Consider the following 144,179-nt stretch of genomic DNA (forward strand, 5'->3'; position numbering starts at 1 on the left):
CAGAAATTAGACACTGAAGAGACCAGCAAACCGAAGAAGCTAAAATAAACAGAAGGAACCGCCTTGGAAGTGACAGGTGCAATAAATGAAAACCCTGTAGTTAGCACCAACTACATAGGAAGGGGCTTATAGATCTTGAGAAGCATAAGCGAGACCAAGGAACTATCTGAAAATGACGTGACCCCACATTGTCCACAACAGCACCAGAGAAAGTCTTAGATATCTTTTTACTATTATCATTTTTTAAGTTAAAATTAAAAAAAAAATTTAGTCCTCTATTACTCCTTTAATTTTGATTTTTATAACCTACTATTACTTTCCAAAATAAAAGACCCTATTTTTAAAAGCAAACTTCATATATATATAAATATATATATATTGAATTTTTTTCTTTAATATTGTATTTTTGAGAATCCAAAATCTATTCTAGATTTTTAATCTTTGCTCTCTGGTATTGTTGTCAATTTTGTACCTTTAAGAACACAATCTTCAGTAACTGTTTTTATTTGGGAGTGTGTTTACTGACTTGACTGCTTTCTCCCCCTTTGGACTCTGCTCTTTCTCTGCCAGGTCACCTTTATCAATTCCCTCTCTCTTCTCTTCTCTACCCAACTCAGTGAATCTCTTTGTGTGTTCTGGGCTCTCTCATTTTGATTCCCCGTTTTATCCTCCTGGTCACCTCTGTTTTGTTCCTTCCTCTTCTCTTCTCTTTGTAACACCATGAGCATCTCTGAGGGATCCAGACTGTGGAGAACACATGGGGAAGAGATTACTGACTAGCTTGCTTTCTCCTCTTTTGATTTCCCTTCTTCTCCTCCTGGCCACGTCTATCTCACTCCTTCTTCTTCTCTTCTCCATGTAACTCTTTGAACCTCTCTGGGTGTCCCTCACTGTGGAGAAACTTTTCATCATTAACCTAGATATTTTATTATCAATGCTGTATAGATGGAGAAGTCTTGAGGTTACTGTAAGAATAAGACTGAAAACAAGAGGCAGGAGGCTTAAGTCCAAATCCTGAGAAAACCAGAGAACTCCTGACTCCAGGGAACATTAATTGATAGGATCTCATCAAATGCCTCAATACCTACACTGAAACCAAGCGCCCTCCAAGGGTCAACAAGTTCCAGAGCAAGACATACCACACAAATTCTCCAGCAACACAGGAACATAGCCCTGAGCTTCAATATACAGGCTGCACAAAGTCACACCAAACCCAGTGACATTTCAAAACTCACGACTGGACACTTCATTGCACTCCAGAGAGAAGAAATCCAGCTCCACCCACCAGAACACCAACACAAGCTTTCCAAACCAGGAAACGTTGACAAGCCACCAGTCCAACCCCACCCACAGTGAGGAGCCTCCCCAATAAAGGGGAACTACAAACTGCCAGAGTATGGAAAGGCCACCCCCAAAACAGCAATATAAACAACATGAAAAGTCAGAGAAATACCTAGCAGATAAAGGAACAGGGTGAATGCCCACTAAACCAAACAAAAGAGGAAGAGATGTGGAATCTACCTGAAAAAGAATTCAGAATAATGACAGTGAAAATGATCCAAAATCCTGAAAACAACATGGAGTTACAGATAAATACCCTGGAGACAAGGATTGAAAAGGATCAAAAGGTTTAACAATGACCTAGAAGAAATAAAAACGAGTGAATATATAATGAATAATGCAATAAATGAGATCAAAACACTCTGGAGGGAAGCAACAGTAGAATAACAGAGGCAGAAGATAGAATAAGTGAGGTAGAAAATAGAATGGTAGAAATAAATGAATCAGAGAGGAAAAAAGAAAAATGAATTAAAAGAAATGAGGACAACCTCAGAGACTTCTGGGACAATGTTAAACGCCCCAACATTCGAATCACAGAAGTCCCAGAAGAAGAAGACAAAAAGCAAGACTATGAGAAATACTTGAGGAGATAATAGTTGAAAACTTCCCTAAAATGGGGAAGGAAATAATCACCCAAGTCCAAGAAACCCAGAGAGTCTCAAACAGGATAAACCCAAGGAAAAATGCCCCCAAGACACATATTAATCAAATTAACAAAGACCAAACACAAAGAACAAATATTGAAAGCAGCAAGGGGAAAACAACAAATAACACACAAGAAAATTCCCATAAGGATAACAGCTGATCTTTCAATAGAAACCAAAGAACTAAATAGACATTTCTCCAAAGAAGACATACGGATGGCTAACAAACACATGAAAAGATGCTCAACATCACTCATTATCAGAGAAATGCAAATCAAAACCACGATGAGGTACCATTTCACACCAATCAGAATGGCAGCAATCCAAAAGTCTACCAGCAATAAATGATGGAGAAGGTGTGGAGAAAAGGGAACCCTCTTACACTGTTGGGAATGCAAACCAGTACAGCCACTATGGAGAACAGTGTGAAGATCACTTAAAAAATTGCAAATAGAACTGCCTTATGACCCAGTAATCCCACTGGTGGGCATACACACTGAGGAAACCAGAACTGAAAGAGACACGTGTACCCCAATGTTCATCACAGCACTGTTTATAATAGCCAGGACATGGAAACAACCTAGATATCCATCAGCAGATGAATGGCTAAATTAGCTGTGGTACAAATACACAATGGAGTATTACTCAGCCATTAAAAATAATACATTTGAATCAGTTCAAATGCAATGGATGAAACTGGAGCCTATTATACAGAGTGAAGTAAGCCAGAAAGAAAAACACCAATACAGTATACTAACATATATATATATATATATATATATATATATATATATATATATATATATATATATATATATGGAGTTTATAAAGATGGTAATGATGACCCTGTATGCGAGACAGCAAAAGAGACACAGATGTTTAGAACGGACTTTTGGACTCTGTGGGAGAGGGAGAGGGTGGGATGATTAGGGAGAATGGCATTGAAACATGTATACTATCGTGTAAAAAACAAATCGCCAGTCTATGTTTGATACAGGATGCTTTGGGCTGGTGCATCGGGATGATCCAGAGAGATGATATGAGTTGGGAGGTGGGAGGGGGGTTCAGGATTGGGAACTCATGTACACCCGTGGCTGATTCATGCCAATGTAAGGCAAAACCAATACAGTATTGTAAAGTCAAATAAAGTAGAAATAAAAATTAAAAAAAGAGAAAACTCTCAAATGTCTTCTGCCCACCCCTGCATTGTCTGCAACAGGGCCAGCAAACTGCAACCCATGGGCCAAACCCAACCCGTCATCTGTCTTTGTAAATAAAGTTTTATTGGAACACAGCCACACACAAGAGAAAAAGAAAGAAAAAAGAAAAAAAAAAAGAAAAGAAAAGAAAAAGAAACTCTTCTGGCCAGGAGGGAATGGCAGCACATACTTAGAGTGATTAAAGAAAATAACCTACAGCCCAGATTACTGTACCCAGCAAGGATCTCATTCAAATATGAAGGAGAAATCAAAAGCTTTACAGATGAGCAAAAGCTGAGAGAATTAAGCACCACCAAAGCAGCTCTCTGGAGAAGGCAGTGGCACCCCACTCCGGTACTCTTGTCTGGAGAATCCCAAGGATGGAGGAGCCTAGAAGGCTGCAGTCCATGGGGTCGCTGAGGGTTGGACACTACTGAGTGACTTCAGTTTCAGTTTTTACTTTCATGCATTGGAGAAGGAAATGGCAACCCACTCCAGTGTTCTTGCCTGGAGAAACCCAGGGACAGGGGAGCCTGGTAGGGTGCTGTCTATGGGATCGCACAGAGTCGGACACGACTGAAGTGACTTAGCAAGAAAGCAGCTCTCAAATGCTAAAGGATCTTCTCTACACAGGAAACACAGAAAGGGTGTATAAACTCGACCCAAAACAATAAAGTAAATGGCAACGGAATCATACTGATCAATAATTACCTTAAATGTAAATGGGTTGAATGCCCCAACCAAAAGAAAAAGACTGGCTGACTGGACACAAAAATAAGACCCCTATATATGTTGTCTACAAGAGACCCACCTCAAAACAAGGGACACATACAGACTGAAAGTGAAGGGCTAGGAAAAGATATTCCACACAAATAAATACCAAAAGAAAGCAAGAGTAGCAATACTTACATCAGATAAAATAGACTTTAAAACAAAGGATGTGAAAAGAGACAAAGAAGGACACTACATAATAATCAAAGGATCAATCCAAGAAGAAGATATAACAATTATAAACATATATGCACCCAAAATAGGAGCACCACAATATGTAAGAAAATGCTAACAAGTATGAATGGGGGAATTAATAATAACACAATAATAGTAGGAGACTTTACCACCCCACTCACACCTATGGATAGATTAACTAAACAGAAAATTAAAAAGGAAATACAAACTTTAAATGATACAATAGACCAGTTAGACCTAACTGGTATCTATAGGACATTTCATCACAAAACAATGAATTTCACATTCTTTTCAAGTGCACATGGAACCTTCTCCAAGATAGATCACATCCTGGACCATAAATCTAGCCTTGTAAATACAAAATAATTGAAAACATTCCAAGAATCTATTGTGACCACAATGCAGTAATATTAGATCTCAATTACAGGAGAAAAACTATTAAAAATTCCAACATATGGAGGCTGAACAACCTGCTGCTGAATATCCAACATATCACAGAAGAAATAAAAAAATAAATCAAAATATGCATGGAAACGAATGAAAATGAAAACACACAGTGGGACACTGTAAAAGCAGTTCATAGCAATACATACTTACCTCAAGAAACAAGAAAATATCAAATAAATAACCTAACTCTACACCTAAAGCACTGCAGATGGTGACTGCAGCCATGAAATTAAAAGACACTAACTCCTTGGAAGAAAAATTATGACCAACCTCGATAGCATACTGAAAGGCAGAGACATTACTTTCCCAACACAGGTCCGTCTAGTCTAGGCTATGGTTTTTCCAGTGGTCATGTATGGATGTGAGAGTTGGACTGTGAAGAAAGCTAATCACCAAGAATTGATGCGTTTGAACTGTGGTGTTGGAGAAGACCCTTGAGAGTCCCATGGTCTGCAAGGAGATCCATCCATCCATTCTGAGGGAGATCAGCCTGGGGATTTCTTTGGAAAGAATGATGCTAAAGCTGAAACTCCAGTACTTTGGCCACTTCATGTGAAGAGTTGACTCCTTGGAAAAGTCTCTGATGCTGGGAGGGATTGGGGGCAAGAGGAAAAGGGGACGACAAAGGACGAGATGGCTGGATGGCATCACTGACTCGATGGACGTGAGTCTGAGTGAACTCTGGGAGTTGGTGATGGACAGGAAGGCCTGGCGTGCTGCGATGCATGGGGTCACAAAGAGTCAGATACGACTGAGCGAATGAACTGAACTGAACTGAAAACTAAAGCAAGTAGAAAAGGAAGAAATGAAGAACCCCAGGATTAGTAGAAGGTAAGAAATATTCAAAATTAGGGTAGAAATAAATGCAAAGGAAAGAAAGAGACCATAGCAAAATTCAACAAAGCCAAAAGCTGGTTCTTTGAGAAGATCAATAAAACTGACAAACCATTAGCCAGACTCATCAAGAAACAAAGTGAGAAGAATCAAATAAATAAAATTAGAAATGAAAATGGAGAGATCACAACAGACAACACAGAAATACAAAGGGTCATAAGAGACTATTATTAGCAAATATAAGCCAATAAAATGGAAAAGTTGGAAGAAAAGGACAAAGTCTTTGAAAAGTACAACTTTCCAAAACTGAACCAGGAAGAAGTAGAAAATCTTAACAGACACATCACAAGCACGGAAATTGAAACTTTAATCAGAAATCTTCCAGCAAACAAAAGCCCAGGACCAGATAGCTTCACAACTGAATTCTACCAAAACTTTAGGGAAGAGGTAATACCTATCCTACTCAAATTCTTCCAGAAAATTGCAGAGGAAGGTCAACTTCCAAACTCATTCTATGATGCCACCATCATCATAATACCAAAACCTGACAAAGATGCCACAAAAAAGGAAACTACAGGCCAATACCACTGATGAACATAGGTTCAAAAATCCTTAACAACATTCTAGCAAACAGAATCCACAAACATACTTAAAAGATTATATATCATGACCAAGTGGGATTTATCCAGGCGATGCAAGGATTCTTCAATATCTGCAAATCAATCAATGTAATACACCACATTAACAAATTGAAAAATAAAAAAAAACACCATATGATTATCTCAATAGATGCAGAGAAAGCCTTTGACAAAATTCAACATCCATTTATGATAAAAACCCTCCAGAAAGCAGGAATAGAAGGAACATATCTCAACACAATAAAAGCTATATATGACAAACTCACAGCAAACATTGTCCTCAGTGGAGAAAAATTGAAATCATTTCCTCTAAAGTCAGGAACAAGACAAGGGTGCCCACTCTCACCATTCCTATTCAACATAGTTTTCGAAGTTTTGGCCTCAGCAATCAGAGTAGAAAAAGAAATGAAAGGAATCCCAATTGGAAAATAAGAAATAAAACTCACCCTGTTTGCAGATGACATGATCCTCTACATAGAAAACCCTGAAGACTCCACCAGAAAATTACCAGAGTTTATTAATGAATATACTAAAGTTGCAGGATATAAAATCAACACAAAGAAATCCCTTGCTTTCCTATACACTAAGAAAGAGAAGATAGAAAGAGAAATTAAGGAAACAATTTCATTCACCACGACAACAGAAAGAATAAAACACTTAGGAATATATCTACCTAAACAAACAAAAGACCTATATATAGAAAACTATAAAACACTGGTGAAAGAAATCCAAGAGGACACTAATAGATGGAGAAATACACCATGTTCATGCATCGGAAGAATCAATATAGTGAAAATAAGTATACTACCCAAAGCAATCTATAGATTCAATGCAATCCCTATCAAGCTTCCAACGGTATTTTTCACATAACTAGAAGAACTAATTTCACAATTTTTGTGGGAATATAAAAAAACCTCGAATAGCCAAAGCAATCTTGAGAAAGAAGAATGGAACTGGAGGAATCAACCTGCCTGACTTCAGGCTCTACTACAAAGCCCAAGTCATCAAGACAGTATGGTATGGTACTGGCACAAAGACAGAAATATAGATCAACAGAACAAAATAGAAAGCCCAGAGATAAATCCACACACCTATGGATGCCTTATCTTTGACAAAGGAGGCAAGAATATACAATGGAGAACAGACAATGTCTTTAACAGGTGGTGCTGGGAAAACTGGTCAACCACTTGTGAAAAAATGAAACTAGAACACTTTCTAACACCGTACATGAAAATAAACTCAAAATGGATTAAAGATCTAAACGTAAGACCACAAACTATAAAACTCCTAGAGGAGAAACTAGGCAAAACACTCTCCGACATAAATCACAACAGAATCCTCTATGACCCACCTCCCAGAACATTAGAAATAAAAGCAAAAATAAACAAATGGGACTTAATTAAAATTAAAAGCTTCCGCACGACAAAGGAGACTATATGCAAGGTGAAATGACCGCCTTCAGAATGGGAGAAAATAATAGCAAATGAAGCAAATGACAAAGAGTTAATCTCAAAAATATACACACAACTCCTGCAGCTCAATTCCAGAAAAATAAATGACCCAATCAAAAAATGCGCCAAATAACTAAACAGACATTTCTCCAAAGAAGGCATACAGGTGGCTAAGAAACTTATGAAAAGATGCTCAACATCACTCATTATCAGAGAAATGCAAATCAAAACCACAATGAGGTACCATTTCACATTAGTCAGGATGGCTGCTATCCAAAGTCTACATGCAATAAATGCTGGAGAGGGTGTGGAGAAAAGGGAACCACACTGTTGATGGGAATGCAAACTAGTGCAACCACTATGGAGGACAGTGTGCAGATTCCTTAAAAAACTGGAAATAGAACTGCCATATGACCCAGCAATCCCATTGCTGGGCATACACACCGAGGAAACCAGAATTGAAAGAGATACGTGTACCCCAATGTTCACCACAGTACTGTTTATCGTAGCCAGCACATGGAAGCAACCTAGACGTCCATTAGCAGACGAATGAATAAGAAAGCTGTGATACATACACACAGTGGAATATTCCTCAGCCATTAAAAAGAATACCTTTGAATCACTTCTAATGAGGTGGATGAAACTGTAGCCTATTACACAGAGTGAAGTAAACCAGAAAGAAAAACACCAGTACGGTATAATCACACATACATATGAAATTTAGATAGATGGTTATGATACCCAGTATGCGAGACAGCAAAAGAGACACAGATGTATAGTGCAGTATTTTGGACTCTGTGGGAGAGGGCGGGGGTGGAATGATTTGGGAGAATGGCATTGTTTAAACTTGTATATTATCATATGTGAGACGTATCACCAGTCCAGGTTCGATGCATGATACAGGATGCTCGGGGCTGGTGCACTGGGATGACCCAGAGGGATGGGATGAAGGTGGGGGAGGTGGGAGGGGGGGTTCATGATGGGGAACACAAGTAAACCCGTGGTGGATTCATGTCAATGTATGGCAAAGCCTATACAACATTGTAACGTAATAGACTCCAATTAAAGTAAATTTATATTTTAAATTTTAAATATAAATTTTAAATAAATTTATATTTTATATTCCAACCTAGGAATAGCAGGAAATGCTTTTAACATGTTAAAAAAGTCTCTGTAACAAATAAAATAAGACAAAACCTAGAAAAGCTCCTCCTAATAGTTACCACAACATATTAATAACGTAATGATTGTTGCTCAGTTGTGCCTTACTCTTTGCAACCCCATGGGCTGTAGCCCGCCAGGCTCCTCTGTTCATGGAATTCTCCAGGCAAGAATACTGGAGTGGGTAGCCATTCCCTTCTCTATGGGACCTTCCTGACAAGGGATCAAACCTGGAGAGTTCTGAATTACAGGCAGATGGTTCACAATCTGAGCTACCAGGAAGCCCCATAACACATTACTAACCACGTAAATTTCAGGATACCCATGTATGAGATAGCCTCTATGTCAACCTAGTACTAGAGGCCAAAATCAATGAAATCACTTCAGTTCAGTCGCTCAGTTGTGTCCGACTCTTTGTGACCCCATGGACTGCAGCACGCCAGGCTTCCCTGTCCATCACCAACTCCCAGAGCTTGCTCAAACTCATGTCTATCGAGTAGGTGACGCCATCTGACACTCTCATCCTCTGTCATCCCCTTTTCCTCCCACCTTCCATCTTTCCCAGCATCAGGGTCTTTTCAAATGAGTCAGTACTTCACATCAGGTGGCAAAAGTATTGGAGTTTCAGCTTCAGCATCAGTCCTTCCAATGAATATTCAGGACTGATTTCCTTTAGGATGGACTGGTTGGATCTCCCTGCAATCCAAGGGACTCTCAAGAGTCTTCTCCAACACACAATTCAAAAGCATCTATTCTTTGGCGCTCAGCTTTTTTATAGTCCAACTCTCACATCCATACATGACTAGTGGGAAAACCGTAGCTTTGACCAGACAGATCCTTGTTGGCAAAGTAATGTCTCTGCTTTTTAATATACTGTCTAGTTTGGTCGTAGCTTTTCTTCCAAGGAGCAAGCATCTTTTAATTTCATGGCTGCAGACACCATCTGCAGTGATTTTGGAGCCCCCAAAATAAAGTCTCTCACTATTTCCATTGTTTCCCCATCTATTTTGAACAATTCGTGAAACAACACCCCTAAAAGTAGGAGGTGTATGAAAAAGGAATCATATGGTGCTGGAAAACTATGTGGAGGATAACACAAGTATTGGACTTACATATTTAATATTTATCCAAAGCATATCAAAGATAAAATTCACTAACAAATAATTATTAACCATAAAATACAAAGGAATGATAATATCAATATGAAAAAGACAAGAAATCCAGTAGAATGAGAAATATTATTAACCAAAACAAAAACACTAAAAAATTGAAACTTTAAATGTCTGAAACATTTGTAGTCATAGAAGTGAAAGGAGATTACACTAGCCACAATTTTTTTTCCAAGTGAAACAAATGTCCTTCTTTAAAAAAATTATTTATTTTAATTGGAGACTAATTACTTAACAATATTGTGGGTTTTGCCTTACATCGACATGAATCAGCCACAGGTGTACATGTGTTCCCCTGGTGCCAAACCCCCCTCCCACCTCCCTGCCTATCCCATCCCTCTGGGTTACATTGAAACATGTATATTAGCATATGTGAAATAGATGACCAGTCCAAGTTCATTGCATGAAATAGGGCACTCAAAACCAGTGCACTCAGTTTATTTTTTTTTAAATTAAAAGTCCTGTAATACTAAGGGTGGGCTTCTCTGGTGGCTCGATGGTAAAGAATCCACATGTAATGCCGGAGATCCAGGTTCAATCTCTGGGTTGGGAAGATGCCCTGGAGAAGGGAATGGCAACCCAATCCAGTATTATTACCTGGAAAAATCCCACGGACAGAGGAGCCTGGCAGGCTACAGTCCATGGGGTCACAAAGAATCAGACGTGACTGAGCATACACACAATACTAAGTGTGTTAGTTATCACCTGCTGTGTAAAAAAAAAAAAAAAAATTACCTCAAAGCTTCTTGGCTTGCAGCAACAGAATCTATTATCTCCGAGTTTCTATGGGTCAAGAATCTACATGCACCTTAGCTAGTCCTCTGGTGCTGGTTGTCTTATATGGCTACCTCATCTCAAGTCTCAGTTGGGAAGGATCTGCATCCCTAGTTGGTTCCTGGTAGCATGCAGTTCCTTGTGGTTTCTCACACTGGAAGTTCAGGTACTCAGGACATGTTCCTTGATGTGTAGACCTCTGGGATGAGCATCTCACAACATGATTTTATTAGAACGAGAAGACAAAAAGGCAAGAGACACTGACAGCAGCAAAGTTCTAGCACGAGGAAACTTAACCATGTTAATAACATTCTATGGTTTTTCTCTGGATTCCAGTGATTCAGCTCAGTAGAGGCAAGTCAATAGGTATAGCCCACACACAAGGGAAGTGGATTACCCAAGATGTTAACATCAGGAGACTGGGATTATTGAGAGTCATATTAGAAGTTGCTTCCACACGGAGTATTGAGAAGTATGTAGGAAAATAAGTAATACAGCATTCTATTGGGTAGATAGATTTGGTACCATCATTTTGGAGAGCAACCTGACAATATTTAGGAAAAAAATATTGCTTGTAGTCTGAATGTTTGTATCCCTCCAAAATTCATAACTTGACACTCTAACTCTCTACCTGTGATGGCATTTGGAGGTAGGGCTCTGCGGAGGTAATCAGAGTTGGATTATGTCATGAGGATGGGGGTCTTATGATGGGCTTAATGCCTTAGAAAAAGAGGAAGAGACAGGGGATAGTCCTCTCTCTCTTTGTGTACCCACTGAGCAAGGCCATGTGATGACATCAGGAGGAAGAAGGTCCTAATAAAAACCCCAGCTATGCTGCCATCCTACTCTTGGCCTTCCAGCCTCCAGAACTGTGTGAAGTAAATGTTTGTTGTTTAAGCCACCAGTCTATGGTGTTCTTTTGTAGCGGCTTGAACAGACTAAGGATATCCATGACATAGAAATTCTATTCCTGAGTATATATTCCAGAAAATATATGCAGAAATCCATAAAGGGACATCAATGAGAATGTTTCTTATAACGTTGCTTGTGGCAGAGGAGTGAAAGTAAACATAAGAGTCCCTCAAGAGAGGAAAGAATGAACAAGGGATACATGGGATATTCATTCTAATGGAACATGATGCAGTATTAGAAACAATGAACTAGGAAAACAGAGAACTGCATAAGTTGAACTTCAAAGTATAAGGTAAGAAACAGAACAAGAACTATGGCACAATGCACCACATTCAAACACACACATATTTAACAGGGCTATATATTTCACAGGAGTACAAACATACATGAGGGTGTAATTCAGACACAATAGAGCAGATGCCTAATGGTGGGAAGGAAATGGGTGGCATACTCCAGGATGAAAGAAAAACAGAAAAAAAAAAAAAAAAGAGAGAGAGAGAGAGAGAAAGAACCTTGTAAAACTCAATGATGATAATATGGCTAGAGTCCAAGAATAGAATAAAAGTAAAAATAAAAGCAACCTTCATGACTGGGCAGTTAATTCTAATCCCTGTCTTTAAGTTGCAGAGCTGGCAAAAATAATTTAATCAAAATTAGCAGGCTTTAATGCCAGTTGCCTTAGGTAGGGAGATGATTATTTATGAGAAATGTCTTTTTATTAGTTTGCAAGGCTCATAGCTCCAACAATATTTAAGTTCAACTATATAGCTTTTGGAGGGATTTTGTGTAAAATATCCAAAACTCTAATAATTAAGGGTGGGAGATATCAGAACAAACCACTCAGTAGGACAGAGCCTTGGAGACTAGCTCGGAGGAAAAGACTCTTTCTCTAGCATATGTACCACCACAATTTAACATGGGGATATGAGGCGGGATGGCAGTTCTGCTTAGGAAGACTGTTGGGGTGTTAAAGAAAGCTGCTTCTCTATTAACTGAGCCATCTTTGCTTCATTATCATCCCCTCCATTCCAACCCCTTGAGGTGTCAGGAATGATTTGCTGAAATGTCTAAGCTACATCTTGGTCTCCCCTGCAACCTGTCCTACACACAACGATGTCATAATTTGTGCTTTGTGATGTCCAAGCCCCTCCATAGCCACCATTGGCTAGGGGAGTGCCTTGCTGACCAATCAAAACTGAAGGGTGTGGCCCCTTCATTGTTCCGGGGAGCCATACATATAGCGTGGTCAGTAGGCCTGGGGTAGACCACTGGGAGGCTTCAATATGGCCAAGGCGTCCCGAAAACCATCAGAGCCTAATACAGAGACAGACCAACCAACCTCAAGTTCCAAACAGGGGAAGATGAAGAAGGTTCCCGGTCAACCCAAATCCGAAAATGGTGGCAAAGTAAGATGACCCTACTCAAGCTACTCTTTTTTTCACTGATTCCCTCTCCCCCAAGAATCTTACCTTTGCCCTGCCTGGCTCATACCCGACCCCCACCGCACCTCAGCCCTGACTCCTTCTCATGAAATCTCCCATTCTGTCAATATCACATTTTCTACCCCCTAAACCACTGTCTTCTTGGCCTCACTCTGTTGTCCTGTTGTCCTTCCAGGCACTGAAGAAAGCCACAAAGGTTAAAAAAAACCTTCAAAGGACTTTGAGTAAAAAGGTCTCTGAAAAACCTACCAGCTCTATAAGAAAGTCGAAAAAAACTAGACAATCAACAAGATTCGGCCATTATCACCGGTTGAATGAGACACTGCGTCAGAATGATCCAGCGCAGAACCAAGAGGAAGTGCCGAAGCCCATCAGTGGAAGAAAAGACCTGGGCAGCCAGGTTACTTCAGAGTGAGACCGGGGACCTCAGAAATATCCATGAAGTCTGAGAAATTGCCAAGTGTGTACACATTGAATTTTACAGCAACAGGGTACACTGATGGTAATTCAATAAAAATCAATTTGTGAAAAGTTGCGTGTGTTTCTCCGAGTTCTCTTGTGGTGGTGGTGGTGGGGGGTGGTGGTGGTGGTAGTGAGGAGGAGCAGGGAAGGAAGGGAAGAGATGACTGTGTGAGGAGGGAGGGACAAGGGTCCTGCAGGGTTGGGGGCCAGACTGGCAGAATCACAGTTAACCAGACAGTGGGGGGAAGAAAGGCCTCAGGACTGAGTGCTGAAGACTAATTTCTTTAACACTTCAACCCACAAGCAAGACCTAGAAGGGCTCAGTGTTTTTGTATCTAGTAGGTGGCTGGAGGAGGGGCACAACAAAGTGTAGATAACCAGAACGTATGTGGTTTGAAGTGTGTGTTTTGCACAGTCACTCAGGCGCATCCAAATGTTTGTGACCCCCTGGACTATCGCCCACCAGTCTCCCCTGTCCACGGGATTTCCCAGCAGGAATACTGGAGTGGGTTTTCATTTCCTTCTCCAGGAAATGTAGATGGCAGTATCATTCCAAGAAATAGACAAATCTCTTCTAGGCCACCCCGCTTCCTAGAAATGTGGGTGATGTTTCACCCTATGACGTCAGCAACTACAGGTCCTCCAAAAGGCCAAAAGATCTCACTCTACTAAAAATTACTGATAGGTCCCTAAGGGCAGGAGGAGAAGGGGACGACAGAGGATTAGATGGCTGGATGGCGTCACTGACTCAATGGACGTGAGTCTGAGTGAACTCTGGGAGTTGGTGATGGACAGGGAGGCCTGGCGTGCTGCGATGCATGGGGTCACAAAGAGTCGGACACAACAGAATGACTGAACTGAACTGACACCTAAAGCAAGAAGAATAGGAAGAAATGAAGAACCCCAGGATTAGTAGAAGGTAAAAAATCTTAAAAGTTGTGTCAGAAATAAATGCAAAGGAAAGAAAGAGACCATAGCAAAATTCAACAAAGCCAAAAGCTGGTTCTTTGAGATCAATAAAACTGACAAACCATTAGCCAGACTCATCAAGAAACAAAGTGAGAAGAATCAAATAAATAAAATTAGAAATGAAAATGGAGAGATCACAACAGACAACACAGAAATACAAAGGGTCATAAGAGACTATTATTAGCAAATATAAGCCAATAAAATGGAAAAGTTGGAAGAAAAGGACAAAGTCTTTGAAAAGTACAACTTTCCAAAACTGAACCAGGAAGAAGTAGAAAATCTTAACAGACACATCACAAGCACGGAAATTGAAACTTTAATCAGAAATCTTCCAGCAAACAAAAGCCCAGGACCAGATAGCTTCACAACTGAATTCTACCAAAACTTTAGGGAAGAGGTAATACCTATCCTACTCAAATTCTTCCAGAAAATTGCAGAGGAAGGTCAACTTCCAAACTCATTCTATGATGCCACCATCATCATAATACCAAAACCTGACAAAGATGCCACAAAAAAGGAAACTACAGGCCAATACCACTGATGAACATAGGTTCAAAAATCCTTAACAACATTCTAGCAAACAGAATCCACAAACATACTTAAAAGATTATATATCATGACCAAGTGGGATTTATCCAGGCGATGCAAGGATTCTTCAATATCTGCAAATCAATCAATGTAATACACCACATTAACAAATTGAAAAATAAAAAAAAAACACCATATGATTATCTCAATAGATGCAGAGAAAGCCTTTGACAAAATTCAACATCCATTTATGATAAAAACCCTCCAGAAAGCAGGAATAGAAGGAACATATCTCAACACAATAAAAGCTATATATGACAAACTCACAGCAAACATTGTCCTCAGTGGAGAAAAATTGAAATCATTTCCTCTAAAGTCAGGAACAAGACAAGGGTGCCCACTCTCACCATTCCTATTCAACATAGTTTTCGAAGTTTTGGCCTCAGCAATCAGAGTAGAAAAAGAAATGAAAGGAATCCCAATTGGAAAATAAGAAATAAAACTCACCCTGTTTGCAGATGACATGATCCTCTACATAGAAAACCCTGAAGACTCCACCAGAAAATTACCAGAGTTTATTAATGAATATACTAAAGTTGCAGGATATAAAATCAACACAAAGAAATCCCTTGCTTTCCTATACACTAAGAAAGAGAAGATAGAAAGAGAAATTAAGGAAACAATTTCATTCACCACGACAACAGAAAGAATAAAACACTTAGGAATATATCTACCTAAACAAACAAAAGACCTATATATAGAAAACTATAAAACACTGGTGAAAGAAATCCAAGAGGACACTAATAGATGGAGAAATACACCATGTTCATGCATCGGAAGAATCAGTATAGTGAAAATGAGTATACTACCCAAAGCAATCTATAGATTCAATGCAATCCCTATCAAGCTTCCAACGGTATTTTTCACATAACTAGAAGAACTAATTTCACAATTTTTGTGGGAATATAAAAAAACCTCGAATAGCCAAAGCAATCTTGAGAAAGAAGAATGGAACTGGAGGAATCAACCTGCCTGACTTCAGGCTCTACTACAAAGCCCAAGTCATCAAGACAGTATGGTATGGTACTGGCACAAAGACAGAAATATAGATCAACAGAACAAAATAGAAAGCCCAGAGATAAATCCACACACCTATGGATGCCTTATCTTTGACAAAGGAGGCAAGAATATACAATGGAGAACAGACAATGTCTTTAACAGGTGGTGCTGGGAAAACTGGTCAACCACTTGTGAAAAAATGAAACTAGAACACTTTCTAACACCGTACATGAAAATAAACTCAAAATGGATTAAAGATCTAAACGTAAGACCACAAACTATAAAACTCCTAGAGGAGAACCTAGGCAAAACACTCTCCGACATAAATCACAACAGAATCCTCTATGACCCACCTCCCAGAACATTAGAAATAAAAGCAAAAATAAACAAATGGGACTTAATTAAAATTAAAAGCTTCCGCACGACAAAGGAGACTATATGCAAGGTGAAATGACCGCCTTCAGAATGGGAGAAAATAATAGCAAATGAAGCAAATGACAAAGAGTTAATCTCAAAAATATACACACAACTCCTGCAGCTCAATTCCAGAAAAATAAATGACCCAATCAAAAAATGCGCCAAATAACTAAACAGACATTTCTCCAAAGAAGGCATACAGGTGGCTAAGAAACTTATGAAAAGATGCTCAACATCACTCATTATCAGAGAAATGCAAATCAAAACCACAATGAGGTACCATTTCACATTAGTCAGGATGGCTGCTATCCAAAGTCTACATGCAATAAATGCTGGAGAGGGTGTGGAGAAAAGGGAACCACACTGTTGATGGGAATGCAAACTAGTGCAACCACTATGGAGGACAGTGTGCAGATTCCTTAAAAAACTGGAAATAGAACTGCCATATGACCCAGCAATCCCATTGCTGGGCATACACACCGAGGAAACCAGAATTGAAAGAGATACGTGTACCCCAATGTTCACCACAGTACTGTTTATCGTAGCCAGCACATGGAAGCAACCTAGACGTCCATTAGCAGACGAATGAATAAGAAAGCTGTGATACATACACACAGTGGAATATTCCTCAGCCATTAAAAAGAATACCTTTGAATCACTTCTAATGAGGTGGATGAAACTGTAGCCTATTACACAGAGTGAAGTAAACCAGAAAGAAAAACACCAGTACGGTATAATCACACATACATATGAAATTTAGATAGATGGTTATGATACCCAGTATGCGAGACAGCAAAAGAGACACAGATGTATAGTGCAGTATTTTGGACTCTGTGGGAGAGGGCGGGGGTGGAATGATTTGGGAGAATGGCATTGTTTAAACTTGTATATTATCATATGTGAGACGTATCACCAGTCCAGGTTCGATGCATGATACAGGATGCTCGGGGCTGGTGCACTGGGATGACCCAGAGGGATGGGATGAAGGTGGGGGAGGTGGGAGGGGGGGTTCATGATGGGGAACACAAGTAAACCCGTGGTGGATTCATGTCAATGTATGGCAAAGCCTATACAACATTGTAACGTAATAGACTCCAATTAAAGTAAATTTATATTTTAAATTTTAAATATAAATTTTAAATAAATTTATATTTTATATTCCAACCTAGGAATAGCAGGAAATGCTTTTAACATGTTAAAAAAGTCTCTGTAACAAATAAAATAAGACAAAACCTAGAAAAGCTCCTCCTAATAGTTACCACAACATATTAATAACGTAATGATTGTTGCTCAGTTGTGCCTTACTCTTTGCAACCCCATGGGCTGTAGCCCGCCAGGCTCCTCTGTTCATGGAATTCTCCAGGCAAGAATACTGGAGTGGGTAGCCATTCCCTTCTCTATGGGACCTTCCTGACAAGGGATCAAACCTGGAGAGTTCTGAATTACAGGCAGATGGTTCACAATCTGAGCTACCAGGAAGCCCCATAACACATTACTAACCACGTAAATTTCAGGATACCCATGTATGAGATAGCCTCTATGTCAACCTAGTACTAGAGGCCAAAATCAATGAAATCACTTCAGTTCAGTCGCTCAGTTGTGTCCGACTCTTTGTGACCCCATGGACTGCAGCACGCCAGGCTTCCCTGTCCATCACCAACTCCCAGAGCTTGCTCAAACTCATGTCTATCGAGTAGGTGACGCCATCTGACACTCTCATCCTCTGTCATCCCCTTTTCCTCCCACCTTCCATCTTTCCCAGCATCAGGGTCTTTTCAAATGAGTCAGTACTTCACATCAGGTGGCAAAAGTATTGGAGTTTCAGCTTCAGCATCAGTCCTTCCAATGAATATTCAGGACTGATTTCCTTTAGGATGGACTGGTTGGATCTCCCTGCAATCCAAGGGACTCTCAAGAGTCTTCTCCAACACACAATTCAAAAGCATCTATTCTTTGGCGCTCAGCTTTTTTATAGTCCAACTCTCACATCCATACATGACTAGTGGGAAAACCGTAGCTTTGACCAGACAGATCCTTGTTGGCAAAGTAATGTCTCTGCTTTTTAATATACTGTCTAGTTTGGTCGTAGCTTTTCTTCCAAGGAGCAAGCATCTTTTAATTTCATGGCTGCAGACACCATCTGCAGTGATTTTGGAGCCCCCAAAATAAAGTCTCTCACTATTTCCATTGTTTCCCCATCTATTTTGAACAATTCGTGAAACAACACCCCTAAAAGTAGGAGGTGTATGAAAAAGGAATCATATGGTGCTGGAAAACTATGTGGAGGATAACACAAGTATTGGACTTACATATTTAATATTTATCCAAAGCATATCAAAGATAAAATTCACTAACAAATAATTATTAACCATAAAATACAAAGGAATGATAATATCAATATGAAAAAGACAAGAAATCCAGTAGAATGAGAAATATTATTAACCAAAACAAAAACACTAAAAAATTGAAACTTTAAATGTCTGAAACATTTGTAGTCATAGAAGTGAAAGGAGATTACACTAGCCACAATTTTTTTTCCAAGTGAAACAAATGTCCTTCTTTAAAAAAATTATTTATTTTAATTGGAGACTAATTACTTAACAATATTGTGGGTTTTGCCTTACATCGACATGAATCAGCCACAGGTGTACATGTGTTCCCCTGGTGCCAAACCCCCCTCCCACCTCCCTGCCTATCCCATCCCTCTGGGTTACATTGAAACATGTATATTAGCATATGTGAAATAGATGACCAGTCCAAGTTCATTGCATGAAATAGGGCACTCAAAACCAGTGCACTCAGTTTATTTTTTTTTAAATTAAAAGTCCTGTAATACTAAGGGTGGGCTTCTCTGGTGGCTCGATGGTAAAGAATCCACATGTAATGCCGGAGATCCAGGTTCAATCTCTGGGTTGGGAAGATGCCCTGGAGAAGGGAATGGCAACCCAATCCAGTATTATTACCTGGAAAAATCCCACGGACAGAGGAGCCTGGCAGGCTACAGTCCATGGGGTCACAAAGAATCAGACGTGACTGAGCATACACACAATACTAAGTGTGTTAGTTATCACCTGCTGTGTAAAAAAAAAAAAAAAAAAATTACCTCAAAGCTTCTTGGCTTGCAGCAACAGAATCTATTATCTCCGAGTTTCTATGGGTCAAGAATCTACATGCACCTTAGCTAGTCCTCTGGTGCTGGTTGTCTTATATGGCTACCTCATCTCAAGTCTCAGTTGGGAAGGATCTGCATCCCTAGTTGGTTCCTGGTAGCATGCAGTTCCTTGTGGTTTCTCACACTGGAAGTTCAGGTACTCAGGACATGTTCCTTGATGTGTAGACCTCTGGGATGAGCATCTCACAACATGATTTTATTAGAACGAGAAGACAAAAAGGCAAGAGACACTGACAGCAGCAAAGTTCTAGCACGAGGAAACTTAACCATGTTAATAACATTCTATGGTTTTTCTCTGGATTCCAGTGATTCAGCTCAGTAGAGGCAAGTCAATAGGTATAGCCCACACACAAGGGAAGTGGATTACCCAAGATGTTAACATCAGGAGACTGGGATTATTGAGAGTCATATTAGAAGTTGCTTCCACACGGAGTATTGAGAAGTATGTAGGAAAATAAGTAATACAGCATTCTATTGGGTAGATAGATTTGGTACCATCATTTTGGAGAGCAACCTGACAATATTTAGGAAAAAAATATTGCTTGTAGTCTGAATGTTTGTATCCCTCCAAAATTCATAACTTGACACTCTAACTCTCTACCTGTGATGGCATTTGGAGGTAGGGCTCTGCGGAGGTAATCAGAGTTGGATTATGTCATGAGGATGGGGGTCTTATGATGGGCTTAATGCCTTAGAAAAAGAGGAAGAGACAGGGGATAGTCCTCTCTCTCTTTGTGTACCCACTGAGCAAGGCCATGTGATGACATCAGGAGGAAGAAGGTCCTAATAAAAACCCCAGCTATGCTGCCATCCTACTCTTGGCCTTCCAGCCTCCAGAACTGTGTGAAGTAAATGTTTGTTGTTTAAGCCACCAGTCTATGGTGTTCTTTTGTAGCGGCTTGAACAGACTAAGGATATCCATGACATAGAAATTCTATTCCTGAGTATATATTCCAGAAAATATATGCAGAAATCCATAAAGGGACATCAATGAGAATGTTTCTTATAACGTTGCTTGTGGCAGAGGAGTGAAAGTAAACATAAGAGTCCCTCAAGAGAGGAAAGAATGAACAAGGGATACATGGGATATTCATTCTAATGGAACATGATGCAGTATTAGAAACAATGAACTAGGAAAACAGAGAACTGCATAAGTTGAACTTCAAAGTATAAGGTAAGAAACAGAACAAGAACTATGGCACAATGCACCACATTCAAACACACACATATTTAACAGGGCTATATATTTCACAGGAGTACAAACATACATGAGGGTGTAATTCAGACACAATAGAGCAGATGCCTAATGGTGGGAAGGAAATGGGTGGCATACTCCAGGATGAAAGAAAAACAGAAAAAAAAAAAAAAAAGAGAGAGAGAGAGAGAGAAAGAACCTTGTAAAACTCAATGATGATAATATGGCTAGAGTCCAAGAATAGAATAAAAGTAAAAATAAAAGCAACCTTCATGACTGGGCAGTTAATTCTAATCCCTGTCTTTAAGTTGCAGAGCTGGCAAAAATAATTTAATCAAAATTAGCAGGCTTTAATGCCAGTTGCCTTAGGTAGGGAGATGATTATTTATGAGAAATGTCTTTTTATTAGTTTGCAAGGCTCATAGCTCCAACAATATTTAAGTTCAACTATATAGCTTTTGGAGGGATTTTGTGTAAAATATCCAAAACTCTAATAATTAAGGGTGGGAGATATCAGAACAAACCACTCAGTAGGACAGAGCCTTGGAGACTAGCTCGGAGGAAAAGACTCTTTCTCTAGCATATGTACCACCACAATTTAACATGGGGATATGAGGCGGGATGGCAGTTCTGCTTAGGAAGACTGTTGGGGTGTTAAAGAAAGCTGCTTCTCTATTAACTGAGCCATCTTTGCTTCATTATCATCCCCTCCATTCCAACCCCTTGAGGTGTCAGGAATGATTTGCTGAAATGTCTAAGCTACATCTTGGTCTCCCCTGCAACCTGTCCTACACACAACGATGTCATAATTTGTGCTTTGTGATGTCCAAGCCCCTCCATAGCCACCATTGGCTAGGGGAGTGCCTTGCTGACCAATCAAAACTGAAGGGTGTGGCCCCTTCATTGTTCCGGGGAGCCATACATATAGCGTGGTCAGTAGGCCTGGGGTAGACCACTGGGAGGCTTCAATATGGCCAAGGCGTCCCGAAAACCATCAGAGCCTAATACAGAGACAGACCAACCAACCTCAAGTTCCAAACAGGGGAAGATGAAGAAGGTTCCCGGTCAACCCAAATCCGAAAATGGTGGCAAAGTAAGATGACCCTACTCAAGCTACTCTTTTTTTCACTGATTCCCTCTCCCCCAAGAATCTTACCTTTGCCCTGCCTGGCTCATACCCGACCCCCACCGCACCTCAGCCCTGACTCCTTCTCATGAAATCTCCCATTCTGTCAATATCACATTTTCTACCCCCTAAACCACTGTCTTCTTGGCCTCACTCTGTTGTCCTGTTGTCCTTCCAGGCACTGAAGAAAGCCACAAAGGTTAAAAAAAACCTTCAAAGGACTTTGAGTAAAAAGGTCTCTGAAAAACCTACCAGCTCTATAAGAAAGTCGAAAAAAACTAGACAATCAACAAGATTCGGCCATTATCACCGGTTGAATGAGACACTGCGTCAGAATGATCCAGCGCAGAACCAAGAGGAAGTGCCGAAGCCCATCAGTGGAAGAAAAGACCTGGGCAGCCAGGTTACTTCAGAGTGAGACCGGGGACCTCAGAAATATCCATGAAGTCTGAGAAATTGCCAAGTGTGTACACATTGAATTTTACAGCAACAGGGTACACTGATGGTAATTCAATAAAAATCAATTTGTGAAAAGTTGCGTGTGTTTCTCCGAGTTCTCTTGTGGTGGTGGTGGTGGGGGGGGGGTGGTGGTGGTGGTGGTAGTGAGGAGGAGCAGGGAAGGAAGGGAAGAGATGACTGTGTGAGGAGGGAGGGACAAGGGTCCTGCAGGGTTGGGGGCCAGACTGGCAGAATCACAGTTAACCAGACAGTGGGGGGGAAGAAAGGCCTCAGGACTGAGTGCTGAAGACAAATTTCTTTAACACTTCAACCCACAAGCAAGACCTAGAAGGGCACAGTGTTTTTGTATCTAGTATGTGGCTGGAGGAGGGGCACAACAAAGTGTAGATAACCAGAACGTATGTGGTTTGAAGTGTGTGTTTTGCGCAGTCACTCAGGCGCATCCAAATGTTTGTGACCCCCTGGACTATCGCCCACCAGTCTCCTCTGTCCACGGGATTTCCCAGCAGGAATACTGGAGTGGGTTTTCATTTCCTTCTCCAGGAAATGTAGATGGCAGTATCATTCCAAGAAATAGACAAATCTCTTCTAGGCCACCCCGCTTCCTAGAAATGTGGGTGATGTTTCACCCTATGACGTCAGCAACTACAGGTCCTCCAAAAGGCCAAAAGATCTCACTCTACTAAAAATTACTGATAGGTCCCTAAGGGCAGGAGGAGAAGGGGACGACAGAGGATTAGATGGCTGGATGGCGTCACTGACTCAATGGACGTGAGTCTGAGTGAACTCTGGGAGTTGGTGATGGACAGGGAGGCCTGGCATGCTGCGATTCATGGGGTCACAGAGTCAGACACGACTGAGCGAATGAACTGAAGGACAAAAGCAATGGTTATAGGAAGCCACAAATGCAACACCGATTAGCCCACTTTGTAAGGAACATGATTGGAGAAATGGCTTTCCAAGGGCAGGTCAGTGGCAGCTGTCTCTTTTCAGGGCAGGCAATGATCTACATTAAGAAAACGAAGATCATTGCATCCAGTCCGATCACCTCATGGGAAATAGATGGGCAAACAGTGGAAACAGTGGCAGACTTTATTTTCTAAGGCTCCAAAATCACTGCAGATGGTGACTGCAGCCATGAAATTAAAAGACGCTTACTCCTTGGAAGAAACGTTATGACCAACCTAGATAGTATATTCAAAAGCAGAGACATTACTCTGCCAACAAAAGTCCATCTAGTCAAAACTATGGTTTTTCCAGTGGTCATGTATGGATGTGAGAGTTGGACTTTGAAGAAGTCTGAGTGCCAAAGAATTGATGGTTTTGATCTGTGGTGTTGGAGAAGACTCTTGAGAGTCCCTTAGACTGCAATGAGATCAACCCTGGGATTTCTTTGGAAGGAATGATGCTAAAGCTGAAGCTCCAGTACTTTGGACACCTCATGCAAAGAGTTGACTCATTGGAAAAGACTCTGATGCTGGGAGGGATTGAGGGCAGGAGGAGAAGGGGACGACCAAGGAATGAGATGGCTGGATGGCATCACGGACTCGATGGACGTGAGTCTGAGTGAACTCTGGGAGATGGTGATGGACACGGAGGCCTGGCGTGCTGTGATTCATGGGGTCGCAAAGAGTTGGACACGCCTAAGCGACTGAACTGAACTGAATGGTCTCCAGAGAACACTAGAACAGTGTTATCTCTCCCTCAAAAAATATTTTGTCTTTATTCCTTCCAAAGTTGCTTTTTTTCTCTGAAGAGACGACCCTTTTAGAGGGTTTTTTCCAAAGTATAATTGACATAAAATATGTTGCAGATATTATAATAATAGTTTCTTAAAGTAACAGTTTGATGAATTTGGTCATATGTGTACATTTGTTAAACCATCACCACAATTTTAAGTGAGAAAATACTCATCACTCTCAGACATCTGCCCTTCCCCTTTGATAATTGTTCCCACTTGCCCCTTTCTGCATGCCCATACTCATATGATCAGTGATTTGCTTGCTGTCTCCATGGATTACATTTTCTAGAATTTTATACAAATGGAATCAATATGTACTCATTTTTATCCAGCTACTCTCACTCAGCCTATTAGAGTCAATGTCCTTGGGTACATCAATAGGACATTTCTTTTTAATATTATGATTGTTTTTTTGAGAATTTAGTAGCATGTAAATGATGCCACAGACTTGCTTTACTTTTATTAAAAAAAAAAAAGATCATTGTAAAGCTGTGTGCAGTCCTAAAAAATAGAGAAATACCTTATTCCCTTTACCTTAGTTTCTCCCAATGGTACTATCTTGCATATCTATAGTACAATATCACAGTCAGGAAGTTGAAAGTGTTAGGATCCATTTACCTTATTCAGCTTCACCAGTTTTACGTATACAAGCTTGTGTACATCTGTGTGTATAGTTCTATGCAATTTTATCACCTGTGTAGATTGCTGTGGTTATCACCACCACAGTCAAGATACAGAAAGTTTCCCTCCCAAGGCTCTGTCATAGTACTCATCTATATCCACCACTACCTCCTTCCCTCATGATCCCTAGAATCCAGTAATTTGTTCTTTATCTAATTTTGCTATTATAAGAATGCTACATACTTGAAATCATGTTAAATAAATGAAATCATTTAACACGTTCCTGATTATCTTCTTAAATTTGGTATAAATCCCTTGAGACCCATTCAAGTAGTTGTATGTTATCATTTTTTTTTTTTTTTGCTTTCTGTATTGGTAATATTCTATGGTAAGAATGTACCACAGTTACAAAAACAACAACAACAACAACAACACTCACTCACTGAAGAACATTTTGGTTGGTTTGCTTTTTTGACTCATAAATAAAACTAATATGATTGTTCCTGTCTAGGTTTTTCTGTGAAATTAAATTTTTTATTTCACTGAGATAAATGCCCATAAGAGCAATTGCTGGGTCATATGGTAATAGAGTGTTCAGTTTTGTAAGAAATGTCCATACTTCTTTCCAGAGTCGGTATACCAGTTTACAATGCCACCAGTGAGAGAGTCAATTCCTAGGCAGATTGATAAGAAGTTCAGGGTCCCTAAGGAGGAGAAAGGGGTCTGAATCTCTCAAAGTGGAGATTAGTGGTCTGGAATTCTCAAAGAGGAGAAAAGGACAAACTTCTTTTTTTTTTCCTCTGCATTTCTTCAGTTCAGTTCAGTTGCTCAGTTGTGTCAGACTCTTTGCAACCCCATGAATCACAGCACGCCATGCCTCCCTGTCCATCAACAACTTCCAGAGTTTACTCAAATGCATGTACATGGAGTCGGTGATGCCATCGGTTCAGTTCGGTTCAGTTCAGTCGCTCAGTCGTGTCCGACTCTTTGCGACCCCATGAATTGCAGCATGCCAGGACTCCCCGTCCATCACCAACTCCCGGAGTTCACTCAGACTCGCGTCGAACGAGTCAGTGATGCCATCCGGGCATCTCATCCTGTCGTCCTCTTCTCCTCCTGCCCCAAATCCCTCCTAGCATCAGAGTCTTTTCCAATGAGTCAACTCTTCTCATGAGGTGGCCAAAGTACTGGAGTTTCAGCTTTAGCATCAGTCCTTCCAAAGAAATCCCAGGGCTCGTCTCCTTCAAAATGGACTGGTTGGATCTCCTTGCAGTCCAAGGGACTCTCAAGAGCCTTCTCTGACACCACAGTTCAAAAGCATCAATTCTTCAGCACTCAGCCTTCTTCACAGTCCAAATCTCAAATCCATACATGACTACTGGAAAAACCATAGCCTTGACTAGACGGACCTTAGTTGGCAAAGTAATGCCTCTGCTTTTGAGTATGCTATCTAGGTTGGTCATAACGTTTCTTCCAAGGAGTAAGCATCTTTTAATTTCATGGCTGCAGTCACCATCTGCAGTGATTTTGGAGCCCCAAATAATAAAGTCTGCCACTGTTTCCACTGTTTCCCTATCTATTTCCGATGAGGTGATGGGACCGGATGCCATGATCTTTGTTTTCTGAATGTTGAGGTTTAAGCCAACTGTTTCACTCTCCACTTTCACATTCATCAAGAGGCTTTTTAGCTCCTCTTCACTTTCTGCCATAAGGGTGGTGTCATCTTCATATCTGAGTTTATTGATATTTCTCCCAGCAATCTTGATTCCAGCTTGTGTTTCTTCCAATCCAGCATTTCTCATGATGTGCTCTGCATAGAAGTTAAATAAGCAGGGTGACAATAGACAGCCTTGACGTACTCCTTTTCCTATTTGGAATCAGTCTGTTGTTCCATGTCCGGTTCTAACTGTTTCTTCCTGACCTGCATACAGATTTCTTAAGAGGCAGATTAGGTGGTCTGGTATTCCCATCTCTTTCAGAATTTTCCACAGTTTATTGTTATCCACACAGTCAAAGGCTTTGGCATAGTCGAGAAAGCAGAAATAGATGTTTTTCTGGAACTCTCTTGCTTTTCCCATGATCCAGCGGATGTTGGCAATTTGATCTCTGTTTCCTCTGCCTTTTCTAAAACCAGCTTGAACGTCAGGGAGTTCATGGTTCACGTATTGTTGAAGCCTGGCTTGGATAATTTTGAGCATTACTTTACTAACATGTGAGATGAGTGCAATTGTGGGGTAGTTTGAGCATTCTTTGGCATTGCCTTTCTTTGGGATTGGAATGAAAACTGACCTTGTCCAGTCCTGTGGCCACTGCTGAGTTTCCCACATTTGCTGGCATATTGAGTGCAGCACTTTCACATCATCATCTTTCAGGATTTGAAATAGCTCAACTGGAATTTCGTCACCTCCACTAGCTTTGTTCATAGTGATGCTTTCTAAGCCCACTTGACTTCACATTCTAGGATGTCTGGCTCTGGATTAGTGATCACATCTTCATGATTCTCTGGGTCACGAAGATCTTTTTTGTACAGTTCTTCCATGTATTTTTGCGACCTCTTCTAAATATCTTCCGCTTCTGTTAGGTCCAGACCAGTTCTGTCCTTTATCGAGCCCATCTTTGCATGAAATGTTCCCTTGGTATCTCTAATTTTCTTGAAGAGATCTCTAGTCTTTCCCATTCTGTTGTTTTCCTCTATTTCTTTGCATTGATCACTGAAGAAGGCTTTCTTATCTCTCCTTGCTATTCTTTGGAACTCTGCATTCAGATGCTTATATCTTTCCTTTTCTCCTTTGCTTTTCACCTCTCTTCTTTTCACAACTATTTGTAAGGCCTCCCCAGACAGCCATTTTGCTTTTTTGCATTTCTGTTCCATGGGGATGGTCTTGTGGCCAAGAGGATGTACCCTGCGTCCGAGGTCAGTGGCCGGCGCCTGGGAGGAGCTACCCCGCATCGGAGGTCAGGGGCGGCCAGGAGAAGCCACCTAGCAACTGAGGCCAGGAGTGGTGACCTTGAGGAGCCACCCTGAGCCTGAGGCCAGGGGCGGCAGCTGGAAGGAGCCACCCATGCCCGAGACCAGGGCTGGCGGCTGGGAGGAGCAACCCAAGGAGTGGTGGCTGCACAGGTGCAGGAGGGCCTATAGGAGCAATCCCACTTTGAAGGTCAGGAACGGCGGCGATAAGGAGATACCCCTCGTCCAATGTAAGGAACAGCGGCTGTGCCTTGCTGGAGCAGCCGTGAAGAGATACCCCACGCCAAGGTAAGAGAAATCCAAGTAAGATTATAAGTGTTGCAAGAGGGCATCAGAGGGCAGACGCACTGAAACCATACTCACAGAAAACTAGTCAATCTAATCACACTGGGACCACAGCCTTGTCTAACTTAATGAAACCAAGCCATGCCCGTGGGGCAACCCAAGACGGGTGGGTCAAGGTGGAGAGGCCTGACAGAGCACGGTCCACTGGAGAAGGGAATGGCAAGCACTTCAGTATTCTTGCCTTGAGAACCCCATGAACAGTAGGGCAAGGCAAAATGATAGGACACCAAAAGAGGAACTCCCTAGGTCATTAGGTGCCCAATATGCTACTGGAGATCAGTGGAGAAATAACTCCAGAGAGAATGAAGGGATGGAGCCAAAGCAAAAACAACACCCAGTTGTGGATGTGACTGGTGATAGAAGCAAGATCCAATGCTGCAAAGAGCAATATTTCATAGGAACCTGGAATGTCAGGTCCATGAATCAAGGCAAATTGGAAGTGGTCAAACAAGAGATGGCAAGGGTGAACGTCGACATCCTAGGAATCAGCGAACTAAAATGGACTGGAATGGGTGAATTTAACTCAGATGACCATTACATCTACTACTGCGGGCAGGAAATCCCTCAGACGAAATGAAGTAGCCATCATGGTCAACAAAAGAGTCTGAAATGCAGTACTTGGATGCAATCTCAGAAATGACAGAATGATCTCTGTTCATCTCCAAGGCAAACCATTCAATATCACAGTTATCCAAGTCTATGCCCCAACCAGTAACACTGAAGAAGCTGAAGTTGAACAGTTTTATGAAGACCTACAAGATCTTTTAGAACTAACACACAAAAAAGATGTCCTTTTCAGTAAAGGGGACTGGAATGCAAAAGTAGGAAGTCAAGAAACACCTGGAGTAACAGGCAAATTTGGCCTTGGAATGCAGAATGAAGCAGGGCAAAGACTAATAGAGTTTTGCCAAAAAAATGCACTGGTCATAGCAAACACACTCTTCCAACAATACAAGAGAAGACTCTTCACATGGACATCACCCAGATGGTCAACATCGAGATCAGATTGATTATATTCTTTGCAGCCAAAGATGGAGAAGCTCTATAAAGTCAACAAAAACAAGACTGGGAGCTGACTGTGGCTCAGATCATGAACTCCTTATTGCCAAATTCAGTTTTAAATTGAATAAATTAGGGAAAACCGCTAGACCATTGACGTATGACCTAAATCAAATCCCTTATGATTCTCACCAGTATTCGGTGTTATCATTTTAAAAAATATATTTTACGTCATTCTGGTTCACGTGTAGTGACCTCTCACTGAAGTTTTCATTTGCATTTCCCTTATGGTAAGTGTTGAACATCTTTTTATGTACTCTTTTGCCATCTGTATATCCTTCATTGAGATTCCTATTCATGTCTGAGTGAGTGAGTGAGTAAGTTAAGTTGCTCAGTCGTGTCCGACTCTTTGCAACCCCATGGACTGTAGCCTACAAGGCTCCTCTGTCCATGGGATTTTCCAGGCAATAGTACTGAAGTGGATTGCCATTTCCTTCTCCAGGGGATCTTCCCAACCCAGGGATTGAACCTGGGTCTCCCGCATTGTAGGCAGACGCTTTACCCTCTGAGCCACCAGGGAAGTCCTTATTCATGTCTACAGCCTACTTTTTTTAACACTGGTAGTATCAGACTTTCATGAATTTGAACACAAAGCATAGGTTTCCAGGTATACAGACATACATCTCCATTTTACAACTGCTTTTAAAAAAATCTCAATCTTTTGGACAGGGATTTAAGAATAAACTGTTTCTTATTTAAGCAACAAGACCTTTCTTACTGTAATCTTATGGGCTTTTTAAAGAGCTTATAATCTGAAATTCTAGAACTTCTTGTAACAGTATATACACTTTGCTTTCTACACCCACTTACCAACTAGGTGGTTGTTGCCTCCTGGATTGTGGTGAGTTTTTCCATGGTTAAATGCTGTCTTAATTTCTGTATCAACACAGAGCCTCTTTGTTGGCCTCGATAAGTAATATTTTCTTCCTCTAGTCTGGCATTATAGTCCCTTTAGACTTTTTGTTTCCTCTTCATGAAATACATGTAGATGCTCATGTACATCCCCTGCTTACAAGATGCTGGATCGGGAGTCCTATCCTTGACATGTAGGATCATCTATTAGAGGCTTATAGTGTGCATTTCCTTCTACTATAATTGCAATGGTCTCCATTATGACAGAGTTTTTAACTTTTCTTTATTCTATCACTCCATCCATCTTTGGTCCTTGCCCATGGGGAACTGCAATCGAGTCCAGTCCTTCTAGCACATTCTACAGTATTTGCTGGTGGGTAACACTGAAAGCCTGAAACTCCAGTCACAAAATCCAGTGAGTATCTTGAAACTTAAAGTCTCATAGACAAGAGAAAATTCTACAGCCATACCATATTGAGGTTTCAAGGGATATTTCTCTATGCTCAGCAGCTCATCAATAGTCTGTCTTCTCCATTTCTTGGCCAATTAGCAAAAGGAGAGCTATCATACAACAGACATGATGATAAAGGAACACCTGGCCTATAATTTCAAGTTGATATATTGGAAAAGTTCTTGCCCTCTCCCTTCACTCAGGCCCTGGACTACTAGCTGTACTTGAGCAGAGAGAATAGTCCAGTGAAAATCACTCAGTTGGCTACATCCATTTACATAAGTTCCTGAAGTCTTATGTGTCATCATACTTTTGATGTTTATAATATCTAAGTCAGCACAAGGGGAAAATGGCAGTAGGTCCACTCATGATAGCTGAACATCACACTGAAGCTGAGTTCTACAGGGGCCCAGACCAGTATATGGAGGTCTTGAGGGTGCACCTGATTGAAAATGTGAGGATAATGAACCTCTTTTTCAGCATGGCTGACCTTGTTCCAATAAACATCCTCTGAATCCAGCTCCTTGGAAAGTAAAAACAAAGGCCAAGAGAAATCACCTTTCAGATTCACTTAATACCTTTCTTTATTCACTCTTATCAGTGAGAATTGGAAGTCAGCCTATTTTCTCCTAGTCCAGTCTTGTTTAGGGCCTCCATTTCTCTTCAGTGGTTTTGTGTTCTCCTGACTGGTAGAGCCTTAGTATCCTTAGTCCAAACCAGATAGACTATCCTTAGGGCTGCATGTCTTTGGTAATGAGAACTGAAATTAAACAAACAAACAAAACCAACCAAACAAAATAGCACACTTAGGGTTTCCAGTTCTCAAATAATTTTCTCTAGTGTGTGAGTCCTTCTTGTTGTTAGCCTGTTCCTTCTTAAGCCATTTTGCCTCCTTCTCCAGTTTATATACTCTTTTTAAGAGTTTCTCTGTCTGATTTCTGTCTATAATGTTTTTAGCAATAAAATGATAACCCAAGGAATAAAGGAATCATACAGGTTCACCACATGTACTTATTGTGGGTCACAGATGTAGTCCATTTTCTAGTCGGATTTTTAAATTTTATCACTATTGAATGTCAAGAGTCCATTATATATTTTTGGCCTCCCTGGTGACTCAGACAGTAAAGAATCTGCCTGCAGTGTGGGAGACCTGGGTTTGATCCCAGGGTCAGGAAGATCCCTTGGAGAATGGAATGGCAACCGACTCTAGTATTCTTGCCTGGAGAATTCCATAGACAGAGGAACCTGGAGGGTCACCATCTATGGGGATGTAGAGTTGGACATAACTGAACAACTAACACTTTATACATTTTATATATAAGTCCTTTGTCATATAATGTTATTTATATTTTTCCCAGTCTGTAGCTTATGTTTCATCATCATTACAGTATGTTTCACAGAGTAAAAGTTATATATATGATGCTTTTGGTGTCTAAGGTCTTTCACTTGGTCTTAGGTACTGAACATCTCTAAAATTATAGAGTTTTACATTTAATCCATGATTTTTTTTAAGGTATAAGATTTGGGCTAAGGTTCTTAAAAAAAAAAAAAAACTATAGATGTCCAATTGCTCCAGGAAAATCTGTTTAAAAAGGCTACTCTTCCTCCATTTTCCTTTTTATCAAAAATAGTTAAGAATATTGTTTTGAGTCTATTTCTGGGTTCTTTATTCTGTTCCATTAATATATGTCTCCATCCCTCAGCAAACACCATGCTACCTTCAGTATTGTGACTATATGGTAAACCATAATACGAGGTAGAGAGACTCCTTCCACTTTATTCTTGTATTCTTTGTAGTTTTATTATCAGAGTAATACTGGCTTCATAAAATGAGATAAGAAATTTTCTCATCCTCTTTGATTCTGTGATAGAAATTGTAAATTGACATCTACTCTTCTTTAAGTATTTGGTAGAGTTTTCCAGTGAAATCATGTGGGCATGGGCATATTTCAGGACATAAACTACAAATTCAATCTGTTTATTGGTTATAGGACTAATTATATTGCCTGTATAACCTGGTTGGGGCAGGGGTTATGGTAATTTGGGATTATTTCAAAGGACTGATTCATTTCTTCTAATTTTTCAAGTTTACTAGTTAATAACAGCATCTACCTATTATCCATTTAATGACTGTAGGATATGTGGTGACATACCCTGTTTTATCCCTGATATCCATCATTGTCATCTCTAAGTTTCTCTTTTCAGTCTTGCCAAAGGTTTATCAATTTTATTGTTTTGGGGGGAAGAAATAGAGAAAGTCAATAAGAAAAAAAATTCTTCCTTTCAATTTCATTGATTTCTTCTCTTTATTAATTTCCCTCCACTCACTTTGGGTTTTTTCTCTTTCCCCTATATTCTTTAGGTAAGAACTTAGGTCTCTGATTCAAGGCCTTTCCTTTTTTCTAATGTAAGCATTTAATGTGATAGATTTCTCAGTGCTACTTTAGTTGCATTCCATATATTTTGATATGTCTTTCATTTTCATTCAGTTCGACGTCTTTCTTAAAAGTTTTCCTTTGAGATTTTGTCCTTAACCTATGGATTAATTAGAAACAAACTTAATTGCCAATTGTTTAAATATCTTCCTGTTGCTTTCATATTTACAGAATTCTAGTTTGATTACATTATGCTCTTAAAATATATTCTATAAGATTTCATTGTCTTCAACTTGTTGAGGCTCATTTTATGGCCCAGCATAGAGACTATCATGGTATGTGTTCTGCAGACTCTTGAAACGAGTGTGTACTTTGCTGTTATTGAGAGGAGTGTTATATATATATATATATATATATATATATATATATATATATATATATATAAATTAGATCCTGTTGCTCTTTGTATTTTTCAGTCATTCTCTTTGCTGATTTTCTGCCTAGTAGTTCTATCATTTGCTGAGTGTTAGGTGTTTGAAGTCCAAGTATAACTGTGGCTAGGTCAATGTCCTCTTTCAACTCTTGTCAGTCTTTCCTTTATATGTATTTGGAAACTCTGTTGTTTGCTTGATACACATTCAGTTATATCTGTGATGGATTGATACTTTAATAATCATGTAACGTCCCTCTTTGCTCTTAGTAATTTTTATTGCTATGATGTCTACTTTAAATACTAATATAGTTATTCCTACTTTTTATTTTTAATTGTGATAAAATACACATAACAAAATTCATCATCTTAACCATTTTAAAGCATGCATTTCAGTAATATTAAATCCATTTACATAAGAAATCTCAAAACTGTTTTCACCTAGGAAAACTGAAATTTTACCCATTAAGCAACAACTCCTTAGTCCCCTTTCCTCCATTTCTCCATACAACTTTCTGTTTCTATGAATTTAACAACTCTAGGTTGTTGTTGTTTAGTTGCAAAATTGTTTCCAACTTATTGTGACCCCATAGACTGCAGTATGCCAGGCTTCCCTGTCCTTCACTATTGTCTGGAGTTAGCACAGTCTCATGCCCATTGAGTCCATGATGCCATTCAACCATCTTATTCCATTGCTCCCTTCTCCTCCTGCCCTCAATCTTTCCCAGCATCAGGGTCTTTTCCAATGAGTTCGCTCTTCACATTAGGTGGCCAAAGTATTGGATCTTCAGCATCAGTCTTTCCAATGAATATTCATAATTGATTTCCTTTAGGATTGACTGGCTCAATCTCGGATCGTCCAACAGACTCTCAAGAGTCTTCTTCAGGAAAGAACAAGATGGCTGAGGAATAGGTGGATGTGAAGTACATCTCTTTCCACTGATACATCAAGAATACACCTTAGACACTGAAGTGCATGCAGAACACCAGCTGAGGGCAGACAGGAGTATCTGATGAGCAGAAAAGAATATACAGAACCATGCAAAACTCAGCAGGACAAAGGAACTAGGGGGAAACACAGGAGTGTTAGTAAGAATGGACCTGCACTTGGCGGGTGAGGGAACTGAAACAGGGGTCTGATCCCCTTACTAGGGCAATTGTCTGAGTCAGAGGAGAAACATTTAAGGCTGAGAGTGAAACAGCTGATCTATGGCAGCCTAAATGGAATGAGAATCAGACAGTCCTTGGTGCAGCCATACATACAGCGGACTGGGACACAGGTCCCCTGAAAAGTGCAGCTGTTGGGAGCTGGAGTTTAGGTATTGTGTAGCAATCCCAGGGCAAGGGTTGCCACTGAATGTGGACAGACAGATCGAGGGAATGTGAGTAAGGGGATTGTGGTTGGAAATGCCTGTGGAGGAAGGCCAGACAGCCAGGGAAGCAAGGTGATACTACTGAGTCATGCATAAGGGGAAGAGCCATCACCATAGCCTTTCTCTCCCCACACTAGCATCGGGAGCTGACAAATAGAGAGGCTGGCCTGTCAGGCACCTGACTCACCGAACTACAGAGTAAGAACCCACTCAGGGTGCCCCTTTAAGTGCCTGATGTGCCAATCTACAGAGTAGGACCCCAGCCAAGGGGGCTCTTCTATATGCCTGATGCACAGAACAACAGAGAAGGACCCCAGGCACGGGAGCCCTCTAGGTGCCTGAACAGGCAGAGCTACAGAGAAAGACTGGCCAAAGAGGCCTTCTGATAGCCAGCTGCAAGAGGCTCAAAACAAAACTCTGATAGGGCCAAAACTCCTGCGGCAGAGGCAGTCTGTGTCCCAGCACACTTGGCACTGCCAGGGTCCCCGTAAGCCAAGCAGCTGTGCTACCTTTATGCTCAACTCTCACTGGGCAGAGCTGCCACAGGCAAAAAATTTCTTGCACCTATGCACACAGGGTCACTTTGGTCATGTCTGATTCTTTGTGACCCTGTACACTGTAGCCTGCCAGGCTTCTCTTTCTGGGAGGGGGTTTCTCCAGGCAAGAATACTAGAGCGTATTGGCCAATACTGATTGCCATACCCTTCTAGAGCACTATATTTCCTGCTGCTCTAGCCACCAACTCCCCTGAGTACTTGGTGCTGCCAGAACTCCTGTGACCCAAACAGCTGTACCACCTCCATGCCCAGCCCTCACAAGGGCAAACTCAAATCCTCCAGGGAAGCTTCAGAAGCAGTCCCCCATGGACAACCCACATGCAGAGGTGGAAATAAAACCACAATTGAAACCCAGGGGCAGTGTGGTTAAGGAAGACCTGAAACCTTCCCACCAGCTGTATAACCTGTAGATTAAATCCCAGACTCTGTCTTTGGAATATATAAAAGGACACTGAAAGCACTCACAAAAGAAAATGCACTAGTTCTGATACCTGTGGACACTGTAGGCAAGAATATACAGGAGTAGGACCAGATCAGAATCTGAGCTGCCCCCACAGCAGGTCCAGAAATCAGCACAGTGTTGAAAGTATCCTAAGGAGGTGAGGTAGACTGTAACTCCCAGTGAGAGAAATGACTCTAACAGCAGTGACTCAAGAGAAACATTTATTATTCTTATGTTTAGACTTGTACTGTAGATGCTTTTGGACTTTTTTTTTTCCTTTTATCCCCCTCTGTTATCAGTTCAGTTGCTCAGTCATGATCAAGTTGGCTTTATTCCAGGGATGCAAGCATTCTTCAATATTCTCAAATCAATCAATGTGATACAGCATATTAACAAATCAAAAGATTAAAACCATATGATCATCTCAACAGATGCAGAAGAAGCCTTTGACAAAATTCAGCACCCATTTATTATTAAAACTCTTCCAAAAATGGGCATAGAAGGAACCTACCTCAACATAGTAAAGACCATATATTATAAGCCTACAGCAAACATTATTCCCAATAATGAAAAACTGAAAGCATTACTCCTAAGACCAGGAACAAGACAAGGGTCTCCAATTTCACCTCTATTATTCAACATAGTTATGGAAGTCCTAGCTATAGCAATCATAGAAGAAAAAAGAATTGAAAGGAATACAGATTGGAAAATAAGTGAAGCTCAGTGTTTGCAGATGACATGATACTGTACTTAGAAACCCTAAAGATAGCATCAGAAAATTACTAGAGCTAATCAATGAATTTAGCAAAGGTGCAGGGTACAAAATCAATACACAGAAATTACCTGCATTTGTATATTCAGTTCAGTTCAGTCACTCAGTCGTGTCCGACTCTTTGCGACCCCATGAATCGCAGCACGCCAGGACTTCCTGTTGCTGGCGACGGAATGAAACACCAACAATGCAGAGTGGTTTAAATCTTTATATTTTAACACTTGTTTCTTACAGCTGCTTTATTTTATATCCCTTGCACAACAACCTACAGGGCAAGCTGCCAAGCACTACGATTTAGAGACTATACAGTGCACAGGCGCAGGGCGAGATAACCTTTACCTTGACTTATTTACTGCAGTTAAGACTTTGTTTTGGGGAACTTCCTTATTAACTTAGAATCCGTTTTGTCCCAGGGTCTGTTCCTTTTGAGGAATCAGAGAAACATCCTTGTGTGCAAGCAATGTTCTTTTCCCATGGGAACAAACAGGATTCTTAGCTGAACATCTCATTTGCAAGAATGTTCAGCCCTGGTTGAGTCTCGTTTGCAAGCACTTCTCAACATTCCTTAAACTTAGTTCCCTACACTGGGCAGAACATCTCGTTTGCAAGAATGTTCAGCTCAGGTTGAGAGTCTCATTTGCAAGCACTTCTCAACCTTCCTTAAACCTAGTTCCCTACACTGGGCAGAACATCTCGTTTGCAAGAATGTTCAGCCCTGGTTGAGAGTCTCGTTTGCAAGCACTTCTCAACCTTCTTTATACCTTGTTCCCTACATCCTGTCTATCACCAACTCCCAGAGTTCACTCAGATTCATATCCATCGAGTCGGTGATATCATCCTGCCATCTCATCCTCTGTCGTCCCCTTCTCCTCCTGCCCCCCAATCCCTCCCAGCATCAGAGTCTTTTCTAATGAGTCAACTCTTCGCATGAGGTGGCCAAAACACTGGAGTTTCACCTTTAGCATCATTCCTTCCATAGAAATCCCAGGGCTGATCTCCTTCAGAATGGATTGATTGGATCTCCTTGCAGTCCAAGGGGTTCTCAAGAATCTTCTCCAACACAACAGTTCAAAAGCATCAATACTTCGGAGCTCAGCCTTCTTCACAGTCCAACTCTCACATCCATACACGACCACAGGAAAAATCATAGCCTTGACTAGACGGACCTTAGTTGGCAAAGTAATGTCTCTGCTTTTGAATATGCTATCTAGGTTGGTCATAATGTTTCTTCCAAGGAGTAAGCGTCTTTTAATTTCATGGCTGCAGTCACCATCTCTAGTGATTTTGGAATCCCCCCAAAATAAAGTCTGACACTGTTTCCACTGTTTCCCCATCTTTTTCCCATAAAGTGATGGGACCAGATGCCATGATCTTCGTTTTCTGAATGTTGAGCTTTAAGCCTACTTTTTCACTCTCCTCTTTCACTTTCATCAAGAGGCTTTTTGTTCCTATTCACTTTCTGCCATAAGGGTGGTGTCATCTGCATATCTGAGGTTATTGATATTTCTCCTGGAAATCTTGATTCCAACTTGTGTTTCTTCCAGTCCAGCATTTCTCATGATGTGCTCTGCATAGAAGTTAAATAAGCAGGGTACAATACACAGCCTTGATGTACTCCTTTTCCTATTTGGAACCAGTCTGTTGTTCCATGTCCAGTTCTTTTTTTTTTTTTTTTTTTAGTTTTTTATTTTTTAAATTTTAAAATCTTTACTTCTTTTTTTTTTGAGGCTTAAAACAAATTTTATTTTATTTTATTTTATTTTTTTAATTTTAGTTTTTTATTTTTTAAATTTTAAAATCTTTAATTCTTACATGCATTCCCAAACATGAACCCCCCTCCCACCTCCCTCCCCAGAACATCTTTCTGGGTCATCCCCATGCACCAGCCCCAAGCATGCTGCATCCTGCGTCAGACATAGACATGTCCAGTTCTAACTGTTGCTTCCTGACCTGCATACAGATTTCTCGAGAGGCAGGTCAGGTGGCCTGGTATTCCGATCTCTCTCAGAATTTTCCACAGTTTATTGTGATCCACACAGTCAAAGGCTTTGGCACAGTCAAGAAAGTAGAAATGGATGTTTTTCTGGAACTCTCTTACTTTTTCCATGATCCAGCGGATGTTGGCAATTTGATCTCTGGTTCCTCTGCTTTTTATAAAACCAGCTTGAACATCAGGAAGTTCACGGTTCACGTATTGCTGAAGCCTGGCTTGGAGAATTTTGAGCATTACTTTACTAACATGTGAGATGAGTGCAATTGTGGGGTAGTTTGTGCATTCTTTGGCATTGCCTTTCTTTGGGATTGGAATGAAAACTGACCTTGTTCAGTCCTATGGCCACTGCTGAGTTTTCCAAATTTGCTGGCATATTGAGTGCAGCACTTTCACAGCATCATCTTTGAGGATTCGAAATAGCTCTACTGGAATAACATCACCTCCACTAGCTTTGTTTGTAGTGATGCTTTCTAAGGCCCACTTGACTTCACATTCCAGGATGTCTGGCTCTAGATGAGTCATTACACCATCATGATTATCTGGGTCATGAAGCTCTTTTTTGTACACTTCTTTTGTGTGTTCTTGCATTCTCTTAATATCTTCTGCTCCTGTTAGGTCAATACCATTTTTGCCCTTTATCGAGCCCATCTTTGCATGAAATGTTCCCTTGGTATCTCTAATTTTCTTGAAGTGATCTCTAGTCTTTCCCATTCTGTTGTTTTCCTCTATTTCTTTCAATTGATCACTGAAGAAGTTTTCTTATCTCTTCTTGCTATTCTTTGGAACCCTGCATTCAGATGTTTTTATCTTTCCTTTTCTCCTTTCCTTTTCACTTCTCTTCTTTTCACAGCTATTTGTAAGGCCTCCCCAGACAGCCATTTTGCTTTGTTGCATTTCTTTTCCATGGGGATGGTCTTGATCCCTGTCACCTGTACAATGTCACGAACCTCATTCCATAGTTCATCAGGCACTCTGTCTATCAGATCTAGGCCCTTAAATCTATTCCTCACTTCCACTCTATAATCATAAGCGATTTTATTTAGGTCATACCTGAGTGGTCTAGTGGTTTTCCCTGCTGTCTTCAATTTCAGTCTGAATTTGGTATATGGAGTTCATGATCTGAGCAACAGTCAACTCCTGGTCTTGTTTTTGTTGACTGTATAGAGCTTCTCCATCTTTGACTGCAAAGAATATAATTAATCTGATCTCGGTGTTGACCATCTGGTGATGTACATGTGTAGAGTCTTCTCTTGTGCTGTTGGAAGAGTGTGTTTGCTATGACCAGTGCATTTTCTTGGCAAAACTCTATTAGTCTTTGCCCTGCTTCATTCCGCATTCCAAGGCCAAATTTGCCTGTTACTCCAGGTGTTTCTTGACTTCCTACTTTTGCATTCCAGTCCCCTATAATGAAAAGGACATCTTTTTTGTGTGTTAGTTCTAAAAGGTCTTGTAGTTCTTCATAGAACCATTCAACTTCAGCTTCTTAAGCATTACTGGTTTGGGACATAGACTTGGATTACCGTGATATTAAATCATTTGGCTTGGAAACGAACAGAGATCATTCTATCGTTTTTGAGATTGCATCCAAGCACTGCATTTCAGAATCTTTTGTTGGCCATGATGGCTACTCCATTTCTTCTGAGGAATTTCTGCCTGCAGAAGTAGATATAATGGTCATCTGAGTTAAATTCGCCCATTCCAGTCCATTTTAGTTTGCTGATTCCTAGAATGCCGATGTTCAGTCTTGCCATCACTTGTTTGACCACGTCCAATTTGCCTTGATTCATGGACCTGACATTCCAGGTTCCTATTAAATATTGTTCTTTACAGCATCGGACCGTGCTTCTATCACCAGTCACATCCACAGCTGGGTATTGTTTTTGCTTTGCCTCCATCCCTTCATTCTTTCTGGAGTTAGTTCTCCACTGATCTCCAGTAGCATATTGGGCATCTACTAACCTGAGGAGTTCCTCTTCTAGGATCCTATCATTTTGCCTTTTCATATTGTTCATGGGGTTCTCAAGGCAAGAATACTTAAGTGGTTTGCCATTCCCTTCTCCAGTGGACCGTGCTCTGTCAGGCCTCTCCACCATGACCCACCCATCTCGGCTTGCCCCACGGGCATGGCTTGGTTTCGTTGAGTTAGACAATGCTGTGGTCCTAGTATGATTAGATTGACTAGTTTTCTGTGAGTATGGTTTCAGTGTGTCTGCCTTCTGATACCCTCTTGCAACACCTACCATCCTACCCGGGTTTCTCTTACCTTGGCATGGGGTATCTCTTCACGGCTGCTCCAGCAAAGTGCAGCCCCTGCTCCTTACCTTGGATAAGGGGTGTCTCCTCACCACCGCCCTTCCTGACTTTCAACATGCGATAGCTCCTCTAGGCCCTCCTGCGCCTGTGCAGTCACGGCTCCTTGGAGGTGGGGTTGCTCCTCCTGGCCTCCACTCCTGGCCTTGGGCTTGGGGAGGCTCCTCACAGGTGTCGCCCCTGGTCTCAGATGCGGGGTGGCTCCTCTCGACCCTTCCTTTGCCGTTGCAGCCTGACACTCCACAATGAGGTGCCATTTCACACCAGTCAGAATGGCTGCTATCCAAAAGTCTACAAGCAATAAATGCTGGAGAGGGTGTGGAGAAAAGGGAACCCTCTTACATTGTTGGTGGGAGTGTGAACTAGTACAGCTACTATGGAGAACAGTGTGGCGAGTCCTTAAAAAACTAGAAACAGAACTGCCATATGACCTAAGAATCCCACACTGGGCATACACACCAAGGAAACCAGAATTGAAAGAGACACATGTACCCCAATGTTCATTGCAGCACTCTTTATAATAGCCAGGACATGGAAACAACCTAGATGTCCATCAGCAGATGAATGGATAAGAAAGCTGTGGTACATATACACAGTGGAGTATTACTTAGCCATTAAAAAGAATACATTTGAATCAGTTCTAATAAAGTGGATGAATCTGGAGCCTATTATACAGAGTGAAGTAAGCCAGAAAGAAAAACACCAATACAGTATACTAACTCATATATATGTAATTTAGAAAGATGGTAACAATAACCAAGTATGCTAGATAGCAAAAGAGACACAAATGTATAGAACAGTCTTTTGGACTCTGTGGGAGAGGGCAAGGGTGGGATGATATGGGAGAATGGCATTGAAACATGTAAATTATCACGTGTGAACAAATCACCCATCTGGGTTCAATGCATGATACAGGGTTATCAGGACTAATGCACTGGGATGACCCAGAGGGATGGGATGGGGAGGGAGGTGGGAGGTGGGTTCAGGAACACATGTACACCCATGGCTGATTCATGTCAATGTATGGTAAAACCAATACAATATTGTAAATAAATTAAAAAATATTTTTTTAAATATCGTATTTTAACACACATATATGGAATCTAGAAAAATATCACTGAGGAATCTATTTACAGGGCAGCAATGGAGGAACAAGCCTATAGAGTAGACTTATGGACATAGGGAGAAGGGAGGAGAGGGTGAGATGTAGGGAAAGAGTAACATGGAAATTTACATTGCCATATGTAAAATAGAGGGCCAGTGGGAATTTGCTGTATGGCTCAGGAAACTCAAACAGGGGCTGTGTATCAACCTACAGTGGTGGGATGGGGAGGGAGATGGGTTCAGTTCAGTTCAGTCGCTCAGTTGTGTCCAACTCTTTGCGACCCCATGAATCACAGCACGCCAGGCCTCCCTCCATCCCATCCATCCCTCCTTCCCTCCCGCCATCACCAACTCCCGGAGTTCACTCAGACTCACGTCCATCAAGTCGGTGATGCCATCCAGCCATCTCATCCTCTATCATTCCCTTCTCCTCCTGCCCCCAATCCCTCCCAGCATCAGAGTCTTTTCCAATGAGTCAACTCTTCGCATGAGGTGGCCAAATTACTGGAGCTTCAGCTTTAGCATTATTCCTTCCAAAGAAATCCCAGGGCTGATCTCCTTCAGAATGGACTGGTTGGATCTCCTCATAGTCCAAGGGACTCTCAAGAGTCTTCTCCAACACCACAGTTCAAAAGCATCAATTCTTTGGCGCTCAGCCTTCTTCACAGTCCAACTCTCACATCCATACATGACTACTGGAAAAATCATAGGGAGGGAGTTTCAAAAGGGAAGGAATATATATATACCTATGGCTGATTCATGTTGAGGTTTGACAGAAAATAACAAAATTCTGTAAATCAATTATTCTTCAATAAAACTAAATAAATAGAAAAAAATAGAATATTATTTAGCACCACAATTCAAAAGCATCACTTCTTCAGCACTGATCCTTCTTTATGGTCCAGCTCTCACAACCATACATGACTACTGGAAAAATCATAGCTTTGACTACACAGCTCTAGGTACCTCATATAAGTGGAATCATACAATATGTCTTTTTATAACTAGTTTATTCATTTGGCATAATGTTCTTAAGGTTCACCAATGTTGTAACGTGTCACAATTCCCTTCCTTTTTATGGCTATATCACATTGTATGTACAGACTATATCTTTTATCAATTCACTTATTAATAAAAACTTGAGTTACTTCTATCATTTGCCTATTGTGAATACTGCTGCTATGAGCATGGGTATTCAAATGTGTCTTCAAGATTCCTGCTTATAGATCCTTTTGTGTATATAGCCTGAAATAAAATTGCTGGAATATATGCCAAATTCCACTTTTTTTCTCTTTTTTTTTTTTTTTTTTTTGCAAAACCTCCCTATTATTTTCCATAGTGGCTGCACCAATTTATAGTCTCACCAACAGTATACAAGTGTTCAACTTTCTCCACATCAGCTTGTGCTGAGATTGAGTGCTTGGAGTTGCTGAAGTTTTTCACAATGCTGGTTTGCTATTCTTAGTTTTTGGTTGTCCCCATATGTCTGCTCCATACAGAGAGTCTCATGATTTTGCCAGTCGCCTAGTGCCAAATGCTTTTATTTCTTGTTCATTGGTAGGTTAGCAGTATGGAGAGAGAGTTCTCTATTCTCCTACTAAAACTTCAGTCTTAGGTAGGCCCTGTAAGCATGGTCTTCATAATCGGGCTCTTCAGCATTCCTACCCTTACTCTTTGTGATGGTTAGATTGTACCTTGTTATATATCTTTTGTGGGAGATTGATTCTACCTCATCACACAGCAGTAGATGCTTACTGCATATTTTTTTTTATCACCTATAAACAATTTTTTTGGGGGGCAGGAAATCATGCTGGATAACTCAGAGAAGGCAATAGCACCCCACTCCAGTACTCTTGCCTGGAAAATCCCATGGACAGAGGAACCTGGAAGGCTGCAGTCCACTGGATTGCTGAGGGTCAGACACGACTGAGCGACTTCACTTTCACTTTTCACTTTTATGCATTAGAGAAGGAAATGGCAACCCACTCCAGTATTTGTGCCTGGAGAATCCCAAGGATGGGGAACCTGGTGGGCTGCCGTCTATGGGGTCACACAGAGTCGGACATGACTTAGTGACTTAGCAGCAGCAGCATGCTAGGTAATCTTGGTGGTAGGCAAGGTTACAGTTCTGAATGAACATGTAAAAGAAAGAAAGAAAATGAAGTTGCTCAGTCATGTCCAACTCTTTGAGATCCCATGGACTGCAGCCTACCAGGTTCCTCCATCCATGGGATTTTCCAGACAAGAATACTGGAGTGAGTTGCCATTTACTTCTCCAGGAGATCTTCCTGACCCAGGGATTGAACCCAGATCTCCCACACTGTAGGCAGACGCTTTATCGTCTGAGCCACCAGGGAAGAATGAATGTGTACCTGTGTGCTATTCGTGGAAACATCTGTATGGCCTGAAAAGTCCTTCAGTGTCACATTTAGCTTGAAACTGCTACTTTGGATACTGCTAGATACATTAGTATCTGAGAGCTATTACTGCTGTCATTATTACTGTCTGGAACACTCCAGGAGGATGGCACTTGACATTAGTTGCTTGGACTGGCGTCTTCTCTGATAGAATGTGTTTGGTACATTAATTTCTATTCATTTACTGATGATTCTATCTGCACCTATGTGCACAGAAAGAATCAAAGGCAAAAAAAAAAAAAAAAAACTAGTGCATGCTGTGATCAGGCCTATTTAACCATTTGAGTAGTGCAGCTTTGTTGTTGTAAAAAGCAACAGTAACCTGGAGACACATTTTCCACACTTCCGTCATAAAGTTATCTCTACCATCAAGATAAGGTGGTAACCACTGATCTGCCTATATAAAAGTGGCCTCCCTCATTCATCATGCATGCATTCAGTCCTTATCAGGTGGCAAGTACTCTTTGGGGTGCTGGAAACAATTATACTACAGAAATGACTGTCAAGTATCTTTGCAACTAAAAGGAAACCAGGTTCTTCAAGGCCCCCTGAATTTCACCTAAACCTTTCAGTTCAGTTGCTCAGTGGAGTCTGATTCTTTGTGACCCCATGGACTGCAGCATGCCAGATTTCCCTGTCCATCAACAACTCTCAGAGCTTGCTCAAACATATGTCCATCCAGTCAGTGATGCCATCCAACCATCTCAATTTCTGCCATCCCCTTCTCCTCCTGCCTTCAATCTTTCCCAGCATCAGGGTATTTTGCAATGAGTCAGTTCTTTGCATCAGGTGGCAAAAGTATTGGAGTTTCAGCTTCAGCATCAGTCCTTCCAATGAATACTCAGGACTGATTTCCTTTAGGATGGACTGGTTGGATCTCCTTGCAGTCCAAGGGACTCTCAAGAGTCTTCTCCAACACCACAGTTCAAAAGTATCAATTCTTCAGAGCTCAGCTTTCTTTATGGTCCAACTGTCACATCCATTCAAGACTACTGGAAAAACCATAGGTTTGACTAGATGGACCTTTGTCAACAAAGTCACATCTCTGCTTTTTATATGCTGTCTAGGTTGGTCATAGCTTTTCTTCCAAGGACAAAGAGTCTCTTAATTTCATGGCTTCAGTCACCATCTGCAGTGATTTTGGAACCCAAAATAATAAAGACTGTCACTGTTTCCACTGTTTCCCCATCTATTTGCCATAAAGTGATGCCATGATCTTAGCTTCCTGAATGTTGAGTTTTAAGTCACCTTTTAAACTCTCCTCTTTCACTTTCATCAAGAGTCTCTTTTGTTCTTCTTCACTTTCTACCATAAGGGAGGTATCATCTGCATATCTGAGGTTATTGATGTTTCTCCCAGCAATCTCGATTCTAGCTTGTGCTTCATCCAGCCTTGCATTTCACATGATGTACTCTGCATATAAGTTAAATAAGCAGTGTGACAATATACAGCCTTGACATACTCCTTTCCCAATTTGGAATCAGTCTGTTCTTCCATTTCTAGTTCTAACTATTGCTTCTTGACCTGCATACAGATGTATCAGAAGGCAGGTCAGGTGGTCTGGTACTCCCATCTCTTGAAGAATTTTCCACTGTTCATTGTGATCTGCATAGTCAGTAAAGCAGAAGTAGATGTTTTTCTGGAACTCTCTTGCTTTTTCTATGATCCAACTAAAACTCTCTTGCTTTTTCTATGATCCAACTAAAACTCTCTTGCTTTTTCTATGATCCATCTAAACCTTCAGAATTCCTTAAAGCTGCCATCATATCCACTTTTGAGCAGTGTGATACTCAATCTCTGGCCCAAAGCTGTTTCTTTGTTTCACTTAATCTAGTTGGTCCAGGCTGGCATTTTTAAAAGTAGTAATTTTTTTTTTCAGAATTAATGGAAGAAATACATCAGAATAAGTTAGGAAGCAAAAAGTTGTCAAACTTGCCAATTCAACGTTTCTATTCCAAATATTGTCACATTCTAAGGACTACAACAACATCCTCAGGACCTGACCATCTTCCTACTTCCTCACCTCTTGTCATCTTCTTCACTGACTGAAGTGTCAGCTAGCTGTTCACACAACCTTCTTCTCAGAGAAATACAAGGAACCATATTTTAGCTACATGACTCAGTCTTTTTATGTGGTTTTGGTCTCCAAAAACCTACATTTTTCAGAGGCAAATGATGGGATAGCGATTTTTCATCATCAATTATATCCATCATTATGAATAATTGTGTTACTTTCCAAATTTCTGACAGCATATCTTATCTCTTCTCTAATTAATAATTAGATTTAACCAAATTGTCCATTTTGATTCTTTTCAATATGACAATGTTTGGAACACTTTTAATCTATATTTTCAATCCAATAATTTATGTTTAACAATTCATCTCTCATGGTTCCTTTTGTCCTTTTAGTATTTTTAACTTTTGGAATTTTATCTTCAGTTCACTTATTTTCTTCAACTTTAATGATGCAATTCTTTTGGACTATGTATTTTCTCATATGTACAGCTTGCCCTTATTTAATAGTAATACTATTAAAGGGCTTACTATATTTCACCTTTATAAATATTCTAATATATTTATTTAATCCTCCAAGAATCTTATTGAATAGGAAACTGCATAGAGGTTTTACATTTTCTCATATTTACACAAGATCACACTAGCAGTGGATGGCAGAGCCAAACTGGAATTCAGGCAATCTGTATGCAGGTATTGTTCTCCAAATTATCATTATTTAAAAAGTACTCTAGAGTAGTTCCTGTGTTTCCCTTTGCCCCACAGAAAATTCTGGCTATGATGTGGTGGCTAATTACATTATCCTGGTGCAAATCAAGACAAATAGCAATATAAAATCCCTTTGAGTCTTCATAAACTGTTAACAACTACATTTTGGAAACCTATTTGTCAACAGGAAGAATATTTCTTGTAAAGTGTGATCATGAGTAAATATTTCAAGGAAATCTTAACACTAAATAGCAATCATCAAATTAGCTATCAAACGATCATTTCTCCTCACTTCAGACTGTGCGACCCTAAAACCCCTCCACCTGAAATATCCTCAATACATTCAATATATTATTAGGTGGCTTCAACCAGGTTTTAAGAAAAATTTCTGTTCTGCAGTAACCTATAGCAAATATTGTAAATAAATATATTACTGAATTTTGAAAAACACTTTCAATGATTAGAAGCAAGGAGATATTTCTAGTCTTAAAAAAATTTAGATATTTTTTCCACTTAAAATTAACTTCCTATCAATTCTCCTTCTTGGAGAATTATGAAAGCAATGATTCAGATTTATGTAGGTAATATATCCTTCACAAAGAAGCTAAATGAAGATTTTTGTGATGAATAGCATCTAAAACAGTTTTTTTTTTTCCTGTCAGTAGAAAAGAACCTACAATTGAGTGTACAGATCTATAAATAAGCTCACATTGGATTCAGTTGAATACAAATAACAATTCAACAAACATTAGCATTTATCATCATATGTGTATGCCAAGATATGGTAAGGTTCAACACTGTTTCATTCGCATGAAATTAAAAGACGCTTCCTCCTTGGAAGGAAAGTTATGAACAATGTAGACAGCAGATTAAAAAGCAGAGACATGTTCTGCTTTTTAAGCCAACAAAGTTCTGTCTAGTCAAGGTTATGGTTTCTCCAGTGGTCATGTATGGATGTGAGAGTTGGACTGTGAAGAAAGCTGAGTGCCGAAGAATTGATGCTTTTGAATTGTGGTGTTGGAGAAGACTCTTGAGTGTCCCTTGGACTGCAAGGAGGTCCAACCAATCCATCCTAAAGGAGACCAGTCTTGGGTGTTCATTGGAAGGACTGATGCTGAGGCTGAAACTCCAATCCTTTGGTCACCTGATGCAAAGAGTTGATTCATTGGAAAAGACTCTGATGCTGGGAGGGATTAGGGGCAGGAGGAGATGGCTGGATGGCATCACTAACTCGATGCACATGAGTTTGGGTGAACTCCAGGAGTTGATAATGGACAGGGAGGCCTGGCGTGCTGCAATTCATGTGGTCGCAAAGAGTCGGACACGACTGAGCAACTGAACTGAACTGAATCTTTGTTCTCTTAGAGGGCTTGTATTTGTACCTTGTGAGTATGATTTTTTAAATTTATTGATTTTTTAATTGAGGGATAATTGCTTTATAGAATTCTGTTGTTTTCTCCCCAAAATAAACATGAATCAGCCTCAGCTGTACATATGTCCCCATATGATGCCTTTTTAGGATACTATAACTGAAGCCAACTTATTCTATCATTATCATTACCCCAAAACTAAACCTTCCTGACATATTATAAAAGTAAATTTTCTTAAAATGGCACATAGCATTGCCTAAAAAGCAGTATTTACAAGACTATTTGCAATGTTTTATGTAAATATCTAAATAAGGAGACCAAGAGACTGACCCTTCAACCACATAAAACATGCTTTGAGATGTCTCTCTTACTACTTCCTTTCTGCTGTATTGGGCAATTCCCCTGGTACCATCTAGAAAAACATTTGCTTCCCTTCTTGTCTGTACCATTATCATTTCACTATTTGCTCTATTCCAAACAAATATTGAACAAAAATTGAAAATCAGTATATTCCAAATTGGCCTTTCAATTCTTCCTCTTTTTCAAATCAGAGAGTGGACAGAATGAAAACATCTATCAATGCTAAGTCAATAATGCTTGGAAAAAAATGTTGTTTCTTGTTTCCTTAATCACTCTTCTTCTAATTACTTCCCGAACAAAAGTCTGACTTTGAGGACTATGATATGACATTCATTTTTACTTTATCCTGAGTCAAATCAGAAGTTTCATACACTTGGTATGTCAGCTCCCACTACCTGAAAAAGTAATTTTGATAGTGGCAGCCTGAGTGATTGCTTTTAACTAAGGGTAGGGAAAGTTAAAGGGAAGTCGCTCAGTCATGCCTGACTCTTTGCGACCCCATAGACTGTAGCCTACCAGGCTCCTCTGTACATGGGTTTTCCAGGCAATAGTACTAGAGTGGATTGCCATTTCCTTCTCCAGGGGATCTTCCGGACCCAGGGATCGAACCCAGGTCTCCCACATTGTAGACAGACACTTTACCGTCTGAGCCACCATTTCTTAATTCAGTCCAATGCGCTGTTTTTTCACAGTCACATAAGTGAAATATTTGGCTGAGGACCACCACTGCAAATCAGTTACCCAAACCTACATGTTGTGGTCTGTTTTCTTTCTGGCCTGTAGACAGTCATGTCTTATATTGAACCATTTTGATTTGATGGAAGTTTCCTATTCATATTACAGTATTGCATTTGAATCTCTATACTGCATTTTATGAAAGAATATTATTTAGAACTTATTTTGAGCACTTCTGTAGTACCCTACTCCATAAAGATTCTATCAACCACACAACATTCCCTTTTTTCAATATCACATCCATTATTCACACTCAAAAAGGCACTGAAGATAAGGCTCAGCATTCTGTGCGAGTCCTGGCTTCTACTGAGTATTGACCTTAAACATTTCTCCTGCACTTTTTGTACACAGGCCTGGACTTCATTATCCTACAAGATATTAAATTATGCATATAGAACTTTAAAATTACTCTTTTTAACCATAATAATAATTCATTCAGAACAAGATATTTTTGTAGGTTTTCCTCCAAAAGTTATATGTTAATATGGCAAAAGAATGTCTTCATTTTGGAAGAACTTAAATACCAACTTAACTAAGTGATTAAGATGATTATCACTAACAAAAGAAAAACTGACATCTACTATACCTACTGACAGGGTGCAATAAGAAGAACACAGAATTTTTTCAGTGTTAATCCTGCCTAAAATGTTTAACCTAAATCTATCATGAGGTGATATCAGATAAATTTATATTAAGAGATTCTACAAGTGGCTTTTATTCTTTAAAAAAATTCAGCATCATTAAAGACTAAAGAAACAACTAAATGCTATGAGAGATCGAAGATGTGTCCTAAATGAGGAAATTTAACTATGAAGATTATTATTTGGATATGTGCAATTTTGACAATGGAGTTTGAGTTAGAAGAAAGATCAGAAAACTTTTTCTGCAAATGATCAATTATTAAATAGTTATAGCCTTATGGGTCATATAGTACCTGCTATAATCACTTAATTGTGTTGTTGTAGCTCAGAAACAGTCATATACAAAATGTCTCTAATATTGAATAAATAAAAAATCCCAACAATACCCTGCTTTTAAAAGATATACTTAGAGCAAAAAATAAAAATTGTTATAAATAAAGGTATGAGGAAACAAATGAGGCACATACAAACCACAAGACTTAACAGCACACAGAAACAAGTTCTTTGAACACAGTATGACTAAGGTAGTATTTAAACATGACCACAGATTATTAGACTCTTTCATTCAAGAGTAGAGTGCTATTTCCCCTCTCCTTGAATCTGCACTAACCTGGGATGCCTTCAACCAATAGAGGACCATGGATGCCACTCTATGTGCCTTCTGACTGACTCATAGAAAAAGGCAAGTCTAATTAAATCTTGAATCTCCAGGTCTTTTAGAATACTTGATGTCCAGATGCTTCCTCTGGGAACCCATCTGTCAGGATGTGAGAAGCCAAATACAGAGTCCACATAGTCACTACAGTTTACTATCCCAACTAAGCCCAGCCCATGGCTCAAATTTGAGAGAAAGTTCTAGAAGATCTTATAGATGCCTTCCTCCAGATACTCTAAGCTCTGGGCTCATGTTGTTCAATCAGTGGTATTTGCACATGGACAAGTTTGCCTCGTTTTCCACAGAATGATCCACCTAAAACCTGATTTGAAACAACATTTAGCATTTCTGGAGAATTCATTTGAGAAGAATCTATCTGAAGAGGGTTGCTATATTGATTAAAAATTAAGCTGAAGATAAGTGCCCTCTCATATGTCCTTCTTAGAATTCAATGTCAAGAAAACAGCCATTTGGGTAGCTGAAATTGTTACTTCTTTTCATCAGAAAATCACACAATATTATCTAGTGGATCCAGCTTTTTGTTTGGGCTGCTAAATTTATTTTTCTCAGATTCTATACCTCATTCATCCCAGATTCCAACCTGATTCTCTCTCCCTTCTTTATTTTTTTTTTAATTTTTATTTTTACTTTATTTTACTTTACAATACTGTATTGGTTTTGCCTACATTAACATGAATCCACCACGGGTGTACATGCGTTTCCAAACATGAACCCCCCTCCCACCTCTCTCCCCATAACATCTCTCTGGGTCATCCCCGTGCACCAGCCCCAAGCATCCTGTATCCTCCATCGGACATAGACTGGCTATTTGTTTCTCACATGATAATATACACGGAGGACACCAGAATTGAAAGAGACACATGTACCCCAATGTTCATTGCAGCACTCTTTATAATAGCCAGGACATGGAAACAACCTGGATGTCCATCAGCAGATGAATGGATAAGAAAGCTGTGGTACATATACACAATGGAGTATTACTCAGCCATTAAAAATAATACATTTGAATCAGTTCTAATGAGATGGATGAAACTGGAGCTGATTATACAGAGTGGAGTAAGCCAGAAAGAAAAACACCAATACAGTATACTAACACATATATTTGGAATTTAGAAAGATGAAAATGATGACCCCGTATGCAAGACAGCAAAAGAGACACAGATGTGTAGAGCAGACTTTTGGACTCAGAGAGAGAGGGAGAGGGTGGAATGATTTGGGAGAATGGCATTGAAATATGTATACTATCATGTAAGAAACGAATCTCCCTTCTTTAAAATAGGTTCTTGCATGTACATTAATTTATATTTGTGTGTACTAATGTTTTTCTTTTTGCATTTTAACTGTACTTCTCAAGAAATATTTTCATATTGTATCATAATCCTTTTAGAAATAGGCATGGTATAATTTATAAGTAATTCAAATCTCTTAAATACCACCTGGAAAATGAGTTATTGCCAGGCTTAACCTTCAGATAAATTTGCACAACCTTTAATCAAATCCACCAAGTCATAAGCCATGGATTTGGTTTACTCTATAGGCTGAACTGACACTTGTTTCCAAAAGAAATAAGTGATTTAAAAAATCTACTAAGCTCTTTATAGCTAATCTCAGGGTACAACAAAAATAACACAGATTCATGAGCTTATTCATCAATATTGAGCTTTGAAATATCTTGGACAAATTAGACAGCTGTGTACAACATAACTCTGAGGATTAAAATGGTGCAAATAAAATGATGTATAAAGCAATTTATTCCAAATGAACTTGCAGTGACTGCCTGAGTCTTTAGTCTTTTGAGCCTTTGATCTTGATACCTGAAATGACTCAGCCTGCACATTAATAAGGTTTGATCAAAAACAATAACCTAGAAGTCCAGACAGGGGTAAATACAACTACTACTAAGAGCAGGCTTCAGTCACCCTTGAGACATTTCTGGAGATAAGAGGCATTATGAATTTTAATCAATTATTTAATTTTTTTTCAAAAAATATGTAGAGCCCTAATATCAAAAAGAGGAAAAAGCAAAATCACCTGAAACACAGATAAGAGGCCCTAAAAAATGGTTCAAACAGATCCCATCTGACTATCTCTGTTCTGATGACTCACTGTTCTTGGTGTATTTGGTTCTACTGAGGAAAATACTGATCAGAGAGATCCAACCAGCACCCAGGAATTCATATGTAAGAAATTACATATAGAGATTAATATGAAATATTAATATGAAAGAAAGAAACCTGAAAAATATGTAAACAAGCTTTTGAAGATCTCTAAATGTAAACAAAAGTGACTTCCTTATAGGATTAAATGAAGTATTCTGTATATTGAAGCACAAAAGAGGTTCAACAACTTCTAGGAGAAAATCAAAATAGAATATTCTGTAAAATTAGTTCTTAAATTATAAACAGGTTACAGTTGACATAATTCACCATTATTTTTCACTTTAAAGTTAAAAATCACTAAATGAGTTGAAAGTACTTTCTGATTTTATTGAGATATGTAAGTATAGAAATACAGGTAAGTATATAAATACATTTATTATAATCTGTATAAGTATACAAATATATAATAACATATAAACATATGATCTGTATAGTATAATATATAAATATTTAAAATTGCATATATTTAAGGTTTACAATGTGATTATTTGATATCCTATACACTGTAAGAATATTTGATATCCTGCTGCTGCTACTGCTAAGTCACTTCAGTCATGTCCGATTCTGTGTGACCCCATAGATGGCAGCCCACCATGCTCCCCCATCCCTGGGATTCTCCAGGCAAGAACACTGGAGTGGGTTGTCATTTCCTTCTCCAATGCATGAAAGTGAAAAGTGAAAGTGAAGTTGCTCAGTTGTGTCCGACCCTCAGTGACCCCATGGACTGCAGCCTACCAGGCTCCTCTGTCCATGGGATTTTCCAGGCAGGAGTACTGGAGTGGGGTGCCATTGCCTTCTCCAACTTGATATCCTATAGATCCTCAAAAATGACAGAATGATCTCTGTTCATTTCAAAGACAAACCATTCAATATCACACTAATCAAGGCCTATGCCTAACCACTATTGCCAAAGAATCTGAAGTTGAATGATTCTAGGAAGACCTACAAGACCTTCTAGAACTAACACTAATTAAAGATGTCCTTTTCATCATAGGGAACTGGAATGCAAAAGTAGTAAGTCAAGAGATAACCTGGAGTAACAGGCAAGTTTGGCCTTGGAGTACAAAATGAAGTGTGGCAAAGGTTAACAATTTTGTCAAGAGAACACACTGGTCATAGCAAACACTCTCTTCCAACAACCAAGAGATGACTCTATACATGGACATCACCAGATGGTCAATACCAAAATCAGATTGATTATTATATTCTTTGCAGCTGAAGATGGAGAAGCTGTATATAGTCAGCAAAAACAAGACTGGGAGCTCACTGTAGCTCAGATCATGAACTCATTGCAAAATCCAGACTTAAAATGAAGAAAGTAGAGAAAACCACTAGGGCATTCAGGTATGACATAAATCAAATCCCTTATGATTATACAGTGGAAGTGAGAGAGGTGGGAGGGGGGTTCATGTTTGGGAACGCATGTACACCCGTGGTGGATTCATGTCAATGTATGGCAAAACCAATACAGTATTGTAAAGTAAAATAAAGTAAAAATAATTAAAAAAAAGACAATAGATTCAAGTGACGAGATCTGATAGACAGAGTGCCTGAAGAACTATAGATGGAGGTTCATGACATTGTACAAAAGTGGTGATCAAAACCATTCCCAAGAAAAGAAATGCAAAAAAGGTAAAATTGCTGTCTGAGGAGGCCTTACAAATAGCTGAGAAAATAAGAGAAATGAAAGGAAAATGAGAAAAGGAAAGATATATCCATCTGAATGCAGAGTTCCAAAGAACAGTAGAGATATGAAAGCCTTCCTAAGTGATCAATTCAAAGAAATAGAGGAAAACAATAGAATGGGAAAGACTAGAGAGATTTCCTCAAGAAAATTAGAGGTACCAAGAGAACATTTCATGCAATGATGGGCACAATAAAGAACAGAAATGTTATGCACCTAAAAGAAGCAGAAGATATTAAGAAGACGTGGGATTTCCCTGGTGGCTCAGACAGTAAAGTGTCTGCCTACAATGCAGGAGACCTGTGTTCAATCCCTGGGTTAGGAAGATCTCCTGGAGAAGTAAATGGCAACCCACATCAGTATTCTTGCCTGGAAAGTCCCATGGACGGAGGAGCCTGGTAGGCTGCAGTCTGTGGGGTCATAAAGAGTCAGACACGACTGAGCAACTTCACTTTCACTTAAAAGAAGCAGAAGATACTAAAGGAGAGGTGGTAAGAAAACACAGAAGAATTATACCAAAAAGTCTAATGATCAAGATAACCATGATGGTGTGATCACTCACCTAGAGCCAGACATCCTGGAATGTGAAGTCAAGTGGGCCTTAGGAAGCACCATTATGAACAAAGATAGTGGAGGTGGTAGAATTCCAGCTGAGCTTTTTCAAATCCTAAAGATGATGCTGTTTAAAGTGCTGCACTCAACATGCCCAGAAAAGTTGGAAAAATCAGCAGTGGCCACAGGACTGGAAATGGTCAGTTTTCATTCTAGTCCCAAAGAATGTTCAAACTACCGCACAATTGCAGTCATTTAACAGGCTAGCAAAGTAATGCTCAAAATTCTCCAAACTAGGCTTCAACAGTATGTGAACTGAGAAGTCTTAGGTGTTCCAGTTGGATTTAGAAAAGGCAGAGGAACCAGAGATCCAATTGCCAACATCTGTTGGATCATTAAAAAGGCAAGAGAATTTCAGAAAACAAACATCTACTTCTGCTTCACTGACTACGCTAAAGCCTTTGGCTGTGTGGATCACAACAAACTGTGGAAAATTCTTAAAGAGATAGGAATAGCAGACCATTTTACCTGTACCCTGAAAAACCTGTATGAAGGTCAAGAAGCAACAGTTAGAACAAGACATGGATTAACAGACTCATTCAAGTTGAGAAAGGAGTATGTCAAAGCTGTATATTGTCACCCTACTTATTTATTACTTATGTAGAGTACATCATGCAAACTGCCAGGCTGGATAAAGCACAAACTGCAATCAAGATTGCTGGGAGAAATATCAGTAACCTCAGATATGCAGATGATACCACCATTATAGCAGAAAATGAAGGGAACTAAAGAACTTCATGAAGGTGAAAGAGGCGAGTGAGAAAGCTGGCTTAAAACTCAACACAGAAAAACTAAGATCATGGCATCTGTTCCCATCACTCCATGGCAAAAAAAAAAAATAGGGAAACAATGGAAACAGTGGCAGACTTTATTTTCTTGGGCTCCCAAATCACTGCAGATGGTGACTGCAGCTATGAAATTAAAAGTCGCTTGGTCCTTGGAAAGAAAAACTATGACCAATCTAGACAGCATATTAAAAAGCAGTGATATGTCTTTGCTGACAAAGGTCTATCTAGTCAAAGCTATGGTTTTTCCAGTCGTCATGTATGGATGTGAGAGTTGGACCATAAAGAAGACTGAGCGCTGAATAATTGTTGCCTTTGAACTGTGGTATTGGAGAAGACTTTTCAGGGTCCCTTGGACTGCAAGGAGATCCAATCAGTCTATCCTAAAGGAAATCAGTCCTGAATATTCATTGGAAGGACTGATCCTGAAGCTCCAATACTTTGGCCACCTGATTCGAAGTGTTGACTCACTGGAGAAGACCCTGATGCTGGGAAAGATTGAAGGCAGGAGAAGAAGCAGACGGCAGGGGACGAGACGTTTCGATATCATCATCAACTCAATGGACACAAGTTTGAGCAAGCTCCAGGAGCTGGTGAACAACAGGGAAGCCTGGAGTTCTGCAGTCCATGGGGTCACAAAGAGTCAGACAGAAATGAGCGATTGAACAGCAACAATACACTGTGACAAGATTACTACCAGCAGGTTGATTGATTGATGAGAAAACAGTTATTTTGAGTTGCTCCTTAGGCATTTGACCGTATGACAACCCTACTCACAATCAAATTCTCCAAGTTTCTGCTTTGATTTTCCTTGACCATTTTTTAAAATAACAACTTAGAGATGAGTCCACAAAAAGTTAGTTATGTCCACTCCTACCATCTAGTAAGTACTAGGTGCTTGCTACCCTGTTCTCAATCTCCTGCTTGCTCATTGCTGGGGACTGTCCTGCCATTACCATTTATACTCTATAATATATAGAGAGGGGGTCAGGGGGAGTCACTCAGTGCATTTTGTAATAATCCTCAAGAATAGGTTTGTGGTTGGCCTAGTCTTCACCTTCTCCAACTTTTCCAGGATTATAGGCAATATGATCAATACAGTCCTTCTTACCACAGAAGTATTTAAGTAAAATATGAATTAATCATTGGAAACACGTGACAATTGTACCTGGAGAATTTTCACATGGTCTGCCACACACACTTGGATTCAAGACCATAACCACTGGGTGTCCACCCTCACCTGTGCAGGTAAGTGGCCATTGCATCCATTTTCCCCCAGGGCTTCAGTTTCTGTACATCACTTCTAACCCTACTGCAATATACAGAGGAATTAAATCATCTATAGCATAACTGATATATTCTTGACCAGTTATGCTACAGACACTACTCATCCTCCTCCCCTTTTGGGCATCCTCTAGTCTGAGGTGTGGGTAACCACTGAATCACAAAGTTTGAAGAACAGTGAATGACTATGAATTATAATCCCATCAACAAAGATGAGGACCCAAGCAGAATTCAATATAGTACAAAGGAAACATATAGCAGCAGAAGGTGCTCCGATAATTATATTTCAGCTTGTTGGAAAAATGGGCATTCTCTCTCTAGTGGTCCTTCTATTTGGCACTAATAAAACAGTCAAGTGCAGGAAGCATTTCCCACAGCCAGCGCTGCAGTGTGCTTTATGTCAATCCTCGCTGCCTTTTGTGTTCATTAAACTTCAGGAAACAAACACAAACACATAAAATGCTTTCGGACAGCTTCCCAGTTTACCATTTGGAACCTAGATGTTTCAATCACCTCACTCTCTGTCTGCATCAGCTGCCATGTAGTACAATGAATGAGACCAGCTGCAATAACAAATTGAGAAAAAAAAAAAAAAAAACTCCTAGCATTTGCTTTGGGCTGCCTGTTCTATGGGCAAGAGCAGATGACAGCCTCTGCACCTAGATTTTTTTTTAACTCCTGAAAAACTCTGACAAAAGCTTTGGTGGACAAGGAAAATATCAGGAATTGATCAAGGCTTACATCCATTTGGCATTGTTTTATGTAAAATGCACACTGGAAAACATGCTAAGATCCTTTTTGCTTCTATCCTAATATGCAGTTCAGTGATTGAAATTTCTCTCCTTCCGGTTGGGATCATAAAAACCAAAAACCTAGAGAGCAAATGTTTTGTTTGACAACTGCATTACTAAAAGATCTATGAAAAATATTAAGAACAAGTACTTTTTTATACTCATAAAAAGGCAGTGAAAAAAACTGCAAAATAACTTTTTATTTCTTGCCAAGGGCAAGAAAACGTAAGTATAAAGAGCAAACCAACCACAAACAGCATGGCTATCACTACACATTCTTCAAGTTTATGCATTATGTAATGAAAAAGGCTTTCCAGAAAAACAAACTGTAAATACATCTCAGAGAAAAATGGAAATGAGGAGGAAAAAAAGCTAAGATATTCTTTTATGTAGGAATCTCTTTTCCTTCTTGGCTTCCTATCAAAGGAGAAAACCCATACAAAGGAAAGTAAATCTTTTTGAAGGGTTCTATTTAATCTAAAGAGATGATATTTCTTAATGACAATGTTGAATCAAAGATAACAAGCCAGAGAGCATGATGTACTGAAGCTCAGGGCTAGGTTCAACATTCCCGAGGCAAAAGGAATTCAGTGATAGGAGGGAGATCATGAGCTGACTGTAGCTAAGCTAATTAATTCCTTATTACCAAATTCAGACTTAAATTGAAGAAAGTGGGGAAAACCATTAGACCATTCAGGAATGACCTAAATCAAATCCCTTATGATTATAGAGTGGACGTGAGAAATAGATTTAAGGGCCTAGATCTGATAGATAGAGTGCCTGATGAACTATGGAACGAGGTTCGTGACATTGTACAGGTGACAGTGATCAAGACCATCCCCATGGAAAAGAAATGCAACAAAGCAAAATGGCTGTCTGGGAGACCTTACAAATAGCTGTGAAAAGAAGAGAAGTGAAAAGGAAAGGAGAAAAGGAAAAATATAAGCATCTGAATGCAGAGTTCCAAAGAATAGCAAAAGAGATAAGAAAGCCTTCCTCAGTGATCAATGCAAAGAAATAGAGGAAAACAACAGAATGCGAAAGACTAGAGATCTCTTCAAGAAAATTAGAGATACCAAGGGAATATTTCATGCCTAGATGGGCTTGATAAAGGACAGAAATGGTATGGACCTAACAGAAGCAGAAGATATTAAGAAAAGGTGGCAAGAATTCACAGAAGAACTGTACAAAAAAGAGCTTCACGACCCAGATAATCACGATGGTGTGATCACTCATCTAGAGCCAGACATCCTGGAATGTGAAGCCAAGTGGGCCTTAGAAAGCATCACTATGAACAAAACTAGTGGAGGTGATGGAATTCCAGTTGAGCTATTTCAAATCCTGAAAGATGATGCTGTGAAAGTGCTGCACTTGATATGCCAGCAAATTTGGAAAACTCAGCAGTGGCCACAGGACTGGAAAAGGTCAGTTTTCATTCCAATCCCAAAGAAAAGCAATGCCAAAGAATGCTCAAACTCCCACACAATTGCACTCATCTCACATGCTAGTAAAGTAATGCTCAAAATTCTCCAAGCCATGCTTCAGTGATACATGAACTGTGAACTTCCTGATGTTCAAGCTGGTTTTAGAAAAGGCAGAGGAACCAGAGATCAAATTGCCAACATTCACTGGGTCATTGAAAAAGCAAGAGAGTTACAGAAAACATCTATTTCTGTTTTATTGACTATGCCAAAGACTTTGACTGTGTGGATCACAACAAACTGTGGAAAATTCTGAAAGAGATGGGAATGCCAGACCACCTGACCTGCCTCTTGAGAAACTTATATGCAAGTCAGGAAGAGACATATAGAACTGGACATGGAACAACAGACTGGTTCCAAATAGGAAAAGGAGTACATCAAGACTGTATATTGTTACCCTGCTTAATTAACTTATATGCAGATTATATCATGAGAAATGCTGGGCTGGAGGAAGCACAAGCTGGAATCAAGATTGCTGGAAGAAACATCAAGAACCTCAGATACGCAGATGACATCACCCTTATGGCAGAAACTGAAGAAGAACTAAAAAGCCTCTTTAAAGAGGAGAGTGAAAAAGTTGGCTTAAAGCTCAACATTCAGAAAACTATGATCATGGCATCCGGTCCCATCATTTCATGGCAAATAGATGGGGAAACAGTGGAAACAGTGGCTGAATTTATTTTTACAGGCTCCAAAATCACTGCAGATGGTGATTGCAGCCATGAAATTAAAAGATGCTTACTCCTTGCAAGGGAAGTTATGACCAACCTAGACAGCATATTAAAAAGAGAGACATTACTTTGCCAACAAACGTCCATCTATCAAGGCTATGGTTTTTCCAGTAGTCATGTATGGATGTGAGAGTTGGACTATAAAGAAAGCTGAGTGCCAAAGAATTGATGCTTTTCAACTGTAGTCCTGGAGAAGACTCTTGAGAGTCCCTTGGACTGCAAGGAGATCCAACCAGTCCATCATAAAGGAGATCAGTCCAGGGTGTTCATTGGAAGGATTGATGTTGAAGCTGAAACTCTAATATTTTGGCCACCTGATGCGAAGAGCGGGCTCATTTGAAAAGACCCTGATGTTGGGAAAGATTGAAGGCCGGAGGAGAAGGGGAAGACAGAGGATGAGATGGTTAGGTGGCATCACCGACTCAATGGACATGAGTTTGGGTAAACTCCGGGAGTTGCTGATGGACAGGGAGGCCTGGAGTGCTGAGGTTCATGGGGTCGCAAAGAGTTGGACATGACTGAGCGATTGAACTGAACTGAATTTGTAAACCATGAAAGTGAGCATTCTGTCTCCTTTGATGTGTAAGTACTATCAACTTTTATAAATTTAAAGTTTGCCTTAATGAGCTAAGAAGCCTATTAAACAAAGAATAACATGACCCTTCTCCTAGATTCTGATACATTTGTGGAAGAGGGGGAAACATGCATTTAAAAGATCTGAATATTTTTTTAGCCAAAGAAGCTGCCACTGAGTAGGAAAGTCCAAAATTGTGCTTGCTGTTGACATGCCACTCTTCACATTATCGTGGCTATTTACACAAATTTTTATATTGATTTTGATAAAACAAATGTGCTTTATTTCTGTATTTATAAAATGTAGCTTTATTTCAAAATAGTCTCTTATCATGTTTTCCCTAACTCTTAAATGATAAATAAATATAAAAAAGTATTTCAAAGATGGTTAGCTTTGCTATTTTCCCATTGCTTAACTCTTATCACCCTCCAGAGTGGAAGGGTAGAAAGTGGGAAAACAAGTGAAAATGAACGGACTCTCTAGAGACCAATATTGGACACTGGTGATACTGCTTTCTGTACGTCCCTTTCTTCTACTGTAGCAATAGTTCTATTTTCCTGTTCCACTTTAAAATGTCAGTTATTTATTACTATTATTATTATTATTGGTGACTGAGACTATCAAAATCCAAATGTATTCACTGTAAAAAAATACATACAGCTTTATATAGCTAAATCTTATTAACCACTTATCATGCGGTAGTCACTGACCTAAACTATGCACTCAGTCACTTCTAATTTAACCCTTACAACAAATTTAAGAGGTATGGGCCCTTTTCAAATTTTTTTAGATTTTATTTTTAATCAGAGAATAATTACTTTACAGTAAATATAGTGATGGTTTCTACCATACATCAACATGAATCAGCTACAGGCATACACATGTCCCCTTCCTCCTGAACCTCCTTACCGAACCCAAAGCTGGTGCCCTTTTCCATTTTATAGATGATAAAATTGAGGCAAAGGAAGATTAGGAAATTTGTACTATACGGAAATAAAATTGGAAGAAAAAAGACCTTGGGCTCTGTGCTGTGAAGTATTGAAAAATGTTATAATCTATCAGATAAACCATGACAGGCTAAGTTGCTTCAGTCGTGTCCAACTCTTTGCAACCCCATGGACTATGCAGTCCATGGAATTCTCCAGATAAGAATACTGGAGTGGGTTTCCAGTTCCTTCTCCAGGGGACCTTCCTGACCCAGGGATTGAACCTGGGTCTCCTCATTGCAAGCAGATTCTTTACTGTCTGAGCCACTAGGGAAGCCCAATCATGACAACTATATATAAATTATGACACAAAGACCTATGTATAAAAGAATGAAATATAGCCATAGATATAAACTGAAAAGTTCCAGTCCAAATTAAGCAACTGCTTAGTCAATCAGGTGCCTGCACAAACATATAGAGCAACACACTCAGATCCTTTATATAAGGGGCTGGGGAAACAAATAATTGTGAATGAGGAGGAAAGGGGAATGGGAGAATATTACAGCAAGGAGGCAGATTGGCACACATATTGTCAAATGATAAAAATAGTGCTAATGAGTAATAGATGTGATGTCCTTTATTTAAGGGAAAACAATCCCAGGATTGGGGGAGCACAGTACCTCACAAGCAGTAGAATACCATTTCAAGGGGATTTGGGGCAAGAGCCAATTTTTTCCCCTAAATTTCTGGCCACACTGTGTGGCATGTGAAATCATGGTTCTCCGACCAGGGTTCGAACTTATGTCCCTTGCAGTGAAATCACAGAATCTTAACCACTGGACTGCCAGGGAATCATTTTTAATTTTTTTTAAAATACTTTGTTTTAAAGAACATTAGAAGATGCAATGCGCTTCCCAGGTGGTGCTAGTTGTAATCAATCCACCCACCAATGCAAGAGACATAAGAGATGCAGGTTCAATTCTTAGATAAGGAAGATCCCCTGGAGAAGGAAATGGTAACCCACTCCAGTATTCTTGCTTGGAGAATCACATGGACAGAGGAGCCTGAGGGGCTACAGTCCATGAGGTCATAAAGAATCGGACACGATCGAAGCAGCCAGGCAAAGAAGTCACAATATGGAAACAGTGTGATTGGCTAGGAGGTTGGGATTTCCTTATAAGGTTAGCAAGTTGTATTTTCTAGGGTTAAAGTGAACTAGCTAATACTGAGTTGGAAGATTGGGATTGGTATATGTTAGGTTTCCCTAGACAGGTGTTTCTAGTAAGTGCAGGCTGACTCTGCTTTAGATTTGTGATGTGGACAGGACCACTTGTGTGGTCTCCATTTTGAGGTACTGATATATAAATTAACCTTATCACTATTTATAGATTCTATGTCCCATTGCAATTGCTAGAGCTGGGCTAAGATTTATCGCTAACAATACAGAAACCAAAACAGGGTGCAAGCTAAACAACAGCACTACTGACATTTTTGACATGACATTTTTGATATGACAAATCTGTGTTTTCAAGTCTATTCTGTACACTTGCAGGACATGTAGGCACTGTCCTCTAAATCATAGATTGGTTAACTGCAGCAGACCTCAGCCTTTGTGACAACCACAATGTGTCAACCCATTTCAAAATTCTCCCAGTTGAGGATCTCCAAATTACACAATTTATGTCACTCACCATCTTCTATTTAGAAAACAGTAATCAACTACTACAGAGTATATCTGATTCTCAATGCTTTTTTCATTGTAATGTTACTTAAATGTACATAAACAAAACTAAGTACAAATTTATTTTGTTAATTCTTACAGTACTGTAAAACAAAGTAAACTTTATAATTAAATGATAAAATCATAATACTTATGAAAGCACTGTGTGAAACACATATAATGATATTGACTGCCATGGCCTATATCTTAGGGGCTTCTAAATACATATAATACCAAGAATTGTGTTACATCAAAATTTTTCCCATAATTTTTCTCTTGTCAACCCATTTTCAACATTTTTCTATTGTCAAGTCATTTTCAACTTTTCATTAGTACAGTATGCCATTGCATAATTTGGTCTACATTGGTGAAAATGCATAATTTAGATATGAAAACCACACCTAATGTCTCCTCAATAGTTCAAGGCTAAGTAGTAGTACTTGGTGCCAAAACAATTACAAAACTGAACACAAGTACTGACATTATATGGCAATATTCAATTAAAAGGTGGTTCATCAGGAAATTTGGAGGTCTCCAAAGGAAAAAAAAACTTTCACAGATTCACTTGCTTCATTAATGGAATTTTTCTAAGCGATTGTTAACTCTTTCTGGTATTTGTCCCTCATATGTGCAACCTAAGATAAATTACATAGTTCTTTGTGGAGATATATACCAACTTTCCAATTTAAAGACTAAGGGATACTGCTGCTGCTGCTGCTGCTAAGTCACTTCAGTCATGTCCAACTCTGTGCGACCCCATAGATGGCAGATGGGAGTGGGTTGCCATCTCCTTCTCCAATGCATGAAAGTGAAAAGTGAAAGTGAAGTCACTCAATTGTGTCTGACTCTTTGCGACCCCATGGACTGCAGCCTACCAGGCTCCTCCGTCCATGGGATTTTCCAGGCAAAAGTACTGGAGTGGGATGCCACTGCCTTCTCCAATAAGGGATACTAATAAATACTAAAAACTTAACTGAGCTATCATCAGTGTCACCAATCACATCATGTGGTAAGCATCCTTTGTATCTTTACATATACACTGCAAACAGCCCTAAACATAAAAATTGGGTTTATGTTGTCATCTCCTCCTTGCATACAGCCTGACCTTATTCCTGCATTATTTTTATTTAAAGGATTCCAGTTGGCAAGAACATTCTTGACTCTAGAAGAGTTTAGACTCCAGCATATTTTATACATAATCCTCTGAGACTTTAGTTAAGTTTACACAAAGCTTACTTTGTGTTTTATTTCTATAGACTAGTGAGCACTTCCCAAAGTGTATTCCTCAGAATCCTAGCTTTGCTGCAAACCAGTTGGTATTTGCAATATTATGATCTATAAGAAAGTATATACTTTGATCATATATTTCTCATACATAGTAGTCTTTGTCTACATTTCCTTTCTCACAACTCCCTAAACCCTTGGAATTTCCTGAGTGATAAGAATAATGGGACCATCTTTTGTTATAATATCTTGTCTCTTGTTCCCCATTCCTGAAAATGCTTCAGGGGCATGAAAGTGAAATGCCTATCTTGTTATTTACAAGAAGCTCCTTCCCACCACTACTGGCTTTATATTTAATGAGGTGACTTCTGGAAAGCACCTGAAGATGGGGGCTGCTTGCCAAGGGAAACTAACCAATGAATAGAGGGTGGAATGTTAAGTCCCACTCCCTGATTTCCAAGGAGGAGAGAGGGGCTGGAGGTTGAATCAGTCACTGATGGTCAATGATTTCATCAATTGTGAATAGATAAGGTGGTTGCTATTTAGCTGCTAAGTCCTGTCCAACTTTTTGCAACCCCATAGACTGTAGCCCACAGGCTCCTCTGTCCATGGGATTTCCCTGTCAAGAATACTGGAGTGGGTTGCCATTTCCTTCTAAAAACCCACAAGGAGCTTATAGGTTGGTGTACATATAGAGGTATGGGAGGGGGTGTACCTAGAGAAGGCCAGCAAGCCCCACACCCCTTCCCCATGCTTGTCCCACACATCTCTGCTACGTGGCTGTTCCTGAGTTACATCTTTTTATAATCAACTGGTGATCTAATAAGTAAAATCTTTCTGAGTTCTGTGAGCCACTGTAGGAAATTAGTTTAAACCAAATAATGAACCTCTGATTTATAGCTAGTTGTTCAGAAACACAGATGATAACCTATGCTTCCCACTGGCATCTGAAAAGGAGGTCAGTTTTGTAGGACTGAGCCCTTGAGGAATGTGAGGGAAAGTGATGTTGTCTTTGGGTAGTGTCAGAATTAAGTTAAATTGTAAGACACCCCACCAGGGTCATAGAATAGGTTGTTGGATGTGTGGGTGATCCTCCTGTGGACTTGGTGACCAGAACCCCTTTTTAGTGTTCTCCTGAAAAAAATATCAATTGAAGCTGTGTAAGAAAGCAATATCAACAACCTCAGATATGCAGATGACAGCACTGTAAAGGCAGAAAGTGAAGAACTAAAAGAGCCTCTTGGTCAGGGTGAAAGAAGAAAGTGAAAAAGTTGGCTAGAAACTCAGCATTAAAAAAAACTAAGATCATGAATTCACTCCTGGCACTTCATGGCAAATAGAAAGAGAAAAGTGGTAGCAGTGATATATTTTATTTTCCTGGGCTCCAAAATCACTGTGGATGGTGACTGCAGACATGAAATTAAAAGACACTTGCTCCTTGAAAGGAAAGCTATGACAAACCAAGACAGCATATTAAAAAGCAGACATCACCTTGCCAACAAAGGTCTGAATAGTCAAAGCCATGATTTATCCAATAATCATGTGTGAATGTGAGAGTTGTATCATAAAGAAGACTGAGTATCAAAAAACTGATTCTTTTGAACTGCAGTTCTGGATAAGACTCTTGAGAGTCCCTTGGACTGCAAGGAGATCAAACCAATTGATCTTAAAGGAAATCAACCCTGAATATTCATTGGAAGGACAAATGTTGAAGCTCTAATACTTTGGCTATTTGATGCAAAGAACTAACTCATTGGAAAAGACCCTGATACTAGGAAAGATTGAGGGCAAAAGGAGAAGGGGACAGCAGAGTTAAGATGGTTAGATAGCATCACCAACTCAATGGACATGAATTTGAGAATTCATCAATTTGCTATCTCCAGGAGATAGCGATGGACAGAGGAGCCTGGCATGTTGCAGTCCATGAGTTCAAAAATAGTCAGACAAACTTGGCAAATGAACAAGAAAGTAATTAAGTCCTTTATTACAGGACATTTTAGAGTTTTGAACATGCTATAGTATATTGTACATCTCAAAAGGAACATGTATTCTCCACTTTATTTGACCATAAAACTTTAGTATTTCTATCATTTTATCATAATACATTTCAAATATCATGATTCTAAAACAATGTTGCTGTAGCTAGCTAAAGCTCAAATAGTGTGATAAAGCAAGAAATAATTCGGGAGCAATGTTTGGCTCGACCACTTACTGGCTTACTATCCAGAAAAAAAGCTTAACTTCTTCAAGCCTCATTTTCCACTTCTGAAAACATGGATCATAATAAAAGTTATCTAGTAGGGTTGTTAAGCAGATTAAACATAGTATGTACAAGAAGCTAGCAATCAGCATTAGCTACTACTATTTCTCATAGGCAATTTGATTGCCTCCTTCTCTCTTTACTACAGTACTAATTCACCCACTCATCTGTGTAATTGCTGAAAATTAACCAAAAACAGTTATGAAAGATGCTAATGAAAATATTCATTTATTCACCTATTCATTCAACAGATAATTACTGAAAACCTATTATGCATTGTGAAGTGAAAGTCGCTAAGTTATTTCTGACTCTTTGAGACCCCCATGGATGGTAGCCACCAGGCTCCTCTGTCCATTGGATTTTCAGGCTAGAATACTGGAGTGGGTAGCCATTTCCTTCTTCAGGGGATCTTACAGATCCAGGGACCAAACCTGCATCTCCTGAACTGACAGGCAGATTCTTTACTGTCTGAGCTACCACTGTGCATTACTGACTGTGCTAAATTGTGAAGGTGGAGAGATGAGTGTGACATCTACTTACCATCCTTGAGATGCTCGTGACTTCATATGAGACAGGGCCATGGAAACAGATCAGAACACAGTGGTGGTTCACAGAATTCCACTCTCTGCAATGTGCAGATCTTATACAGAAGAAGGTGTAATTGACTACATAGGGGGAAAGAGAAGCAGATATGGCTTCCTGGAGAGGTGCTAGATGAACCTGAATTTGAAAGAAAACTCATGGCGTTGAAGGTAAGACAAATGGGGCAAGGGAGGCACTCTAGGCTCAGGAAATACCACAGAGGCTTGAAATAATATTTGTGTCCTAGACATTTTATTTCACTATTCTATAGCAAAAAGCATGAGGGAAATGGTAAACAGGACTGCAGAAACCACCATTTCTGTACAATAAACACATACAGGCTCTCTCAAATGTTGCCTTGCTTTGCATTTCATTTTACAATTTCCTTCTTGGTGATTCATATAATCAAATCTCAATTATAATAAGGAAAACTGAGTTACTGGATACTTACTATGTGCCAGGCAGCATCCTAAGCTCTTTATATTCGGAAACATTGAATTCTCATGAGTCTGTGGGTCTTCCCCAATGGCTCAGCAGTAAAGAATCTGCCTTCCAAACAGGAGATATGGGTTCGATCCCTGAGTCAGGAAGATCCCCTACAGAAGGAAATGGCAACCCACTTCAGTATTCTTGCCTGGAAAATCCCATGGACAGAGGAACCCAGAACGCTACAGTCCATGGGGTCACAAAGAGTCAGACAGAACTGAGCATGCATGCAAGAGTCTCTGAGGTATACACCGGTAACACTACTTTACAAATAAGAGAATCATCCAGGAAGCTGTTAAAAGGCTTGTTCAAGTTCATGAAGCCAGTCAATGAGGTCAGCCAGAATTAACATAGGCTCCAGAGCCTATGCTTGGAAAGACTGAAGGCAAAAGAAGAAGACAGCAACCGAGGATGAGATAATTGTATGGCATCACCAAATAAATGGACATGAACTAAGCAAACTCTGGGATATACTGAAGGACAGGGAAGCCTGGATTACTGCAGTCCATGCAGCTGCAAAGAGTTGGACACGACTTAACGAATGAACAACAACCACCAGAATCTATGTTCTTATTCCAAGCCATTCTCTGTCTTCCTGGCATTTTATGCACTCTGCCCATCTTCCCTAGCAAATGTGACATGCTAACTTTTCAATGTTGTTTCTCAATGCTTTGCCTGTTTCCTTCATGGCATCTATTCCAACTTGTAATTACTTTTATTCTCTCGTGATTTCTAAAAAATATCTCACTCTCTATATAGCCTGATCCCTGGGTCAGGAAGATCCCCTGGAGAAGAAAACGGCAATCCACTCCAGTACTATTGCCTGGAAAATCCCATGGACAGAGGAGCCTGGTAGGCTACAGTCCATGGGGTCGGAAAGAGTTGGACATGACTGAGTGAATTTCCTTTCCTTTCCTTTTTCTATATATACACTGGCTTCCCAGGTGGCCCTGGTGGTAAATAATCCACCTGCCAATGGAGGAGACATAAGAAATGTGAGTTTGATCCGTGGGTTGGGAAGATCCTCTGGAGAAGGGCATGGAAACCCACTCTAGTATTCTTGCCTGGAAAACCGCATGGACAGAGGAGCCTGGTGGGCTATAGTCCATGGGGTTGCAAAGAGTTGGACACGACTGAAGCTACTTAGCATGCAGTCTATACACAGGGTCTTTAACTCTAGTTCACCACTGAACTCCAAGTCTTGGTAAAATATTTAATATATAGTAAGCATTCAGTGACTGTGCTAAGTGACTTTCCATTCTAAAAAGACAATGGGGAGGGGTGGCAGAAAAGCTGTGTTTCTAGCACAGCATTTTCTAATCCAAGACTGCTAATGGCATAATTTGAATGCCTTTAAACAAAGCATCTGTTCTACCATAAGATGTATATGCACCATGGATTTGCCCACTTTAACCACTACTATTCAACATAGTTCTGGAAGTTTTGGCCACAGCAATCAGAGCAGAAAAAGAAATAAAAGGAATCCAAATTGGAAAAGAAGTAAAACTCTCACTGTTTGCAGATGACATGATCCTCTACATAGAAAACCCTAAAGACTCCACCAGAAAATTACTAGAGCTAATCAGTGAATATAGTAAAGTTGCAGGATATAACATCAACACACAGAAATCCCTTGCATTCCTATACACTAATAATGAGAAAGTAGAAAAAGAAATTAAGGAAACAATTCCATTCACCATTGCAATGAAAAGAATAAAATACTTAGGAATGTATCTTCCTAAAGAAACTAAAGACCTATATATAGAAAACTGTAAAACACTGGTGAAAGAAATCAAAGAGGACACTACTAGATGGAGAAATATACCATGTTCATGGATTGGAAGAATCAATACAGTGAAAATGAGTATACTACCCAAAGCAATCTATAGAGTCAATGCAATCCTTATCAAGCTACCAGCGGTATTTTTCACAGAGCTAGAAAAAAAAAAAATTCACAATTTGTATGGAACTACAAAAAACCTTGAATAGCCAAAGCAATCTGATAAATAAGAATGGAACTGGAGGAACCAATCTGCCTGACATCAGGCTCTACTACAAAGCCACAGTCATCAGGAGAGTATGGTACTGGCACAAAGACAGAAATACAGATTAATGGAACAAAATAGAAAGCCCAGAGATAAATCCACACACCTATGGACACCTTATCTTTGACAAAGGAGGCAAGAATATACAATGGATTAAAGACAGTCTCTTTAACAAATGGTGCTGTGAAAACTGGACAACCACTTGTAAAAGAATGAAACTAGAACACTTTCTAACACCATACACACACACACACACACACACACACACACACAAACTCAAAATGGATTAAAGATCTAAACGTAAGACCAGAAACTATAAATCTTCTAGAGGAGAACATAGGCAAAACACTCTGTGACATAATCACAGCAGGATCCTCTATGACCCACCTCCAGAATATTGGAAATAAAAGCAAAAATAAACAAATGGGACCTAATTAAACTTAAAAGCTTCTGCACAACAAAGGAATCTATAAGCAAGGTGAAAAGACAGAATTCGGAATGGAAGAGTTCCGTTCAGTTCAGTTGATCAGTTGTGTCCGACTTTTCGTGAGCCCATGAAGCGCACCATGCCAGGCCTCCCTGTCCATCACCAACTACCAGAGTTCACTCAGACTCACGTCCATCGAGTAACTGTTGCCATTCAGCCATCTCATCCTCTGTCAGCCCCATCTCCTCCTGTCCCCAATCCCTCCCAGCATCAGAGTCTTTTCCAATGAGTCAACTCTTCGCATGAGGTGGCCAAAGTACTGGAGTTTCAGCTTTAGTATCATTCCTTCCAAAGAAATCCCAGGGTTGATCTCCTTCAGAATGGACTGGTTGGATCTCCTTGCAGGCCAAGAGACTATCAAGAGTCTTCTCCAACACCACAGTTCAAAAGCATCAATTCTTCAGCACTCAGCCTTCTTCACAGTCCAACTCTCACATCCATACATGACCACAGGAAAAACCATAGCCTTGACTAGATGCACCTTAGTCGGTAAAGTAATGTCTCTGATTTTGAATATGCTATCTAGGTTGGTCATAACTTTTCTTCCAAGAAGAAAGCGTCTTTTAATTTCATGGCTGCAGTCACCACCTGCAGTGATTTTGAAGCCCCCCAAAATAAAGTCTGACACTGTTTGCACTGTTTCCCCATCTATTTCCCATGACGTGATGGGACCAGATGCCATGATTTTCATTTTCTGAATGTTGAGCTTTAGGCCAACTTTTTCACTCTCCACTTTCACTTTCATCAAGAGGCTTTTTAACTCCTCTTCACTTTCTACCATAAGATTGGTGTCATCTGCATATCTGAGATTATTGATATTTCTCCCAGCAATCTTGATTCCAGCTTGCGTTTCTTCCAGACCAGCGTTTCTCATGATGTACTCTGCATATAAGCCTAATAAGCATGGTGACAATATACAGCCTTGACACACTCCTTTTCCAATTTGGAACCAGTCTGTTGTTCCATGTCCAGTTCTAACTGTTGCTTCCTGAACTGCACACAGATTTCTCAAGAGGCAGGACAGGTGGTCTGGTACTCCCATCTCTCTCAGAATTTTCCACAGTTGATGGTGATCCACACAGTCAAAGGCTTTGGCATAGTCAGTAAAGCAGAAATAGATGTTTTTCTGGAACTCTCTTGCTTTTTCCATGATCCAGCGGATGTTGGCAATTTGATCTCTGGTTCCTCTCCTTTTCTTAAACCAGCTTGAACATCAGGAAGTTCATGGTTTACATATTGCTGAAGCCTGGCTTGGAGAATTTTGAGCATTACTTTACTAGCATGTGAGATGAGTGCAATTGTGTGGTAGTTTGAGCATTCTTTGGCAGTGCCTTTCTTTGGGATTGGAATGAAAACTGACCTTGTCCAATCCTGTGGCCACTGCTGAGTTTTCCAAATTTGCTGGCATATTGAGTGCAGCACTTCCATAGCATCATCTTTCAGGATTTGAAACAGCTCAACTGGAATTACATCACCTCCACTAGCTTTGTTCGTAGTGATGCTTACAAGGCCCACCTGACTTTACATTCCAGGATGTGTGGCTCTAGATTAGTGATCACACCATCATGACTACCTGGGTCATGAAGATCTTTTTTGTACAGTTCTATGTGTTCTTGTCACCTCTCCTTAATATCTTCTATTTCTGTTAGGTCCAGACCATGTCTGTCCTCTATTGAGCCCATCTTTGCATGAAATGTTCCCTTGTTATCTCTAATTTTCTTGAAGAGATCTCTAGTCTTTCCCATTCTGTTGTTTTCCTCTATTTCTTTGCATTGATTGCTGAAGAAGGCTTTCTTATCTCTCCTTGCTATTCTTTGGAACTCTGCATTCAGATGCTTAGATTTTTCCTTTTCTCCTTTGCTTTTCACTTCTCTTTTCACAGCTATTTGTAAGGCCTCCCCAGACAGCCATTTTGCTTTTTTGCATTTCTTTTCCATGGGGATGGTCTTGATCCCTGTCTCCTGTACAATGTCATGAACCTCATTACCTGTTCATCAGGCACTCTATCTATCAGATCTAGGCCCTTAAATCTATTTCTCACTTCCACTCTATAATCATAAGGGATTTGATTTAGGTCATACCTGAGTGGTCTAGTGGTTTTCCCTGCTGTCTTCAATTTCAGTCTGAATTTGGTATATGGAGTTCATGGTCTGAGCCACAGTCAGCTCCTGGTCTTGTTTTTGTTGACTGTATAGAGCTTCTCCATCTTTGGCTGCATAGAATATAATCAATCTGATCTCAGTGTTGACCATCTGGTGATGTCCATGTGTAGAGCCTTCTCTTGTGTTGTTGGAAGAGGGTGTTTGCTATGACCTGTGCATTTTCTTGGCAAAACTCTATTAGTCTTTGCCCTGCTTCATTCCACATTCCAAGGCCAAATTTGCCTGTTACTCCAGGTGTTTCTTGACTTCTTGCTTTTGCTTTCCAGTCCCCTATAATGAAAAGGACATCTTTTTTGGGTGTTAGTTCTAAAAGGTCTTGTAGGTCTTCATAGAACCGTTCAACTTCAGCTTCTTCAGCATTACTGGTCGGGGCATAGACTTGGATTACTGTGATATTGAATGGTTTGCCTTAGAGATGAACAGAGATCATTCTGTCATTTTTGAGATTGCATCCAAGTACTGCATTTCGGACTCTTTTGTTGACGGTGATGGCTACTCCATTTCTTCTGAGGGATTCCTGCCCACAGTAGTAGATATAATGGTCATCTGAGTTAAATTCAACCATTCCAGTCCATTTTAGTTCGCTGATTCCTAGAATGTCAACATTCACTCTTGCCATCTCGTTTGATCACTTCCAATTTGCCTTGATTCATGGACCTAACATTCCAGGTTCCTATGCAATATTGCTCTTTACAGCATTGGACCTTGCTTCTATCACCAACCACATCCACAGCTGGGTATTGTTTTTGCTTTAGCTCCATCCCATCATTCTTTCTGGAGTTATTTCTCCACTGATCTCCAGTAGCATATTGGGCACCTACTGACCTGGGGAGTTCCTCTTTTGGTGTCCTATCATTTTGCCTTTTCATACTGTTCATGGGGTTCTCAAGGCAAGAATACTGAAGTGTTTGCCATTCCCTTCTCCAGTGGACCACATTCTGTCAGACCTCTCCACCATGACCCTCCCATCTTGGGTTGCCCCACGGGCATGGCTTGGTTTCACTGAGTTAGACAATGCTGTGGTCCTAGTGTGATTAGACTGACTAGTTTTCTGTGAGTATGGTTTCAATGTGTCTGTCCTCTGATGCCCTCTTGCAACACCTACCATCCTACTTGGGTTTCTCTTACCTTGGGCATGGGGTATCTCTTCACGGCTGCTCCAGCAAAGCACAGCTGCCACTCCTTACCTTGGATGAGGGGTATCTCCTTACTGCCGCCCTTCCTGACCTTCAACTTGGGATAGCTCCTCTAGGCCCACCTATTCACACACAGCCACCACTTCTTGGGTGCTACTCCTGGCCTCCACCCCTGGGGCAAATGAAGCAACTGATAAACAACTAATCTCAAAAATATACAAGCAGCTCATGCAGGTCAATTTCAGAAAAATAAACGACCCAATCAAAAAAATGGGCCAAAGTACTAAATAGACATTTCTCTAAAGAAGACATACAGATGGCTAACAAACACATGAAAAGATGCTCAACATCACTCATTATCAGAGAAATTCAAATCAAGACCACAATGAGGTACCATTTCACACCAGTCAGAATGGCTGCGATCCAAAAGTCTACAAGCAATAAATGGAAGAATAATTTTTAAAATAAAATACTTGTTGTTCATAAGATCAACACTCTCCAATCTCTAATCCTGCCCGAAATAAAACCCAGCATCACAGGTAACTGTGTGAGTCATTCTTGCTGTCCCTTGTTGTGAAATAGGAAAAGTCTCCATTCACTTGGCTAGGCGGTTTTCTGGTCTATGATAGATATTCCTTTTAAACCAGGGAAGTCAACTCTAGCTGCTAGAGATGTTTTATTTGGCCAACATAGTAGCCTTTTAAAGGACTGAACTTCAAGATCTTTATATTGAGCAAGCATTCCCCAATCTGACAGAGGTTCGGAAATTCCCTGCTGTCTTATACCTGACTCTGTGAAATAGTTAACTGAAATACTGGCAGCAGAGCAAGATGATGCAAGCCATATACCTGTTTGAGAAATCAATCTGGCATTGTCTTTTAAATACCAAGACACCTACTCTTTGACCCAGCATACTTCCATAATTTGGGGTCCTTTTATAAAAAACAAACAAACAAACAAACAAAAAACATGGCTTCCAGCCAATTGACTAATTGGCCTCCTTCTAGCATTCAGTAAATGTTAAGCATTATTTGAGTTTTTAATTGTTGGCCATAGGAAATGCTGTGGTACACTACCTAGATAACTCTTTAGGACCAAGGCACTATGTCCCCAGCTTCCAGGAGCATTGGCTGTGGATGGCTCACAGCTGCACTCCCCTCTGAACATTGGTCTTGGTCTAAAAGAGTTGCCTCCCTGAAGGTTATGTCTTTCCCCCAAGGGCAGTCAACATCCAATAACAGATTAGTACAGGACTACAAAGGCCCAGGCCCCCAGCCTCACTTGTGGACCACTGTGAAAGGCCAGCCCAGCAACAAAGCTGCTTGTCGGGTCAGATGAGAATCTGGTATAACTCCATCATGACTTGCCTTCTCCCTCTGCTCAATCGTGCCTCCCTACCCCTCCCTCCCTCGCAGGTGTTGTTTCACACTATGTATCCTTTCCAGTCAATCTCCCAAAATGCAAATTTCCTTCCTGGAGTCTGTTTCTCAGGAACCCAATCTAACACACTAGTGATGCAGAGTAACATTTTAAAATAAAAACCTATCTTTTTAGGTGTTTGCCAACTGCAAAAGAAATATATACTTGCATCTCCTGAAACAACAAAGATGTCTCTTGTTCCATAGAACTAAAGGTTCTATCGCCTAAAAACACAAAGCCATTTATTACAACTATTCTCATGGGATCACAAACCTGGGAACGACCCTCCACTCTCTAAGTGAGAGAAATAAATAAATGACTCTGATGCACTAATACCATGGACTACTACTCATAATTTTGAAAACTTGACTTGGTGGGATTTTGTGAAGTTTTGCTAAGCAAGATAAAACAAAGATGGAAAGAAACATGTTACTTTATGATCCCATGTTTAAAGCAGAGAATGATAAACTAGATGCCTATGAGTGCTGTGGGTGTACAAGTACACGTATGTATATCCATGTGAACGTGGAGAAAAGTAGAGGAGCTACCATGGGTTTGTGGGTGGGACCATACAGATGGAGTATTTTGTTTGAAATGTTATAAGAAGCACAATCATTTGTAATTTGAAAAACATCTGACCTAGATAAATTATAATTGAAGTTTAAATTTCCATATCTCTAAATGCAAAGTTAAGCACAACGAGTTTACAGTCATTAAGTCCTGGGAGCAGGTCCATTTGCTGGAGAGCAATTTACCGAAATTCAGCCTGCCAGATGAAAAATTTGCCAAATTGTTGTTTAAGTTCTAGATGGATGTTGTTTAGTTTCTTTTTATTTTGTACCTGATTCCATGTGGCTCTTTTTTACAATTTTGGTTGTACAGGAGTCTGACAATTTCCAGTTGGTTTTCAGTGAAAAGTATTCTACATACAGATGTATTTTTGATGTCTTTGTGGGAAGAGGTGGGTTACATGGCCTGCTATTCTACCATCTTGATGTTCTCCTCAAAACGTAATTTATATATTTAAAAAATGTACAGGTCTTACATGAAGCTTTATACCTTTTGTCAATTATATGTGCCTACATAACCAACACCCAAGACAGGATACAGAACACTCAATTACTCCCTCAAATCCTTGGCGCTCCTTTCAGTTTGATTCTCATCTCTACAGTCAGGCAACTACTTTCTGATTTCTTGTACTTTGCACAGATAGAAACTTACAATATTATCTTAGTGTTTAGATTTTCTCACTCAAAGTTAAATTTCTGAGGTTTATCATCATTATTCCAGGTATTAATTGTTAACTTTTTTTTTTTGAAATAGCATTCCTTTGTGTGAATTTCCCAAAATGTATCGATTCTCCTGTTGAGGATCATTTTTTTCTTTGTATTATGAATAATGCTATGAATATTGTGTACAAGTTTTTATGTGAATATATAAATTTCCTTTTGATAAATACTTAGGAGAAGAATTTTGGGGTCATAGGTAGATGTAGGTTAGCTTTATAAGAACTTTCCAATCTATTCTCTAAAACAGTTGCACAATTTTTTACTACGATTGTTAAACTGAGCAAGCTCCTTTCTGGTGTTTTCAGTCTATCCAACTTTAGACATTCAAGTAGATGTGAAATTGCATCTCACGCTGGTTATAAGTTCTGTTTCACTGGTGATATTCAGCATCCTTTCATGTATTTATTTGCCATATATATATATATATATATATATATATATATATATATATATTCTTTTGTCAAGGATTTGTTAATGTTTTTGTCCTAATACTAACTTCTAATAATTATTTTTGTATCTTTTACACAACTTGTAAACTATTAAAAGAAAAAAGGATTATACAGAAATTAATCCCAAGTTAATAAGGCTTTACACAAAGCCTATACTTATAATTATTATTATTTTTTTTTAAAGCATGAAGGGTTTTTATTTCTAGCTCGAGCTAGGGCTCCTGTCACATCCAATGCAGTGGAGTGAAGCAAGGAGCCCCGAGCCCAGATTTACAGCAGTATTTGTAGGTTTTATTTTTTATTTTTATTTTTTTATTTATTTATTTTTTAGTTTTTTTATTTTTTAAATTTTAAAATCTTTAATTCTTATATGCGTTCCCAAACATGAACCCCCCTCCCACCTCCCTCCCCATAACATCTCTCTGGGTCATCCCCATGCACCAGCCCCAAGCATGCTGCATCCTGCGTCAGACATAGACTGGCGATTCAATTCTTACATGATAGCTATACTTATAATTAAAATAATAGTTACCTGGCATACTACCTCACCACTCACAGGGCTTTATCAACTCTTAGCTCTTTCTTGCAGTATTTTCTTCATATATCTAAATGATATGCATATACTGCTATTGTTTCTCACCAAGTGTAAACATTTTCTATTTTCTGTCCTATTAGGGAAAAAATGAGGATTTTTGTTTCTTCTACCATGATCACACACTGAAATTTTCCTGTCATAAACATAAATCTGTCACAATTTCATTAAATCAATATTCAGCATTTATATTACAACTATGTAAGTTGTTTATGACACACCATATTCAGTACACTGATTACTTTTTGTTATAGTTTTCTTTTTTTAATATAAATTTATTTCTTTTAATTGGAGGTTAATTACTTTACAATATTGTATTGGTTTTGCCATACATCAACATGAATCCACCACAGGTATACATTTTAGAGTTTGCAACTGCCTTATTTTTTTACTTTGCAATTTTCTATGAAATTATCCCTATCAACCCCCCTCCCTAGTTTTTAACTATACTATATAAATTCTTCAATGAGAATAAATATATCAGGTAATCACTTTTTTTTTTTTTTGGACAGTATAGCATGTGAGATCTTAGTTCCCCAACCAGGGATCAAACCATAGCCCTTGCATTCTAAGTGTGGGGTCTTAACCACTGGACCACCAGAGATGTTCCTATCAGATGATCAATTAACTCAACTTTGTGGGGGAGGGGAGCTGTCCCTCCCCTAGAGAATGATATTCACTTGCTCCACTCTGAGCTGCTTTTTGGGAGGCCTAATACACAGTTCTCAACATACAATTCTCATTCAACAGCACCCATTTTCTCTCAGGTTGTCTCTGATATGTTATTCTTTTAAGCGATTTTTTGATATATTCTTCATTCTTGGTTTAATCTCTACTTTCAGAGGAATACTTTTCAGAAATTCCTGACAAAGACGCTGTGAGAGGAAATTATTTGAGATGTGTACATTTGAAAATATATTAATTCTATCTTTATATTTGTATGAGAATTTGGCTAATATACAATTCTAAGTTAGAAGTATTTAACCTTGGGAAGTATTAGGACATTTTCAGTTGTCTTGTATATCACAGTGCTGTCACAGAAAATTCTGATGGCATTATGATTACAAGGTACAAGTACTTTAGAAAGCTATTTTTCATTATTGACTAAGGATAACCACTAAATCCAGGCAAATACACACACTCTGACCTAGCAGTATACACCATAAAACATGTTAATGAAAATATATTTTGACATGGATATTCATAACAGTATTTTAAGCAGCCAAAGATTGCAACTTACTCAAATGCATTTTAATAGTTCAACATATAAATTGTGCTATAATTATACAGTGGAACACTATACAGCAATAAGAATGAACAAACTATAACACAATGACACAGACAAGTCTCAAAATGTTAAGCAAAAGATTTCAGACACAAAAAGATATATGCTATCTGATGCCATTGTAAAAACTGCAAAAGCTGGTGACTTTGATATTTTCAGTTAAAAATAAGGATAGTGTTGGCGTTAGCCATGGGCAGTGATCGGGAGGGCATCATGGTGGTGGTGGTGGTGGGGCTTTTGTGAAACTGCTAATGTTCCACTTCTTGATCTGGGTGGTAGTTACATGCAAGTGTTAAATTTTGAAAATCAAGCTTTACATTTATAATTTGTGCACTTTCTTATATAGAAGTTATACTTCATTCAAATTTCTCCCCAAGGTTGACAACTTTGACCAAGGTTTTTAAGTTTTATATTTTAGGTTTACAGATGAGGTTTTGAGATAGCACAGAGATCCTCTTCACCGTGGTTCCTAGAAAATTTACTTCTTATATAAACATATTTTTCAAAACTAAAAGATTAATAAGGGCAAAGCACTATTAGCTAAATTATAGATATTATACTTCAGTTTTTCTTCTAATATCCATTTTTTAGGATGTGATTGAGGATACCACATTGCATTTGACTAAGCAATTTTTAATACATTTGATAAAAGTTTCCTATATAAAATTTTAAACACAGTTTGTAAAAAAACAAAGAAATCACTTCAATACCCAACATGAACAGAATTGTTAAATTTTATGATGAAAGAGAATCCAGCAATTATAAATGAAGAATGTCTCAGTTCACTTCTGTTACACAGTCGTGTCCGACTCTTTGTGACCCCATGAATCGCAGCACACCAAGCCTCCCTGTCCATCACCAAATCCCAGAGCTTACCCAAACTCATGTCCATTGAGTCAGTGATGCCATCCAACCATCTCATCCTCTGTTGTCCCCTTCTCCTCTTGCTCCCAATCCCTCCCATCATCAGGGTTTTTTTCAATGAGTCACTCTTCACATCAAGTGGCCAAAGGATTGGAGTTTCAGCCTCAGCATCAGTCCTTCCAATGAATACCCAGGACTGGTCTCCTTTAGGATGGACTGGTTGGATCTCCTTGCAGTTCAAGGGACTTGCAAGAGTCTTCTCCAGAACGACAGTTCAAAAGCGTCAATTCTTCAGTGCTCAATTTCTTCACAGTCCAACACTCATATCCATACATGACCGTTGAAAAAACCATAGCCCTGACTAGACGGACCTTTGTTGGCAAAGTAATGTCTCTGCTTTTGAATATGTTCTCTATGTTGGTCATAACTTTCCTTCCATCCTTTAATTTCATGGCTGCAAAAACCATCTGCAGTGATTTTGGAGCCCCCCAAAATAAAGTCTGCCACTGTTTCCACTGTTTCGCTATCTATTTCCCATGAAGTGATGGGACCAGATGCTATGATCTTAGTTTTCTGAATGTTGAGCTTTAAGCCAACTTTTTTACTCTACTCTTTCACTTTCATCAACAGGCTTTTTAGTTCCTCTTCACTTTCTGCCATAAGGGTGGCATCATCAACATATCTGAGGTTATTGATATTTCTCCTGGATATCTTGATTTCAGCTTGTGTTTCCTCCAGCCCAGCATTTCTCATGATGTACTCTGCGTATAAGGTAAATAAGCAGGGTGACAATATTCAGCTTTGACGTGCTCCTTTTCCTATTTGGAACCAGTCTGTTGTTCCATGTCCAGTTCTAACTGTTGCTTCCTGACCTGCATATAGGTTTCTCAAGAGGCAGGTCAGGTGGTCTGGTATTCCCATCTCTTTCAGAATTTTCCACAGTTTATTGTGATCCACATAGTCAAAGGTTTTGGCATAGCCAGTAAAGGAGAAATAGATGTTTTTCTGGAACTCTGTTTCCCTTTTGATGATCCAGAAGATGTTGGAAATTTGATCTCTGGTTCCTCTGCCTTTTCTAAAACCAGCTTAAACATCTGGAAGTTCAAAGTTCATGTATTGTTGAAGCCTAGCTTTGAGAATTTTGAGCATTACTTTACTAGCGTGTGAGATGAGTGCAATTGTGCAGTAGTTTAAGCATTCTTTGGCATTGCCTTTCTTTGGGATTGGAAGGAAAACTGACCTTTTCCAGTCCTGTGGCTACTGCTGAGTTTTCCAAATTTGCTGGCACATTGAGTTCAGCACTAAGCGAACTAAAATGGACTGGAATGGGTGAATTTAACTCAGATGACCATTATATCTACTTCTGTGGGCAGGAATCCCTTAGAAAAATGGAATAGCCATCATGGTAAACAAAAGAGTCCAAAATGCAGTACTTGGATGCAATCTCAAAAATGACAGAATGATCTCTGTTCGTTTCCAAGGCAAACCATTCAATATCACATTTATCCAAGCCTATGCCCCAACCAGTAATGCTGAAGAAGGTAAAGTTGAATGGTTCTATGAAGACCTACAAGACCTTTTAGAACTAACATCCAAAGAAGATGTCCTTTTCATTATAGGGGACTGGAATGCAAAAGTAGGAAGTCAAGAAACACCTAGAGTAACAGGCAAATTTGGCCTTGGGATATAGAATGAGGCAGGGCAAAGGCGAATAGAATTTTACCAAGAGAACGCACTGGTCATAGCAAACATCCTCTTCCAACCACACAAGAGAAGACTCTACACATGGACATCACCAGACGGTCAACACTGAAATCAGATTAATTATATTTTTTGCAGCAAAGATGGAGAAGCTTTATACAGTCTGCAAAAACAAGACTGGGAGCTGATTGTGGCTCAGATCATGAACTTCGTATCGCCAAATTCAGACTTAAATTGAGATAGTAGGGAAAACCTTTATATCATTCAGGTATGACCCAAATTAAATCCTTTATGATTACACAGTAGAAGTGAGAAATAGATTTTAGGGACTAGATCTGATAGACAGTGTACCTGATGAACTATGGACAGAGGTTCGTGACATTGTACAGGAGACAGGGATCAAGACCATCCGCATGGAAAAGAAATCCAAAAAAAGCAAAATGTCTGTCTGACGAGGCCTTACAAATTGCTGTGAAAAGAAGAGAAGCCAGAAGCAAAGGAGAAAAGGAAAGATATTCTCATTTGAATGCAGAGTTCCAAAGAATAGCAAGGAGAGATAAGAAAGCCTTCCTCAGCGATCAATACAAAGAAATAGAGGAAAACAACAGAATGGGAAAGACTAGAGATCTCTTCAAAAAAATTAGAGATATCAAGGGAACAGTTCATGCAAAGATGGGCTTGATAAAGGACAGAAATGGTATGGACTAAAGATATTAAGATATTAATATCTTAGATATTAAGATAGAGGTGGCAAGATTACACAGAAGAACTGTACAAATAAAGAGCTTCATGACCCAGATAATCACGATGGTGTGAACACTCACCTAGTGCCAGACATCTTGGAATGTGAAGTCAAGTGGGCCTTAGAAAGCATCACTATGAACAAAACTAGTGGAGGTGATGGAATTCCAGTTGTGCTATTTCAAATCCTGAAGAATGTCTAATTACATAGTTATATGTGCTATGATGCCAATGTTACATGGTAAATATTATTAATTTGATAAAATTGGATGAATACTTTTATCTCAATGGTATTAATGTTACATTAGTATTATATATGTAAGCATATCAAAACTCTTTTGTGCAAGTGTATTGAAAGGACAGTGGTAGCTATATTTGAGTTGCATGAATATGTGAGATTTATATATTCCCTTTATGATTTCCTGAGTGGTGACTCCTCTCAACAAGATCACTAAAGAGTATTCATAGTTAATGTTCCAATGTGGGAGTTAGTCACTGTTTTCTGTAAAGGGCCAGATAGTAATTATTGTAATAGATTTTACAGACTGTATGGTCTCTGTCACAATGACTGCTCAACTCTGCCATTGTGTGAAAGCAGCCACAAACAATGGCATAAAGACTCATAAAATTAGTGGGCATGACTTTGAATGTTGTTGCTGACCCACAAAAAGATGCCAGGATTCTTGGCCTCTGGAAGAGAAGAATTTAATCTGGGGCCAGAGACGAGGCTTGATCACTCAGAGCTTTTGTGCAACAGAATTTTATTAAAGTATAAAAGGGATAGAGAAAGCTTCTGACGTAGACATCAGAAGGGGCAGAAAGAGTACCCCCTTGCTAGTGTTAGCAATGGATTTATATACTTTTTAATGTTATTATAATGAATCAAAAGAATGCCTCATTTGTGAAAATTTTACCAGACCTACTCCAGCAATTTACATTTTAGTATAACAAGATTATAGTGAAGTCACTCAGTTTTGTCTGACTCTTTGCGACCCCATGGACTGTGGCCTACCAGGCTCTGAGGAGCCTCTCTGTCCATGGAATTTTCCAGGCAAGAGTACTGGAGTGGGTTGCCATTTCCTTCTCCAGGGGCTCTTCCCAACCCAGGGATCGAACCCGGGTCTCCCGCACTGCAGGCAGACGCTTTACCATCTGAGCCACCATTTAACAATAGAAATATCCTCCAGACCCACTCCCATAATATCAGTTCAGTTCAGTCGCTCAGTCGTGTCCAACTCTTTGTGACACCATGAATTGCAGCACACCAGGCCTCCCTGTCCATCACCAACTCCCGGAGTTTACCCAAACTCATGTATATACATTCTCAGATATCAGGATTAGTCAGAAGGTTTTCAGGAAGGAGAAACTGTCCTCCAGCTGGATACACTGTTGTTGTACAATCCCTAGTACAGAGTTTAAACTGAGTTGTGTAATTGACTGAAACTAAGGAATGCAGAGAAAAACACACACACACACACAAACATTTATCCTTTTCTCCTTGAGAATTCCAGACCCCAATCTCCACTTTGAGAGCCCCAGACCCCTTCCTCCTCTGAACTTATCAATCTGTCTAGGAATTGACTCTCTCAACTTCTTCTAACAAAACTTTATTTACAAATATTTGGCCTGCAGGCTGCAATTGCTCAGCCTTTTTCTAAAACATTTCTCTTATTCACCCAGAATGATAGTTACTATATACTGCCCTTTGAAAACTGAGAAGTTATTCCAATAACTTTTATTGGGCTTAATTCTTTCATGGAACTCTGAGAAAGTTTGCTTCATATTCTAAATTCTTAGAAACCAGCAGTTATTTCCTATATAATCAGTGTTTTAAGTAACATGCATTTTTAAATAAAATTGATTATCATATACAGGAGGGACAAGAAGAGTTCAAGATGAGAATGGATGCAAAAATTGAACCGAAAGTAATATCCAGAAGTAAGGAGGAATACCGGGTATTGAAAAGCACAAATAGATCTTAGATATCAAGAAAGCTTGACGAAGGGATGACTCATTGATAGTGAAGGGAGTGGAATTACTTCACTAATTCTCACTTGTGTATTTGGTAGATGGTGAAAGCATCTACTCTAAATGAGAAATATGGACATAGAGGAATAGAGTATAAGTACAAATTGAAGGATTTCTCTAAGTGCCTGTTTTAGAGACTCCATTGATGGTATTATCTAAGTGTTCTCTGGTAACAGCCCATTACTTGAGTCTTGATAAATTGATAGATGGCTATGAGCCAGGACTCCTTATGTTATATATTCTATTAGATGAACACTTTAAAGACTTTTGAACAAGTATGAGATCAGGCTAATTAACTATAACATACATATTTTTGGGCAGTGGAAAGCAGAGTCATTTTGGTATCTACCAAGATAAGAACAAAAGCATCCCACCTATCTTTATTTCCTTGTAATATCACCTTTATAAAAATCCTCTATCATTCCTTCTATCAAGTGAAAAGTTGGACAAGAGATGAATTACTTTTAACTGGAAAGTCTTATGTCTGTATTAATGACATTTCACATTTATTAATATATATCTTAAATATTTTATGATTAAACTAGGAAATGTATACAATAAACATGTATAAATTCATTATATAATCTCTCAATGTATGAGAATTTCCATGAAAACAGAAAGATACATTGATAAGAGAACCCAAACAAGCAATATATATATATAACCATGACAAAAATCACAGAAATAAATCAACTTTGTCATCAACATTCTCTTTCAAATGCATTCTGGATCCAATCAGTTGTCACAGATAGTTCTCCATCCCTTTGACATCTGCCCCTCATCCCCATTCCCAGAGCCCCTGTAGCAGCACAGGCTCACATTTCTTTTATGACACACACTCTCCATACCTGTTAATCCACCTGCTCTATTGCTGGCAGAATTCATGTTGAAGCGTTCAGTGATGACGTCACTCCCTCACTACAAAAGCTCATCTCCCCACCTGCTGCAGCCAAATTAGATCACTTGCACTTCCCAGAACACTCCCTTATTCATCAATATCTGGCAATGCTCCATTTCTTAATGCTATGCATTCTTTCCCATTAATCTCCTTCTCCCTTTGTCATTACCTGTACCTGTCAAAATCCTTCACAACCCTCAAGATGTCTCAAAACTCTCTAAATTTGTTCTTTATTGGAGCCTTTGTAACTAGGTTGTCTCATTGTAACTTGTATTACTGGTGAAACTGGAGAGTGAGCCTGGACAGCATAGAAGTGGACTTCCTCAACCTGGGGAAAGCTTTGAAAGTAGAAATGTTAGTTGCTCAGTTGTGAACACCTCTTAGTGACTCCATGGACTGTAGCCCACCAGGCTCCTCTGTCCATGGAATGCTCCAGGCAAGAATACTGGAGTGGGTTGCCATTCCCTTCTCCAGGGGATCTTCCCAACTCAGAGATCGAACCTGGGTCTCCCACATTGCAGTAGATTCTTACTGTCTGAGTCACCAGGGAAGCTTTAGATGGCACATAAGAGACATAAGTCAAATAAGCACAGAAGAAAAATGATATGACCTACATGAAAGCTACTTTCCCTGCATCCTTTCCCTCGACTATAGTTGTCTGAGTCTTGCTATATCGTAAGCCTCAAGAGAACCTAGACTGTGCTTTAAACCTCTTGGTGTACCTGGACCATGTTTGGACAGTTAGCCACACATACTTCACATGGTTCTGACACTTGCATAACTGCTTCTTCTGGGTTACTGGACATCATACACATTGTTTTCTAAGTGTCCTTTCCTATTTCTAACCAGCATCCTTGGGTTGTATTACAATGGGCCACAGAAGGACTGAGGTCAATATCAGTTCAGTTCAGTTGCTCAGTCATGTCAGACTCTTTGAGACCCCAGAGGTCAATATAACACATGGCAAAAAGGCTAATTAGTGAGAAATTTTTCACATATATTTCTTTATGATTAACTGGCAGAATGAGACACCTGTATGCAAAATGAACATAGGCAGGAGCACCAACTACTGATCAGAACAATACAGTAGTGGAAAAAGACATGGCAGAAATGTGTTGATTAATATATATATATATATATATATATTTTACTTCAGCTAATGAAGCTGCATCCCACAGAGGCTGAAAAGAGAAGCTAGTTTATTTATTAACTTATTATGCTTTCTTTGTGAATAAAAACAAAATAAACAGAAATAACAAATAGGAAAGAAATTCTTTAATTAAGTAGAAATATAATGTAGAAAAGCAGACTCTCATTACAGCCCAATGACTAAATGGGCTGTATATATGGGCTATATGCCTTTGGCCAAAAATAGCATATGCTAACACTGCTCAGGTCATGTTTAATATTACATGGTTGAACCTTCCATTCCCAAATGATTTTTAAGTTTCTATAGTGTTTACTTAGCCATCTGAAAACACATGAATTATCTATTTGGGCTTGATACTAGTCAGAACAGATAGAAAGCAATCATGGCTAAATGTAGTTATTGATAATGCCCATCCATAGTGTGGAAAGAGTTCTCTCTCTAAATGTCTTATTTCCTCTGTTTCAAGCCAATGTGAAAAATTTTTAGTTTTAGTGAGGACTGAGCCCTACATCATTACAGAAAATTGTCTACTTTGTTGTACTAATCTTCACAAAAATCAAAATGAAAAGGATTTTAGGAATTCTGAGAAAACTTGACTCAAAATTTTAGAGTTAGGAGGAATCCCAGGTATAAATATATCAATTCCTTTCTCATACGTCACCTGAATCATGAGAATGTCTGAGCCAGGATAAGAGACCAAGTTTGTGGCACTGAGGACAGTGCTGTTTCCAATTAAATTTTCTGCAGAGAGCAAACTTTGTCTCTTGGTTTCAGGACCATTATTTAAATAACTCAAGTAAAAATAAAGGGCTTCAAATTTAAAAGGACTTCCAAGGTACTCAATTTTTCTGTACAAATATATCAATTTTTTAAAAAACATGGCCCCTGATACTCCTGTTATGAATCTTGGCTTTTATGTCTTTCTTGCACGTGATCACCTTTCAGTCACAGGAATAGATAGCAAACCTATAACACAGTTATCTGGATGCATTTTCCAAATGTTCTAATCCCTTTTCAGCTCAAAATGAAAGCTACCACAACTAGAAAGATTTTTCTGAGAAACTTATGCATAGTTCTTAATTATGCCACTAAAACCTATTGACTTGGGGGGGAAAGGCCTTATCACTCAGATTTTTGACAGTGCTGTATTAGTCACTCAGTCGTGTCTGAGTCTTTGCAACCTCAGACTATAGCCCACCAGGCTCCTCTGTCCATGGGATTCTCCAGGCAAGAATACTGGAGTGGGTTGTCAGTTTCTCCTCCAGGGAATATTCTTGAATGAGGGACTGAACCTGGGTTTCCTGCATTGCAGGCAGATTCTCTACCATCTGTGCTACCAGGGTAAGTCTGAAAAAAAAAATTAATTATAGTCACAAGCCATTTCCCCACAAAACTACAGATTATAGGCCTCCTCTACGTCACACCACAAATGCCTTCCCTGGCATCTAAATCACTCAAAGAAACTCCTGGATGTCAAAGCAGTCCTATTGGTTTCCTAGATAATAGCTGAAAACTCCATTGAAAATGTAGGGGTATTCTTTCTTAGAAACATTCAAGGCCAGCTGACAGGGCCTAAGAATGCCAATGTTTTGCCAGAGTCTAATGTGTTTGAGGAGTTCCATAGTACATGAAGATTATGGAAGGAGGAGAGCACTTAAAGTCACTTTTTTTTTGTTTTTGGCTGCACTGTGAGCCATGTGAGATCTTAGTTCCACAACCAAGGATTAAACCCATGCTCCCTGCAGTGGAAACACAGTCTCAACCACTGGGAAGTCCCTAAAGTACATTTCTATAACAGGGATAACATGACCTTCAATTCTCTTAACAAAAAAAAATTAGTCACCTGTGCTTTTTAAGGTTGTCAAAATACTTTCCCTTATCAGTTTTATATGACTCATGCACTAAGTTAAGATAAGCCTGTTTTATTATCTCCAGGTCTAGATAAGGAACTTAGGTTCAGAGAGATGAAATGACTTGCTAAAGGACATGGCAGAAATGGGACTAAATAATTTTATAATACTGCTGTCTCTTAAAAATATTGAAAGGAAATAGTGAGAAGACAAATGTATTTGATAATTGACAGGATAAGAGAATACTTCAAATATATGTTATTGATGAAGTCTGTTAATTCCACATCTGTTGAAGTCCTTTAATGGATCGGAACCTGGTGGTCCAGAGTTGACCAATAGGAAAGTAAAGGAGATAGAAAGAGGCTGATATTCCTTGGTTTATGCAGAAAGCCAATAAAGCCCCTGCACAGCACTTGCTCTGTTCACGAAGGCCTCAGGCACCCTCTCGAGGGGGTGAAGGCGCAGAGCGCCTTCTCTAGAGGGTCTTAGAAGCCAGGGCAGGAAACTGAACCCAGAGGGCCTCTGAGTTCCAGGGGATCAGCCTGAAAAAGAGAGAGATAGAGAGAGAGAGAGGAGGGGAGAGAGAGACAGAGAGAGACAGAGAGAGACAGAGAGAGACAGAGAGAGAGAGAGAGAGAGAGAGAGAGAGAGAGAGAGAGAGAGAGAGAGAGAAAGCAAGACACGGGGACCAAAGCTCTGATGGAGCAGAGGTGTTTTAGTCACCATGGTGTGGGCATATATACTGTAGTTATTCTCAGCAAAGATAAAGATTAAAATTCCAGACTTACAAAACATAAGCGACTCATATTAAAGAGAGAGAGAGAGAGAGAGAGAGAGAGAGAGAGAGAGTTGTAAATAATCACTTTTACCATATCGTTCATGAAAAGGAAGAGGGTACTTGTCACCGTATAGGAAAGCTAAGGAAGGAAATGCCTGGATTCCTCAGCCCCCAGGAGAGGCTTGCATCTCCTCTTAATTCTTGAATATTCAGAAATTAATAAGGAACAGAGAATTCCTAACAGATCCAAAATGGTACACAGGAAGTGTCCTGTTAAATGCTTCCTGACACACATCCATTAGACATTTCCCAATGGTATCATCATCAGTAGCATTACTGTTAATATTATTACCCACATAGCCAAACATTTTCATAAGTCTCCAGCCTGTAAGTCCTTATCGCACTGAATGACTGACTACTCAGCTTGCCCATCAATCAGTAAACACTCAGCTTCTCTTTCTCCTACACCCATGACATTTGATCATTCACAAACCCCTGCCAATTCTGTCTCTTCAATAGCTCTCTCTATGTTCTGGTCTTCATCCTGACACTCAGAGACCTAGTTCAATCCCCATTACCTTTCACCAGAAATCGTATCACACTTGAACTGCTCCCCTCAGCCCCTACTTTTACCCTCTCTCAGTGCCCTTTAAACTTCTGCCAGAATGTTCTTTCTGAATTCAGACCTTCTCTTCTCACCCCAAAACAAACACAATAACACTTAATCACAATCACCTTTGATTACTTCCAGGACAAAGTACCAACTCTTGAGTGTGAACAAAACCAACAAGTTCTTCATATTTCAATCCAAGCTAACTTCCTATTCTTATGTATGAAAATTTATTTTTTTTCTATATATTGCAGGAATAGATGATCTCTAAGATTCCCTTCCAGGCCTGACATGCCATGATTTGATAAAGGAAATGGCTCTTGAGACATCACAAAAAAACCCTGTTTCTGAGCTTTCAGAAATATCTATGTTAGGGCAGAGTAGCAAGTTTTAAACACAAATCAAGAAAGTGTTACCAGACAAGAGAGGAGGCCAGCTATTGACCCAAGTGGAGTAAATCAATCCAAAGATAACTTCATTTATCCTGCAAGCTGCAGCCCCAAATTGGCATTAATATGATTTCCTACCCAGGAGCCCTGTGTATTCAAGGGCCATTGAGTTGGGTTCTCTAAGGGGCTGAATTTAGAGGTGAAGCTATTACTTGCATTAAAAATTAATTAGTTGTGGTAGGAAAAAGAAGAATGTGAAACAGTACATCTGCAGAAAGTAGCTTGAGAAGGCTATTCACTGATAGGGACAGCCACGGAAAAAGACAGAAAACTCCCTCACTCTCCCTTCCCATCCATTCTTCACCCGGCAGCTTGAAGAACCTTTTTTTCCAAATGCCATTTCCCTCATGATAACCTGCAGTTGCTCTGAATTAGATGCATTTAATAGTGACTTAATGAGATCTATTTCATGGCTAATGTGATTGGCCAGGCAAAAACTGATTATTATTTTAGATTAATCAGCTTTTCAGTAAGTTCTGTGACCACATGTAGACACAGTAGGCTAGTGTAACTGATCAAACTGGAACCTCATTTAAACTATAGACTGATTGATTCTCTTCCTTCTTGGCTTCTCTAGGTCTTTCCTTTCAAAGGCAGCCTTGAGCCCTTAGCCCCTCAGGCACACTGCCAGACTGAAGTAGACATTGTTACAAAGCTCTGAGAACTCTGGGAATCTCTGCATTTTATGCTCAGAGAAATCCAGCAACATTTTCCCAAGCTGATGTATCATTCAGAGAGAAAACAAAGAGGAACAGACTACAGCTCAAGTTTGTGGGAAAAAAGGTCATTCAAAATAGCCAAACCTTACTTGGATGGGAAATCATAGACTCTGTTTGCATGAGGCAAGAGAATGAAATGGAGATATTTTGGAATAAGTTACTGAGGAAATTGTTAAATGTTAGGAAAAAAGTAATCAACTTATTGGATTCAGAGACTTGCATTTACTACTCTGCTCAAGAGAAAGGCAGAGCTGTAAGTTCCAGATTTGGGGTTTTCCCTCATTACTAAAAACAGATAATTTAGGCACATTTGACTATTGGTAAACATCAGTTTCTTATTAGTTTTATTTAAATTGGCTTTTTCAAAGATCGCTTACAACTAAAAATTTTAAACACAGCTTAATATTAAAGTGCAACACTGATATCAGAACATGTTTTACTTGAACAGGACAAAACAATTAGTGAAAAATTCTAGAAAATAGGCTTAGAAGCTCATTCGTCTCTGAATTTTAGTGCTTAAATCTCACCAAAAGTTAAAAGCTTTATTTTATCTTAGGAAAAGCCTGATCAAGACTCATATATTGAATTGTAAGCATGAGCAGTGAGCAATGGTTACTCATGTAAAATCCCTTGACGATTTAGGGGTAGTGCTAGAAACCATGCTTATCATGAAAAGTCTCTTCTTTTTATGGCACATTTTCTGACATGGGATAGCTGACAGAAAAAGAGGGTTTTAGATGTTATGACTGAATTTCAGGGATTTGATCCATTTCTTTTGAGCCATGAAAATGAGTTTTCTTAGTTTCAAAAAGTTGGAGACATCTTCATATGTTAGCCTTTCTTTTCCTCTGGATTTTCAACTACTTACAACTAGTGTTCCAAATTTTGATATGATTACTCACCTCCATTGTAATTTTCCAAGTTAAAGTAAATAGTAATTAAAAAAAAATCTTACTAGATTCTGTTCACAAAAGTATGAGGACTGGATGTAGAATAAATGAGAAAACTTAAACTTAATATGTAAAACATGGAAAAATAATTTCATTAGATGAGATAACTCTAATCTCTAATCAGTATATCTGATTAGATATACAGAGATAACTCTAATCAGTATATCAGATAAATGTCACTAGTTGACAATGATAACAAATAGAATAAATTCAGATATTACCCTTTTAAAACATATTTATTCAGATATAATTCCCCCCTTTAAAGTGCAATTCACTGCTTTTTGCTGTATTGACCAAGTTGTGCAACTGTTACCAAAACCTGTTTAGAACATTTTCATTAACCCAACAGGAAATGCTGTACACATTAGTAGTCACTTGAGAATTACCTGTCAAAACATCAGGCTGCTGCTAAGTCACTTCAGTCGTGTCTGACTCTGTGCGACCCTGTAGACGGCAGCCCACCAGGCTCCACCATCCCTGGGATTCTCCAGGCAAGAACACTGGAGTAGGTTGCCATTTCCTTCTCCAATGCATGAAAGTGAATTCGCTTAGTCGTGTCCGACTCTTAGTGACCCCATGGACTGCAGCCCGCCAGGCTCCTCCATCCATGGGATTTTTCAGGCAAGAGTACTGGGGTGGGGTGCCATTGCCTTCTCCATCAAAACATCTTACAAAGACCCAAAGTGCAGAATTATTTTCTTAATGCATGCCATTCAAATAAATAGCTGATCCTATTGGTTTGGTAATTTTTAAAGTAATCTGGCTGGTTTAGGGAAAAGATCGTAGCTAGCCAAGATTACCTGTAAATTTTTTGTCAAAATTTCTTTTTAATGAATAAACTAAAGAAGAAAAAAACCTTATATTTAGAGATGCTTGAAAAAGTCTTAAGACTCATCTTACATTTAGCAACAGGAAGAACCACCAACCAATTGTAAAATATTGAATAAAGCGAAAAAGTTCCTTCATCTCTACTTGAGTGTTATGGAGGTCTCTGTGTTCATCTGACCAAAAAATATGTGTGTGAGGGAGAAATCAATATGATTTTCTGTATAGTCATGGTATTGAATACATAATAAAACAGAAGCAGCCAATGTTAAGGACTAAATTGTGTCCCCAAGAATTCATGTGCTGAAGCCCCAATTCCCAGTGTGGTTGTTATTGGGAGATATGGTCTTTAGAGAGATAACTAAGGTTAAGTGAGTTCATAAGAGTGGGGTTGTAATCCAATGTAACTGGTATCTATTGAAGAAGAGAAAGAGATATCAGGGTGTGGCTGTCCACAATCCAAGGAGAGAGGCCTCAAGAGAAATCAAACCTGCCAACACCTTGGTCTTGGGATTTCCAGCCTCTAGAACTGAGAAATTTCTGTTGCCTAGACCACCGATTTGTGGTATTTTTATATGGCCACCTTAATCAACTAATACAACTATAAAAAACAAAACATTTTATAGTTTTTGAATATGGTATCTGTGACATGGATATAATACTGTTCTTAGTTTTACAAAGATTCTAAAACTAAAGTAGTGGCAATTCTAAGGTCATGCGAGCTATGTCAAATAATATTTAACTTTTTTACTAGGTAATGTAACAGTAGATATCAAGGATAAACGGGAATACAATTTAATAAATGAAATGAAACCACTAGTTATGGAAACTCTTAAACGGAGAGTTATTTTCTTCAAATCACAATTTCACTCACTTAATAGAGTTTCATTGAGAGCCTACTACGTGTTTAGATACTATGCTAGTGGATGGAGATACATAAATGATTACACAGCCAATTCAGTAACTAATGTGTGCTCAGTTGCTAAGTCATGTCTGACTCTTTGTGACCCCATGGACTGTAGCCCATCCAAGGCTCAGACTCTGTCCATGGGATTTCCTAGGCAAGAATACTGGATTGGGTAGCCATTTCCTTCTCCAAATACATATTACAGTGAGAGAAACAAAAAGTAAACAAGCACATAAATTACAGTTAAAATATTTGCTGAGGTCATAAAGTAAAGTGAAAGTGAAGTCGCTCAGTCATGTCCGACTCTTTGCAACACCATGGGCTGTAGCCTTCTAATATGAGTATGACGTCAAGGGCTATTTCAAAATGTAGGGTTCAAGAAATATTAATTTTAATGAACTTCAGGTGAAAAATAGAAACAGTTTGTCCCCTACATATGAATGATTACTGTTCTGAGAGCATGTTTGCATGTCTAATTTCTTTGTTCAGTCCAACAAAGTTAGCATAGCTGCCCAACTAACACACTTGGCTATATAGTACTCTACTACAATAGGCTTATAATACATTTCACACAAATAATACATAAACAAATACAAATATAAAGGAAACATTTTACAGCACAGTACCTTGAAAAGTACAGTAGTTCAGTAGAACAGCTGGCATACAGGGGCTGGCATCAAGTGAAAAGGCAAGAAGAGTTACTGACTGGAGGAGGTGGGAGATGGTAGAGCTGAGTGTTCATCAGCATAAGAGATGGAGGGCAAGCTGCAATTTCATGCACGACTGAAATTGATGGCACAGGTTCTGGTTCCTTGCTGGAATCAGATGCACGTTTGTGTTTTTGCAAGTTCACAACTTGTAAGATTATATGTAGGCAACTTACTGTGTAATATTAGTCTTGCTAAGAATGGAGGAGTAAAGTGTTATAGCTGTAATGAAGAAGCAAAAATGGGACAGGTTCCTTTTTTTCCTTCTCTGATTGATAAGGCTAAAACTTCCAAAATTATGTTGAATAGTAGTGGTGGGAGTGGGCACTCTTATCTTGTTCCTCACTTTAGGGGAAATGCTTTTAAATTTTCACCACTGAGGATAATATTTGCTGTGGGTTTGTCATATATAGCTTTTATTATGTTGAGGTATGTTCCTTCTATTCCTGTTTTCTGGAGGGTTTTTATCATAAATGGATGTTAAATTTTGTCAAAGGCTTTCTCTGCATCTATTAAGATAATCCTATGGTTTTTAATCTTTCAATTTGTTAATGTAGTGTATTACATTGATTGATTTGTGAATATTGAAGATCCTTGCATCCCTGGGATAAAATCCACTTGGTCATGATGTATGATATTTTTACCATGTTGTTGGATTCTGTTTGCTAGAGTTCTGTTAAGGATTTTTGCATCTACATTCATCGTAGTTTTCTTTTTTTGTGGCATCTTTATCTGGTTTTGGTATTAGGGTGATGGTGACCTCATGGAAGAATTGATGCTTCTGAACTGTGGTGTTGGAGAAGACTCTTGAGAGTCCCTTGGACTGCAAGGAGATCCAACCAGTCCATTCTGAAGGAGACGAGCCCTGGGATTTCTTAGGAAGGAATTATGCTAAAGCTGAAACTCCAGTACTTTGGCCACCTCATGAGAAGAGTTGACTCATTGGAAAAGACTCTGATGCTGGGAGGGATTGGGGGCAGGAGGAGAAGGGCATGACAGAGGATGAGATGGCTGGATGGTATCACTGACTCGATGGATGCGAGTCTGAGTGAACTCCGGGCGTTGGTGATGAACAGGGAGGCCTGGCATGCTATGATTCATGGGGTCGCAAAGAGTCTGACACGACTGAGCAATGGAACTGAACTGACCTCATAGAATGATGTTTGGAAGTTTACCTTCCTCTGCAATTTTCTGGAAGAGTTTGAGTAGGATAGGTGTTAGCTTTTCTTTAAATTTCTGGTAGAATTCAGCTGTGAAGCCGTCTGGTCCTGGGCTTTTTTTACTGGAAGATTTCTGATTACAGTTTCAATGTCCATGCTTGTGATGGGTCTGCTAAGATTTTCTATTTCTTCCTGGTTCAGTTTTGGAAAGTTGTACTTTTCAAAGAATTTGTCCATTCCTTCCAAGTTGCCCATTTTACTGGAATATAGTTGCTGATAGTAGTCTCTCATGATCCTTTGTATTTCTGTATTGTCTGTTGTGATTTCTGCATTTTCATTTCTAATTTTCTTGATTTGATTCTTTTCCCTTAGTTTCTTGATGATTGTGGCTAGTTGTTTGTCTATTTTATTTATCTTCTCAAAGAACCAGCTTTTAGCTTTGTTGATTTTAAAAGAAGTAAAAGGCATCCAGATTGGAATAGAAGAAGGAAAACTCTCACTGTTTGCAGATGACATGATCCTCTGCATAGAAAATCCTAAAGACTCCACATGAAAATTATTAGAGCTAATCAATGAATAGAGTAAAGCTTTAGGATATAAAATTAACACACAGAAATCACTTGCATTCCTATACACTAACAATGAGAAAACAGAAAAAAAAAAAGGAAACAATTCCATTCACCATCACAAGGAAAAGAATAAAATACTTAGGAATAAATCTACCTAAAGAAACAAAAGACTTAGATATAGAAAACTATAAAACAGTGATGAAAGAAATCAAAGAGGACACAAATAGATGGAGAAATATGCTGTGTTCATGGATTGGAAGAATCAATATAGTGAAAATGAGTATACTACCCAAAGCAATCTATAGAGTCAATGCAATCCCTATCAAGCTATCAACAGTATTTTTCAGAGAACTAGAACAAATAATTTCACAATTTGTATGGAAATACAAAAACCTCGAATAGCCAAAGCAATCTTGAGAAAGAAGAATGGAACTGGAGGAATCAACCCGCCTGACTTCTGGCTCTATTACAAAGCCACAGTCATCAAGACAGTATGGTACTGGCACAAAGACAGAAATATAGATCAATGGAAAAAAATAGAAAGCCCAGAGATAAAGGAGGCAAGAATATACAATGGAGAAAAGACAATCTGAAACTAGAACACTTTCTAACACCATACACAAAGATAAACTCAAAATGGATTAAAGATCTAAATGTAAGACCAGAATTATAAAGATCCTAGAGGAAAACATAGGCAAAACCCTCTCCGAAATAAGTCACAGCAGGATCCTCTATGACCCACCTCCTAGAATATTGGAAATAAAAGCAAAAATAAACAAATGGGACTTAATTAAAATTAAAAGCTTCTGTACAACAAAGGAATCTCTAAGAAAGGTAAAAAGACAGCCTTCAGAATGGGAGAAAACAATAGCAAATGAAGCAATAGACAAAGAATCAATATCAAAAATATACAAGCAACTCCTGCAGCTCAATTCCAGAAAGATAAACAACCCAGTCAAAAAGTGGGCCAAAGAACTAAACAGACATTTCTCCAAAGAAGACATACAGATGGCTAACAAACACATGAAAAGATGCTCAACATCACTCATTATTAGAGAAAGGATATAAAATTAACACAAAACCACAATGAAGCACCATTTCACACCTGTCAGAATGGGTGCTATCCAAAAGTCTGGAGAGGGTGTGGAGAAAAGGGAACCCTCTTACATTGTTGGTGGGAAAGCAAATTATTACAGCCACTACGGAGAACAGCGTGGAGATTCCTTAAAAAACTGTAACCAGAACTACCATATGACCCAGCAATCCCATTGCTGGGCATACACACTGAGGAAACCGGAATTGAAAGAGACACGTGTATCCCAATGTTCATCACAGTACTGTTTATAATAGCCAGGACATGGAAACAACCTTGATGTCTATCAGCAGATGAATGGATAAGAAAGCTGTTGTACATATACACAATGGAATATTCCTCAGCCATTAAAAAGAATACATTTGAATCAGTTCTAATGAGGTGGATTACACTGGAGCCTATTATACAGAGTGAAGTAAGTCAGAAAGAAAAACACCAATACAATATATTAATGATATATATGGAATTTAGAAAGATGGTAACGATGACCCTATATGTGAGACAGCAAAAGAGACACAGATGTAAAGAACACACTGTTGGACTCTGTGGGAGAAGGCGAGGGTGGGATGATTTGAGAGAATAGCATTGAAACATGTATATTATCATATGTGAAACAGATCACCAGTCCAGGTTCGATGCATGAGACAGGGTGCTCAGGGCTAGTGCATTGGGATGACCCTGAGGGATGGGATGGGGAGGGAGGTTGGAGGGGATTCACAATGGGGAACAGATGTACACCATGACTGATTCATGTCAATGTATGGCAAAAACCACTACAATATTGTAAAGTAATTAGCCTCCAATTAAAATAAATAAATTTAAAACAATGGGATGGGGTTTGAATGCCTTCTAGATGTTCATTAGAACATGGTTACATCCCCCAAAGAAGAATTAAATGAACAGCATATATACTCTCATATCATAGGAAACCTGTTGGGAGGGGAATCTCTCAGGTAGTACTGACTGTTATGAGTTGACATAACCTGGGAGCTATGGCAAATTAGATATAGAATCCAGGAGGTCATCTCTTGGGTAGTTTCAGACAGCTGCCATTAGAAGTATGTGTGCATGTGTGTATGCTGTCATTAAGTCGAGTCCAACTCTGCAACCCTATGGATTATAGCTCATCAGACTCCTCTGTCCACAGAATTTTCCAGGCAAGAATACTGGAGTGGGTTGCCATTTCCTTCTCTATTGGAATTATAAGCATTTCAAAACTGTATGTTAAAAACCAGCTTAAAATGAGACTGGCTATATTTAGAATCTATAGTGATAGTGATAATAAATAGTGATCATTCCTGACTCTACATTGATTTTAAAAAACATATAAGTGAATACAGAAATGGGGACAAAAATATTCTTCCTAACTGTACAATTTCAACAACTAGCATATTTATAAGGAACAAAGGGATTAGAAAATGAGCTCTGACAATTATAGTAATAATTCAAGCATAAAAACAATAAATGTTCATATTGAGTTAAAAAAACTCGGATTGTATATGGTCTGAACACTGAAGAATTGATGCTTTTGAACTGTGGTGTTGGAGAAGACTTGAAAGCCACTTAGACTGCAAGGAGATCAAACCAGTCAATCCTAAGGGAAATCAACCCTGAATATTCATTGGAAGGACTGATGTTGAACCTGAAAATTCAATACTGTGGCCACCTGATGTGAAGAACTGATTTTTTGGAAAAGACCCTAATGCTGGGAAAGATTGAAGCCAGGAGGAGAAGTGTATGATAGAGGATGAGATGGTTGGATGGCATCATTGACTTGATGGACATGAGTTTGAGCAAGCTCCAAGAGTTGGTAGTGGACAGGGAAGCCTGGTGTGCTGCCGTCCATGGGGTCAGAAAGAGTCAGACACAACTAAGCGACTGAACTTAACTGAAAATATCTACCCATAAAATACTTAAAGCTAATTCTGCAGTGGGGAAACTTGTATCCTCCATCTAAATGATGTGACTAATCAAGTGATAAAGAGTTTCCCAGGTGGTTCAGTGATAAACACTCACCTGCCAATGCAGGAGACACAGGAGGCATGGGTTCAATCCCTGGGTCAGAAAAACCCCGTGGAGGAGGAAATGGCAACCCACTCCAGTATTCTTGCCTGAAAAATCTTATGGACAAAGGAGCCTGGTGGGATACACCCCATGGGCTGCAAAATATCAGATATAACTAAGCATCACCAATCAAAATGATAAAAGTTAACACCATCAGTAATAAGAGAAACAGATATTATTTCCCACCTAATTTGCAATAAGAAGAAATAGACTCTATGACAAAGACCCTGGCCAAACATGCATAACCTAAATCTAAGAATAAAAAACAGTGTTGGGAGACTTCCCAGGTGGTCCAGTGGCTAAGACTCTGCAACTTTCCCTGCAAGAAGCACAGGTTCGACCCCGGGTCAGAGAATTAAGATCCTGTATGCCATGTAGCATGGCCAAAAAATAGAAAAACAATGGGTAAATCCAATCTGAGAGACATATTACAAAATGCACTCTTCAAAGTGATATCAAAATGATCAAGTAAAGATTGAGAAATAAACTGTTCTAGATGTAAAGAAACTAAAAGCCATAACAACTTGGTGAATCTCATGATTTTAAAATCCTTTTCCTATAAATGATACCACTGTAACAAATGGTAAAAGTTGAATAAGGTCTCTGGGTAGCTACAAGAGTTCTTTGTACTAACCTTAAAACTATTCTACAAACTTGCCATTTTTCAAGAAAAAATGGTAAAGGAAACAATGACACCAACAGTGTCTTTTTTTTTGTAATTTGCAGACTTTTATTTATTTTTTAATATGAATTTATTACAGTGTCTTTCTGGCTGTCTACAGGAGATAGTTCTGAAGCAAAAATTGGAACTGTGCTAAAGTTTTTTTTTTTTTTTCTTTTTTTAAGCCAACGTGGATAAACTATGAGTACAGGGGATGGTTGGCAATTCACAAGTAGCTCAGGGCTTCCTAAATCAAGATAAAGTATATGAAATTTTAAGATCACTTACAAACCACTGAAAGTTCGTAATCTAGGGTATGATAAAGACTATTGGGCAATATACAAAGAATATAACTGGAGGAAGTGGAGAGAATGAAATCAAGGAGATCAGATAGGTTTGCAATTGTCAGTGTGAGAGGCAATTATAGTCTTCAGGAAACAGAGGCAGTGTAGATGGAAATTTTAAAGGTACGAGAATATTATACTTAGTGAAATAAGTCCGATGGAGCGGGACAAATACTGTAGGTTATCACTTACCTGTACCTAAAAACTGGAACAAATGAATATAACAAAACTGATACAGACTCACAGGTAGAAACTAGTGATTGCTAGTTGGGAGAGGGGAATATTGGAGTGGGGAATTAAGAGGTACAAACTATTATGCTTAAAACAAGATACAAGGATGTATTTTATAGCACAGGGAATACAATCAATATAATTGCTTTAAATGTAATCTAATCTGTGAAAATATTGTGTCACTATGCTGTAACCCAAAACTAATATTCTAAATCAACTATAATTCAGTTAAAAAACTGCTAAATTTAAATTATAGAAGTGGAAAGTTCAGTATCTTAAATATCAAAAAGACCACTGAGTTTGACTCATTGAAAAGACCCTGATGTTGGAAAAGATTGAAGGCGAGAGGAGAAGGGAACAGAGGATGAGAGGGCTGGATTGCATCACCAACTCAATGGACATGAATTGAGTAAATTCCGGGAGTTGGTGATGGGCAGGGTGGCCGGGCATGATGTAGTCCATGAGTTTGCAAAGAGTCCGACATGACTGAGTGATTGAACTGAACTAAACTGAAAACCAAGATTAAAGTATCAACTTATAAATTCTTCTTATGAGTAAATGAAAATAAATTCAACCATGGTTTGCAGTGTGTAAGTGAAGTAATAGTGAATCTTAAACATTCAACTTGAGTAAAACCAATTTAATGGTTCTTTTACCATATTTTCACTTTGTTCCTCATATATATTTTGGCATATACAATACTAATATAAAAGAAAAAGAGGTTGGGATTACTTTTCAATTATTAGAATTTCTCCTTTTAAATAGTAATTGAAAATAATCAATATAAAGCATACCCTAATGTTAATTTTATTTTTTAAATGATTAAATCACATTAGCTTTTTATTAAGAAAAAAATTTTCTATTAACTTAAAAAATTATTTATTTATATTTTACTTTACAATATTGTATTGGTTTTGCCATGCATCAACATGAATCTGCCATGGGTGCACATGTGTTCCCCCTCTTGAAACCCCCTCCCACCTCCCTCCCCGCACACTCCCTCTGGGTCATCCCAGTGCACCAGCCCCAAGCATCCTGTGTCCTGAATTGAAGCTGGACTGGCAATTAGTTTCTTATATGATATTAAAAAGACCACTGAGTTTTAAAAGTGCATTAGTAAAGACAGAGTCAGTAGCTTGAGTACAAAACTGCAGAATGTCAAATTTAAAGAAAGGCAACAGCAAAGAAAGACACTCTGACTTGTACACAAAGTATTAAGCAGTGTAACACCTCACTGCAAACTCAGAAGAAAAAAAAGAGGGGTAGAAAAATAATGGTTGAGAATTCCCATTATGGTAAAATTCAACTATTTGCAGATTCAAGATGCTCACTGAAATTTAAGCAAGATAAATACAAAGACAACCACATCTGAGCACACTGTAGTCAAACTGATAAAACCAAAGTTAAAGACAAAATTTTGAAGGCAATCAGAGGAGACAAAAACATACAAGAAACAAAAATAAAAACCATGAGAAATTTTTAATAAGAGATATTAGAAGAAAAGGAAAGGACATATTTAAATGATAAATGTAAAAAGGTATTTACATTTTCAAATTAGTAATTTCTTTCTTTCTGGATGAATACACAGAAGTTGAATCGTTGGATCATCAGTTCAGTTCAGCTGCTTAGTCATGTCTGACTCTTTGCGACCCCCATGGACTGCAGCAAACCAGGCCTCCCTGTCCATCACCAACTCAAGGAGTTTACCCAAGCTCATATTCATTGAGTCAGTGATACCATCCAATGATCGCATCCTCTGTTGCCCCTTTCTCCTCCAGCCTTCAATATGTCCCAGCATCAGGACTTTTCAAGTGAGTCAGCTATTCACATTTGGTGGCCAAAGTATTGGAGTTTCAGCTTCAGTATCAGTCCTTCCAATCGATACTCAGGATTGATTTCCTTTAGGATGGACTGGTTGGATCTCCTTGCAGTTCAAGGGACTCCCAAGAGTCTCCTCAAACACCACAGTTCAAAAGCATCAATTCTGCGGTGCTCACCTTTCTTTATAGTCCACCTCTCACATCAGTACATGACTATTGGAAAAATCATAGCTTTGACTAGACGGACCTTTGTTGGCAAAGTAATGTATCTGTTTTTATTATGCCATCTAGGTTGGCATAACGTTTCTTCGAAGGAGTAAGCATCTTTTAATTTCATGGCTGCAGTCACCATCTGCACTGATTTTGGAGCCCCCCAAAAGTAAACTGAGTTATTGTTTCCACTGTTCCTCATCTATTTGCCATCAAGTGATGGGACCAGATGCCATGATCCTAGTTTTCTAAATATTGAGTTTTAAGCCAACATTTGCACTCTCTTTAGAGAGGCTCTTTAGTTCTTTGCTTTCTGACATAAGGGGGGTGTCATATGCATATCTGAGGTTATTGATATTTCTCCTGGCAATCTTGATTCCAGCTTGTGCTTCATCCATTCCAGCATTTCTCATGATGTACTCTGCATATAAGTTAATTAAGCAGGGTGACAATATACAGCCTTGATGTACTCCTTTTCCTATTTGGAACCAGTCTGTTGTTCCATGTCCACTTCTAACCATCTCCCAGAGTTCACTCAGACTCAGGTCCATCGAGTCCGTGATGCCATCCAGGGATCTCATCCTTGGTCGTCCCCTTCTCCTCCTGCCCCCAATCCCTCCCAGCATCAGAGTCTTTTCCAATGAGTCAACTCTCTCATGAGGTGGCCAAAGTACTGGAGTTTCAGCTTTAGCATCATTCCTTCCAAAGAAATCACAGGGTTGATCTCCTTCAGAATGGACTGGTTGGATCTCTTTGCAGTCCAAGGGACTCTCAAGAGTCTTCTCCAACACCACAGTTCAAAAGCATCAATTCTTCAGTGCTCAGCCTGCTTCACAGTCCAACTATAATATCCATACATGACTACTGGAAAAACCATAGCCTTGACTAGACGGACCTTAGTCGGCAAAGTAATGTCTCTCTTTTTGAATATACTATCTATGTTGGTCATAAATTTTCTTCCAAGGAATAAGTGTCTTTTACTTGCATGGCTGCAATCACCACCTGCAGTGATTTTGGAGCCTCAAAAAACAACGTCTGACACTGTTTCCACTGTTTCACCATCTATTTCCCGGGAAGTGATGGGACCGGATGCCATGATCTTCATGTTCTGAATGTTGAGCTTTAAGCCAACTTTTTCACTCTCCTCTTTCACTTTCATCAAGGGGCTTTTTAGCTCCTCTTCACTTTCTGCAATAATGTTGGTGTCATCTGCATATCTGAGGTTATTGATATTTTTCCCGGCAATCTTGATTCCAGCTTGTGTTTCTTCCAGTCCAGTGTTTCTCATGACGTACTCTGCATATAAGTTAAATAAGCAGGGTGATAATAGATAGCCTTGATGTACTTCTTTTCCTATTTGGAACCAGCCTGTTGTTCCATGTCCAATTCTAACTGTTGCTCCCTGACCTGCATACAGATTTCTCAAGAGGCAGGTTAGGTGGTCTGGTATTCCCATCTCTTTCAGAATTTTCCACAGTTTATTGTGATCCACACAGTCAAAGGCTTTGACATAGTCAATAAAGCAGAAATAGATGTTTTTCTGGAACTCTCTTTTTCCATGATCCAGTGGATGTTGGCAATTTGATCTCTGGTTCCTCTGCCTTTTCTAAATCCAGCTTGAACATCAGGGAGTTCATGGTTTACATATTGCTGAAGCCTGGCTTGGAGAATTTTGAGCATTACTTTACTAGCTTGTGAGATGAGTGCAATTGTCCTGTAGTTTGAGCATTCTTTGGCATTGCCTTTCTTTGGAATTGGAATGAAAACTGATCTTTTCCAGTCCTGTGACCACTGCTAGGTTTTCCAAATTTGCTGGCACATTGAGTGCAGCACTTTCACAGCATCATCTTTCCGGATTTGAAACAGCTCAATTGGAATTCCATCACCTCCACTAGCTTTGTTCGTAGTGATGCTTACTAAGGCCCACTTGACTTCACTTTCAAAGATGTCTGGCTCTAGATTAGTGATCACATCATCATGATTATCTGGGTCATGAAGATCTTTTTTGTACAGTTCTTCCATGTATTCTTGCCACCTCTTCTTAATATCTTCTGCTTCTGTTAGGTCCATACCATTTCTGTCCTTTATCGAGCCCAACTTTGCATGAAATGTTCCCTTGGTATCTCTAATTTTCTTGAAGAGATCTCTAGTCTTTACTATTCTGTTGTTTTCCTCTATTTCTTTGCATTGATTGCTGAAGAAGGCTTTCTTATCTCTTCTTGCTATTCTTTGGAACTCTGCATTTAGATGCTTATATTTTTCCTTTTCTCCTTTGCTTTTCACTTCTCATCTTTTCACAGTTATTTGTAAGGCCTCCCCAGACAGCCATTTTGCTTTTTTGCATTTCTTTTCCATGGGCATGGTCTTGATCCCTGTCTCCTGTACAATGTCATGAGCCTCATTCCATAGTTCATCAGGCACTCTATCTATCAGATCTAGGCCCTTAAACCTATTTCTCTCTTCCACTGTATAATCATAGGGGATTTGATTTAGGTCATACCTGAATGGTCTAGCAGTTTTCCATACTTTCTTCAATTTGAGTCTGAATTTGGTAATAAGGAGTTCATGATCTGAGCCACAGTCAGCTCCCGGTCTTATTTTTGTTGACTGTATAGAGCTTCTCCATCTTTGGCTGCAAAGAATATAACCAATCTGATCTCGATGTTGACCATCTGGGTGATGTCCATGTGTAGAGTCTTCTCTTGTGTTGTTGGAAGAGGGTGTTTGCTATGACCAGTGCATTTCCTTGGCAAAACTCTATTAGTCTTTGCCCTGGTTCATTCTGCATTCCAAGGCCAAATTTGCCTGTTTCTCTAGGTGTTTCTTGACTTTCTACTTCTGCTTTCCAGTCCCCTACAATGAAAAGGACATCTTTTTTGGATGTTAGTTCTAAAAGGTCTTGTAGGTCTTCATAAAACCGTTCAACTTCAGTTTCTTCAGTGTTACTGGTTGGGGCATAGACTTGGATAACGGTGATATTGAATGGTTTGGCTTGGAGATGAACAGAGATCATTCTGTCCTTTTTGAGATTGCATCCAAGTACCGCATTTCAGACTCTTTTGTTGACCATGATGGCTACTCCATTTCTTCTGAGGGAGTCCTACCCACAGTAGTAGATGTGATGGTTATCTTAGTTAAATTCACCCATTCCAGTCCATTTTAGTTCACTGGTACCTAGAATGTCGATGTTCACCCTTGCCATCTCTTGTTTGACCACTTCCAAATTTGCCTTGATTCATGGACCTGGCATTCCAGGTTCCTATGCAATATTGCTCTTTACAGCACCGGATTTTGCTTCTATCACCAGTCACATCCACAGCTGGGTATTGTTTTTGCTTTGGCTCCATCCCTTCATTCTTTCTGGAGTTATTTCTCCACTGATCTCCAGTAGCATAATGGGCACCTAATGACCTGGGCAGTTCCTCTTTCAGTATCCTATTATTTTGCCTTTTCATACTGTTCATGAGGTTCTCAAGGCAAGAATACTAAAGTGCCTTGCCATTCCCATCTCCAGTGGACCACGCTCTGTCAGACCTCTCCACCATTACCCACCCATCTTGGGTTGCCCCGTGGTTATGGCTTGGTTTCATTGAGTTAGACAAGGCTGTGGTCCTAGTGTGATTAGATTGACTAGATTTCTGTGAGTATGGTTTCAGTGTGTCTGCCCTCTGATGCCCTCTTGCAACACCTACCATCTTAACTTGGTTTTCTCTTACCTTGGGGGTGGGGTATCTCTTCACGGCTGCTCCAGCAAAGCACAGCCGCTGCTCCCCAGCCCGGACAGGGGTATCTCCCCACAGCCCCCGCTCCTGACCTTCAATGTGGGATAGCTCCGCCAGGCCCTCCTGTGCCTGTGCAGCCGCTGCTCCTCCGGATGCTGCTCCTGGCCGCCGGCCCTGGCCTCGGGCGTGGGTGGCTGTTCGAGCTGCCGCCCCTGGTCTCGGGCTCCAGGTGGCTCCTCTGGGTTATCCCCCCGGGCCTCGGGCACGAGGTGTCTCCTCCCAGCTGCCGCCCATGGCCGCGTGTGCGAAGTGGCTTCTCCCTGCCGCCCCTGACCTCGGATGTGGGGTGTCTCCTCCTGGCCGCCGCACCTGACCTCACACGTGGGTTGTCTCCTCCTGGCTGCTCCTGACCTCGGACCTGGGGCAGCCGCCGGCGCTCAGTGCACTGTATACTAATGCATACATATGTAAATTAGAAAGATGGTAACGATAACCTTATATGCAAGACAGCAAAATAGACACAGATATATACAACAGTCTTTGGGACTCTCTGGGAGAGGGATAGGGTGCGATGATTTTGGAGAATGGCATTGTAACATGTTTAATAACATATATGAAAGGAATTGCCAGTCCTGGTTCAATGCAAGATACAGGATGCTTGGGGCTGGTGCACTGAGATGACCCAGAGGGATGGTATGGGAAGGGAGGTGGGAGGGGGGTTCAGGATGGGGAAGACGTGTACACCTGTGGCGGATTCATGTTGATGTATGGCAAAACCAATACAATATTGTAAAGTAATTAGCCTCCAATTAAAACAAATAACTTTATGTTTAAAAAAAGAAAGAAACATGTACCCCAATGTTCACTGCAGCATTATTTATAATAGCTAGGACATGGAAGCAACCTAGAGGTCCACTGGTAGATTAATGGATATGAAGTTGTGGTACATATACACAACAGAATACTGCTACTGCTAAGTCGCTTCAGTCGTGTCCGACTCTGTGCGACCCCACAGATGGCAGCCCACCAGGCTCCCCCGTCCCTGGGATTATCCAGGCAAGAGCACTGGAGTGGGTTGCCATTTCCTTCTCCAATGCATGAAAGTGAAAAGTTAAATTGAAGTCACTCAGTCGTGTGCGACTCTTCGCGACTCCATGGACTGAAGCCTACTAGGCTTCTCCACCCACGGGATTTTCCAGGCAAGAGTACTGCAGTGGGTTGCCATTGCCTTATCCAAAAACAGAATACTACTCAGCTATAAAAAAGAATGCATTTGAATCAGTTCTAATGAGGTGGACGAAACTAGAGCCTATTATACAGAGTGAAGTAATTCAGAAAGAGAAACACAATTACTGTATATTAACACATATATATGCAACTTAGAAAGATAATAATGATGATCCTACATGCAGGGTAGCAAAAGACACACAGATGTAAAGAACAGACTTTTGAACTCAGTGGGATTATTTGAGAGAATAGCATTGAAACATGTGCTTTTTGTTAAAATAGACAGCCAGTGCCAAATCTGATGCATGAAGCAGGGCACACAAGGCCAGTGCTTCAGGACAACCCAGAGGGATAGGTTGGGAGGGAGGTGGGAGAGGGGTTCAGGGAACACATGTATACCTGTGGCCAATTCATGTTGATGTCTGGCAAAAAAACAAAACAAAACAAAACATCACAATATTTTAAAGTAATTATCCTCCCATTAAAATATTTTGTTTTTAAAATTTATGCCAATTAAAATTTTGTTTTATTTTTGACTAAGTTGTATGTATTCTTTGCATATTGTGAACATTAAACCCTTATCAGTCACATCACTTTCAAATATTCTCTCCCACTCCCTAGGTTGTCTTTTTCATTTTGTTGATGGTTTCCTTTGCTGTGGAAAAGCATTTATTATGTCCTGTTTATTTTTGTTTTTATTTATTTTGCCTTAGGATACTGATAAAGGCACACACTACAATTTATGTCAAAGAGTGTTGAGTTTAAGTTCTCTTCTAGGAATATTGCAGTTTCAGGTCTTACATTTATGTTTTTAATCCACTTTGACTTATGTTTTCTTTTAATATGGTGTAAGAGAATGTTCTAATCTCACTGTTTTACATATTGCTGTCCAGTTAGTTCTCCCAGCACAACTTCAAGAGATTGTCTTTTCTCCTTTGTGCATTCTTGCCTTTGTTGTAGATTAATTGAAATTAAGTGCATAGATTTATTTCTGAGCTTTATATTCTGTTCCATTGATTCATATGTCTGGTTTTGTGCCAGTATCATACTATTTTGATTACTGTAGCTTTTCAGTACAGACTGAAGTCTGAGAAAGCTATACTTCCATCTATAGTCTCGTTTCTCAGGATTACTTTGGCAATTCAGATCTTTGTGGTTCTACAGAAGTTTTAGGATTATTTGCTCTAGTTCTGTTAAAAAAAAAAAAAGACCCTGGATATTTTGATAGAGATTGCACTGAATCTGTAGATTGATTTGAGTGGTATGGCCATTTGTAACAATACTGATTCTTCCATTCCAAGAACATGGACTATCTTTACATTTATTTGCATCTTCTTAAATTTCCTTCAGTGTTTTATAGTTGTGAGTATTGGGCTTTTCCCTCCTTGTTTAAGTTTATTCCTAGGCATTTTTGTGATATGATTTTAAATAGAATTTTCTACTTTCTCTATGATATTTCTTAGTATATAGAAATGTGACAAGCCTCTGTATGTAAATCTTGTATCTGTGATCTTGGAAAATTCATTTATTAGTTGAAATACTTTTGTGGAGGAGATTTTTGGGTTCTCTATATGAAGTATACTGTCATTTGCAGAGAATAATAATTTTACATGCACACCAATGTTCATAGTAGCACTATTTGCAATAGCCAAGACATGGAAACAATATATGTACTCATCAAAAGAAGACTGGATTAAGAAGATATGATATATATACAATGGAATATTCATTTCAGTTGCTCAGTCATATCTGACTCTTCGGGACCCCATGGACCACAGCATGCCAGGCCTCCCTGTCCATCACGAACTCCTGGAGTTCATCCAAACTCACGTCCACTGAGTTGGTGATGCCATCCAACCATCTCATCCTCTGTCACCCCCTTCTCCTTCCACCTTCACTCTTTCCCAGCATCAGGGTCTTTTCAAATAAGTCAGCTCTTTCCACCAGGTGGCCAAAGGATTAGAGTTTCAGCTTCAGTATCTGTCCTTCCAGTGAACACCCAGGACTGATCTCCTTCAGGATGGACTGGTTTGATCTCCTTGCAGTCCAAGGGACTCTCAAGAGTCTTCTCCAATGCCACAGTTCAAAAGCATCAATTCTTTGGTGCTCAGCTTTCTTTATAGTCCAACTCTCACATCCATACATGACTACTGGAAAAACCAAAGCTTTGAATAGATGGGACTTTGTTGGCAAAGTAATGTCTCTACTTCTTAACATGCTGCCTAGGTTGGTCATAACATTCCTTCCAAGGAGTAAGCATATTTTAATTTCATGGTTGTAGTCACCATCTGCAGTGATTTTGGAGCCCCAAAAATATAAAGTCTGTCACTGTTTCCACTGTCCCCATCTATTTGCCATGAAGTGATGGGACCAGATGCCATGATCTTAGTTTTCTGAGAGATGAGTTTTAAGCCAACTTTTTCACTCTCCTATTTCACTTTCAAGAGGCTCTTTAGTTTTTCTTCACTTTCTGCCATAAGAGGGGTGTCATCTGCATATTTGAGGTCATTGATATTTCTCCTGGCAATCCTGATCCCAGCTTGTGCTTCATCCAGCCTAGCATTTCTCATGATGTACTCTGCATATAAATTAAATAAGCATGGTGACAATATATAGCCTTGACATACTCCTTTCCCTATTTGGACCAGTCTGTTGTTCTATGTCCAGTTCTAACTGTTGCTTCTTGACCTGCATACAGATTTCTCAGGAGGCAGGACAGGTGGTCTGGTATTTCCATCTCTTGAAGAAGTCTCCAGATTTTGTTGTGATCCACACAGTCAAAGGCTTTGGCATAGGCAAAAAAGCAGAAGTAGATGTTTTTCTGGAACTCTCTTGCTTTTCTGATGATCCAGCAGATGTTGGCAATTTGATCTCTGGTTCTTCTGCCTTTTCTAAAACCAGCTTGAACATCTGAAAGCTCATGATTCACATATTGTTGAAACCCTGCCTGGAGAATTTTGAGCATTATTTTGCTAGTGTGTGAGATGAGTGCAACTGTGAAGTAGTTTGAGCATTCTTTGGCAGTGCCTTTCTTTGGGATTAGAATGAGAACTAACCTTTTCCAGTCCTGTGGCCGCTGCTGAGTTTTTCAAATTTGCTGGCTTATTGAGTGCAGCACTTTCACAGCATCATCTTTTAGGATCTGAAATAGCTGAACTGGAATTCCATCACCTGCACTAGCTTTGTTCGTAATGATGCTTCCTAAGGCCCACTTGACCTCTCATTCCAGAATGTCTGGCTTTAGGTAAGTAATCACACCATTGTGATTATCTGGATCATGAATATCTCTTTTGTACAGTTCTTCTGTGTATTCTCACCAGCTCTTAAGATCTTCTGCTTCTGTTATGTCCATATCATTTCTGTCCTTTATTATGTCCATCTCTGAATGAAATGTTCGCTTGGTATCTCTAATTTTCTTGAAGAGAACTCTAGTCTTTCCCATTCTGTTGTTTTCCTCTATTTCTATGCCTTGATCACTGAGGAAGGCTTTCTTATCTCTCCTTGCTATTCTTTGGAACTCTGCATTCAGGAGTTCACTATTTAGAGCTGCGGTTTCCACCTTCTTGGCACCAGGGACTGATTTTATGGAAGACATTTTTTCCATGTACAGGAATGGGAGGTGAGAAAGTTGGTTTAGCAATAATTGAAACATTTTTCTGTGACACAGGGTTTGGGGAGCCCTGCTGTACATAATACCCCATCCATTGGAAATATAAAACAATCTACATTTATAATTAAAACTTTTCTGGTAACTACCAAAGCGGGGGGGGGGGTGGGCGAGCAGGATGCATTGTGCTGCAGTGGTGGCTACACAGTGCTGGAGCAACTGTGAGGATATATCCCATATCCAAGGGCAGAGACCCCAGAAAGTTGATAGAGCTGCAGCTGTGTGCCGCTGCAGTGTCTTTGAGGAGATACCCCACATCCAAGGGCAAAGGAGAAGCCCCAGCAAGCTGGTAGGATGGGCAAAATAACATTTAAAATCAAACCACATACCCGTCAGAGACACTCAGAGGGCTCAAACATAACTTATGCACACCAGGACCCAGAGTCTCCACAGAGACTGAGACAGAACTGTGTTGAGTGTCTCCTGAGGAGATGGACTGCTGCAGGGGCAGGCATGCTGGCGGGGCAACCCAAGATGGGCGGGTCATGGTGGAGAGGTCTGACAGAATGTGGTCCACTGGAGAAGGGGATGGCAAACCACTTCAGTATTCTTGCCTTGAGAACCCCATGAAATGTATGAAAAGTCAAAATTATAGGATACTGAAAGAGGAACTCCCCAGGTCATTAAGTGCCCAGTATGCTACTGGAGATCAGTGGAGAAATAACTCCAGAAAGAATGAAGGGATGGAGCCAAAGCAAAAATAATACCCAGATGTGGATATGACTGGTGATAGAAGCAAAGTCCGATGCTGTAAGGAACAACATTGCATAGGAACCTGGAATGTCAAGTCCAAGAATCAAGGCAAATTTGGAAGCGGTCAAACAAGAGATGGTAAGAGGGAATGTCGACATTCTAGGTATCAGTGAACTAAAATGGACTGGAATGGGTGAATTTAACTCAGATGACCATTATATCTACTACTGTGGGTAGGAATCCCTCAGAAGAAATGGAGTAGCCATCATGGTCAACAAAAGAGTCCGAAATGCAGTACTTGGATGCAATCTCAAAAAGGACAGAATGATCTCTATTCGTCTCCAAGGCAAACCATTCAATATCACAGTTATCCAAGTCTATGCCCCAACCAGTAACACTGAAGAAGCTGAAGCTGAACAGTTTTATGAAGACCTATAAGACCTTTTATAACTAACACCCGAAAAAGATGTCCTTTTCACTATAGGGGACTGGAATGCAAAAGTAGGAAGTCAAGAAACACCTGGAGCAACAGGCAAATTTGGCCTTGGAATGCAGAATGAAGCAGGGCAAAGACTAATAGAGTTTTGCCAAGAAAATTCACTGGTCATAGCAAACACCCTCTTCCAACAACACAAGAGAAGACTCTACACATGGACATCACCAGATGATCAACACCAAAATCAGATTGATTATATTCTTTTCTTTACTGCCAAAGATTGAGAAGCTCTATACAGTCAACAAAAACAAGACCGGGAGCTGACTGTGGCTCTGACCATGAACTCCTTATTGCCAAATTCAGACTCAAATTGACGAAAGTAGGGAAAACCACTAGACCATTCAGGCATGACTTAAATCAAATCCCATATGATTATACAGTGGAAGTGAGAAAAAGATTCAAGGGCCTAGGTCTGATAGAGAGAGTGCCTGATGAACTAGGTAATGAGGATCGTGACATTGTACAGGAGACAGCGATCAAGACCATGCCCATGGAAAAGAAACGCAAAAAGCAAAATGGCTGTCTGGGGAGGCCTTACAAATAGCTGTGAAAAGAAAGAAGTGAAAGGCAAAGGAGAAAAGGAAAGATATAAGCTTCTGAATGTTGAGTTCCAAAGAACAGCAAGAAGAGATAAGAAAGCCTTCTTCAGCGATCAATGCAAAGAAATAGAGGAAAACAACAGAATCGGAAAGACTAGAGATCTCTTCAAGAAAATTAGAGATACCAAGGGAACATTTCATGCAAAGATGGGCTCAATAAAGGACATAAGTTGTTTTGACCTATAGAAGCAGAAGATATTAAGAAGAGGTGGCAAGAATACACAGAAGAGCCATACAAAAAAAATCTTCAAGAGCCCGATAATCACGATGGTGTTATCACTAATCTGGAGCCAGACATCCTGGAATGTGAAGCCAAGTGGGCCTTAGAAAGCATCACTACGAACAAAACTATTGGAGGTGATGGGATTCCAGTTGAGCTGTTTCAAATCCTGAAAGATGATGCTGTGAAAGTGCTGCGCTCAATATGCCAGCAAATTTGGAAAACTCAGCAGTGGCCACAGGACTGGAAAAGGTCAGTTTTCATTCTAATCCGAAAGAAAGGCAATGCCAAAGAATGCTCAGATTACCACACAATTGCCCTCATCTCACATGCTAGTAAATTAATGCTCAAAATTCTCCAAGCCAGGCTTCAGCAATACGTGAACCATGAACTTCCTGATGTTCAAGCTGGTTTAAGAAAAGGCAGAGGAACCAGAGATCAATTTGCCAACATCCGCTGGATCATGAAAAAAGCAAGAGAGTTCCAGAAAAACATCTATTTCTGCTTTATTGACTATGACAAAGCCTTTGACTGTGTGGATCACAATAAACTGTGGAAAATTCTGAAAGAGATGGGAATACCAGACCACCTGACCTGCTTCTTGAGAAATCTGTATGTAGGTCAGGGAGCAACAGAAGTGGACATGGAACAACAGACTGGTTCCAAATAGGAAAAGGAGTACATCAAGGCTGTATATTGTCAACCTGCTTATTTAACTTCTATGCAGAGTACATCATGAGAAATGCTGGGCTGGAAGAAACACAAACTGGAATCAATATTGCCGGGAGAAATATCAATAACCCCAGATATGCAGATGACACCATCCTTATGGCAGAAAGTGAAGGGGAACTGAAAAGCCTCTTGATGAAAGTGAAAGTGGAGAGTGAAAAAGTTGGCTTAAAGCTCAACATTCAGAACATGAAGATCATGGCATCTGGTCCCATCACTTCATGGGAAATAGATGGGGAAACTGGAAATAGTGTCAGACTTTATTTTTTTTTTTGGCTGCAAAATCACTGCAAATGGTGATTGCAGCCATGAAATTAAAAGACGCTTACTCCATGGAAGAAAAGTTATGACCAACCTAGATAGCATATTCAAAAGGAGAGACATTACTTTGCCGACTAAGGTCTGTCTAGTCAAGGCTATGGTTTTTCCAATAGTCATGTATGGATATGAGAGTTGGACTGTGAAGAAGGCTGAGTGCTGAAGAATTGATGCTTTTGAACTGTGGTGTTGGAGCAGACTCTTAAGAGTCCCTTGGCCTGAAAGGAGATCCAACCAGTCCATTCTGAAGGAGATCAGCCCTGGGACTTTTTTGGAAGGAATGATGCTAAAGCTGAAACTCCAGTACTTTGGCCACCTCATGCGAAGAGTTGACTCATTGGAGAAGACTCTGATGCTGGGAGGGATTGGGGGCAGGAGGAGAATGGGACGACCGAGGATGAGATGGCTGGATTGCATCACTCACTCAATGGACAGGAGTCTGCGTGAACTGTGGGAGTTGGTGATGGACAGGAAGTCCTGGCGTGCTGTGATTCATGGGATCGCAAAGCACTGGACACCACTGAGTGACTGAACTGAACTAAACTGAACAGGGGAGACAGACTCTTGGAGGGCACATATAGAACTTTGTGGACACCATGACCCAGGAGAAAGGAGCAGTGACCCCACAAGAGACTGATCCAGACTTGCCCATGAGTGTTCAGGAGTATTAATCAGTCAGAAAAAAATGAAATACTGACATTAGTAGCAATGTGGATGGACCTAGAGAATATTATGTTTAGTGAAATAAGTCAGACAAACATTGTATGATATCACTGATATGTGGAATCTAAAAAATACAAATGAAGTATATACAAAACAGAAACAGACTCACAGACATAGGAAATGGATTTGTGGATACCAAAGAGGAGAGGGACAAATACAAGGTATATAATTAATATAAGCTACTATGTATAAAATAATCAATAAGGATTTGCTTTATAGCACAAGCCATTATACCCATTATATTGTAATGGACTATAACAAAATATAATATGCAAAAGTGTCACCAGGGAATCACTATGCTGTCAATGAAACTAACACAGTATTGTAAATCAACTATATTTCAATAAAAATAGTAAAAATATATTCATCCACAATTGCATATATAACAGTCTATCATTCAAAAATATTCGAGGCTGAAGACATTTTCAGATAAGCAATAGCAGAAAAAAAATTGCCACAAGCAGACTTGTACTAAAAAGTGCTTAAAAAGCTGTAGAAACTGATATTAGATGGAAAGAAGACTTAAATAATTGGAAAGGGTACAATGTGTCAATGTGTTGGGAAACAAAATAATCAATTGTTCCCAAATTGATCCATAAATTCAATACCAACACCACTCCCCCGCCCCAAACAAATCAGAAGTTTTATAGAAATTGACACGTTGGTTCTACAATTCTATGAAAATGAAATGCATGTAAAATAACCAAGAATTTTTGAAAAAGAATAGAGTTGGAGGCCTCATATAGCTTGACGACTTAATATAAAGCTGCAGTAACCAAGACAATGTGGTCATGATGTCCAGAGAAAGAGAAAAAAATTATTGAAACAGAATAGAGATTACAAAATTAGAACCAGCCATATATGTTCAAATATTTTAATAAATTTGCCAAAGTAATTCAATGGAGAAAAGGCAGCCTTTGGAATTAAGAGTGGTGGAGCCTCTGGGTATTTCTATAGAAAAAAAAGAACCTCAAACCGTACCTCACACCACATAATCAAACTGATTCAAAATGGACTGCAGAGCACAATTAGTGTCTTTGTCAACAATGGCAAGGGTGTGCACAGCCAGAGCAGAACCTCCAGTGAATATTTTTTTCCCCCTTAAGTAATATCATGAGGTATTCTAGAAGTTATCTAGGGCTTCTTGACTTTCTTAACCTTCACCCTAACCTTTCATATTAAGACAATTGAGAATAATGCCAAAAATCTCATGATGAAATAGAGAAGGGACATTTTAAAATCAACATCACTTACACCCTGATCAGAGATTTGCATGGCTGACTTAAGTTCTCTTTGCGTACTTCCATAACACTGGTTGTTTATGTTCAGGATGTCCACCAATCTGACCAATATATTTTCAATTATTTGGCCTACCATTTTTAAACCTAAAAAAGTAGAAAACAAAGAATCTGAGGAAAAATTCTTTATAAAGATAAGATATTATATTATGTAGACAGTTTACAGTACCAGCCTAATAACAATGATCTCTTTTATAGTAAGATTTTAAACATTCTAGTATTCTAAAAATTCCCTTGGATTTTACCAGATTTTCAAAGGAATAAAAATAGAAATAAAAGCAAGTATATGTAAACTTCATGGGCATTTTTCTATCCCCTAGGAAAAAACATAAATGTCACAATAAAAAAGAATTTCTGTGGTTTCACATTAAATAACACCACCACCACCTTTAAAGACAGAAATTAAGTTATATTTATCTCACCTGAAAAAAATGAAAATGCCATTGAAATCTAAAGTACAGTGTGATTTCCATGTGGGAGTTTTAAATTATTTTCTGACTCTGAGATAAGAATTTATCTAATGATTTAAACTGTATGTTTTAGAGTAGCCTTCACACTGAGGTGGGCTTTAAAACAGTGTTCAAGTAATTACAGAACTAAACTAGTGATCCAAGGAGTCTCTGAACCAAAAAATGATAACTTACATCTTATACTTATAAAAGTCGGACAGGATGATCTTTAAATACTGTATTAATTGATGATTTTATGCTTTTGCATTTCTGTGAATTATTTTTAGGAACCCACAATTTCTTTTTGCCTTCAAAGGCACCTAAGACACCAGGATTCTTTGATCCTAGTGTGAAGGAACTCAGAAAGTGAAAGACTTTGTTAACTACAACAAAAAATAGTACTTTGAGGGCCGTTTTCTCTCTAGAAGACTTATTATGGTTTATCATATATCTTATATCCAACACAATGAGAACTGGGAATTGAATAGAAAGACTTTCTCATTTTATTCACTGGTAGTTGAATCGACTTCTAGCATTGTCTCATGTAATTCACACAAACAAGACTTTTGTGTAGAAATACTGTGGTGGTTCATATATTCAGACAGTAGACATATTAGCAGCATCTCTTCCATTCCTGTCTTGGCCATGAGAAGTTACTCCTTGCACTATACCATGCCCCAGATTGGAGATGGGCTTTACTAGTGGCACAGTCAGTATTTTAGGTATTAGGTTGGCTGAAAAGTTAATTCAGGCTTTTCTGTGTGATGTTACAGAAAAACCAGAATGAACTTTCTGGCCAACCTGATATTTTACACATACTCTTTTGAGTGAAAAGCAGGTAAATAAAGTCAATCAACTATTTAGCAAGTAATCACCAACACACTGAAGTTTGACTGAACTTGCCACACTTTTACTGGTTTTATGGACATTATGTAGACAAACAGACAATTTCAGGTGAAATAATACTAGATCTACACTAGTAAGACCCAGATTTACTAGCACTTCAATCACAAAATCCTGAAATAACTCGTGAGTTTGCAAAGGGAAGGAGAAGGAAATTCAACACTGATTAGACTAAATCACAGTTCAAGGGGGAATTGTGATTATAGAAAGGCTTTGTGTACCGACAACTCTTACTTTATACCAGTAATCTACTCTTAAAAGTAATTTCCCCTGAAAACACTAACTAGGAACTAATTTTTCATCATTTAAATGGGAAACAATATAATGTCTTTCATATTAAGCCCAAGCTCCTAACCAGCTTCCTTAAAAGTGATTAAAAATGGTAATACATAAATAACTTATGTGCTATGTGAAATGCTTAAAACATGGCTTCCTGGTCACCAAAGTAAAATGGTTTTAAATGTTAATAACTGCTGTTACATGGCCTCTTTTTGTACAAAGAACTTTCATGACTCACATTCCCTTGGTTGACAATTGGTATGGTTTTAAAGATTTCAATATGTGACTAATATTCTACAAATTATGTCTAGAATGCAACTCAAAAGATGTTTAAAATATAGTACTGAGTTTTTGTGACATTGTTTTCCTATACAAGCAGTAGCCAGAACAACAAACAAACAAACATTGAATTGAGAAATAAATATAGTCCATGCATTTTGTGTATTAAAAACCAAGCAGTATTCTGTGGAAAAACCTTAACAGGAAGACATTCTGTGGGAGATGCCTACAGAATAAAAACTAGTTGTTTGTGACAAGTCATGTCTTACTCTTTGCGACCCCATGGACTATAGCCTGACAAGCTCCTCTATCCATGGAGTTGTCTAGGTAGGAATGTTAGAGTGGGTTGCCATTTCGTACTCCAAAACTAGTCCTGTAGGTCTTTGTACACAAGAGAAAAGGGAAACAAGAGAAGAAAACTCAGCTAATATAAAAATAAAATAGAAATTAGTATGAGAGGCAAAAAATAAAACATGCTTAAAATTTGTGATCACACCCTCAGTGATCTGTGCAAAGAAAAAGAGGAAAATAGTAGAATGGGAAAGACTAGAGATCTCTTCAAAAAAATTAGAGATACAAAGGGAACTTTTCATGCAAAGATGGACACAATAAAGGACAGAAATGGTATGGACTTAACAGAAGCAGAAGATATTAAGATGAGTTGACAAGAATATACAGAAGAACTGTACAAAAGAGATATTCATGACCCAGATAATCACAATGGTGTGATCACTTACCTAGAGCCAGACACTCTTGAATAAGAGGTCAAATGGGCCTTAGGAAGCATAATTACGAACAAAGCTAGTGGAGGTGATGGAATTCCAGCTGAGCTATTTCAAATCCTGAAAGATGATGCTGTGAAAGTGCTGCACTCAATATGCCGGCAAATTTGGAAAACCCAGCAGTGGCCACAGGACAGGAAAAGGTCAGTTTTCATTCCAATCCCAAAGAAAGGCAATGCCAAAGAATGTCCAAACTATTGCACAGTTGCACTCACCTCACACAGTAGTAAAGTAATGCTCAAAATTATCCAAGACAGGCTTCAAAGATACATGAACTTCCAGATGTTCAAGCTGGTTTTAGGAAAGGCAGAGTAACCAGAGATAAAATTGCCAACATCTACTGGATCATCAAAAAAGCAAGAGAGTTCCAGAAAAATATCCATTTCTGCTTTATCGACTATGCCAAAACCTTTGACTGTGTAGATCACAACAAACTGTGGAAAATTCCTCAAGAGCTGGAATACCAGACCACCTGACCTGCCTCTTGAGAACTCTGTATGCAGGTCAGGAAAAAATAGGTAGAACTGGACATGGAACAACAGACTGTTTCCAAGTAGGAAAAGAAGTATGTCAAAGCTATATATTGTCACCATGCTTATTTAATTTATATGCAGAGTACATCATGAGAAATGCTGGGCTGGATGAAGCACAAGCTGGAATCAAGATTTCTGGGAGAAATATCAGTGGCCTCAGATATGCAGATGCCACCACCCTTACGGCAGAAAGTGAAGAAGTACTAAAGAGCCTCTTGATGAAAGTGAAAGAAGAGAGTGAAAAATTTGGCTTAAAGCTCGTCTTTCAGAAAACTAAGATCATGGCATCTGGTCCCATCACTTCATGGCAAATAGTTGGGGAACAGTAGAAACAGTGACTGACTACTTTTTGGGGGTTCCAAAATCACTGCAGATGGTGGCTTCAGCCATGAAATTAAACATCTTGGAACGAAAGTTATGACCAACCTAGACAGCATATTGAAAAGCAGAGACATTACTTGGCCAACAAGGTCCATCTAGTTAAGGCTATGGTTTCTCCAGTAGTCATGTTTGGATGTGAGAGTTGGACTATAAAGAAAGCTATGCACTGAAGAATTGATGCTTTTGAACTGTGGTGTTGGAGAAGACTCTTGAGAGTCCCTTGGACTGCAAGGAGATCCAACCAGTGCATCCTAAAGGAGATCAGTCCTGAGTGTTCATTGGAAGGACTGATGTTGAAGCTGAAACTCCAATCTTTTGGCCACCTGATGTGAAGAGCTGACTCATTTGAAAAGACCCTGATGCTGGGAAAGATTGAAGCCTGGAGAAGATGGGGACAACAGAGGATGAGATGGTTGGATGGCATCATCGACTCAGTGGACATGAGTTTGAGTAAACTCCGGGAGTTGGTGATGGACAGAGAGGCCTGGCATACTGTGGTCCATGGGGTCATGAAGAGTCAGACACAACTGAGTGACTGAACTGAAAATTTGTGAAGAACAAAATGTAAGGAAATTTTTGACTTCCTACTGTGCATGTGCACATGCGCGTGTATACACACACACACACACACACAGATATCCTCTTTAACTCCCTTGTCTTGTTATACTCTCAATGCACCTGCTCTACACATGGCAAGCCTTGGATCAAGCCAGCTATTTACCCTCCATATTTATTTTGCATTATAATAAATATTATGAGATAATGCATTTATAATGAATAGTTGTTGATTTTGTTTGGCTTAGATTCTGCTTCAGTTGACCCAGACAATAACAACAAAAATGTCTTATGCCAGTTTATCTCATATAAATTATTCAATAGGTAGTTATACTCCAAATCTAAACCCATGAATTCAAAGTCTTGATTCAAGTCAGCTACTTAAGTTCTAGCCATTATGTCCACATTGCAGCCTGCATGAAGAAGGTTGGGCAAATAAGGTTGTGCCTTCTCCATTTGAGGACATGTCTAGAAAATTTCTCATTACATTTTTTTAACTGAGAATAAAATTCATTTTATTGGCTTTTTTAAACTTTATTTTATTTTACAATACTGTATTGGTTTTGCCATACATCAACATGAATCCGCAATGGGTGTACATGAGTTCCCAATCCTGAACCCCCCTCCCACCTCCCTCCCCATACCATCTCTCTCATTACATTTTTATGTACATTCAGTTATCAAAAAGTCATGTGTTCACATTTAGGTTTAAAATAGTCTAAAATGTAGTACTTATTCTGGATAGCTACATAGAAAAAGAAAAATCAAGGTTTCTACCAGTAAATGAAGTGAAGAGACACATTTAGGGACAACTAGGATTTTCTCTAATATCACTGTAAGTTCACTATCTTAGAATTTGGCAAATGATAGTCCACAGTCAAATTCAACCTGGGTTTAAAGTTTTATTCCCACAGCCATACCTATTGTTCCTATATCATACATGACTGTGTTTGGGCTACAATGGCAGAGTTGAATAGCTGTGGCAGAGACTATAATGGGCCTGTGAAGGGTAAAGTATTTACTGCCTGGCCTTTAAGGCCAAAAATATTCTGACTACTTATGACGAAAAGTCAGCTTTTTCAGTCCCTGCTACTTTTCTTTCATCTCTACATCTTTTATGTGGAATTTTCATAATTCTTAAACAATGATGTTCCCAAGGCATTGGCCTTTGTTTTAATCTTGCTCTGTATAATCTACTAGGGCAATCTCATTTGCCAAACAAGAAAAATGCCTTTGCTTGGAGCTGATGGTATTGTTCTGATGAGAGGCAAGCAAAGTAGAAACATATCACTTCCTATTTTAATTTGGCATTCTCTATTAAGCAAAGTGTACTGAAAGAAAAAACCTTAAAGATGGTTAAAAAGATTGTAAGATGGTACAGAGCTCTTCTTAAGGCATCTCTTGGCCTATTCAAATCATATCTCAAGGGATTGAAAGAATATATACATGAGTTTACTTAATTATTATAGCTGATATTTGAATAATCAAGGATAATGAGATTTTGAAATGCTTGAGACTTATGATATTCTAATTTTCCAGAAGAAAAATGTGCTTTCTACCAAGGTTATCCAAGCAATATTTACACTATTTCCACAAAGATTCTGGAATGATATATTAAATATATGGCATGTGAGGACCAAAATGTTAAAAGTGAATAAAAGGTCTAAATATGAGCATTAGATTTAATATTTTACTCCGACATTAAGCACTGTCTATATAATATCTAATACTGCCAATAAAGTCAAAATTAATAAAAATTAATAATTAAGATATATGAAAGTTTATTTTCATTTTCAGTAGGCTTTTGGAATATACATATTATGGTATCAGTTTAAGGTAAGTTTTTTTGATTGGGTTGGCTAAAGACTTTATTCAGGTTTTTCCATAAGCTGATATGAAAAAAATTGGACAAAGGTTTTGGCCAACCCAACAATACTGACAACTGAAAATCCTTTTTGATATGAAGTTTTTTACCTGTTTCATAGTATCAAGCAGCATTTATTTTCATCTGTGAAAATTGAGGAAATAAATTTTGTAGGAAAGTTATAATCTAAACATGCAAAGTCACATGAGTAAATAAAATATGCTTATAATAACAAAAAAAATAATGAGGGTATGTCAAGGTGGCTCAGATGGTAAAGAATCTGACTGCAGCGCAGGAGATGTGTGTTCAGTCCCTGGGTTGGGAAGATCCCCTAAAGAAGGGAATGGCTAGTCACTCCATTATTCTTACCTGGAGAATTCCATGGACAGAGAAGCCTGATAAGCTATAGTCCATGGAGTCAAAAAGAGTAGGACACAACTGAGCAACTAACACTTTCACTACCCTTCCACTTTCATGTAAAAATAAAGCACTTTTTATGGATCATTTCTAATTGATTATCTCCTGTCATTTAGTTGAGCTTGGGTTTGATGCATGAATTATCAAAATATAAGTCCTTGCAACTGTATTTTAGTTCTGCAATTTTGGCAGCTCACAGTAGCATAGCACATTATCACTAGCATTTGTATTGAGGGCAACTAGAATCGATGTGGAGACGGCAATGGCACCCTACTCCAGTACTCTTGCCTGGAAAATCCCATGGACAGAGGAGCCTGGTAAGCTGCAGTCCATGAGGTCGCTAAGAGTCAGACACGCCTGAACGACTTCACTTTGACTTTTCACTTTCATGCATTGGAGAAGGAAATGGCAACCCACTCCAGTATTCTTGCTTGGAGAATCCCAGGGACGGGGGAGCCTGGTGGGATGCTGTCTATGGGGTCGCACAGAGTTGGACATGACTGAAGCGACTTTGAAGCAGCGGCAGAATTGATGTATCGAACGTGCCAAAAATAGTGCACCTAGAATGTTATGGCAATGACCATCATCAAAAAATTTTTTAGTCAGAACAGAGTTTTTTCATTGATGACCTAGATTTCTTCAATTTTATTGATGTAGTTACAACTCCAGTTGAAAATACTACACTTTGAGAGAACATAACTCATGAACGAACTGAGAATTAAATGCATAACTTCAGATATTTGGTCTCATTTATTTTGTGTAATTGCAGAATGGCAACTTGGCTTTACTGGTCCTTAGGTAATAATATCTTTTAAATCAACAACATGGTGATACCCACTGAAATAAAGGCACTTAAGGAGTCCACACTGAAGCTAAGCATGTGATTGATGTGTTTACTGCTACTGAAGTATAGGTGTTAGACATAGTAAGAACCACTTATATCATTTCCTATGGGCCAGGAACTGCCTCAGGCTTTATATGCATAATCCCCTAATTCCTCAAAAGTCTATAATGTAGGTTCTACTGGAACTATACTTTTTCTCATTTTACAGATGAGAAAATACAGAGACTCACTGCTCTCACAGGTAGTGATAGAACGTAGATTCAACCCATATACATCTTCTGATCTCAAGACTCATACTCATAATATGCTATGAAATAACACAATACTTACCAGAAAAAAAAGTGCTGAATTCCAAAGATAACATTACAAATAGAAATGTATGTTATTTCAATGATGAGTTTTGTTGAAAGACAAACAGGGGTGTCTTTTTTAAACTTCTGAAAATATCCAGTTCTCTATATGTTGTGACCTTGCCTATTCTTATAGTTGTGTCTCCTGCCACTTTTCCATCCTTACTATTGCTTCAAGCATTTCAGAGATTGTATTTCCTCCAAAACATGATGTTCATTCCTATCTCCATATCTTTCCACAGGGCATCCCTTTTGTCTAGGATATTCTTTCCAAGATTTCTCAAGATGGTAAATTCCTAACCATCTATTAGAATGCAGTCAAACTGCCTCATCCTCCAGCAACTAGCAGAGTTTAGAGGGTTACAAATGGGTGTGACCTCCTTCCTGCCTATCTTAGATATTTGGTACCTTCAAGTATCTTTGTTTATAAAATCCTTCCTCTGCTAGCACACTATACTACATCTTTCCTTGCTTACCCAGAACCTCACTTGCCACAATTTTTTCTTCACTTTCCAGATCTATGTTTCTTTTCCACTAGAGCATTCCCATCAGCATGAGAAAGTTCAATTATTTCTTCTACAATTACTTAAAAAGAAAGTTCTTTTGACCTAACTTCACTCACCGGTCATTGCATTCTCTGCCCCCTTTTATGACAAACTCATGAAAAGTTGTCTATACTTGGTATTCTATTCTTGCCTGCTAAGATACCTGAATCCCTTGCTTTGTCCACTCCAAGACCATCAGTCATTGCATTCCTCCAAGGTTCCAGAGTATTCTCAACACAGAGCCTTTGCACTTGTTCCTTCTAACTAGAGTGCTCTCTCCTAGGCATAAGCCTCCTCACTCCCTTTTGGACTCTGCTCAAATTTCACCTTCCTAGTGAGGGATGGACTCAGTGCAATTAAAAAACAGCATCCAGCCCCAAGTATTCTATAACTTCCCTTTACCTGCTTAAATTTTCTCTCTAGTAATTGCCATCTTATTAACTGTATGTTTACTTTTATTTTTTAATTTGGTCATATGCAACCATTAGAATTCAAGTTATTTGAAAAGGGGCACTTGGTTTTATTTTTATTATTTTATTTTATTCTTAATTTTTATTTTTACTTTATTTTACTTTACAATACTGTATTGGTTTTGCCATACATTGACATGAATCCACCACGGGTGTACATGCATTCCCAGACATGAACCCCCCTCCCACCTCCCTCCCCATAATATCTCTCTGGGTCATCCCGGTGCACCAGCCCCAAGCATGCTGTATCCTGCATCAGACATAGACTGGCTATTTGATTCTTACATGATAGTATACATGTTTCAATGCCATTCTCCCAAATCATCCCACCCTCTCCCTCTCCCTCTGAGTCCAAAAGTCCACTATACACATCTGTGTCTTTTTTGCTGTCTTGCATACAGGGTCATCATTGCCATCTTTCTAAATTCCATATATATGTGTTAATATACTGTATTGGTGTTTTTCTTTCTGGCTTACTTCACTCTGTATAATCAGCTCCAGTTTCATCCATCTCATCAGAACTGATTCAAATGTATTCTTTTTAATGGTTGAGTAATACTCCATTGTGTATATGTACCACAGCTTTCTTATCCATTCATCTGCTGATGGAGATCTAGGTTGTTTCCATGTCCTGGTTATTATAAACAGTGCTGCGATGAACATTGGGGTACATGTGTTACCTACTTCTCTATCTCCAGTGGCTAAAGTCATCCATGGCACACAGTATATCCTCAAAACTTGAACTAAATATTTTATTGACTAATTGAATAATGGCTTTTTAATGTTTATCAAATGCAAATTAAATTTTATAGAATTTTATTCCTTGATGTATAAGTTATTCATCCCTTTTCCCATAGTTTTCTCATAAGTAATAAAACTTTGTATTGAATAGACAGAAAAGGAAATGTAAGTCTTGAAATAGTGAGCCTTTGTTGGATTGTCATCTTCAACACAAAACTTTTCTCCCTCTTAATCCAAATGTAAAAGAAATTAATAACATTTATGAAGCACTTACTATGATTAAGGTATTGAATCAGTTTGCCTGCATGATATCAGGACATAAAACAACTCTACTATAAGTCCTACTTCACAAATGAAAAAGGCGAGGTTCAAGGTGGATACAATAACTTCCCCAAGGTTACAAAGATGAGAAATGCTGAACTAGAACTTGAACACAAGTTCTCCTGGAATCTAGAGACTAAACTCACAACCATCAAGATGAGTGGTTGATTAGCAACTCATACTACACCACTATATTCTAAATAATAAGATGATATCAATATGATTTATAAATATAGGGGTATAAGTGGAACCTACTTGTATTATAAAACAATGTTATGATTTAAAAAACTTGATAAGACTTCTTTCAAAAATATGAAATCTTTGATTTGGAGGAGTTAAAGGTATCTTATTACCATTTAATTTTTAAATAGTGACATATCAAATTTTCATAGCACTTTAGAACTTAAGTTATTCTTGATACTTATTTTCCTCTCAAAAATCTTGTGATATAAATAGCCCCATTTTTCAGCTGGGAAAACAATGGCTAAATGAGTCAGTATCAGCCAACTACAAATCCATGGATTTTTATTTACTTCAAACTCAAACATTACAAATCCAGAGTAAGGTAGGAGAATCATTCAATACAATGCTGGAACTTCTAGGCTGGGTATAGAGTCAGGCTGGGTATAGAGTGACAGGTTATCTCAAGTATATATTATATAGTGATAACCCATCAACAGTAAATTAATTTTTAATTTGCCTTGATTCAATAGCTTTAACACTATTATTTATTAGGAGTGTTGGGCAAAAAATGGAATAGATACAAAAAAGCTAATATAGTGTGGAAGGATTTAACATCTCTTGTATGCAATAGCAGATATGGAAAGCAAAGTTGGTAATGGTCACACTCACATATTTCATTCTGGGCTTCCCTGGTGGCTCAGAGGGTAAGGAATCTGCCTACAATGCAGGACACCAGGGTTTGATCCCTGGGTTGGGCACATCCCCTAGAGTAGGGATGGCAACCCAGTCCAGTAAAATCCCTGTAAAATCCCATGGACTGTGGAGCCTGGTAGACTACACTCCATGGGGTAGCAAAGAGTCAGACATAAGTAGTAACTAAAAATGAAGAAATTAGACATCTTCATTTCCTAATCTTTTATCTAAGGGCTTCTCTGGTGGCTCAGATAGTAAAGAATCTGTCTGCAATGCGGGAGACCTGGGTTCAATCCCTAGGTTGGGAAAATCCCCTGGAGGAGAAGGGAATGACTACCTCTCCAGTATTCTGGCCTGGAGAATTTCATGGGCAGAGGAGCTCTCAGGCTACAGGCCATGGGGTCACAAAGGATCAGACAATACTGAGCAACTTTCACTAAAGATAAAGAATTTTCTCGTGATTTACATATAATCAAGGATAATATTTCATTGAGAAATTTATATCTAAATCACATGTACCTATAGCTTGAGTTCCATCTCAAGAACACTCTTGGAAGTTAGATTAAAATCTCCTTTGGCCCTTGCCTAAATTGCCAGCAATACAGAACTTTTTAAAATCCTGGCATTTTCTATGAAGTTTACTTTTGTGTTACATTTTGAGCTATCTGAAAGCATTCTTCACAGATTACTATTAACTAGTTATGGTCAGAAGCACACTCTGCCAGCAGCTATACCTTGTATTCTGTTGAAGTGATATACAAATTCCTCAGAACGCTGGGCATAATTTCTAACCTTATTTTATTACTTTTTAATATAAATTTATTTATTTTAATTGGAGGCCAATTACTTTACAATACTGTATTGGTTTTGCCATACATCAACATGAGTCTGCCAAGGGTGTACACTTGTTTCCCATCCTGAAACCGCCTTCTACCTCCCCCCCATACCATCCCTCTGGGTCATCCCAGTGCACCAGCCCCGAGCATCATGTATCATGCATTGAACCTGGACTGGCAACTCATTTCACATATTACACATATTTCAATGCCATTTTCCAAATCATCCCACCCTCGCCCTCTTCCACAGAGTCTAAAAGACTGTTCTATACATCTGTGTCTCTTTTGCTGTCTTGCATACAGGGTTATCGTTACCATCTTTCTAAATTCCATATATATGCATCTAACCTTGTTTTAGTGGGATCATATACAATAATAAAAAGGTCACCCAGGTCATTTGAGCAGATGGTGTACAAATGACAGTGTCGTTGACATTGTGTGGTAATACAGATATATCTAAATCTTGTATGCTTCAATTTTTAAAGCAGAGCAATTTGGATAGAAGAAACAAAGGTAATTCCAAAACTTGGAAACAATTGAGGTAGCTGATCAAAAGCTTGAGTGAACACTTCAAGAGGTGATAGTGATTTGAGTTCCTTCAATACTTAGCACTAGGTGAAAAGCATGTATGACAACAACTTGAACTGCCATTCATTCATACATCAACTCACTCACTCATTCATGTATTTCATGAACATTACCCACACACAAGGTACTTTGACCTGTGGCCAAATAATATGCTATAAATAAAATGCACTTTAAAACATAAAATTAATAAATTAAACATTGATGTATATCTCCTACATGATTACTTAAATATTAATACACAAATTAAACAAGGCTATGCCATTCCATTCCATGAGAGAAGAGGTGAAAAAGAAAGCTGTGAAGACAGCCAGCCAGTTATTGCGGAAAGGATAGTGCACAAGGATATGCCAAGTGAAATTAGTCCAACTCTTAGTTCAAATGCTAACCCATTGCCTTCTCCTGAAAAGACATCACAGTTGTCTGACTATCAGTGTTCTTATGAAGAACAAAAGTGTAAAAAAAAAATGTAAAATGAAAGCACTTTATAAACCATGTCACTATATAAATCTCTTTATTAATGTAATGCCATGATAGTACAGTTAAAAGAGTATATGTTAGTATTTTGATATCAGAAGCAAGAATATTAAAAAGGGATATTGAAACACGATCCATTAAAGTGGGATCAAGAAAGAAGACATATCCAGTGTCAATATCTTGGGTGCTGTGGAGTCAGGGTTATGGATCATGGTTTTCTACTGGGTTCAGATCTCTATATTATTATATATATAATAATACATATTATTTTGTAATGTTTAGTGAATAAACGTGCAAGTAATATAAAAAGGTAGTACAAAAACTAAATCCAATTTGTTTAATTAATGATAATGTAACAAGATTCAACAATGGTTTATGTCAACAGCTCAGTTTTGATTTCAGGAGGCACCAAAATGTCATGGTTAAGTACAAAGTCAAGCCAGAGTGCCTGGGTTCAAATCTCACAGTCACTACTGAATTTCTCTGCCTTGATTTTCTTACCCTTATGTAACAGGTTAAAATAGCCCCTATCCTACTGAGTTAATACAAAGATGAAATGAGTTAGGGTTTGAAAATTGCTTAGAATAGTGCCATGCATGCATGCTAAGTGGCTTCAGTCATCTCTGACTCTGTGACCCTATGGACTGTAGCCTGCCAGGCTCCTCTGTCCATGGAATTTTCCAGGCAAGACTACTGAAGTGGGTTGCCATGCCCTCCTCCAAGGGATCTTCCTGACTCAAAGATTAAAACTGTGTTCTTATTGGCAGGTGGGTTCTTTACCACTAGTACCACCTGGGAAACCATAGAACAGTGACAAATAATACTAAATATTATGGAAATTTTTGTTATTATAACTCTATTATTTTCCAAAGTCCTAAATTTTATCTACATCTGTGATGATAGATGACATGCTTATTTAACTTAAATGAAGAGTACATCACACAAAATGCTGGGCTAGATGAATCACAAGCTGGAATCAAGTTTGCTGGGAGAAATATCAACAACCTCAAATATGCAGATGATGCCACTCTAATGGCAGAAAGTAAAGAGAGACTAAAGAGCCTCTTGATGATGGTGAAAGAGGAGAGTGAAAAAGTTGACTTGAAACTCAACATTCAAAAAATTTCCCACTTTCAATCTTTCCCAGCATCAGGGTCTTTTCCAATGAGTCAGTTCTTCACATCAGGTGGCCAAAGTATTGGAGTTTCAGTTTTAGCATCAGTCCTTCCAACGAATATTCAGGGCTGATTTCCTTTAGGATGGACTGGTTGGATCTCCTTGAATTTCAGGAGACTGTCAAGAGTCTTCTCCAACACCGCAGTTCAAAAGCATCAATTCATCGGTACTCAGCTTTCTTTATAGTCCAACTCTCACATCCATACATGACTATTGGAAAAACCATAGCTTTGTCTAGATGGCCTCTAAGATCATGGCATTTGGTCCCATCACTTCATGGCAAATAATAAAGGGGGAAAAGTGGAAGCGGTGGCAGATTTTATTTTCTTTGGCTCCAAAATCACTGCAGTAGATGGTGACTGTAGCCATGAAATTAAAGGATCCTTGCTCCTAGGAAGGAAAGCTATGGGAAATCTAGACTGCATATTAAAAAGCATAGACATCACTTGGCCAACAAAGGACCATATATAGTCAAAACTATGGTTTTTCAAGTAGTCATGTATGCATATGAGAATTGGAGCATAAAGAAGGTTGAGTGCCAAAGAACTGATGCTTTCAATTTTTGGTGCTGGAAAAGGCACTTGGGAATCCCTTTGAATGCAAGGAGCTCAAACCAGTTAATCCTAAAGGAAATCAACCCTGAATATTTGTTGGAAGGACTGATGATCCAACAAATTTGGTGACCTGATGCAAAGAGCTGACTCATTGGAAAAGACCCTGATGCTAGGAAAGATTTAAGGCAAAAGGAGAAGAGGGTAGCAGAGGATGAAATGGGTTACATAGCATCACTGACTCAATGGACATGAATTTAAGCAAGTCTGGGAGATGCAGAGGACAGAGGAGCTTGGAATGCTACTATCTTTGGGGCCACAGAGAGTCAGAAAGGATTTAGTGACCAAACAACAACAACAATTTATTATTATTGAAAAGAAAATATTTCACTGCCAAGAATAAAAACTAAAAATTACTTAGAGTTACTGTATTAGTTGAGATGTGCAGAGAACCATTGGTACCAACCAGCTGTTAAAACAAACAACACTTCCATATTTCCAAGTACAGGCCAGGAGAAAATAGTGGCATTACCAAAGTCTTTATTGCTTAGATAGAAAACAGTTAGACTGACTTTTGGTATGCATACCACTGATTACTCTGTATGCAGTTATGCAAACTATTATCTGATGTCAGCACCTGCTGTTTAACAAGTGGCCATCTGCTTCTAAAAGTCTTGGTTGCTGCTGCTGCTGCTGCTGCTGCTGCTGCTGCTGCTGCTGCTGCTGCTGCTGCTGCTGCTAAGTTGCTTCAGTCATGTCCGACTCTGTGTGACCCCATAGATGGCAGCCCACCAGGCTCGCCCATCCCTGGGATTCTCCAGGCAAGAACACTGGAGTGGGTTGCCATTTCCTTCTCCAATGCATGAAAGTGAAAAGTGAAAGTGAAGTCGCTCAGTCGTGTCCGACTCTAAGTGACCCCATGGACTATAGCCTACCAGGCTCCTCCCACGGGATTCTCCAGGCAAGAGTACTGGAGTGGGTTGCTATTGCCTTCTCTAAAAGGACTTGGTTAGGTTTGAGAAATAGGTTAGGTTTTGCCCTGCTGCAGATTTTGAAAATGTTTTCAGAGTGGGTCCCCTTTAGCAGATAGTATTTGTAAAACCCTAATGTAAGATTAAAACCTAGAAAACATTAAAAAGCAGAAACATTGCTTTGCCAACAAAGGTCTGCCTAGTCAAAGCTATGGTTTTTCCAGTAGTCATGTACGGATGTGAGAGCTGGACTATAAAGAAGGCTGAGCGCCAAAGAAAAGATGCTTTTGGACTGTGGTGTTGGAGAAGACGCTTGAGAGTCTCCTGAACTTCAAGGAGATCCAACCAGTCCATCTTAAAGGAAATCAGTCCTGAATATTAATTGGAAGGACTGATGCTAAAGCTGAAGATCAGTACTTTGGCCACCTGATGTGATGAACTGACTCATTGGCAAAGACTCTGATGCTGGGAAAGATTGAAAGCATGAGGAGAAAGGGACAACAGAGGATGAGATGGTTGGATGGCATCACCAACTTGATGGGCATGAGCTTGAATAAGCTCTGGTAGTTGGTGATGGACAGGGAAGCTTAGTGTGCCCCAGTCCACAGGGTCGCAAAGAGTCAGACATGACTGAGTGACTGAACTGAATGTAAGATTGAACCCACCTATAAACCCAAGATATGTTTCTTTATTGTAATGTTCTGAATGAAATAGAGGACTTGATATATACTGCAATTAAAAATAAAATGTGTGGCTGTCTAAAATATAGTTAGTAGGCAGAATAACTAAACTCATTTTTTTAGTTTTCAAAGTTGTTTGAGAATTCACATATACTCTGATAGTTAATTTTTAGTAGCACCATTCTCTAAGGAGAACTCCAAAATCAGGAACTAAAGATATAGCTTAACCCTCAAAGCAAACAGGAGACTCAGGTCAGCCTAGCATAGACAAAAAATTGTGCCTGTGACAAAGATACAATGACACCAAGAAAGCTACTTCTTTTGTGTGTGCAGGTCATCCAAGCCTCTATTTAAGCAGAACTTTTGCAAACTTAAGAAACAAAATTTTACAAACCAAATTTTTTTTTATAAGCACAATATTTCAGTTTATGTTGAAAAAAAATTTTTAAACTAACCAGGACTTCACTTTTAGATGGCCTGCAAATTGTTTAATCAACATACAGAGTATATTTTTTCATGAGCAGTTTCTTTATCTGAAGAATGGCAATAAAAAAGATAACTTGACTAATGGCTATAAGCTGTAATATCCTGATATATCAACAAAAAGAGGTAACCCAGAATGGACACCATGGATCTTAGATGGGATCCAAGGAAACTGGTCTATCCTTTTTCCAAGTTCCAGAATTTAGGTATCCTAATATCATACATAAGGCTCTAATCATAAACTTGTTTCACCATAAACTTGCTTTCTCTGCTTCTGGTCCAGAAAACATTTTATAACAATGGTGAAATTTACACTGACTCCATGCATTTATGTGTTGACCATAAAATCATTTCCTTTGACTTTTATACAAAAGATGACAGTCAAATAAGTCTCCAATTCTCAAATGAAATATTTATAAAATCCCATAAAGCTATCAAGATGTATTACAAATGCAAGTCAAGAATATTAATTCAGGTCCTGATAATCTCAGAAAAAAAAATCACACAAAATAGGCATGAGGAACTCATACATAATACAAGACAACAGGTAAGAAGATAGGAAGAGATTCCCAGTTATATTCCATAAAATACAAATTCCATTGACTGAGGACATCAGAACTGATTTCTAAAGAGGCATACAAGGGTCTTTTTCCTCTTCAGCTCCATCATGACCATTAATATTTCTCCCCTTTTTGTTCTTGAAATGCAGTGAAATAAGCAGCAGAACATATAGGATATGTCTCACAGTATTCTCAAACTTCTCCTGCAAACGTATTGACAGAATAAATCCTGGGAAAGGGCCATCTGTACTGTAGTTTGTCTTTCGTGACTTTCTTCAAGGGAAAAATTATAGACTCTAAATATTCAGACATTATTATTCCGGTGTAGAACCAGATAGCTGGGCCCCAAAAGTTAATATCCCTCTGTAGAATCGGATAACCAGGCAATAGAGGGAAATAAGATACCTCCCCCTCAGTCTAGCAGTACCAGGCCACTAAAGTACACCAGACTTCAGAAATAATAGTAAACAGCAAAGTATCTCAAGAAAAACATCAATGTAATATCAAAGAGAAAGAGTGCTAGGAGCATTCAAGTGGAACCTGAGGGTAATCAAAGAGAGATAATCTGTATTGTTTAATGGAAAATCATAGATGTGAATAAAACTGATTATTTCAAAACTAATGAAAGAGAAACGACAAATAATGAAACTTTCAAAAAAATTCATAGCCAAGGGATAAGGAAAACAAACCTATGCTTGAGAAAAACTTCATCTAATAAGGACGTTTTAGTGACCATCTGCTTTGTATAATCACTTTAAATCAAGAAAAAGGCAACTTAGATAAGCAAGTGAAAAAATGAAATAAAATGTGTAAGAGACTAATGGGAAAAAAGTCACTTCAAGGTACAGAATATTAAAGAAAAATGGGTATCAGAAGAGTTCAACCAAGCCAAATAACAATGCTGGAATAAAAATTTGCATCCAAAACCAGAAACAACAAAAGTGACTCTATAGATTGTTAAATCGATGATGCAACATTCAAATCCTAGATAATAACATTATTAATAAAGTACTTTGATTCAAAAAAATTTTGATAGGAGTTTAAAGTTGTATAGCATTTTGGAAGGCTATATCCATTCAGGTCTTCTGCTCTTTTTTGTGATGTTTGTTTTTTAATATTGAGTTGTATGAGTTGTTTATGTATTTTGCATATTAATCCCTTGTTGGTCATATCACTTATAAATGAAAGATTACACATCATGCCCAAGATTCCAAAAAATTATATGATGGTAGACGCCAAACCAAAACCTTCCCTGGTGGCTCAGAGGTTAAAGCGTCCGCCTGGAATGCAGGAGACCCGGGTTCGTTTCCTGAGTCGGGAAGATCCCCTGGAGAAGGAAATGGCAAACCCACTCCAGTACTCTTGCCTGGAGAATCCCATGAAGGGAAGAGCCTGGTTAGGCTACAGTCCACGGGGTCACAAAGAGTCAGACACGACTGAGCGACTTCACTTCACTTCACTTCACTTCAGTGTTTTATCCTATAGCAGTGTGGTACATTCTAAAATGCTTTGCATCTAGACAGAATAAATCTAAATTCCAAGATTCTCTTTTATACTGTATGGCTATGGCCATATGAAATAAATTGCAGTTAACTCATTTTAAAACAGGAAAGAAATAATTACTTCAGAGTATTATGGTGAAGATAACATATGAAGTACCACCCACAGTTGTTATAATCTTGTAAGTACTCAAATATTTGTTGTTTTAAGTCAACAACTGTTCAGTTAACACTTACTATGATCCAGGCACAATGGCTAGATGTTGAGGCTTTAATGCTCTGCAAGACACATGTAGATTCTATCCATAAAAAACTGAAAACCCAATAAGAGAGATAATAAAAGCAATTACTATGAAGAAAACAGATGGATTGCAGTGGTAGAGAATAATGACAGTGGGAGATGGGTAGTGATAAAGGAGTAACTGAAGTAGTTAATGATGGTACTCCAGCATGAGCAGATTGACCAGTCTAGATTTGAACCATTACAGCTTGAACTAGTATATTGACAATGAGGAGAGAGTTGACAGAAGGTGAGGTTGGGAAATAGAGTAAATATGATTTCTTGATAAGACAATAAGAGAGACTGAAAATAGTGGATGAGTCAGATTTCTGGCTTTATTAACTGGGTGGATTTCTGAGATCCCTATTAAAAAGTCCAAGTGAAGACCTCTGAGAAGCCTTTTGGATTTCAATCTGTAACTCAGTGAAGAGATAAAGCACAAGATGTAACTTTAGGTATTTATTAGTATATAGATGGTAGCTGAAGCAACGGAGATACACAGATCACTTAAGGATAGAAAGCACAAGTATGAAGAGGGATCAAGGTATAGCCCTGGAGCATTTGAATAGTGAGTTAAAAAAAAAAAAAAACAGTGCAAGACAGATAAAGGTTTTATGAAGTTGACAAATCTTGAGTATGATATCACTTTAGTCAAGAGAAGATCATTTCTAGAGGAATTGGTTCATTGTGTTTAATAATCCATGAATATTTTTTAATCATAGTGAAAACAATGTTTGAAATTCATGTTTCTTTTCTTTTTGTCAGTGCAGATGGCTACCTCCCTTTCTTATGGGCTACATTTGTCGATCTGGCCATTAATTAAAGAAACAAAAACCTACCAATGAATTCAAAATTAATTATATGGGGGAAACTTTCTATTCCTCCATAAAAAGATCTTCTTTCACTGCGTTCTTTTTTATTGTGGTAAAAACACAAATTTACACTTTTAACAACTTCTACTTGTACATTAAATTGTTAAATATGCTCATTATTGTACAATAGATCAAGAATTTTCATCTTGCAAGATGGATACTCTATATCCATTGAACAACAATTCCCTATATCCCCCTCTACCTAGTCCCTGGCAACCACCATCCTACTTCGTTTCCATAATTTTACTACTTTAGATGTCTCCTATGTGGATTCATACAGTACTTGTCCTTTTGTGATTGTCCTTTTATTCCACTTAGCATAATGTTCTAAAGGTTCATCCATATTGTCACATGTGACAAGATTTAAGATTAACATCCCAGTGTTTGTATATACTACATTTTCTTTATCCATTTATCCATTAATGTCTGGTGTGTCCAGGTCATCTCTTTGTGATTTTTTTTTTTTTAATTTTTAGTTTTTTATTTTTTAAATTTTAAAATCTTTAATTCTTACATGCATTCCCAAACATGAACCCCCCTCCCACCTCCCTCCCCAGAACATCTTTCTGGGTCATCCCCATGCACCAGCCCCAAGCATGCTGCATCCTGCGTCAGACATAGACTGGCGATTCAATTCACATGATAGTATACATGTTAGAATGTCATTCTCCCAAATCATCCCACCCTCTCCCTCTCCCTCTGAGTCCAAAAGTCCATTATACACATCTGTGTCTCTTTCCCTGTCTTGCATACAGGGTCATCATTGCCATCTTCCTAAATTCCATATATATGTGTTAGTATACTGTATTGGTGTTTTTCTTTCTGGCTTACTTCACTCTGTATAATCGGCTCCAGTTTCATCCATCTCATCAGAACTGATTCAAATGAATTCTTTTTAACGGCTGAGTAATACTCCATTGTGTATATGTACCACAGCTTTCTTATCCATTCATCTGCTGATGGACATCTAGGTTGTTTCCATGTCCTGGCTATTATAAACAGTGCTGCGATGAACATTGGGGTACATGTGTCTCTTTCAATTCTGGTTTCCTCGGTGTGTATGCCCAGAAGTGGGATTGCTGGGTCATAAGGTAGTTCTATTTGCAATTTTTTAAGGAATCTCCACACTGTTCTCCACAGTGGCTGTACTAGTTTGCATTCCCACCAACAGTGTAGGAGGGTTCCCTTTTCTCCACACCCTCTCCAGCATTTATTGCTTGCAGATTTTTGGATCGCAGCCATTCTGACTGGTGTGAAGTGGTACCTCATTGTGGTTTTGATTTGCATTTCTCTAATAATGAGTGATGTTGAGCATCTTTTCATGTGTTTGTTAGCCATCCGTATGTCTTCTTTGGAGAAATGTCTATTTAGTTCTTTGGCCCATTTTTTGATTGGGTCGTTTATTTTTCTGGAGTTGAGCTGCAGAAGTTGCTTGTATATTTTTGAGATTAGTTGTTTGTCAGTTGCTTCATTTGCTATTATTTTCTCCCATTCAGATGGCTGTCTTTTCACCTTGCTTATATTTTCCTTTGTTGTGCAGAAGCTTTTAATTTTAATTAGATCCCATTTGTTTATTTTTGCTTTTATTTCCAGAATTCTGGGAGGTGGATCATAGAGGATCCTGCTGTGATTTATGTCGGAGAGTGTTTTGCCTATGTTCTCCTCTAGGAGTTTTATAGTTTCTGATCTTACATTTAGATCTTTAATCCATTTTGAGTTTATTTTTGTGTGTGGTGTTAGAAAGTGATCTAGTTTCATTCTTTTACAAGTGGTTGACCAGTTTTCCCAGCACCACTTGTTAAAGAGATTGTCTTTACTCCATTGTATATTCTTGCCTCCTTTGTCAAAGATAAGGTGTCCATATGTGTGTGGATTTATCTCTGGGCTTTCTATTTTGTTCCATTGATCTATATGTCTGTCTTTGTGCCAGTACCATACTGTCTTGATGACTGTGGCTTTGTAGTAGAGCCTGAAGTCAGGCAAGTTGATTCCTCCAGCTCCATTCTTCTTTCTCAAGATTGCTTTGGCTATTCGAGGTTTTTTGTATTTCCATACAAAGCTTGAAATTATTTGTTCTAGTTCTGTGAAAAATGTGGCTGGTAGCTTGATAGGGATTGCATTGAATTTGTAAATTGCTTTGGGTAGTATACTCATTTTCACTATATTGATTCTTCCAATCCATGAACATGGTATATTTCTCCATCTATTAGTGTCCTCTTTGATTTCTTTCATCAGTGTTTTATAGTTTTCTATATATAGGTCTTTAGTTTCTTTAGGTAGATATATTCCTAAGTATTTTATTCTTTTCGTTGCAATGGTGAATGGAATTGTTTCCTTAATTTCTTTTTCTACTTTCTCATTATTCGTGTATAGGAATACAAGGGATTTCTGTGTGTTGATTTTATATCCTGCAACTTTACTATATTCATTGATGAGCTCTAGTAATTTTCTGGTGGAGTCTTTAGGGTTTTCCATGTAGAGGATCATGTCATCTGCAAACAGTGAGAGTTTTACTTCTTCTTTTCCAATTTGGATTCCTTTTATTTCTTTTTCTGCTCTGATTGCTGTGGCCAAAACTTCCAGAACTATGTTGAATAGTAGCGGTGAAAGTGGACACCCTTGTCTTGTTCCTGACTTTAGGGGGAATGCTTTCAATTTTTCACCATTGAGGATAATGTTTGCTGTGGGTTTGTCATAGATAGCTTTTATTATGTTGAGATATGTTCCTTCTATTCCTGCTTTCTGGAGAGTTTTTATCATAAATGGATGTTGAATTTTGTCAAAGGCCTTCTCTGCATCTATTGAGATAATCATATGGTTTTTATTTTTCAATTTGTTAATGTGGTGAATTATATTGATTGATTTGCGGATATTGAAGAATCCTTGCATCCCTGGGATAAAGCCCACTTGGTCATGATGTATGATCTTTTTAATGTGTTGTTGGATTCTGATTGCTAGAATTTTGTTGAGGATTTTTGCATCTATGTTCATCAGAGATATTGGCCTGTAGTTTTCTTTTTTTGTGACATCTTTGTCAGGTTTTGGTATTAGGGTGATGGTGGCCTCATAGAATGAGTTTGGAAGTTTACCTTCCTCTGCAATTTTCTGGAAGAGTTTGAGTAGGATAGGTGTTAGCTCTTCTCGAAATTTTTGGTAGAATTCAGCTGTGAAGCCATCTGGACCTGGGCTTTTGTTTGCTGGAAGATTTCTGATTACAGTATCAATTTCCGTGCTTGTGATGGGTCTGTTAAGATTTTCTATTTCTTCCTGGTTCAGTTTTGGAAAATTGTACTTTTCTAAGAATTTGTCCATTTCTTCCACGTTGTCCATTTTATTGGCATACAACTGCTGATAGTAGTCTCTTATGATCCTTTGTATTTCTGTGTTGTCTGTTGTGATCTCTCCATTTTCATTTCTAATTTTATTGATTTGATTTTTCTCTCTTTGCTTCTTGATGAGTCTGGCTAATGGTTTGTCAATTTTATTTATCCTTTCAAAGAACCAGCTTTTGGCTTTGTTGATTTTTGCTATGGTCTCTTTTGTTTCTTTTGCATTTATTTCTGCCCTAATTTTTAAGATTTCTTTCCTTCTACTAACTCTGGGGTTCTCCAACTCTTCCTTTTCTAGTTGCTTTAGTTGTAGAGTTAGGTTATTTATTTGACTTTTTTCTTGTTTCTTGAGGTATGCCTGTATTGCTATGAACTTTCCTCTTAGCACTGCTTTTATAGTGTCCCACAGGTTTTGGGTTGTTGTGTTTTCATTTTCATTAGTTTCTATGCATATTTTGATTTCTTTTTTGATTTCTTCTGTGATTTGTTGGTTATTCAGAAGTGTGTTGTTCAACCTCCATATGTTAGAATTTTTAATAGTTTTTCTCCTGTAATTGAGATCTAATCTTAATGCATTATGGTCAGAAAAGATGCTTGGAATGATTTCAATTTTTTTGAATTTATCAAGTTTAGATTTATGGCCCAGGATGTGATCTATCCTGGAGAAGGTTCCATGAGCACTTGAAAAAAAGGTGAAATTCGTTGTTTTGGGGTGAAATGTCCTATAGATATCAATTAGGTCTAACTGATCTAATGTATCATTTAAAGTTTGCGTTTCTTTGTTAATTTTCTGTTTAGTTGATCTGTCCATAGGTGTGAGTGGGGTATTAAAGTCTCCCACTATTATTGTGTTATTGTTGATTTCCCCTTTCATACTTGTTAGCATTTGTCTTACATATTGCGGTGCTCCTATATTGGGTGCATATATATTTATAATTGTTATATCTTCTTCTTGGATTGTTCCTTTGATCATTATGTAGTGGCCTTCTTTGTCTCTTTTCACAGCCTTTGTTTTAAAGTCTATTTTATCGGATATGAGTATTGCCACTCCTGCTTTCTTTTGGTCTCTATTCGCGTGGTATATCTTTTTCCAGCCCTTCACTTTCAGTCTGTATGTGTCCCTTGTTTTGAGGTGGGTCTCTTGTAAGCAGCATATAGAGGGGTCTTGTTTTTGTATCCATTCGGCCAGTCTTTGTCTTTTGGTTGGGGCGTTCAACCCATTTACGTTTAAGGTAATTATTGATAAGTATGCTCCCGTTGCCATTTACTTTATTGTTTTGGGTTCGGGTTTATACACCCTTTTCGTGTTTCCTGTCTAGAGGATATCCTTTAGAATTTGTTGGAGAGCTGGTTTGGTGGTGCTGAATTCTCTCAGCTTTTGCTTGTCTGTAAAGCTTTTGATTTCTCCTTCGTATTTGAATGAGATCCTTGCTGGGTACAGTAATCTGGGCTGTAGGTTATTGTCTTTCATCACTTTAAGTATGTCTTGCCATTCCCTCCTGGCCTGAAGAGTTTCTATTGACAGATCAGCTGTTATCCTTATGGGAATCCCCTTGTGTGTTATTTGTTGTTTTTCCCTTGCTGCTTTTAATATTTGTTCTTTGTGTTTGATCTTTGTTAATTTGATTAATATGTGTCTTGGGGTGTTTTGCCTTGGGTTTATCCTATTTGGGACTCTCTGTGTTTCTTGGACTTGGGTGATTATTTCCTTCCCCATTTTAGGGAAGTTTTCAACTATTATCTCCTCAAGGATTTTCTCATGATCTTTCTTTCTGTCTTCTTCTTCTGGGACTCCTATAATTCGAATGTTGGAGCGTTTCATATTGTCCTGGAGGTCTCTGAGATTGTCCTCGTTTCTTTTAATTCGTTTTTCTTGTTTCCTCTCTGATTCATTTATTTCTACCATTCTATCTTCTATTTCACTAATCCTATCTTCTGCCTCCGTTATTCTACTATTTGTTGCCTCCAGAGTGTTTCTGATCTCATTTATTGTGTTATTCATTATATTTTGACTCTTTTTTATTTCTTCTAGGTCCTTGTTAAACCTTTCTTGCATCTTCTCAATCCTTGTCTCTAGGCTATTTATCTGTGTTTCCATTTTGATTTCAAGATTTTGGATCATTTTCACTATCAATATTCGGAATTCCTTCTCCGGTAGATTCCCTACTTCTTCCTCTTTTGTTTGGTTTGGTGGGCAACTCTCCTGTTCCTTTACCTGCTGAGTATTCCTCTGTCTCTTCATCTTGGTTATATTGCTGCGTTTGGGGTGGCCTTTTTATATTCTGATAATTTGTGGAGTTCTCTTTATTATGGAGCTTCCTCACTTTGGGTGGGGTTCTATCAGTGGCTTGTCAAGGTTTCCTGGTTAGGGAGGCTTGTGTTGGAGTTTTGGTGGGTGGAGCTGGGTTTCTTCTCTCTGGAGTGCAATGGAGTGACCCGTAATGGGTTATGAGACATCAAAGGTTTTGGGATAATTTTGAGCTGCCTGTATATTGAGGCTCAGGGGAGTGTTCCTGTGTTGCTGGAGAATTTGCGTGGTATGTCTTGTTTTGGAACTTGTTGGCCCTTGGGTGGAGCTTGGTTTCAGTGTAGGTATGAAGGCATTTGATGAGCTCCTATTGCTTAATGTTCCCTGAATTCAAGAGTTCTCTAATGTTTTCAGGCTTTGGGTTTAAGCTTCCTGCTTCTGGTTTTCAGTTTTATTTTCACAGTAGCCTCTAGACTTCTCCATCTATACAGCACCGATGATAAAACATCTAGGTTAAAGATGAAAAGTTTCTCCACCTTGAGGGACACTCAGAGAGGTTCACTGAGTTACAAGGAGAAGAGAAGATGGAGGGGGTAGTTAGAGGTAACTGGAATGAGATGCGGTGAGATCAAGAGAGGAGAGAGCAGGCTAGCCAGTAGTCACTTCCTTATGTGCGCTCTATAGTCTGGACCACTCAGAGGTATTTACAGAGTTATACGGGGAAGAGGAGAGGGAGGAAGTAGACAGAGGTGACCAGGAGGATAAGAGAGAGGAATGAGTAGGAGAGAGACAAATCCTGCCAGTAACCAGTTCCTTAGGTGTTCTCTACCGTCTGGAACACACAGAGATTCACAGAGTTGGATAGAGAAGAGATGGGGGAGAAAAGAGACAGAGGCCACCTGGTGGAGAAAGAGGAGAGGCCAGAGGAGGAGAGAGTGGATAAGTCAGTAATCTCGCTCTCAGGTAAACTTGGGTAGTGAAGTTTGGGTTTTTAAATGTACAAAATTGACAACAAAGATTAAAAATCTGGAGTAGAGGTTGGATTTTCAAAGATACAATATTAAGGAAAAGCAGAAGGAAAAAGGAAGAAAGAAAAAAAAAGAATTATTAAAAAACAAACAAACAAAAAAAAACAAAACAAAACACCAACAACCATCCAAAGAGTATATATGGTGTTTGCCTTAAAAAAAAAAAAGTCTTTTTTTTTAAAAAAATAGTAATACTAGGTTATAGAAATAAAAATTAGAGGAGAAATAGAAGACTTAACAATTAAAAAAAAGCTCGGAAAAAAAAGAAAAAAAAAAGCAAAAGGCAAAAAAAAAAAGAATGATTTTAAAAATATTAAAAAATTAAAAATATATCTGGCTCTTCTCTGATGTTATGGGCCGTGTGGGCTCACTTCCAAGGTGGTTCCCTCTGTTTAACTTCTTCTGTTTGCTGGTTTTTAGGCTCACTAGTTCAGTCGCGCTGTGGGGAGGGGGGATGCTGCAAACAAATAGCACTGTCGTGTGTACACAGTATCTCTGCCCCGCTTGACCTGTCCTTTCTCGCGGCACACAAACCGCTCCGGCTCTACGATGCTCAGCCGGGAACCGTCTGGGGCCGGCCCTAGGCTGCGTGCACTTCCCCGGTCCAAGCCGCTCAGGTTCGGCCCTCAGGCAGCCCTCAGAGGCACAAATGCGGCTGGGACTGCGCTTTGTGCCCTTCCCAGGTCCGAGTAGCTCAGGAGTTTGGCGAGCGCGATCGCCGGGGCTTGTCACCTTTTCCGCCGCGACCGCTCAGCTCTCTGGGTGGACCGCTGGCGCACCCCGTGAGGCAGACTGTGACTGTCCAGCACCCCCAGAAGTCTTAGCAAAGGAGCCTGCTTGCAGTTAGGTAAGTAAAGTCTCTCCGGGTCTGCAATTGCCCCTTTCCAGTCCTTATGGCTCTGGCTGCCTGTCCCCGGCGGGGAATGGTCTGCAGCCGGCTTTTTCCGCTCCGTCCTTTGTTCTGTGCTCAGTCCTGGCGGTGTCTTATGTTCGAGCTTTTCGCGTGGTAGCTATCCCACAGTCTGGTTTGCTAGCCCAAGTTAGATCGTTCTGGTTGCGCGTGGGGCGTTCCTGCCCAATTCTTACAAAGCTCTGCAGCCCGCGCCTCCCGCGCGTCCCTGCCCTGCCCCCACTTCCCAATGGCGGATGCAGGCGTCTGTGCTGCTTTTCCGCTGGGGGAGTTACTGGTGGGCTTGTAATCTCTTGGTTTTAATTATTTATCTATTTTTCCTTCCTGTTATGTTGCCCTCTGTGTTTCCAAGGCTCGCCACAGACTCGGCAGGGAGAGTGTTTCCTGGTGTTTGGAAACCTCTCTTCTTAAAATTCCCTTCCCGGGACGGAGCTCCCTCCCCACCTCCTTTGTCTCCTTTTTCGTCTTTTATATTTTTTCCTACCTGTTTTTGAAGACAGTGGTCTGCTTTTCTGGTTGCCTGATGTCCTCTGCCAGCCTACAGAAGTTGTTTTGTGGAGTTTGCTCGGCGTTGAAATGTTCTTTTGAGGAATTTGTGAGGGAGAACGTGATCTTCCCGTCCTATTCCTCCGCCATCTTTTTCTGTCTCCCCTCTTTGTGATGTTGATTCTATTTCCCTGATGCTTAATAATGTTGAGCATATTTTTATGTGCTTGTTATCCATTTGCATATCTTCTTTGGACATATGTCTATTCAATCCCTTTGCTCAACTTTTAATTGGGTTATTTGATTTCTTAGAGTTGTAGGGGTTCTTTATAGATTCTGAATATTAGTATCTTATCAGACATGGTTTGCAAACATTTTTTCCCATTTCATAGGTTACCTTTTCACTCTATTTTTTTTCCCCTTATGCTCAGCAGTTTATAAGGCTGATGTGCTCCTAGTTAATTCATTTTACTTTTGCTACCTGTGCTATTGAGGTCATGTTGAAGTTTCACTACACAATTTTTAATCTATTAACATTTCACTAAGCTTTTGTTTTTACTATTTTGAAAATCAGGACACTTAAATGTTAAACTGACATGTCCAGCGTACTTTTCATCTCTATTGAAAAATCGCAATAAGATTTTTGATTTTATGTTCAGTACAGGGTTTCAGTAATCCTTGGCCATAAACCCAGGCCTGTCTGGCCTACTCTAGCACAACTATGGTCTGCTTACATAATGGCCACTCTGTGGTGACA

At 39.1% G+C, this 144,179-nt stretch overlaps 2 protein-coding genes and 1 pseudogene across 2 annotated transcripts; 2 read left to right on the forward strand and 1 right to left on the reverse strand.

The window, feature by feature from the left end:
* Positions 1 to 12,819: 12,819 nt before the first annotated feature.
* On the forward strand, positions 12,820 to 13,393 carry LOC138929996 (uncharacterized protein CXorf51A-like). The gene is made up of 2 exons (XM_070289638.1): positions 12,820 to 12,942; positions 13,154 to 13,393. The coding sequence occupies exons 1-2, from the start codon at positions 12,820 to 12,822 to the stop codon at positions 13,391 to 13,393; spliced, it is 363 nt and encodes a 120-aa protein (XP_070145739.1).
* Positions 13,394 to 21,750: 8,357 nt separating this feature from the next.
* LOC138929997 (uncharacterized protein CXorf51A-like) lies at positions 21,751 to 22,324 on the forward strand. The gene is made up of 2 exons (XM_070289639.1): positions 21,751 to 21,873; positions 22,085 to 22,324. Exons 1-2 carry the CDS (start codon positions 21,751 to 21,753, stop codon positions 22,322 to 22,324), a joined length of 363 nt encoding a protein of 120 aa, XP_070145740.1.
* Positions 22,325 to 30,108: 7,784 nt separating this feature from the next.
* On the reverse strand, positions 30,109 to 85,879 carry LOC138930808 (tRNA pseudouridine(38/39) synthase pseudogene; annotated as a pseudogene).
* Between the last annotated feature and the right edge of the window lie 58,300 nt (positions 85,880 to 144,179).

This window comes from Ovis canadensis, chromosome X (assembly GCF_042477335.2).
Source record: "Ovis canadensis isolate MfBH-ARS-UI-01 breed Bighorn chromosome X, ARS-UI_OviCan_v2, whole genome shotgun sequence".
NCBI classification, from domain to species: Eukaryota; Metazoa; Chordata; class Mammalia; order Artiodactyla; family Bovidae; genus Ovis; species Ovis canadensis.

Bases quoted from the DNA above. Each gene is read 5' to 3' on its own strand.
- LOC138929996 (XM_070289638.1), top strand. From the start codon at position 12,820: ATGGCCAAGGCGTCCCGAAAACCATCAGAGCCTAATACAGAGACAGAC. The intron at 12,943-13,153 runs GTAAGATGACCC...TTGTCCTTCCAG, and splicing joins AATCCGAAAATGGTGGCAAA to GCACTGAAGAAAGCCACAAA.
- LOC138929997 (XM_070289639.1), top strand. From the start codon at position 21,751: ATGGCCAAGGCGTCCCGAAAACCATCAGAGCCTAATACAGAGACAGAC. The intron at 21,874-22,084 runs GTAAGATGACCC...TTGTCCTTCCAG, and splicing joins AATCCGAAAATGGTGGCAAA to GCACTGAAGAAAGCCACAAA.